Source organism: Oreochromis aureus, linkage group 14, assembly GCF_013358895.1.
Source record: "Oreochromis aureus strain Israel breed Guangdong linkage group 14, ZZ_aureus, whole genome shotgun sequence".
Classification (NCBI taxonomy): Eukaryota; Metazoa; Chordata; class Actinopteri; order Cichliformes; family Cichlidae; genus Oreochromis; species Oreochromis aureus.
In genome coordinates, this window is record NC_052955.1 from 8,627,948 (window position 1) to 8,745,516 (window position 117,569).

Below are 117,569 nucleotides of genomic sequence, written 5' to 3' on the forward strand. Positions count from 1 at the left end.
AATGTAGTTAATTACTTTCTTCAATAGAAAACGAGTGGCACTTTGGGTCCCAAAGATCTGCGTTGGAGCCAGTCACTGTCAGCGTTCTGCATAAAGATGAAAAACTGAGCGGATTTTCTGTTATTCTCTGCTGGGCCTGACAACAGTCCCATCACACGCATTGATATTCCCCTCTCCCTTGCTCATGCCAGAGGGCTCCACCAAGATTTTACAATCATATCAGTCACATTAAAGGCAAAGATGCAAATCAGTTTGACCCAGGAGGCATCGGATCCTTCCTTTTCAAGCATTTGATAGTGACATTTGAGGGCCACTTCAAATTCACTGGTTTGCTCTCTTGCCAAGAGTTAGATAATACAAATGGATATCAATCACGTCTTTAAGCTTTCAGTATAGAAATATCTTGATCTCGCTTAAAAAAGATAACGCTAACTCCAATAGCCCCCGTTTGGATCTTTTGTGCATTACTATTATATCTGAGCCACGATATAAAAAAAGGGAAAAAAGACAAACAATCAATACCCATTAATACATTATCCTAAAATAATCTTTTTAGACTCTAGACAAAATTATTGTTCAGCACAATGCAGAAAAATTTGACCTATATCCTGATTTTCTGTTTCCCAATCCAAACAAGAACTGCAGTGGGAAGTTATGACCAGGCTCAGGGTGTACAACATAAAGCAAAGGTTTTCAAGAAAGTGGGAAATGCTGCTAAGATCATCAGAAGGAGGTAAAATCTTCTTGATCCTATAGTGGCCATTACCAGACAGTATAAAAATGTGATATTGTCCATGGCTGCAACTTGTCTTTAAAAAAAGGGGGTTAGAAGAGTCTCTGGATCCTGGCTCTGAAACATCACTGTAATCAGCGTAACACATGGACAAGCACGGAGCAACTGCAAACGTTGATTTAGCTCTTTTCTTAGACTCTTCAACTAAAATTCAGAAAGTCATTAAATCTTGATGATCTGTCACTGTTAAATGTTAAATGACTCAACTGGAAAAAATAAGCCTTCTCCCCCATATACTAGCACGTTTGGTTGTGGAAGGCTCTTAGCTGGTCTAAATGGGATCAGGTCTCATACTGTGTGCCACAGGTGTTCAAACCCACAGGAGGCGATTGTTCCTAAAAGCCACGGGCTCGCTCTCTTCAAAAACAAGGGTGAGAACAAAAGCAGCAAAGATCTCGACTGTTTCACATTTTCAGGACAGAAACGCTGAACTTCACCAGTCATAATGGAGTATGTTAAATATTCAGGCTCATTATTCGTTTTTAGAAATAATAAAAATATATATCCGCCGATATTTCTATATTAATTGTGTAATTTGTTCACAGAAGAACAACAAAATAAGCGTAGGTTCAAGTTTTGTTTGTTTTTCAGTTGATCAAACCTGACAAGGCTTGACAAGATGGCCTTCAAGAATTCTCTAGAGGGCGTGGATGTGCTCTGGAAAGACTGGCACATCAAACAAGGCAGTTTGCTGCAGAAACGACAAAACAAATCTCCTTTACTGCATTCACGACATAATATTTGCTTCTTTTTCCCCTCCGACAGGAACTTTTCACAAACTTTTCATTTTGCCTTGAGGTAAATAATTAACTGAAGAGCAATTTTCATAGATAAAAAACACAAAAACATCTCAATTTCCACTCTCTTTAAAAAATATTATGAGGAATACAACATAGATGCAACAGGATAGGGGGGAGCATCACATGACGTTTCTATTTCTATTTATTAGGGGACTAATGCAACACTCAAATTCAGTCATAATAAACAGGAATTAAATAACCGAAATATATTTGTTGTCCACATTTTTATGCACAAATGAGCTATGAAATAAGGTATAAAATATTAAACAATTTTAAGTTTCCTCAGTAGGGGAGACCGGGGTTAGTTGTAACACTTCCAATTTCTCCAATCAGGGCTAAGTTTCAAATGATGTGATTCATCCTGTGCATGCCCAATTCAGTTCTATCACATGTGAAAAATCAGCACATTTTGTCAAACACAGACAATTTAACACGGAAAAAAAGTAATTTGTATGCCAAAAAGTAAGTTTTTCTACTTTATTTCAATTTCTAATAGCATTATCTGCTTTGCAGTTAAACTCATCAAACTTAAATTATGTTATTTGTATGTCTATGGGGATATATTCTGTGTAGGTCTTTAGTGCTAATGTTTTAGCCGTTGGCTGTAATCTTAGCTAGTTCATGGCTATAAGAGTCTGGGTCAGTTGTAACAGCAACAGTCTGGGTTAGTTGCAACAATAATGCAGATGTTACAACTTACCACACTATTACTTTAACTTATATTAAACAAGTTGGGACAACGACATCAGCAGAGAGAGGTTCACTGGTCGCCTTTGTATATGTGGTTAATGCCATTGGCAACACAATTCCTCCACTGTTTGTGTTCCCACACATACATGATGCAGACCACTGTGTCAGAGATGGACCAGTAGGAAGTACTGGTAGTGGAAATAAATCAGGATGGGTGCAAGAAACAGCACTTTGCAAACCACACCAAGGTAAGCCATGATAAAAGTAATGGAATTGCGATGCTGGTGAACAACTCCATTTTTCAGCTTCATTGTTATGTTCAAAATTGGTGCAAGAGTTGTAGGTTATAATGCCCACTGAGCCAATGAGGCCAAACTCAAGGAAGACCAACCAAAATTAATGAAATATTCAGTTGCAGAAAATTCCATCATTTGTCTTTTTAGGGGGGTTGGAATATGTTCAAAAGCTAGATTTCTGCATTCTGTCACACACACACACAGCTACATAAATGGCTCTAAGTGCATTCATGTGTTGAATAAACAAAGATTAGATGTTAACATTTTGTCAGTACCCTTATTTCATTGTGTTACATTTCACCCCAGGATATGTTACAACTAACCCAGACTATGGGGTTAATTGTAACATTTCACTCTTTGTGTTTGAGACCATACCATGCAATGGATAATTGTGCTGCAGAGAAAATAGCTGCACTATTTAATAGCAGAGACATGTAAATACTTTGCATTACATTTTGAATCCACTACCTTAAAAGAGCTCCAATTTACAGACAGAAATGTCAAAAATGTTACAACTATCCCTGGTCTCCCCTACAGCAGAAACATATATTTGAATTTTTGTCCAGATATTATTGGATAACGTCAAACACAAAATAAAACAAACCTGACAGCAGCCATTTTGCATATGGCATCCAGTTCCGTTTCTGCCTGTAGTGCACAGATCATTCACTAGAGGGCAGAAGGCGTGTCAGGCAACACCTTCCTTAAGTCATACAATATTGATCGTGCTGATTTAAGAAACTAAATATCAAATTGAATATGATACAACTCACTGGCATAATTCTCAGGTAGTGGTTTGGCTGGTGTTGAACACTTCTGTCGTTCAAAGGTGAAGAAAGCAATGGCAAAGCTCTTTGATTAAGCCATTTAATAACATCTTCCGTTCATATCGCTTTAAACTAGAATTTCATTGCTAACACGAAATACTGGCTAATGCAATAGTTGGCTCAATAGCTGTCAGGCAGTCCAGGGGCGGATCTAGAGAAATTTTCTTAGGGTGGCATGAGGGTGGCGGTTGCCACCCCATGCCACCCTTCTAGATCCGCCCCTGAGGCAGTCTCTCCTCGTGCAAGCCCATGTCATACATCCATTTCTTGTGAACCACTAATAAATGCAAGAAGACAAATTGGTGCAAGGTTTATTTGTGAAATGTTCTCATCACGGGGGAAAAACATTTGCTGGGTATATTTTATAGCAGTCATATATATGAATGAACTTGATGTCACTTGTAAAATTCAGTGCTCATGGCTTTGTGGAATAACAGGATGAGTTCAGTACAAACCTGAGGCCATAATTTGTTGTGCCACAGCATTAGACTATAAAGCATTTTTCTATTATTTGAAATCAGCATGATTATTATATTCTATTGTATAGCATTATGAAAGCCATCCACTATCAAATGAAACGAAAGGAAAAGCTTATTATGTTTGGCAATTTACTGGAGACAGAAAAGCTGCATGGGACATGTCGGGCAGGTTCAAAACATGAATCCAAAACCAGCGAGCTGCTCAGACAGACAGGCTCAACATGTGCGGGGTAGCAAGCCAATTGCAGAAATACCAGAGAGAACACCCAGAAAACGCATGCCTCAAAAATAACCACATAATTGAATCAGTACCTTTGTGAAAAAGCCTCAATAAAAGCTACATTGTGATCTTCCCAAACTGCTTTTCATGGTGCAGCTGCTAATAAGAAGCTACTGCTTGTATCAATACCGACGCACAAAGACACATAATCTGGTGTAAGTAGCACAAACTGCAGATGCCTAGGAAATGGAAATTGAAGTATTATTGTCTGATGAGATGTCTTTCATCCTCCTTACATCATGTTGTGGGAATCACTGAGGTGATTGCTCCGTATAGTCATGTAACAAGATTTCACAGCTCCCCTAGTCACCAAATGGAAATGGAAACTTTATGTTCTGCAGCGCAGAGTGAGAAGTAGATTCCTTCCTTTGTTGTCTTAAAGATGTCAGGGCCTTCCCTGGTCCAGTATCAAGTACACACACAATCCAGGTTTGTAGCTGCTCTCAAAAAAGAAAGGTTTTATTTATTTAGTTTGGGACTAGTATTATAAATCCCTTAGTTTGTTGACCAATTTGAAAAGAAGTGAGGTATCAACTTGCAAATATAAAAATGTACAAATTTGAGGGAGGTACTATTGTGATATAGAGTAGAAGAATTTATTGCAATTTCTTGATAAAACTCAAGCATTGACTCAACACACACACACAGGTGTACACACACACACACACACAAAAAGTCCTTTTGGGACTTGACTTACCTTCAAATTATGTCCAAATACAAAGCAGTAATACAAAGTAAAAATGAAAAAATGTGTCTGGAAGCTACAATATTTCCATTTTAAATTGATTTAGGTGGAAGACTAAGAAAAATTATTAAGTACGGGCAGTTTTGTACATAATTAGTGGATCAACTTTTAACATTTTAAAATGATATTTAATATCACGATGACCTCCCACACTACCAAGACCAAACTGCACATTTGTTGCATCAGGTTACACAGTACCATTACAATATACTACTGTGGAATCCTCCACATTTCCCCAACTGCGCAATAGGACAGTATCAGTAGTCAGAGAGCAAAATGAGTTCATTCACATTCTCGTGGTTTGACAGGGACTGATTTATTATCATTAGCAATAATGAAAGAAATATGCTGAAATTGTTACAGTATATCAGACATCAATTTTACTTTTGAGAACAACTGCAGACAATTCATTTTGGCAGTGCTAAAATGACAATGACACTGGGTCAGATGAGGGATGATTATACTCTCCAATTCAGTCTCACAACCTCGTTGTCTAAAATATATGCAGAGTGATCGTCTCTGTGCTCCTTGAAAGACAGAGAAAAGGCCTTTTTGAATGCATTTGCTTTTAGACAAAAAAGAAATGACATGTTCATGACACTTTTGGCTGCACACAGACGGGTGGTCCTGAAAATTAATGTGTGTTTTTTTTCCCCAGCTGCACAGGACACAGATCAAAACCTGCCATAAGCTACAATAGGTGGTTAAATGACTCAGAATCTGAAATAATGCTCTAGATGAGGATAGCACAACCTCTGAGCTTTATCTGAGATGCACATAATAATCTCGTTTCCCTTTTTACTTGTGCTGATTCGATAAAACATTCAGAAAGTGCTTTGGATGGTGATGATATGCCAACTTTCAGGAGGATGAAAAACAAGACAACGTAAAGAGTGGAAGCAGACCGAATATCACTCATTTGTAAAGCACATTATGACATTTTGCAGACGAGTTCAGCAGTCACCTATTATGATGGTAGGACGTTTTAGCTAATTAATAACCTCCTCACATAGGTACTGTGATGGATGCTATAACACAGAATGAGGGCTGTGGCTGCTCTTTGAAATTTTCAATCATCAACTCTGTTGAAACTAAAGTCACAAAAGTCACTGCTAATTGGAGGAGGCACGTGTGGCGCTCTGCATGAATTTAGGCCGTTTCGGTGTTTTTCTGGAATATTCCCAGGGGAATCCCTAATGAACACGGTGCACATAAATCATATCCTAGTAGTCAAGTGTGTTAGTCATCCTTGTCTTTTCTAACACAAAAGGACAAACTGATCTTCAGTAGTTTAGTTCTTCTTGTCGATTGTAGCACGGTGTAACATAAAATTCACAAACTACTCTAATGCGATCTAGTGTGGGAGAAAACTATGCAATACTTTACGCAAAGTGGGCAAAATGGCCTAATTCAGCCAAATGTTGCTTGTGTATTATGCAACACACTGTGAACACTCCAAATTAAGTGATTTTATCAGTGCTTTAGCTGCAAATTACTGGCTTAATAACTGAGCCATAAATAACCACTTAAATGCTCCCAGTAGCTGCATAAATTCAAACATTACAACACAACTGTTTTAGATACTCATTAAAAAGTACAGTAATTCAAATCAGTTCAATACTTTGTGCAAATTACAATACATTTATACCTATAATGTCCCGCAATGCAAATTAACAAAGACACATCACCAGTGATTAAACAGCCTACCTGCATATTTTGATTTTAAATGCTAGTAATACTGTAGTGCTTGCCATCTCTGTGAAACTACAATGTTATTTATATTTAAATACAAAATAATAAACGTTGTATGCTGTATTTAAACATGCCTAACATTCCTGAGCTTGTATTATCTTTGAATAAATGAATGCTGGTTTTATGGTACCGCTTTCCTCTGCCACAGTTGCCGGTCATGTATTTCAGATGACATGCCAAATGCAGGAGTACCTATAAATGGCTGCTGGCTAGTGGTGGATGGACTCGGCAGGGTTTGGAGTTTTAGCATCTAGCTACTGGTTAGGTTGGACACTTCCCAAATGGACCAATCTGTGGTAAATGGGGTTACACAGCGTCTTAGGTTGCAGATGGTATTTGAAAGCACACAGCCCAGCAATGCTTTTTCCCCCCATTTAGAAAAAAGGCTCGAACACAAAAAAAGTAGGTTTGGGTGGTGTACAAGGCTGACATTAAGATGAAGGTGATTGTTAACACTCAGTCAGAGTTTGGAATCCATTCTCAATCCCGATCTCTGTGGAGACAATCATCCTCTAATAACAGTAATCTATCTCCTCGTTGGCCAAGACAATAGCTGTTCTGCAGGGGATGTAGACCTGAGAGAGAAAGAGAGACACAGTGGCAGGGGAGAAAGTGGGGAGAAAAGTGAGATGACAATTGAAGATTAATGATGTTAACAAGGTGTCTCAGTCATCCAGGTCATGGTATTCTTGCGTGTTTGAAAGAAGACAGCTGGACTTCTTTAGGTTCATGAAGACATTTTGCCTCTCATCCAAGAAGCTTCTCTAGTTCTAAAACAAATGCCCCGAGGGTTGTTGACCCACTATTAATTATGTGAGTCATCACATGAGCACAAGCATGACCTATTCCCATGTGGGGACTCACACAATCACTTCCAAGGGGACAACCACCACTAGGGGTTAAATATCTGTAACTCTCTGTCAGTTGTTTAAATGGTAAATGGACTGGTTCTTATAAGGCTTTTCTACTCTACTTGAGCACTCAAAGCACTTTATACAACATGTTATTCGCTCATTTACACAAGCAGTTTTTGCTTTCTATCTAACACCAACGGGAATGCGTCAGGAACAACTCTGGGTTCAGTATCTTGGGATCGAACCACCACGGGATGGGCTCACAGTGTTTAAGAACTAAAGAAGCCTCTTGCATGAGAGGCGAAACAACTTCACAAATTTAAGTCCTTTTGCCTTCTTTTCAAGCACTCAACACTACATTGATATAACTGATATAAGATCAGCAATTTTGAAGATTAATCAGTCTTAAGTTTTATCCTTTTCAGGAGGGAGAAATCATGACTGGACATGGTAACGTCTCAAAATCAAGGATGAGATAATGGCAAAAAAAAAAAAAAAAAAAAAAAAAAGAGTAATAGATTAGAGGAAAAAAAGGAATGCGAGGAGGATAACATGCAATTTTAAAATGATATATAAGGGAAAAAGTTCATTTAAGACTACTTGGAGGATAATATATTTTAAGAATATTTAAAGTGTGACAGAATTGCAGCTGCACAACGACCTCTGGGTGGCAGTGGTGTCAGCATATCTGCAATGAAGAGAGGTGTCTTCAACTTCTTAAACTTATCTCCATGAAGTGGTGGACTTCATCTGTCTAAAAACATATAATTAAATTTGCATTCTATTCAAAGCAAGTGCAATGAACTGAACAATCTGCAAATGAGTAATCTTGCCAGAAGTGGAGGCACGCTCCTAAATTTTAATTTCTGAACTCTCTAATCAATGCAGTAGCTGTGAGTTTCATCATCATCTCTAAACACCGGACTGTGAATCAATTGGAAATGTGTGATTCTATAAAGATATAATGTAATTTCAAAAGAATCTTCGAGTTCATTGGGGTAAAGAAGAAACAAGTTAGGGAAAAAGAACAAACTGAAAAAACATGGCATGTCACATTCCTTATGTATATACATACACATATATAGTTCAAAAAGTAGCTAATAAAGTGTTTGATCAATCCTTTTGATACTCACAGTGTCATTTGGCAGCAGGAAGCCGCTGTGTACCATTAGTCATTTCAGATTTATGCCAAAGGAAAAGCCAAGCGGGCATAAATGATGCTATATTTCCCAACAGAAAACGAAAAAAGCCAGCAGAGCTGTAAACAATTCAATCACCCCCTGAACTCTTCAAGTCGCCCCTCAGCATCAGTGGATCTAAGCTTACTGTGGATGTGCTTCTTTGGCAACAGTTTGTCACCGAGGGAGCCATGCAGCCCGGCGCTGAAACACTGACACAGACATTGGTGACTAATTAAACAGTCACAGCGGGAGAGTCTCCATACAGAAGCACCACGGAGAGAAGGAAAGGCAGAATGAATCACTGCACCTGTTTAGACAAAAGCTACCACTGCGTCTAACCTGGAATATGTCAACAGCTTTTATTTCCACCAAACAGACAGAAATAGTGACAAATTATAAATTAATCTGTGAAAAAAAGGACCAGCAGATACGCTCAAGTGTTGGCACAGCAATTAGTGGAAGACATTCTAATTAACATATTACTCCTTGCAACGTTAGGCACATACATACTTGACATAATGTTTTGAACCCATCCACTAACACTTAGAGACTAGATTGTGAAAAATAATTCCCTTTACAGTATATATACATAGAAGCTCCTGACTTATTCATTTATATCTATACTTCTATCTCATCAAACACAGGGCCAGCTGAACTAAACTACAAGGTACAAAATGAGGTGAAACCCTGTCCATGGAAGCAGAACCTATTTCTTTTTAGGACAAAATCAAGTTTGCGTTATTAGATTTTATTGCATTTGCCAATCAAGGTAATTATTAATAAAACTAGTTGTGAAAAAACACAAATTAACAACAGTGAGACAAAACAAACAAATTTGAATTTGTGAAAAAGGAAAACTGTTATCAAGTACTCACGTAATTAGCTAAAACATTGTGGAAATTACTGGAAACCTATTTAGTCTTTGTCAGTGTGATCAAATTTGTTACCACAACCAGTGTGATTAGGCTTTGGTTTGTATCTGAGTGACCTTCAAAATGTGTTGTGTTTGTATTGGTACACATTCTAAACCTCTGAATAATACACCCTAACAAATATCCTCCATATTAAAATAATTAGGAAAACTACAACTAAGACCAAAACTGATGAAAACTAAAGTAAATATGAAATGTTTCCAAACAATAACCAGAATGTCTGTGATGTAGGAAAGAAATGAGTTTCCTTGTCACTGTTTGTTTGTATTACACAAACTAATGAGAATTAAAATCCACTAAGAATTCAAATAGGATCGCCAACGGCCATATCCAGTACAAATTAATCTCATTCACCATCAATTGAAAGCTTTTTCAGGAGTAAAAGCATGGACAATCATGGACATAAAAAGCATGAAAATATGTGAACCCATGACAAGTGGCCATTAAAATGACAAACGTGACCTTGACCATGAGCACAATTTAGGTGAAGATCCATTAGATGTGTAAGTTTCAATAAAACTTCCGCACAATGAGGAGGAGTATCGATTCTTGTGAATTGTGGATGGATGCCTCACCATGGCATGAGCTCATCGTTCTTTGCTGGATGAGCTAAAAATGGTCCTAAATGAGCAAACCCACTCTGGAAATTAGCTGAAACTCAACTCAACTCAGATGCAATGAAAAGAAAAACTAAGAACAAATAGAAATAAAAACTAATAACAACACATGCAATATTTCCGCATGTTGCAGATCATTCCAGCAGGAAATGCCAATATGACCACATGTTTGCCTATCAGGTCATACACAGAAGTGTATGTGCAACACGCATCTTAGAATCACAACCACAAAGTCTCTGCTGTAGTCAGCAGTTGTTGCCAGATCAGGTAATGGTTACTGTAATGCAACTAATGTGACAATTTATTGTAGGTATTAACAATAGGGGTGAAAAACAAAATGTGATGAAAAGGACAAAGTGGTACACAATAGGACATAATACACCATTTGTGAAATATTGTATTAGTAGGAAAAACAGCTTAGCTGTTTGTCCTTTCTTGACTTCTTCTGTATCATGAACTCTCTTGTATTGCCTTACACCAAGCTCACATATGAGAATTTGGATTTTTATACTCCCTTGCAGAACAGAATGCAGCCTTTGGGCTAATACTAAATCTGATCAATGTTCAAACACACCGATAAAGGATTCATGAGCTGCTTCGCAGGAACATATCATCCACCCTGTCTCCAGACCCCAGCACCTAGGCTAGAGCACTGCCTGACTATAGGCTCTCTGTGCACTTTAACTCTCCAGACATGTCTCTGTTTGGCTCACTTTACTCACTTAACAAGTATCAGCTCCCTGTAAACACTTGTGTACATGTAGGTTGTACTTTAGGCAAAGTCTAAGGATCTGACAGGGTAACAAAACAAACCTGACTTGGATGGTTAACTGAAACTAAGACCTAAAGAACTATACCTGATTCGTTTTCAGCTGAGACCCGATTTTGCAGGCCATTATTTTCAAAAGAATATTTTCAGCCGAGCCTCACAGTAAGCAGCATAATTTCTGAAAGACTGTTGTATTGATTTTTAGTACTTCAAAGATCATCACTTTTTAAAAAAAATATTGTTGCTCATAATTAAATATAATCCTTTTGATCATAGAGCTTACATTCCTAAAATTTCCAGTAACAAAAAGGCTCTGTTAAAAAAAAGAAAGAAAGAAAAAAGCTCTCTCTGGTAAAATAAGATCATAATAATAAAAAAAAAAAAAAAAATAGTGCTTTTGTATTATTTTACATTATTAGAATTTCCAAAACAATTATAACCTGAAAGCATTAAGCTCTTATTATTAGATTAAAAATTGGCCAGGTCTCTCCTGGATGTAAGATTTAAATCTCAATGAGATTTTTACCTGGGCAAACAAAGGATTAATAATAATAACAATAAAAATAAATGACACACCGAATAATCTCTAGACCCTTTACCTGAAATACCAAAAAGGCAGACCAAACTATTTGCTTGAAACAATCTTTGAATGAATCAACAAAGTGCTGGAAACATTTCTTAAAGATTTTGGTTCATATCGACATGAAAGCATCACACAGTTGCTGCACCTCCATTACAGTATGTGAATCTCTTGTTTCGCCAAATACCAAAGATGCTCTATTGGTTTCAGATCTGGTGACTTTGAAGTGCAATTTGAGTACAATGAACTGATTTTCACATTCAAGAAACCAGTTTAAACCAGTCGTAAAGTTATGGACATGATCAGCAACAACACTTAGGTAGGCTGGAGTGTTTAAACGGTGCTCAGTTGATACTAGTGGATGCAAACGGTGCTAAAATGTGCAAAGTGGGCCTGATTATGTGAACTACTGTTTCCTTCTTATCAGCCTGATAGGCCATTCTTTTCTGACCCCTGACATCCACAAGGCATTTGCACCCAGAGAACTGCTGCTTACTGGATATTTTCTGTTTTCAAGCCATTCTCTGTAAACCCTGGAGATGATTGTGTGGGGAAACCCTGGTAGATCAGCAGTTTCTGAAATACTCAGACCAGCACGTCAGGCACCAACAACCATGTCACATTCTAAGTTACTTATAATACCTTTCTGAACCTCAGCAGGCCACAATAAACGTGTCTACATGCCTAAATCGACTGAGTTACTGCCATGTGATTGGCTGATTAGATAACCCAAACTATCACTGGCAGCTTAAGGTTTTTATACCCATGACTGTGTGTAAAAATGGCTGAAATTCCTCCACAGTTCATGTAATATGTTCAAAATCAGTAACGCTGAGCTGAGAGTCTGGTCTCAAAGTACATATGCACTTGTACAGTTAAGAAAAATATACCGACCAAAGTGTACTAGTGTGAGCTTGTCTTTTGAAATTTATATGTAAAAGTGTTAAGTAGGTGCCCTTATGCCATGTCACAGTTTTTGTCTGTTAGTTCACACTTCATGCTCATCAACATCAGGTGTTAGATCTCACTGATGGAAATGTACATCTTTTGATCATTTGCCATAAGCTTGCTATCTTCTCTTACTTTCTTTTTCATTTCAGCTTAATTTCTTTTATGTGAAGCTGTCAAAGAAGACATCCCCTTTGAAGCACATGAAGTTTATCAAAAGGTTCTGATGCAGCTAATTATTCACCACCCTTTCTTAGCATTACATATTTGACATTATAACACTCAAACAAAACTATATGTGTGACATGTACCCAAAGGCAGCCACCTAAAATAAGCTTCCTCTCTCTGAGACATTTTATTCTGTGACCATTTAAAATTTGTCTCGCTAAATGAATAAACTCTAAATGTTCAACAGCAGTAGTTCTTGATGTATGCAATTCCCATGAAAAGCCTGCTGAGGATACCGGTGTGTCATTTTTTTTTTTTTATCCACATAAGGAGAACAAAGCATTTTTTAAAAAAATCATTTTTTATTCAGCTTCATGGCAAGCTGTTCTAACATCCACTCTTTTCACATAGTGGATAAAATTAAATACAGCTGAATACAAACACACAAACGCGCGGGTGCACACACAACATTAAAGATGTCCCACATGTGAAACAAAGAAGTACTTTTATATTCAGTGATAAATATGTGCCATTTAAATATGCACAGTTTAAACATACAGTCCTGTGGAAAGGTTTTAAGAGCTTGTGAAAGAAAATCTTGTTACATGATGATGCTTTTAAAATGTAAAAACGCTACGGATAGTATTTGTTTATCATCTATACTCATGCAAGATGTATGGTATTGTATGGTATAGGACAAGTAAGTCCTAAATAGAGATGGATGTAGGAGCCATGTCTTTTCATGAGTTGAGATCAGAGCTGTGCTGAGGGTCATGCCGTTGCAGAATACAGTCTTTTCTCTAAAAGTAGCTCTTTATGATTCTGTCTGACATTATTGTGATGCTGCCAAATTCTGTCTGCAGAATGAATTTGGAGTCAGTAAGAGACTTCCTTCACGGTATTGCTTGTTGCACAAAAATCCAACTGTAAAACCAATTCTGATGGTTTGCAAAAAGGCAAAAGGCTTCGCTGTTTCCTTGAGGCACTCCTCCTTTAGAGCACTTTCTAGCCTTTTGGTGGACAAAGCATATTTATTTGTTTCCACATCAGAGGAATATCCTCTTGGAAACAATTCCTCTATAAAGACTGGTTCTGATCCTGACTGTACATGGGTCGAGTAGACTCGGTTTTCTGCCAGTTGTGAGGTGATGGCAATCATACACAGTTTTGAAAGAAATGCACTTAACCTGGTTAATGTGTCTGGTCGTCGTCCTTGTCTGTTTCTTTGTGCCTAAGCAGAACACCTTGGAAAGCACATCTAGAAATGGCTTATATCCTATTACCTTTTAGTAAAGCTCTCCCTAAAAATGTTTATTTGTGTGCATGGTAATTTTTTTTTTCAATTAATGAGTTCAGTATGTATGTATACCTTATTAAGATGGCATATAACTACATCACTTGCAAATATAGTATATGATGAAAATGCAGAAGAGGTCACTTTTGTAAGTAATTCAATAATTCAGACAAGACTGAAAGGACTAAAAAGATGCTGGATGACAAGTGTCCAGGAGCAGATTTGTAAACACAGGGTATTACAGCCACATGGTGCTTGCCACAGCCTAACATGTTACCAGGATGCAGAAGACTCTGTTAGCTTAATCCAATTATGTGCATTCTCAGTCTGAGGTGTGATACGTTCTTGGAGGATATGAGAGTTTATTATCACACTGTAACGAGGAAGCTGGAGAACTGACAGACCCATTAAAAAGACAGGAGAAAAGAAGTTTGTGCAGACTTTGAAAGCAAAAGTTGTTAAATAAAACATGGATGGTGTGGGCACCTCTCGCAGCCCCCGCAGAGGCTCTTGTCTGATTATTCTTGTCATAACCAGGTAGGTGTGAGGAGGAGGAGGAGAAAAGCATCTTTATGCAAGACTACAGTCTCGCTGTGCAATCTCCGCGAAGGAGCCTGTAAAGCATATACAGTATGTACAGAAGGGTCCCCGCTTGCCTTCTTCCTCCCTCTCTGTCGACTCCATTCCTCTCACTTCCTTTCATTCCCCATTAATCTATGATGGTGCCAAAATTAGCAGATGACTTGTTAACTAAACTTCACATTTTGGCCAAGAGGGATGTGGGTGAAGCAGCAGTGTTTGAATTAATAAGAGTTAGAAAAGATTTAAGAGATTGTGGAATTTGCGTCCTTAACTGATGAAACCTAAGTTAATACGACGGAGGATCAGTGTCTGCATGAAAGAAGAAGAGGCTTTTAAACTGGGGTCGACAGAATCTTAAATAAAGCTGAATTGATGCTCTTAATAGCAGTGTGAGCTTTGCCAAACACATTTTTGATGCATTAAAGTGCGCCGTCCAACTCTTAATATAGAGTAATATCCTCTATCCATTAACTGCAACACTTTCAGTATTGATCTGAAGAAGTTCAAGTTGAGTTCAGACACACAAACACCTCATCAGGTGCTACGTCAACTCTGGTACCAAATGAAACGACTTAAGTACCGCCTCAAAACGTTTAATCTAATAAACACACTGAAAAACAAAAACAGGAGGAGATGATGACTCCGCAGACCACTTCAGAGACATCACTGTCCTTGTGCATTAATTGAAATCATTAACATAGGATGTAGCATGCAATTCGTCTGCGGTGATCCTCACTAATTCATTCCTGACTTTATTAATAAACATCTTTTTTGGCTTTCAGCATTTTAATAAAAAAATAAATAAACTGGGAAAAAAGGGGGGAGGTAAACAAGAGGAAGATCCTCAAGCACTCTGCTTAAAATGCATATCAGTGTTTCTTTCTATATTTCAAGGACAGACTTATTTCATGGTATTAGCCTTAAGCAGTCCTCCTGATGGAAGCCCAGTGCTTCATTCTCCCAGATATTTTTCTCCCCTCCATGATGCCATGCGAGCTTAAGCGCTGTGCACATGAAAAGGTAAGTTCTAGCGCCATGAATAATGCACATTGTTTGCTGTGAAATGTGAAAGGAGCTGTAGATATCAGATTCACATAACGTTCAATGACTCCAGGATAACTGCCAGCATGAGCGGAGTAAACGCATAGAAGCCAAATATGATATGCACAAAACAAAATGTAGTACTGTGGAGGCCACAAACAATGGGAGCTAGCCCCTGGTAGAGGCACAGTTTTTTTTAATGTTATAATATATTTTCTTGATATTGTATTAAAAAAATAATAATGCTAATGAACAAGATACTAAATTATACTGCTGTTGTTAAGCTGAGAGTCCCAGACCAGGGAGACCATGGCTTTTTGCCAGAACAAGCAGCCCTCTTTCATCCCAGCACACTTAAACCTCATTAGAAAGGCTTCGAAAGATCCTCTCACTACAAAACCCATTTCAGGCTAATTAAAATGATTTGTGAAATTAAACATAAAACATAAAAGGGCCAAACATGAACACACAGACAGCTTTTTCATCACATTTTGTGCTCACAAAATGTGATGAATGTGAAAAAAAAAAAAGAAACGCAACCCACAGAGAACTAAAAAACCACCAACAATGCAGGTAATTTATATCACTTTATAGTGTTACAGTTCTTTTGTTTTTTTAAAAAACCATAATGATAACTTATGTTATAAACTCTTGCAAACACTCAAAAGAAATTAAACTTTTGCAATTTTACCCTAATGACCATCTAGGAGTAGCTGACATTTGAGACAATTGACATTCTAGAGCTGTGAATGTCCCAGTGCATACAACCCTTCAGAAGATGAAGAAAGCTCATGCCATTGACCCCTTAGTTTTTAAATCAAACCTTAATTTTAAAAGGATCCAAGATGAATTCAATGTATTTGAAAGCTGGTATGAAACCCCACCCTCCCCCCGAAAGAAACAAAAAAACCACATTCATTCAACTTAGTTTTGATTTATGCATTTCACCTCTGCCTCACCTGCAGTGGCTACAGTGGGGCCTGCCCCCAGTGTGTGTACCACTGTACTAGAGTGTGAACATAGGACTTTTCCATTGTGGATAAATGGTAGATTTTTAACTTCCATTTGTGAACATGGTGATAAAACTGTGTTCTGTGGATATCAGAAATCTTCCTGAGCCCATGCACTGACTTCCATAACAGAACTGTGTCCATTTTCAAAAGGGCCGAAACATCTCAAACATTCAGTGCAGGTTTTCAGCTTTGTCCCTTAAATACAGAGATGTCTCTGGATCTTTTAATAACTAGAACACACCCATGCTGTAGTATTGTCTGGCATGTTCATGATGACAAAAACTGATATACTTAATCACATTACAAAAAAGTGCAATTATGTAAGGGCTAGTAAATTGTTTATATGGTAAAAATGCAACATTTTAACCTGTTGCTAGGTTGGTGTGAGGCAACACCCAACGCCCACTGCTGATGTCAGAACACCTGATAAAGATAAAAACCTTTATGGGCCTAACACGTACCTGTGTGCCAAGTTTAGTTGCTCAACTCGTGATTGTGTAAGAGTTGGTAGCAAAAGAAAAAAAGAAACACAAAGACGGAGATTTTGTGTGTTATAGTAAGATATAATAGAGAGGAGATAAAGAAATTCAGGAGGTGAAGTCCTTCTGCCCAGATATCACCCCACCCCCTTATTTATTTAATGTGCTTTACACTATTGACTTTCACATATAGAGCTTAAATGATCAGCACATTCTACTCTTTCCCACATTTCACATACAGTCCCAATTTTATTTTGCACTTTTGTAATATTTGTTATACTTTTCTAATAAAAGGAACTATGACAAGTGACTTTGTATTGCTACAGGCTAAATGAATTTGGTAAAAACAAGAAGAGAGAAAAATGTTTGTCAAAAGTTTTAATCCTTCATTTCTATTTGTAGAGCTCTCTTATCACCACCCACTACTCCTTTTGATGTTTTGCAGCTGTGGGCAACTTCTCCATTAGCCTACATATGTGCACTGCATTGTGGGACAATAGTGTCCATCAACAGCACACTCAACAGCGATTTAGTATGCACACTGACATTTTTGAGCAATGCTTAATTTTGTCACTTTTTCAGCATGGACAGCCTCGAAAGCATGTTAACAGTATGCTGAATGGGATGGTGATACAGCATAGGTTATTTGAAAAGTGGTGTAGAGACTGGACTCTAAAGTACAAAAGCCCTGGATTTTCAATTGTAGAATACTTTACATTTAAATATAATGACATTCAACAAAAGATAACCTTTTATAAGTCACAGAATGTGATGCCGTAGGTATTTACCTTGATGGAGTTAGAGCGGCCATTAAAGGGCTCGGAGTTTGTGAAGAACTCCGTGTTGTGGTCCAGCCGTCCGTGACCTCCATACTGAACCGCATCTGAATCCAGCTTGATTTTGTATCTGGCAAAGATTGAGGTTAAGGCGCAATAGCAGTGGGAAACTAGCTTATGAGATTGAAGACCTAAGAAGCGCAGAAGGAGTTTTAGCACTAGTGCTTTTGGTGTGCAGATTTGGTTTAGCAGTGCTCAGCTGGTTTATACTCATTGAAATCCTCACATCCATCAGCATTCATCTCCTCCTCGCGGCACAGCACAGCGACAGTGCGGAGCCCAAACACACGAGGAGAACGCTGCCTGAAATTAACATAAATAGAGAAGCGATTCAGCCATGGCTCAACCATCCAGCCTGACAGGCTAATTTATCTAATTCACTGCATAAATAATGAATTTAATCAGAAAAAGTGATCCAAATGAGTGACAACAGATACACACGAGAGATCATAAAAAATACTCTCTCCTCCTCTAGGATTTGTTCATATTTTGTTGTTTTACAACTTGACAAGAGACGAGACTGATTTAAGTCAAGTACTCAGCAAATCACTGCAGACTCATCGAAATATATCTAAATAACACTGAGTTAGGCAAGTCGTTGAGCCCCCTCAAGCTGGTATTTAGCATATGTACAAGAGGCTACTTGTTTAAAATTTGCTACTAACAAATACTGTACTGAACACTGCAACCAGTTGTGTTTTTTAGTATACAAACACTGTATGTGGAAGATATATTCTTTTGTACACTGACATTAAGTCTTTATCAGTTGAGGAATCAGAGAGGGTGAGGAGATGTTGTGATTTACTGTGCTAAGACATCAAATCAAACCTCAGATTTCCTTAAAGAAATAGTCAAGAGGAAAACTGCCGGTAGTGTATGTATGCATGGTTGAAAAGTGAGGATAATCCTTTACCTTCCTTCTGTGCTGTTGTTGTACAAAAGGACTCAAACTTTTTTGGGCTGAATTATTGCAGCTGCTTAAACTTGGTCATCAAGAAATCTGCATGCTCTTTAAAACAAAGGAATATGGAAGGATAGTGGATGAAATACAATATGCAAGTCTTTCTATGTGTTGTAGTGAGCATTTCAGTATTTACTTTAGCATCTAGTCACCTTTGTGGAGACATGCTACAACATTAAACTGATTACATGCGTAATTATGCCCTTCAGCTGAAGCAAATGTAGAACTAACATCTGATGTGATATTAAAATTGTTAAGAGCCAGAATCAATCCTCCATGACTTTTAGAAAACTCCTCCTTCCTACTTGACATGAGCATGTTGTTACTTGACAAGAAAAAAAAGAAAGAAAAAAAAAAAGACTAAGGATGGGTGTCAGGATCAGTTGCAGGGCTGTTATTAATGTCAGAGAAAATATTTTAATACTTTAAAAGCTAGATTTAAAAAATCAAAGAAAGTGCACTTTGGCAAATATGCATGAAGATATAAGATATACAATACTTTAGAATTTAGTCCCCAAACTTTCTTGTGAGTTTTTAAAGTGTTCTTGAACACCTTGCACCTGATCATTTCATAAAACAGTTCTTTTTGCACCAACAAGGTAATTCCTAAAGTGTCACTAGCTGGAAACAGCATACTTTTGCATGTCCTTGAAAAAATAAAGAACATTGGACAAGTAGAGAACAAAAAGAACAGGCAGGCCTATAAAACTGTCTACAGCAGATGAACAGTATCTGAAAGTCATATCCTTCAGAAACAGGGAAAGAAATCCAGCTAAATCTGACACAGGACCTGAGAGATAGATCTGGCCTTTTAGTTGATCTATCTACTTTTCATTTAAGTGTCATCAGAAATGGTTTCAATGAAGGGTGGCTGTCAAGAAAACATTCTTAATAGAACAGGGAGAAAAAGGCTAAAGTATGCCAAATTACCGAAGTTGCCAGAAGTGGCAACAGGTCCTAAGTGGTAAGTCAAAATTTGTAAGTTTTGGTCCAAATCATCATCATCAGCAGTACAGAAGAGATTAGAAGAGAGGTACAACAGTGAGTATTTACAGCAATCTGTAAAACATGGTGGAGTCTGTCATGGTTTGGGACTGCGTTTCAGCTGTTTGAGGTCCTGTCAAAGTTGATGTAATTATAAAAGCAGGAATGAGTTTGAACCAACATGGAATACCATTTGGAAAGTGTCTGATTGGCAACAGTTTCATTTTGTAGCATGACAATGACCCCAAATACACTGCCAATAGAATCATATCAGGATACAAAAACACACAATGGAATACTACAGTCATTGATTGGCCTCCCCGGAGCTCAACATTATTAAAGCAGTGTTGGATCATTGTGACAGAGAGCTGAACAAAAGACAGTCATCATCCAAAGAATAGCTTTGAAAGTCCTAGAAGCCTGTTAACTATTCCTGAGGACTACTTAAAGAAATTGGAAGAAAGCTTGCCTAAGAAAATTCAGGCTGCCTTGAGGAATAAAAATGGTCCTACCAAATATTGACTTTCATGCTCCACTCAACCCATTTTCAATTCAATTCAATTTTATTTATACAGTGCCAAATCACAACAATATAATATAATTTATATTGTAAGGTAGACCCTACAATAACGCATACAGAGAAAAACCCAACAACCATATGACCCCCTATGCGCAAGCACTTTGGCGACAATGGGAAGGAAAAACTCCCTTTTAACAGGAAGAAACCTCTGGCAGAACCAGGCTCGGGGAGGTGCGGCCATCGCTGCGACTGGTTGGGGTGAGAGAAAGAAGACAAGATAAAAGACATGCTGTGGAAGAGAGCATTAATAGAGAGATTAATAACAAGTATGATTCAGTGCAGAGAGGTCTATTGACACATAGTGAGTGACTCCTAGCAAAATATAAAATGAGGGGTGACCCAAGACTTTTGCAAAGTCTTAAAAACTTCCCAACATGCAAAGGTTAGCCTTGCTCTTACCAGCCAGAAATCCTTAGTAGCTACCATGTCTACCCTGATTCTCCATGCATAATGTAAACATCTGTGCATATTATCGTGTATCGCAGGGTTGGTAGCTATAAAGATTGGTACTATAGGGAAGGAAAAAAACAGGACAACGGGATAAACATGTAAACAGCCCCCTAATTGGCTGGCTGAATAATCACCTTATCGACCCATAGGCGACATTCCTGAGTTTAAGCATGATCCTCAAACGCTGCCTCATTCTGCCCAAGAGCCTGGAAAATTCTGCTTTTGCTGTCTGCTTGTCTGCTTTGATAGTGATGATTAAAAAGAAGCTCTCCTCTGTGCATTGTTTTTGCTCAAGAGAAAGATCCCTTCCTCCACACCTTCTCTGCTCAACTTGCCACTATGGTGATTTATTGACAGAGCAAATTCATTTTGCAATAGAAGCTTTGCAGTACCTATCGAAAAAAAACCAGAGAAATATTCTCTCAGGCATTATAATGCGTCTGGGAAACTAGGATACGTGATGTGATGTGTGAAAGTTTAATCTTTCTAATACAAATAACACCAAGAAACTTCCCAACTGAGTGAATGTAATAAGGCTGTGAACTGTAAATATTCCACTAGCATGTTTCAAAACTGAGTTGGAGTGCGAGCAGCACTGCAGCACTCCTTCCTTTATATACACATACAAAATTACATACATACACACACACAGCACAGTGTGTATGCTGAAAATGCACAGTTAAAGTAATTCACAGTTCCCTGGCAAAGTTCTCTGAAAGGAAGTGAAAACTGGCACAAATTGGTAGTTGGATGCTTTGAGCGATTACATCTTTGTTAGTGGCTACAGATGGCTGCAACAACAGCTTACAGTATTTTAATCAATACAGCCTCTGTGAATAAAGGAGAAGATTAAAGAACACAATCAATTTTGCCCAATGAGCAGAAAGGCAGTCTGAAGCTAGATGATTCGAGTCATTGATGACCTGAAAACAATCTCGCCATGGCCACGATTGCAGACCAAGCTACCACTTAGTTTCTCCATCAACTCGTCTTTTTTTTTCCCAGGCCATATGAAAGTAATAGCACCCTGGCGAGGGTAAACAAGAGCTGAGCGAGCTGGATGTGCACATCTGAAGAATGTGGCATGGCCTTGTAAGCCTTCTAAATAGTGTATCTAGCCTTTTCAGAGTCGATTTTTACCCTGCTTGCTGCTCAGCTGGTGTAAGTTTCATCAGAGTGGAAGAAATTATTCCTTTGTGACCGAAAGTGTTGAGGCAGCTCGAGCCAACTAGCAGCTGAAACCCAATCTGATGCAAAGTAGAAGCTTTAAAGAATATCGCTATAAAATAAAATAAATAGATAAAAATAATAAATTATTGTTTAAATTTGATGACTTTGTATTAAAAAAACATGACGCTTAAAAGTATGTTTAAAGAGTCTCTAGCAAAATTGGTTTTGTCCTTTTTTTTAAATTGTTTACTTTCATTTTTAAACTTGGGGGTTATCCAACACATTTGGCACACTTTTAATAAGGTAACAAAGATTTATTTTTCATTCTTAAGTTATCATTATATATAAAAGAAATGTCTATTACACATTTGGAGAAAAAATATGCTGTTCCTGAGGGCTTTGAAGCATAAGATTGTTTAAATTTAAAGAAAGCATAATTTTTGTACTCAAATATTATTAATCTCCCTTCATATTCTATGGTTCATTTAGAACCATAGAACATAATTATTACCTGAACTAACATTCAGTTCATGTACTGAACGCTGGGATCACCTTGTAAATTGTACACTTTTAGAGTTTAGCCTTTACAAAAAAAAAAGACTTTATATACTGAACAGGAAAGTCATTGATTCTGGATGACTGAACTGACTAACTGGCTTTATGAACATCTTAAATAAGTGTGGTTGGTAGGTGACTTATGTATTCCTGTCAGTGCATCCTTACTGTAAATTGTACCTGAAAAGGTTGCAGCATAAAACCGTAGTACATGTTACAGAGGTTTAGTGGGATGCAGATGGAATACAGTTTATTTTCCTTATAGTTGTAAACAATTTATTCAAACTGTTTGGCTTGTTTATAGCCTCTCTTATCACCTGGCTGCTCACATTTCTTGCCTCAGTATACCTTTGATAGTAATCAGTACGTTTCCAGAACTCAGGGATTACCTTATTGAGTACAATGTTATCATAAATATGAGAAATGATGGCCAACACCACAGAAATAAAACCAGAGGATTTAATTTTCTTTTAATGTCTGAAATAAAGAAGCTGCTCTATCCGTCTACACCATTTGAACATCTTCTGGAATCAGAGATTAAGCCGCCAGACTGATGAGGATGTCTGTGGATGATATCCGTTAGAGTTACAACCTAATGGAATACCACACAGCCACATCGCCATTTATCTTAAAGCAGTCTGCAGAGAGCTGCATTAAAAAGAAATAGATGTATAGTTCCTTTTTTCAGAAACCTTACCTGGGATATTATAGATAACATCAGAGCACGTTATTTTCGCTCATGCATAGTTAGTCATTTAGTGTCACTACACCTGTAGTTGAATTATCCCAAATGGCATTCCAGGAGCAGCTCAGACAGGAAAGTAAAAATGATGACCTGACACAATTGCAACTGCCTATTGGCACAGTGTAAATCAAAGACCAATCAGCACTGACAGGTACAGCTTTCATGACGGGATCCAACTGGGATTTCAAATACTCTAACCAGCCAGATAAAGACCACTGCCTGAAGAACGTGTCCACCACGATTCGGAGAGAAAATAAAAAAACTCACTGACGGTTTGAGTGCCTGTCGAAAACCTGACATTGACTGCATTTTAATGGCCAACAATTTTATAGGCGAAGTGCTTCGCTTTACTTTCACTGCAGTTCTTCTTGGAGAGAAACAAAAACACACATCCTAAAGAGAACAATTAGAAAGTTGGTCTAAGAAAAATCTGACGACGTCTTGCGGTTATGGAGGCTCGGATTTTGATGGATTACTATACTGAAACATGTAATTATTTTAACATCAGCAGTTCTGGAGTTACTGCAGAGTACTGCAACTAAGGTAACATCGTGCTTATTTTTGTAACCGACTAATAACATAATTATGGAAGATGCCGGAAAGAATAAGCACCTGAAGATCGATTTAAATGCCACGCGGTCATGCAACATGAGACCGAGGGCCACAGAAGGTTTTTTTTGCTAGAGAGGAACACCCTCTGATATAATATGGTACTTGCTGTATTGCTAAAGGAAATGACATCCTGTATTGGATCAATTTTCACTGGTGCACAGCATGGTCACCTGCATCTAGCTATTATTTCCAGATACCGCAGTGGTGTAGAGCTCCACCGTGACATCCCTGACCCTCACACAGGTAGAAGAAAGTTTAAGTATATGACGGCTGAGTGTAATGAAAAAGCACTTTTGGACTCTTTGAGCTTGTCTTGTTTACCTCCTCTGCCTCTGAGTGGCACTTTCATCTGTCTTCTAGCCTAATTGGATCCTCTGCACACATTCCCATCGGAGGATCTGCATCTCCTCATACACACGGCACATTTACCTTCCTCACACACAGAGCACATTTGCCTTTATGTGTTTACCGCCTCTCTGTATAATGACAGGCAAAGCTTTGCCCTCACATTTATTTGCATTTCCTCTCAACCCACCCAGTGTCTGAGGCCTCTCCTTAAACATCAAAAGAAGCACCAGGAGGAAAAGATGTGGTTGCATCTAAATGAAAATAAACCCTCAAAAACGATGTTGCCGACACTGTGAAGCAAGGCTATTAGTGCTTTGCCCAAGATTCACCCCATCAAGGCAGAGTAAAAACACAAAGCAGAACGTACAATTACTGCACATCAAACACGCTTACAATTAAAGGATGATGTTAAAATATTAGATGTTACTTCTGTTGGTTTTTAATAATTGAATAAACTTGATTAATGTCTTTTCTTACTATTCACATTTAATAACATGTTCATTAACTCTTACAATCAATTCGATGGTAAAAACGTTATAGCCACTGTGTTATTTATGCTACTAAGATAATGTCACCTAAACATTCCCTGTATGTGACCTTATATAATAAGTGCAAATAACATAGCTTGGCAAAATACTGTACAATTCCCACAGAAAACATTTTTGATTGCGATAATAGTGTTTTCTATTTATGATGTTCTATTACAGTTTGACAGAGCTTCATTATTTCATTTAGCCAGAGGCAACCACTTATCCATCTAAATAAAATAAAAATGATGTAGAAATAATAAGAATAACTCCTGTTTAATACCAGCCAATCGAATCATTACCATCTGATTGAATTTCTCATGTGTAATCATTTAAACTGCTGGCATCCAGACAAAAAAAACCTACCAAACTCCGTCTTGCATTTTGACTCACCATCACATCATTTAAGTCGTAGCTGGAAATGCATCACAGCCTCATATCCATCCGGGAAGCTGTTGGTGTGAGCTGCAGTGGGCCTCATAAGGGAGTGATGTCCGTTATAATAAATACAAATCTGTCAGCTTCCTGTCCCCGCTCACATTCCTGATCATTAAGCCTGCTGTAATCACAACTGTGGGACTCATTAAATTTCTGACAGCCAATACCGCTAAAGAGAATGCTTTCTGAATCATTGGGCTCTGCTATTACTTCTCTCTAATAGCATAACAACACTACTATAAACAACCAACTCATATTCCCCTCAACAGCAACTGCTAAAATTATATTACAAAAGTCCTAGCTCTAGAGAAAACACTGCCATTAAAACTGTGAGTCTTTACAGGATACATTTACTTTTAACAAGTCTGATCCACTTCTCAGTCTAAAATCTTCTCTTATTAAATGCACTTATGGGAGTTTTATGTAGAGCCGTGTTATTCTTTCAAAATTGTTAGTAGTTAATATTGCAGGTGATGTAGCATTAGAAACTCATGCACAGCTTATAATCCATTCATCCATCCATATAACTATTTGGCCCAGTAGGGTCATGGGGCTGTGAGTGTAGTAGCTAGAGCCTATCCCAACTGACACTGGGTGAGACACAAGGTACATCCTAGACAGGTTGCTAGGCTATCGTAGGGCTAACAAAGACAGACAGACAACCACTAACCAATTAAGCTAACAAGCATGTCTTTCGACTGTGGGAGAAAACTGGAGTCCCCAAATAAAGCTCACACAGTCACAGTGAGATGACATGCAAACTCTCCACTACCCTACTACATAGCCAACATGTGGAAATCAGCTACTATTAAATAGTCTGCTACACAGTAGGAGAGTATATGTGCAATCTGGAATCCGACTGGCTATTCTGTTGCCTTAATCTTCAGGGACATCACGGGGCTTCCACTGTGTGCAGGGGATTTCTAAATCGATGGCTTAGTTTTGAAATTACATTTCAGCAAATTGACACAAACTGGTTACTACCATGGAACCAGTTTGTGTGTAAGTGTGTTTGGATTGCAAACAGAAACCCCAAAACAAAAGTTTCTCTTTCTCTCTCTACATATATTAATGAGCAGATATCTCTTTATAGATGGTTCATGTACACTAGACATTTGTCAAGTGAAATCTGTAACCCACAGCAAACTCAAAGGAAGAAACTGAGATGAATCAGCTCTGAACTGGTGTGATAAAAATACTACTTTTTTGGAATAGGTCACACACAGTGAAGCTGGCAAAAGAACAGAGGCTTATTATAAAGTCCCCATTCACATGAAAAATTCACCCATTATACGCCTCCCGTTACGTGGCATTTGTTTAATACTGCAGTGCCCAGCAGTCTAAAACTTAATTTATTGACTATATTTAAGACCAAAAATAATTTGGTTTGGATTTGGAGTTTTTGACATTAAAAAAAAAAAAAAAATACAGATATTGCCAGCTGTTTGTTTTAGTACATCCATTTTTAGTACAAATGGAGAACGGAGTTACTGGCAGTGCTCGAGTTTTACAGAATAGCCAGAGTTGAGAGGATGTATCCAGCAGGGTAAAATAATGTCAACAAAAGAAGCACAATCCCAAAACAGATCATATATTCTCTGTGAGCTTTCAAAGTCAAGCTGTGCAGGGTGGATCGTGTATTTCCCAGCTTTGCGTCTGAGTCTCCCTTTTAACAGTCAATTACTGTCTTGGTTGAAATATTGTCAGTTAGTGATTTGTCAAGCTCGAAAGATTAGTCGTGTTATTATATAAAGGAACTAACTAACAAGGACAACATTACTCTGAGAGGCACTGTGGCGTAACAAAGGAAAGCCACAGTCTGAAGATTTAAAATTAAAACAAAATTTAAAAAAACACATATGAAGGATACTTTCCTGGAGCTTCTACAGCCACCCTGTAGTCCTGGAAGCTCTTATTGGGGTGGAAGTTGAAGATAAAGAGCACATTTGCCCTGTCAAACACAATGACCTTGTCCTCTTCATGCTTGGCACTGACAAAGGCCTGGAGGGGGAAAAGAGAGAGAAAGAAAAGCTAATAAAGTATTTCTTCATGAATAGTCATTACCTTTCTCATCTTGGATTTAGAGAGTTATAATGGAGCACATTATATCAGTGGACTACACATTTCCAAACACACTAAGAGACATTCCCACATCAAATTTTGGGTGGCAATCATCAGCAGAAAGCAGCGGCCCTGGGTAGCGCAAGGCAGACACTGTCAGCCCTAGACAGCTGCACATGATAAAGCCGCCACTCTCCTGTGGAGCGAGCTACTGTTAACGTGTCATTAGCAGAGATTATCAATGTCACCCCACCCCCTATTTTTAGTGCCTTGTTCCCCAAGCCAATTTCAGGGCAGCAAATTCACGGCTGAACGAGAAGATAAGCACCCCGACAACTGGACCAGCAGAGAGGATGGAGGTTAAGAAATGAGCTGACAGTCTGGAGTCTTTTCCCAAGTCCATTTCTACATGAGAACTCTGCAAAGTCCAAGTAAAGCCAAGTTTCACTGACCGGCAGTTTAATCTGAAGCCATGAAGTCTTGACCAAATTAACACAGCTAGTCATAAATAAAAATAAGCATTAAATGTCAATGTAGTCATCTGGCTTCATGGTTTAGGAATATATTCTGATTATAGCCTAATCTGTAAATGTTCATGGAAAAATAAAAATTATAATGTAATAATTTTCAAGTGTGGAACAAGAAAAATACCTATTTAGGAGGCCAATAAATGGTCGCCCGATATGAAAGCAAAACCCTCTAGTATGACATTAGGTCACAGTCTGTCAAATTTCTGTCACTGCCAGCAGAATCCCCCTGATTGGGAGCTGTTTTGACTGAAACTTAGCCAGGCAATAAGAGCTTATTTTTGAAGTCAGCAATCTGAATGAGTAAATTTTTGCTAGTCCACTGCTAAAATCCAATATTTGCACAAAATGCTATCCTCTTCTCTGCTCCCTTTTCTTCACTAGAACTTATATTAAGTCAGCTGCAGTCCAGCGCACCCAGCGCAGTTGGCAGAAAAATTGGATTTAACTTTGGATATGCCACAGGCAAACATTTTCCGTTTCCGGAGAGATAGGAGACATCGAAAATACATTTGAAGATGTAACCTGCTGCTGGAAAAGGCAAAAATAATGATTTGACTTTTGCCCCCAAGGTTTGCTATTGAAAACTATGTGAATGAATCACTGCCTCATGTCCAAACTGCTGATTCCAATGACCTTATTATTAGGAAAAAAAACTATGCAAAGTGCCTTTTTCCTGATTTGCTGGATTTATAGACCATTTTTACGATTTCCATCAAAGACGGACTAAAGTTTCATTGCAAGCGGTTAAAAGCATCTTGGGTATTTCTAATGGTTGGTGTCAGAGCTATAAAATATTTTGCTTTATTTGCTAGTGTATGCTGCTTTATTGTAAAATATACTCAGAGCTGCACACCTCAAGGAAGAGGAGTTTTAGTTCAAGTCCAAAAACTTTGGCCTTTTAAAACTCACAGATGCACATCTTCAAAGACATGTGCACAAATCTCACTTTTCAGCAAAGTCCCTGCATGTTTCCATTTCTGCTTAGTTCATTTACACCTGGGACAATAAGGAGAACTGCTGACATATCAGCTTATGCTTCTTGTTTTAACTACAAAATGCCCTTGGATCCTTCCACTACAGTGAAATATTGAACTAACCGAGCTATAGAATTTTCCCCACTAAGAACAATTACCTTGGCAATGTCACTGATGAGCCCTACAAAGGATTTTGCCTCATCTGGTTATTATAGCAGAATCTCTGAACAGTTATTGGCGTTATCTGCGAATGATGTTCCGATGTTCTTTTTGTGATATTGTTTCATTCTGCGAATACGAATTTCTTGTCTCAGCTGTTTCTGTGTGCACAGACACTGGAACACAGGGTCAGCTACACAAACCACTAGAGCTGATTTATTATCTCTTGTCTGGTCTTCAGGGCACTTACTCAATATCTTATGAGTAGCTTAAGTTTTACATAATGCCTATATTGATTAACGCCTCTACTTAGAAACTTCTTTTTTTTTTTAAAAGATAATATCTGTGTGTACTAATCCTACATGCTATTACAAGTAAAAGACAGGCATATATACACATGAATATAAGGCCGCGTCCATGAAGGCATAGGGATGCATTCGTGCATAGAGCATTGGTTACTTTGAAGGTTTTAATGCTATATTAATTAAATGTATTAATGTTAAACCACATGTTTATATTTTGGAGCAACATATCCTGCTTTTTCTACACAAGTACTTGCTTATTTCAGCAGGATAGTGCTAAACTGCATTTTGCATGTACTGCAAAAGCACGGCTCCATATTAAGATCTGAAATTCATACCTGTCACTCAGTGACAAATATTTTGATATTATCCAGAGCCAACAAAGGATGCCTCAAATCTTATAATAAAAACTTTGAAAACAAGTGGTCTCCTCATACTTCAAACGGCTTCCTGTACAAGTTGTAAGAAAAGAAGACGTGATACAACACAGTGATAAACATGCCCCATTTCCCCATACTATTTTTAATGTGTTTCTGGCATCACATTCATGAGTGTATATTGCTAAAAACAAAACCATTGTATTATTTAGAAATATGGGGCTTATATGATAAGCAAAATATATTTAGACATGGATCTGGACTCAATGGTGGCCAATCCATGTGTGAAAACGATGTCTCGTATATCTTCAAACTCTGGGCATGATGTCTGCTGGTTTATTTGTTGGCACATATTCTGATTAGTTGATTTATAAACTTAGATTATAGCAGCAGAAACAGGCTATCATTACTCACCAAATCTGTCAGTTTGCTGTCAGTGGACGTGTTTCGCAGTATCAGGATCACCCGTTTGATAAATCAGACTAAAACGGACAGTCAGGATTCCAAAAAAATAAATAAATCTTTGCTGCCGTCCTGCCCTCCATTCAAGAGTTAAACAAATCCAAAATCAGATATCTGTAGAGTTTCTTTCCGCAGCCTATGACTCTGTCAAGACCTCATGTAAATACTGTATATACAGTAACCAGTTATCCATCCCTTATTTATTCCATAATGATTCTAGCAGTTTTGCACGATTGCATGTATAAATCTGGTAATATGCTATATTGCTGTTGTTATATTTAATGTTCTTCCTTACTCTTTTGATGATATTATATACTATTGATCATAAGACATCCCAACATATTTTCTTCCTTAGCCAGATTGTTCCTTAGTGTTCGTGACATAAATACATCTCAACAATCTGTCAAAACCTTTCAGATATTTGTTTGGCAACAAAATGTACAAAGTGAAAGTCTAATCACATATGCATGCTCTTTGACCCTCGATAAGACACATACTGCTACATCTGGCTGAAGAGCACAGCACAACTGCTATTATAGACCTCAAACATCATTTATGTTTGAGATGTCTTAAGTGTACATTATATAGCTGTGATCTACTGTATGATTTTACATTAAAAGCATAGAACCAAGAAAAACAGCACCCACAGTATGCAGCAGGTCAGCTCTCGTGCCAAATGTATTCACTTTCCCTGCCAGCAGCATCATTTAGTATCAGCATTCCCTCTCATTTACCCAAAAGGCAGCACACAAATCAGTAAGGCTGTGCTTTTCCTTTGCCTTACCTCCAAAGCTCTGTCTCTCATCTACTTCTAAAGGATGTAGGAGCCTCCAGTAAGTCAGAACACACTTTTGACTGATAGACCAATATGCAGAAATTATCCGTGTGAACCAGGCATGTCTCTAATTATGCCCTCTGATATTTTTTTCTACTCTGCTGCATTTGTCTGTCTGTCGAGCAGCACTCCGCAGGACAGAGTGTAACATAGCAAGGTGAAGTAGCTTTAATCTGGGGACTGATTCCCAGGGATGTGAGGGAAGGTATTTTTGAATCAATTACACACACTCACTTCTAATCCCTGTCAATTTAGCCAAAGTCTCCATTTGCATTATCCCATTACTTTGCTACCAGCACCTCAAGAGAAAAAAAAACATTTTTTTCCTTCTCCCATCGGCTTCAAATGCAGGCAAAGACACAAGCTTCAGGAATAGAGTGAAATCTATTACTGTTCAACCTGACAGCAGCCAGAAAAACAAGACATTTACAAAATGAACTCTAATGTGTGCAGGGAAGCTTTACAGGTATGTGAAGATAGTGAGCTGAGAATACATTTAATCTTGAAGAAAATAAACCTTTATCCGATTTATAAACAGCTGGTTGAGAAACGACAGGCTATTATTGTATATGTGTTTGAAAAGTTGCTGCAGCAATTTCTTTTTAATGCCATCTCATCACATTGCGTGCATAAAGCCTACTGTACAGTCAACGTGTGACGTTCTTACAGGTGGAGCTGCCAGCCAGCCGTACTTGTCTTCGGTACGGTTCATGTCCCGGTCAAAGGCGTAGAGCTGACGGTAGCGCAGGTGATCCATATCTACCAGGTTAAACTGCCGCCGGGCATAGTGGTAACTCTGATTGTTGCCCTCTCTGGGGAAATCCAACCACTCAGGATGGCCAAACTCATTTCCTGCAACACAGAGAATTTTATTAAAAAAGGTACATAATGAACAGAAAGGCACAGTCTTTGAATCAAAAGACCCTATTATACTGTCCTATATAAGGTGCATTTAGGGTTTTGTTCAATTTTTAACAAGATAAAAAAATAAAAAGAGAGCTCACACTTTTTTTCATAACCTGACCAGAAAATACCACTTTCCTGTTTTAAAGAGAGCCAAAATGCTCTTGCTGAATTTTCACCAAGTGACAATCATCTTATAACCCAAGAATCTGCCCCAAATCCAATAGCTTTCATTTGAGCTTCGCCCTTTCAATTTGTGCAAAATGAATTCACCAGGATACATTTTCATCATTAAAATTTAAATCTCAGTTCTTCATAACAATCCAAATGTTTCAACTTGGTGTTAAAAACAATACCAGGAGCTATTCAACTCGCACACAAATGAGACTATAATAAACAGATTCATCACTAGATCTCGCTCATCGCTGTTTAATTCGTGTTTGTGAAAACAATATCTAAATTACTGTCTTATTCTGCCACCTTTCAAATGCCTGTTTGTTCATTTCATCTTTTCCTCATCTTTCAGTTAATTAGGAGAAACAAGCTGAAATCTTCGGACTGCGCGCATTTAGCAAAACAGAACACACTCGGTGGAACTTTTCTGAAAACAACAGACCTGATGCTACTATCAAGACACGCCAGAAAGGAGATGAGATAATGAATCCGTCACTGGGTGTCATGACAACATCATAAAACAACAGCCAGGATAATTGAATTCCTGGCAGTAAAAGAAAGACAAACCAGAGACAGAAGATGATGGTAACAAAAATAAATAAATAAAAATAAATAAATAAGGAAAAAAAACCCTGAGTGATGGGATGAAGTGGAACAGACAGGGACTGACAGCAGATTTTAATGAAATACATTATGTAGGTGTTAAAGTAGTAGCAAACAATAAGACATGAACTGCCAACAGAACAAGCACACTGCAGCACTTGCCTAGGAATTAGGGCAGCACAGAGAGAGAGAGAGAGAGCGAGAGCGAGAGAAAGTGAGAGAGAAAGTGAGAGAGTGCCTTTTCTTCTGACATCTGCATGAATAACAAGCCTCCCACACAAGTGAACTTGAAATGTTAAGGAGAGAATTACACCTCAGCACCACCAGTCAAAAACAGACTTTCTTCCCTGCACTCCACCAAGAGGATTGTGTACACTACTTTATTGAGTATCTGAAATTCTTGTGCTAATTTTTCATATATTAAAAGCACAGAACCTATACTTCATTTAGTTGGAGATTAGTGAGAAAGTCAAACATTGCACATTACATGGATTTGACTTTAAATGTTTATTATGCGAAAAGTGCACAAATTAAAGTTGAAGCCTTTTATTTCCCACATTTTAATGCCGAATACTGTAATGAAAATGGTGACTACAGTTTTAGTATTCAATGAGATTTAGTTAGTGCTAATTGTTTTAATTCATTTATTTTTCTCAGTACTATTGTACAGGGTGTGTAATTCAGGGTGTGTATCAAAACTTTTAATTTTACACCAGTTGACCAGTCCATTTTCAGATATCATGGTCACAAATTACAATAGTAAGTAGGTGGAACATATAACACCATAAGCGAGCAGAAGAGCTAGTTAATTTTGTGGCAAATAAGTATAGTGTGCTATACACTCATTGGCCACTTTGTCACCTTGGACACCAAGGTCCTGTAAACTTCCTCAGAGATTTTGGTCCATATTGACATGATGATATTCTCACAGTAATTGCAGACTGATCATTTGTACATTCATGATGATGCAAATTTCCAATTCTACAAAGATCCTCTATTGGATTTAGTTCTGATAACTGTGGAGGCCATTTGAGTACAGGCTGTGCTGTTTAAATAATGTTTAGTTGGCACTAAGGGACCCAAAGGACACCTAGAAAAGATCCACCACAAGCAGCTTAAACTCTTTTTGGACACCAAATTCTGACCCTGCTATCCAAATGTTACAGCAGAAACTGACTCATCAGACCAGGAAACATTGTTTCAGTCTTTTGTTGTCCAATTTTTGCTCAGCCAGTGTGAGTTGTAGCCTAAGTTCCATGTTCCATGACACCCACTGTGATCTTCTGCTGTTGTAGCCCATCAGCTCTGACTTCAACATGTCGTGCATACAGAGATAGCTTGATTGTATGACCCAGAGAACTGAAACTCACTGGATATTTTCTCTTTTTTGGACCGCTCTCTGCAAACACTAGAGATAGCTGTGTGGGAAAATCCCAACATAGCAGTAGTTTCTGAAATAATCAGATCACCTCATTTAATACCAACCAGATTTTCTTTCAAATTTTGATGCTCGGTTTGAACTTCACAAGGTCATTGTAATGCTCACACCCCTAAATGCATTGGGTTTCTACCACGTGATTGGTTGATTACAGTAGATATCTGTGTTAATGAGCAGCTTTTCGAGGATCTATTCTGTACCTCATTAGGTGGCCAGAGATTGTATACAGGTGATGGCTTAGTTTCTTTTGGTGATGATCTTGATTCTGTTTACTAATTAATGAACAGATCCCGCATTGTAGATCTACTGAGACTGTTATCCACCGCCGCCCTGCGTTTTCATGAACTGAAATTTGCATGTTCTGCGTGAGCTATAGACTATAAACCTTTCTGGAAGGCCATGATGTTGATATCATCGGATTTCATTTACTCATGTCCATTGCTGATATTGATAATGTCAGTCTTGTTCCAATCTTGTCCTTACATCACTGGGAATTTGGTATGTGGAGTGAGAAAAGTTCCCGAGTGCTTTGAAGTTTAAGAGAATAAAGAGCAAAATTTATCCTTGTCACCTTCTTGAGTTTATTTTATAACACACCTGAAGCCAGTTTTCATCAGCCTGTGAGCTAAAGAAATCTAGGACTGTGTGAAGGCACTAATACAGGAAGTAAAGGCTCTCCTCTGGACATCATCTTTGTTTATTTTTTCCTCCTGTCTGTCTTATCAAGACAACTGGGCAATTCCTCCACTGATGTTACAGCTGCTGTAGGCTATGTCTTGGCCCTGGCCACGGGTGGCAATGGATATATCAGTTGGCATGAACTGCCCCTAAGCAAAAGGACAAGTTCTTCTGAGTGTTCTGCCTCCACTAGGGAGGCTACCTAAAATGTCTCTCCAGTGATCAGGTGTCTTTTGAGCCTTAGGGAAGAAATTGCCAGTTTTAAGACCATTCTTAATGCATCAACATTGGACCAGAGCCCCACACAAAGGAAAGACGATCCTTTCTTTGCTCAATAGTTACACGCTGCTGGAACGTTTCAAAACAAAGGAAGAAAAACAAACCAAAGACACTAATGAGCATTTAACTGAAAGGCTCGGACTAAGTGATGCAAAATGATATAATGCTTTTTGGAAGTGCTCCCACGCAGTAATTTCCACTACAGGATTATTGCTGTGCTGCTAGAAGGCTCGAAGATCACGGTCATTTACTATTGAATTCTTCCCTTGTCCCTTTTTCTTACTCTTTTGATGATATTATGTACTACTGATCATAAGACATCCCAACATATTTGCAGTTTTACGTAGAGATATGTTATTCTTTTCTCATTTGTGGCATTCAGTATGTTGTATTTGCACTCTGAGTAATTAAAAGATTACAGTACACATGAAGACATAGTGCTATCACATGTTTGGTAAGTGGAGTTGTTTTAAATAAGCATATTAATACATTTTCAGTGTAAAGAATGTATGACTTGTATAGAGAGAACTGGAGTAACATAAAAAATACATTGTCACCTCAGTTAAAATGTAAACTATGGATGAGAAGACTGTGCGGAATGAAATATATCATTCCTTCAAGAAAAGATACATATTTTATTGTACAAATGTCATCACAGTAAGCATATAGTAATCTCTGGGCCAATACATGTAAAAAGGCACAAAGCAACACTCTCAAATGTTTTAAACCCCTCAAGGAACTCCTTCGTCAGAAAGAAAGAAAAAAAAAAAATCTAAATTTAGATGTTACTTCACTGTCAAACGTCAATATTTTATGTCTGATGCATAATGTACTGTTTTGCTGTATCCACCCTCAGCCTGGCTCATCAACATCTACAGCACTTTTGAGTTCCTACATGTCCCACAATGATGATTTTTAACACACCCAAGGAAATGGCTGTCTGTGTTGCAGTATGTTGCATACAGTATGGGTAGGTGTTGGGAGTGAAAGCACCAAAAGAATCATTGTACATTTTTCTGGTGTAGAAAGGAGAGGAATGGATCAATGCAGTGGCATGCAATGCACAGTTCAGACTGCAAAAGCCAAAGAATCTGTTGTAATTCATATACCACTGAGAACACATCCACAAAGATACAAGCTACAAATGCTTTACACAGGTATTCCACCATGGGCAATGTGTATGAGAGTCTTTTCAGTTGTGTCACAGTTCAAAGCCAGTTTTGAGTATGTAGTGTACTCACGGTTGCAAAATTATTATCAAAGATCATGCATTATTGAGGGTCCTCCATAAAACATAGGGGCCCTGCAGGCCAAGGCAGAGACACTGGTAGCTCTGCTGCACCTTTACAGACTATTTCTAAATGTGACATTTTTAGCTTCGTGTCAAGACACTAAACCATAAAAAAATATATCGACACCTTTTCAATACATTGCTATTAAAATGACTAAAAAGGATTCTAAAGGCATTAATGGCCTCTAAAGCATGAACTCTACTGTCATTTTTGTATTGTAAAGAAACTTCGGTGGCTATTAAATTCATCATGAATATAGCACCAATGTAGGTTTCACGCAGGATGAATGTAACAAATATTAATTTCTTTTGTAACACCATTATAACAATAAAAAAAAACAAAAACAAACAAACAAAAAAAAAAAAACACTAGCTCATGACCAAATATCTGTAAACTGAAGATATCCACGTCTCTTATAGGAGACAACAAAGCATGCAGTGTGCCATAGCCATCTGAAAAAAAAGGTTTCTGTATCTATGTATATATCTATGTACATGTAAATAGAACAGCTGGTCATCATAGATGATATACTGCATGTACAGGCCAAAATGCATAAATGAAACAATTTTACTGTTGTACTATTTGCTGTTTGTAATCAAACTAAAATATAAATAATTTCCCCAATTTCAGACTGAAATTTTGCACATAACTGAGGGTTTCCAATAGTTTTTCAATGTTTACAGTTAATGCAAAAAAATATATATTTGGTTTTCACATTATCAGCAAAGATGTACCATACAGTACATGATGCACAACAGATCACCAAAACTGCGAAATGAATGATAACTTTGTGTTTACAGCTCTTGGTCTGCTTATAAGAAATAACAGTGAAGCCTAAATGGAATAGAACCCAAAGGAAACAATGGATTAAATTTCTGATTCAGACAGAAGGAACTTAACCATAGCTCTCAGGACTCATTCTCATCCCTGGGGTATAATACCCAAGTGTCTTAGTCTCTATACCCTTGGAAAGGTAGCAGTCTAATGCCTAAACCTGATAAGCGAGTCGATGTGAAAGTAAAAAGCAAGTAAAAATAAAGCATATAAAGCCCAAAACACAAAGGCCCCAATAGGAAGGGGAGCACAGTCACCTGCAACTTACACCACTGACACCACCTTTCCACTCTTCTAACTTAGGTATCTTAAATGGCACAGTTATCTCTCAGCAGCCAATACTGCCGATGCATCAAGCCACCAACGCCAAAGGACACCTTGCGCGTAATGGGGAGACGCAGGAGGCATCTGGCAAGATGGCATTATATTACATGCTGGGATGAGAAAGCATTAGTGAAAGCACAAGTGGAAAAAAAATAATTTAAAGAAGCCCTTACACCAGGCTGCACTTGCAATATTTCAGCATCATGTGACTTCATTTATTGCCACAAACTGCACAAATAAAACAACATGCAACAAAAATCTTCCCAGAAATGCATAATATTTTACTAACTTTGAGAAAATGTTTCAGTATGAATTGCTTTTTATTTATAAGCCAGCAGCATTAAGCTTGTCTTTGTCATACTTTTTTTCTCTGGCAGCGTGGGTGCCATATGGAAGCAGCGAGGGCACATTCAAACACCTGCACGCACAAAACACCAGGGTTAGAGAAAGAGAAAAAAAAACGTGATCTGCCTGCTAAGCTCTGTCCTAGACAGCAAAAGCCGGGATACTGGCTGGTGCTTTGATAAAAGCTCTTGAAAGAGCTACATTCATTAACGGGATAAGTGCACATGCCTCTTTTGCCTATTTACTTTCAGTTTTCCAGTGTTATTATTTTATAAAGTCTAGTGGAGATGATTGGTTTCCTGGAGAAATTGATTCAGTAACCTGTGGAAGCTTTTGACTCTTCTTTGATTTCAGCTTTAAAGAAACACATTAGACACACCTCCATTAGGTAATCATTTTCCTCTCCTCTACGATAACACGGCAAAGTTCCTCCCATATGCCCGCATTAATCACCATGATAATCACCTTCCTCTACCTCCTCACAGCTGAAATAAACCAGATAGCACATTCTGTTCAAGGATGAAATATAATGGATTCTCACCCTAATACACAGATAAATAAAATCCTAATAACGTATGAAAGGCAGGCTGTCTCATATGAAATATGGAGACGTGTTTTAGTATTATATAGATGGATTACTTACAAGGATAATACCACAAAGCAAATCTAGATTTGTTGGGTAAACTTCCACATACCCTTTAATACTCTTAAAAAGATAGAAAGCTGGTTCATTGTTCCACAACTGGGACGATAACTGTATTGGTCCTGCTGTATCCAAGGTTCAACTAAGGGATAGAGTCTATTTTCCGGTACCCTGGCGTAGACCATCCCAGGGAGGCTGAAGAGTGGGATTCAACTGAATTTGGAACATACCCTCCAACCCTCTTTCTTGAAAAGGAAAATCGCCACCCCAGTCCGCCAATCCAGAGATACTGGATTGATTAACACCGAGAAGACTAAGGAGCTCATCGTGGACTACAGGAGGAATGCTGACCCACATCCACCCATCCACATTAAGGGGACGGCTGTGGAGCGTGTGAGCAGCTTCAAGTTCCTGGGAGTCCACATCTCCAAGATCTCACCTGGACGACCAACTGCTCCAAGCTGGTCAAGAAGGCTCACCAGCGCCTCTTCTTCTTGAGGACTCTGAGGAAGAACCACCTGTCCTCAGACATCCTGTTGAACTTCTATCGCTGCACCATCGAGAGCATCCTGACCAACTGTATAACAGTCTGGTACGGGAACTGCTCCGCCGGACCGAAGGCGTTGCAGAGGGTCGTGAAAACTGCCCAGCGCATCGCCGAGCACCACTTCCTGCCATAAAGGACATCTACAGGAAGCGGTGTCTGAAAAGGGCTGGGGAAAATCATCAGAGACCCCAGTCACCCATCACATAGACTCTTCACCCTCCTGCCCTCTGGGAGGCGCTACAGGAGCCTCCGGACTAAGACCACCAGGTACCGGAACAGCTTCTTCCCCACAGCTGTCAGACTCCTGAACTCTGCCTCCTGACATCTGACCCACGTTAAACTCATGGACTGAACATACACACACCCACAACCACTAGCACTTTACCACTACTGTATAGTTCTGTGTAGATAATCATTCTGTACATACGATAATTTTTAATCCCACAACTGTTTATAACTTACATAGTTCACATTCTGTATAACTGTATATCTCAGATTTCTGTATAGTTTTTATTTTATATTTATATCCTGTTCATAGCCTGTACTCACTACAGCCTGTACATACTTATAGAATATTCATAACATACTTCACACTGTGTACATTATAACATACCATAATAGACCCATTTCTGTAATATACTTACACATCTCTATTATTGCTAATTTATATTGTAATATATCTATATCACGACTAAAGCACTTTCTGGATGGATGCAAACTGCATTTCGTTGCCCTGTACCTGTGCATGTGCAATGACAATAAAGTTGAATTCTATTCTATTCTATTCTATTCTAATCCTAACTTCCATGCAATGTCACAGAGGCATGTCAAACAAGACAGCCCTATAACACCCAGAGGTTTGAGTAGTTGCTAAGTAATCCCTTTTGTCCCCAGACTATGCTTGACCTGAAGACGGCACAGCACAGAAGTAGTCTTTCCACCAACCCTCTACACCCTCAGTTGAAGTCAGAAACACCATCTCATCCGCTTTCTTCATGGTTTGCCAGAACTGCCTCAAGACCAACCGAAAGTCTTGTTCCATGGCCTAACTGAATTCCCACACCCAACTCCAGAACCACAAGCCATCCAAGCTTCACAGGACTCCTCCTTCAGCCTGCTGGCTCCCTTTACCTCTGGTTTCCACCTGGCTCTGGCTCAGTTGCCACCACGTCAGGGGCCAATCATCTTACGCCCATAACTGTTTGGGTGTGCCATCATTGCCCGACATCCTCCCCCGCCATCTGATGCAATTGACCACGAGGTAATGAGCAGAGATGGGCAGTAATACACTTTTTTCAAGTAACGAGTAAAGTAAGGGATAACTATTGCAAAAAAAAGTAATAGATTAGAAAAAAAGTAATAGAAAAATAGATTTAGGGAGCAACAGGACTTAGTGCTGCAGAGTCTTTGATTTTATTTATTTTCTGCTGTGTTTTACTTGCATCTACTTGAAAGAGTGAGTGTAAAAACAAAAAAATATTTTATTTTATATGCTGGAATATGCAGAAAATAGGTTTAAATGTTAAACAAATTTCTTCAAGTCAAAGTCTGTTGCATATAATTAAATTTTTGCTTGATGCAATGTCCATAAAGTTAAAAGATTAAAACTTATAAAACAAGTTTTAAGAAGAGACTTTTTCATTTGATTACATTTTATATGATGGATTATGCAGAGAAAGTAGAATTGGGCAGAAAGGTCTATTGCTTTATTACCTATTCAGGTTGTGTATCATGTTTTTAAAAAGTAACTAAGCAACTACTTACTTTTGAAAATAAGTAATCAGTAAAGTAGCGGGATTACTTTTTGGAGAAGTAATCAGTAATTAGTTACTAATTACTTTTTTCAAGTAACTTGACCAACACTGGTAACGAGCACATAACTGCTCTGTTCCTGTCTTCCCCAGATTGTCCAATAAATTGATGATTTAAAACTCCAATACATGACACAGTGGCATACATATGTATTTTTCTGTTACAAGTAATTATTTACTCCTTCACGCTCTCTGAGTGCCCTCTGGTGACTAAACTACCAACACTTGCATGGCTGAAGGGTGTTTCTCCTGTTTCTTCTTGACCATTAAATGTTTCATTTATTAGATATTATAAATTCTGATGCCAATAGATAGACTAATAGATGCAGCTAGGATAAGCTTCAGTCTCATGCAACCCTGAATGGGATAAGTGGGTGGATGGAAATTTATAAATATCTAATACTTAAATATTTTTATATTATAACCTTTAAGTATTTTAGGAAAAAGTATACGTAAGCAGTTGTACTAAGGCAAGACTTTATACACATACTTAATGTTGGAACAGTGTCAGAAAGCTCATGGAGGCCCTAACAATGATATGATTAATGGAGGGCAACTATGTTTACACAAGGTTATGTCAGGCAGCTTTTCAGGTGGCACGTTCCATTACTCCTCTACACAGCTCTGCATCAGATAAGGGCTTGACAGTGACACAGTCCCCTCAGTAATTAGCAGCCCAAGAAGCAGCCAAGGATCAATCTGTTTTCCATTGGAGGGATTCTGGCAAAGTAAGATCAATGAGTGAATCAGAAGAGATCAGAAGGCGAGTCACAGAAGGTTTTAGATGCAATACAATAAATAAATAAATAAAACAAAGCTAGACATGATGCAATGATTATTTGCACCTGCTAGATTGATTTCTTGTTACTGTGTTAATATGCACTCCCGCTCCAAGTTTGTACATTAAATAAGCTTTACTGGTCCAACAGCAGAGATGGGACTGGCACATTGATCCCAAACCACAGGCCTCAAAGCACATTTAGCTCTCAGTGGGATTATGTATTTGAAATGTATGAGGAGAAAGAGCTGGTTTTCAATTCATTGTCCAAGGCTGCAGTATAATAGTTGCCTGTTGCATTGTAGCTCTCTATGAATGCAAAGTGCTCGGAGAAGTTTTAGCTCAATAATTTAGACTGTAAATCTGCAAGGTTATCTTAAGTCTCTGTGAGCACTGAAAGTCAGGAAGTTGGAGCACTTCCATTTTGTCCCTGCTGATGTAATGATAAAACCACTCAAGCGTTTCATTACTGCCACGCCACTTGGTGCTTTAATGTCACTCACGCTCCAACATCCTTTACAGTATCCGTCTCTGAGCCCCTCAAATGCGGATGCTCCCTTTGTCCTCTTGCTGTGTAGTGTTTGCTTTTGGTCATGAGTAAATAAATGGGTTTTTCTAGTCTAGGCACTTCAAATTGATTTGCTTGCTCAAACAATTTGCTCTTGCTCAGCACTGGCTAAATGACTCTGCCATCATTGATCCATTGACACGGCGTGTCATCTCAGATTTACTTGATATTTTTTGTCCCGAGCATTTTCTACCACTCGTCTACTGGTCTGAACTTGGAAAAGTTCGTAATAATCAACTTCAGCGTCTTATGTTTTTGTAGACTTGAAAAAATGTTTCATCAGCTCCCTCATTTTATGTTCTTTTGAAAACACTTTCACCCACTATTACTTATCATAATATGATAGCAGAATTATTTTAGTCAGCCTGACAGCAGTTTTCAAAAGAGAACAATATTCCTTTCTCTGCTTCCTTTATACTGGCCTTCTTTCATATATCTGCTCTTCAAACCACTGAGCTTTACTTGACTGGATTGTCTCGACTTGACAGAACGGTTTACGTTTAAGTTTGAATTCTGGGTTGTCTCACTTGTCTAATTCTGCAAACTCTAAATTTAGAATATCAAATAGAGTTAACTAACAATTTTCCAGAGGGAGATTTCATTTTTATGTTTAAGCATATGCATATACGTAAATGGCTCTTCTGAAGCCTTTTGCCAGGTGGAGAATACTCAAAATACTATTGTATATGGTATCAGCTCCACTTATATACAGGTCATTTAATTGTGGATGACTTTCAACCTTCTTTGAAAATACTCTTTAACCTCCTGTCTTCATGAAAACCGTCAGATCTCGGTAATAAGTCTCCTAAGACGATTTTCTTTTTCAATCCACAGTCACATCCGCCTCCTATGAACAGCAGACTGGTTTAGCTATATTTATATCCAATTCTAACCTTCACCTTCAATGTTGATTTACTGACTGAACTCCAGGTTTGCTAACCTGTGACTTATATTATTAAGATTGTCATTTTTAGTCTAGGGCTAGAGTAATTTTATTCCAACATACACTGTAAATGTTTGCATAATGTAATCAATATAGAGGACAACAAAATAATGACTTGTGTATCATTAATTCAGCCCAACTGTTTCAGTTGAAGATGTGGCTATGGTTTATGACGGATTTATACAGAGCTTCAAATGCCAATATCTATGTTAAAATGCCACAGAGCAAAAAAATAAGTAAATAAATAAAAACTGTTTACTGTCTGGTGACTGTTTTGATGTCTACAGCCATTTCTTTCCTCATTGTATAAGCACATTTTCTTGTTTTTAATCACCCATATAAAATTTATTAAGGCTCAATGTTATGGGTGTGGCTTCTGGGACACATTCAAAACAGATATAGCCAACTAGCTTTGTGTTTTCCATCATTTCTGAAAATTCCTGTCAAAAGGATTTCTGGACTCTGTCTATGGTGCCGTTACCTTTTGAGCAATTGTAATGCAATTATGTGACAACTAAATTGACTCCCTGTGTGGGGTTAATTGGACCAACAGACCATCCAACTAGTGTGAGCCAATGCTGGTGAAAGTAATTCTGTTATGGACATATACAGTTAGGCAAAATTACAAAAACTTATTAATGTACGTGATTGAAGTGTAGACTTAGGGGCGACCGTGGCTCAGGGGGTTGGGAAGCGTATCTGCAACCGGAAGGTCGCCGGTTCGATCCCTGGGCAGTGGGCTCTCTGTCCTGGTCGTTGTGTCCTTGGGCAAGACACTTTACCCTACCACCTACTGGTGTTGGCCAGAGGGGCCGATGGTGCGATATGGCAGCTATCTGTCAGTCTGCCCCAGGGCAGCTGTGGCTACAACTGTAGCTTGCCTCCACCAGTGTATGAATGTGAGAGTGAATGAATAGTGGCATTGTAAAGCGCTTTGGGTGCCTTGAAAAGCGCTATATGAAATCCAATCCATTATCATTATTATTATTATTGTGATATATTATGATATAATGATATATTATTATATATCATTATTATTATTATTATTTCCAAGTAATAATGATACCTTGATTCTTTAGTTGAATCAAGGGGTTCAACTAAAGAATTGTGGAAATAATTAGGAATTACAGTTCCCCATTCTCAGATAATGAAAACTATTTTGTCAGGTGGGTAGTAAGCAGTTTTATGGCCAGGTGAGATCTGTTCTATGGACTGGCATTTGTGTCAAAAGACAACATAGTCACATGCAAATAATTTCATTTCACAGGTGCAGGTGTTCATTGGAACTTGTACAGTTAAATTCCAGGTAGATTTAACAATATGCATGCGTGGAACTCGGCAGCCAAGCACACAAAGAAGCAAGCACACAGGCCAGATTGTCTGGTTGGCAAGTGCTACAGCAGATTCACGCTGTCGCATACAGCTCAGCCCTTTGAGAGGAATTCCGCTTGCTCAGATCAATCTGACATTTGATAGTTTGGAAAGGGGTGGTCGGTTAAAAAATAAAAATAAAACAAAAAACCTCCCCCAAAAAACATCCTCTATTGTGCTTGGTCACTTTCAAAGCAGTGATGCTACAATCTCTGTGGCTGACAGATTAGCATGACAAATGGAATCAAAGTTGCACCATGGGAGGCTCTGTTTTATACCATATTTGTTTACAATTTGGAAAATGAAGTTTGTCAAATTAACTAGCAACAGTGATGAATTGAATTGTGTGCAACACAATGAATATCTATGCCTGTAATATGAAATTATTTGCTTGAGATTATGATTTTCTGGCGTGCCACTTTTAAAACAAATGAAATTCCAGTTCCCTTAATTATAGTTCCCTTAATATTGACATGTCATCTCAAAGACCTGAAGTTGATTCAAGGTGTTAAACTTGTATCTGGTAGCTTTTCACTGGAATTTTCAATATGAACTAAAAACTAATTTTGATGTAATAAGGTACATTAATAATAATAATAATATTATTAATAATAATAATAATAATAATAATAATAATAATAATAATGATGATGATAATATGCAACACAAAAAGGCCAGAAAGACCAATGAAAACAACTAAAGTGCATGGCGACAGATGGTTGAGAAAATACCCTTCACAACATCTAGCCAACTCAAGAACACTCTCAGGTTGTAGGTCTATCACTGAGAACAAGAGATGGTTTACAACAAGTTGCAAACCCAATGGTTACACTCAGGCTTAAGAAGTCCAGTTTAAAGCTCACCAAAAAAAATCTCTAAAAGAGCCTGCACAGTTCTAAAAAAAAAATGCTTTGTAAAGATCAAACCCAGATTAACTTGTACTAGAATGATGGGAAGAGAAAAGTATGGAGAAGGAAAGGAAAAAGTCATGATTCCACTCATACTGGATCATCTGTCAAACATGGTGGAAGCAGTGTGCTGGCATGGGCTGTATGGCTGCCAGCAGAACTGGGTCACTATTGCTTATTGATGATGGGACTGCTGAAGTAGCAGAAATCTTACATTCATCAGTGCAAGTGCAATACTGATACCCAGGAAAATACTCTATACCATACATACCAAAAATTAAGAGGCATTATTCATTTTATTTTTATTAGAACAATATAAACAATAACTTAAATGACGACACTATTTTTTAAATTAACTGATATAGTGCAAATATATGAAAGCTGTTTAGTACTTCAATGAACTGGGAGCTTTACTGACTTCTCAAAATTCCTTCTAAAGCATTGTTAAGTGTCAGTGAATGTAAACTACTTCTGCTGCTACTGAGTGGAAGAGCCATGTACCTGCCTGAATGCAGGTGCTGTGTGAAGCTGTGTATCAGCTGGAGGAGGCGAAGACTGCGCTGTTCAAATCGATACTGTTGCAAATGAGTCTATCTAATCCGATAGCAATTTTTAGTAATGATTTGTATCTGAGAGTCAATTTCTTGACCGCTCTAGTCCTGGCTCAGATTCAGCCAAATGCAACAAAACTGACTGTATGGTGCTTCTTAGTACAAATGGACAACGGCCCACAGTATTTCTTTGCCTTGAGTTTCTCAAGGAGAAATGGGATATTTTTCAATAACCAAGTCAGTCACCTGATCTCAGCCAAATATGCAGCAAACACAAACAAAAGAGCAGGAACTGAAGGTGGCTGCAGTTAAGGCTTATTAGAGGATCTCAAAGGAGGAAACACAGCATTTGGTGACGTCCATGGGTTCAAGACTTAGGGCAGACTTTCATCTAGTTCTTATACTTAAAACACTGCAAGTTTGTTTAATTACTTTTGAGCCTCTGAAAACAGAGGTCTATGTATGAAAAACAGCTCTAACTCCTAAACTGTTGTAAAATTTTTTGAATATAAATTATTCTTTGAATAATTTATTGTTATTGTACATGTACAACAAAATAATGGGATCTCCACGCCAACTGTTCAGGAGTTAAAAAACAATAAATAACAGTAACCCTTTCACGCATAGTGGTCACTACAGTGGACAGCTATTCAAAGGTTGTTTTCTTGTATTTGTGTCAGTGCTGATGGTATACTTGCACATAAACCACTACATTGGACACTGATGTGTCACTCCATACCCCGCCATCCACCTCCAAAAGTGATGTTGTCCATCTAAGTGGACATGTAAAGAACTCTTTGAAAAGTACATGTTTAAAAAAATGAAGTTCAAAAATCTTTTTTTCATGCCTACAGATGAATAAAATACTTAAGAGAAAAATCGTGATTGAGGTTGACATAATTCGTGCATGAAAGGGTTAATTAAAAAAAAAAAAAAAAGATATCCATCTCTCTCTCTATATATCTATATCTCTTACTATTCATCCAATTTCAACCCACAACCTTCTTGCTGTGAGGCAACAGTGTTTCAGTGTAAAGCTGTTGAAACTGTGTTCACACAACAGCTGGGTGTGATTTAGATGTCTGCTAAACTTTCCCTTTTGAACTAAAATTTAACCCACTTTGAGCCCACACGTCGATGCACCGTTCCGACCTCTAATCAATGGAAAATTGCTCCATGGGTGGGTTTAGGCCGGGATGGCAAGTGAGCAAATTTTGTAGTATTTACCACAAAAGAGTGATTGCATTAATGAAATCACTGTCAAATCGACTTTTCAAGTATTGTTTTGTCTCATCAACTCACCGTGATTCTGAAGCTGCCAGAGTGGTTGAAAGTAAATGTGGCAGCAAAATCCATGCGAGACAAGCGCCAAGAGTGCAGCAACGAGTGCCTCTGAGCTATACTTTAGCCAGAGAATCAGATATAATTACTATCAACTGTCCTTCAGTTGTCTTTTCTGACATCCTAATCATTATGGACTGCCCTGTTATGATTGTCCATTGAGAACAGCTGTTTTGACTGTGCTTCTTTTCACCAAGCACATCAATCCACTTATCAGAAGTCGACAGCCTTTTCCCGAGGTAAAAATTGGACATTTTGGTGAACAGGGATTGACAACAAGTTCAAATGGTCAGCACAGGAATTGTTTTATTGTTTGACCTGAGCACCTGGTCACCAGGTGGAGCTAAAATGCTTTGGATCACAAGTATAAGCAGTATTTACATTAAGCAAGTGAGTGGCACGTTCAAGGAAATGCTTTCCTTTGAACCAAGGTCAACTTCCATCATCATTAATTATCACTTTATTATCTTTACCAGCAGGCCTTGACAAAGTCATGCCCCTGGCTCAGACGATGAGTTGAAAATGAAGAGCATTTCAACAATGACTGAGAACTGACTCCATTTGAGCAAAGGGGAGGGGACCTGTTTGACGGCTTTTGCCCTGTATTTTATGATCAAGTCAGCAAAGCGATGTCAGCCCCACTTCAAAATGGCTCTTTGATGCTTATCATCGGCCTTGACTTATTGGCAGCAAGCTACTTCAGCTCCATGAAAGAAATACAACAAACCATATAAATGAGCACTTTCCCCGAATGAAAAATTCATCGAGTTATTTTTAGCCTTGATGAATTTGCATTTCCATTATTGAAATGGTAAAAAGAATTTATTTATTTAATTATTTTCTATTTTACGTTCAAACAAAAAAGCACAGTATGCTACAAGGGTATACAGAAAATAACTGTAGCTAGAGTAATAACAGCACTAGGTAGGGATAGCCTTATCAATTAAATATTTATCATAAAGCCTCTTACTGCTTGTTGCCTGCGTAACACTTGGATGGACAGGAGAATAAATGCGTATTTATATCTGTTCGGTGAACACTAAGGGATTGTTGTGTCTGCCTGAGGGAAGAAGTTCAAATTCAGGAAGAATGCGGTGCATGAGGGGGATCTGAAATGATTCTCCTCGCCGTTTTAATAAAAAATGAGCCAAACAGAGGGGTGCTGCCTCACAATCATGACCTTCATCACCTCTTGACTGTTCAGCATTTCAATGTTAGCTGAACCATGTTGTTATGTGGTATGATTACGTAAGAATATTGCCTAATCAAATAGCAAGATGTCATGTAGACTGATTTATTTTGTCTAATGTAAAAATGTGAATTTATATGACATACATAGTTATGCAAACTCACTCTCATATTACTGCAAAGCATATTAGAAATCTTTAAGCTGTCATTCTTGACAAGGAATAAAAGACAAGGAATATTTGAAGATTTTAAAGGTGTGAACTTACTAGAGTTGGTAATAATTTTGATTGTTATAAAAAAAAAAAAGCACAATAAAATAACAGAACTATACTACATGACACCAAAAAGAATCTTGTTAAAGATAACAAAGTCAATGCAATATTCCTTAAAGCCTGCTTAGAATATAAATCTGGCATATAATAAAATCCATGAAATGTTAGATTTTATGGATTAGCATGGTGACTCACCCATGAAGTTGAGGTAGCCTTCTCCACCCAGGCCATGAGTGATGAGGCGGATCATCTTATGCAGCTGCATGCCACGGTCTATGATGGCTGTCATGGGGATCAGGGAGCTCATGTTGGTGTACATCTCCTTGTCCATCAGCCAGAAGGCCAGGCTCTTATCGCCAACCAGAGCCTACAAAGGCAGTCGGTGTTTCATTATTCACACGTTCACGCTGAACTAATGCAGACTCTACTGGCACAACATAAGACGCTGTAGAAAAGTTTACCTGATCGTGACTTTCGGCATAAGCTATGCACTTCTCTCCGTATCGCCTGTTGGTCAGTGTGTGGACGATATTGCCTATGTTCCACTCCTCATCCTTTAACTCCTTCAGGATCTAAACAGTGACAGAGACGGGTTATTGAAAAAGGGCGTGATAGATGTGTAGCTGAGAGAGCTGTTCTGGCCCTGACTGATGCCTAAAGCTCAGTGTTTCAGTTCTGGCAGTCTTTCTTCCTTTCCTGAGTTTTCTCTGGGTTACACTTCTCTCTCAGATCAATCTCTGTTTTGACATCTCTATATCCGCACTGTGAGTTATGTCTATCTTTGAATGGTGGTAATGGAGTTTTTAATAACTTCACTACAGCCCATGGGTAGTAAGGCATCAGCTCTCTCCACCTGAGATGGGCAAGGTCAGAGCCTCTCATCCAAACGGAGGGATTCAACAATAAATCCAAACATGGAATCAATGCCCCTCTGCTGGCCTGCCTACATGCACACTTTCTGCCAAAGGAGTCATTTACAGAGGTCAGAAGCAAACACGGGGGTCACCAAAACATGCACCCAAAGCCTATCCTCCCACAGAATGTTGCTATACAGTCGCACTAACTAGCCGTAATTGCCATTCCATTAACAAATAATAGTAGAGCAGCAATAATTATATGTACTGCAGTTGGCAGAGAGTGGGTTTAATAAATAAGAAATGCTAGAAAGCTACAGTAACATTATCATTTCTAAAAGTGCCCTCCAAGAACCCTTGGCAATAGACATACAGCCTGTCTGACTGGTGGGGGAGTTGGAAAACCCATTTCAGTGACAGGCTGAGGTCTGCTCTGTGGAATTGGCAGTGACAGCTGATTGACATGTCAGGAAACCTTTATATTACTCTACAGAGCCATAATCCTCTGAGTAAAGAGAGTAAATTGTGCCGATCAATATGTCTGAGATGAACTGGCTGGTCCACCTAAATAGAGGCTATCCCGCTCTATATATCACCATCTGTTCACATTCACTTCTCCTCACCTTAGCCTTGTGTGGCCATATTAGTCATTGCCAATGCTACCAGAAAACCTCAGTAAGGTGCTTATTATCTACATGTACTACAAATTCTCAGATGTTTTAACTGCTCGTGGCTTGCCTTGATCCTCGAGCTAAGCCTTGTCCACTACTCTCTGGATTGAGGTCAGCCACAAAACTGAGCAAACAGCATATCTAAAAATCACTTACAGTTACAAACAATTTCTAATGTTTTTACCACCTAAGCTTCCCACCAATCAATTTATATTAAAGATGACAAAACAAATTAGTTATTAGTAGTTTATTTGGAGTTTATGTTTAGTACTTTTGGCTCTTAAACTACCGTATTTTTCGGACTATAAGGCGCACTTAAAATCCTTTAATTTTCTCAAAAGTCGACTTATAATCCGGTGCGCCTTATGTATTAAAAATGTTTTAGTATGACTTTGGTAAACTATGAACCCGCGCCACTTGATGGCTTGTCGGAGCATTACGGCTACCGTAGTCAGGAGCCTCGCGGAGTAATAACTACTGTGCTTCAACATAATATTATGGTGTGTGTATAAGGACCCCAAAATGGCACCTGTTAAGAGACATGTTACAAAGCGGGCAAGTTACGCAACTATCTGCCAATGGATTGTGGATGCCTAGGCTAAGGTATCAGTCTCAAGTGTTGTCTGAGCTTTCACGAAGGCCGGAATCATCGTTGAACAGCTAAGTAACAGCAACGAGACTTACTCGGATAATGACCAGAGGGATCCGGGCATCGCCCAACTGTTAAACTCAGACACTGGAGATGAAGAATTTGATGGATTTGTGGAAGAGGAATGAACTGAAAAAGTGAGTGTATTGTTCTGTATTTTATGTATTACAACTAAACAATTTTGAGAGTTATTGTGAATGAATTGAATAAAGTTAGACTTATCTGATTGTTTGTTTCACTTAATGCACCTTATAATCCAGTATGCCTTATAGTCCGAAAAATACGGTACTCTTTGGTCTTGAATATTTAGGCAGAAAAGAGAACAACTTCCATCATAATATTTAAAAGGTAATACTTGGAAGCAAAGTAAGCAAGTTTTTCTTGTTTTTTTTTGTTTTGTTTTGTTTTTTTAAACCCAGTTCTCTTTGTAAAACAATGTCACAAAATAAATGGCTTTATAATGGAAAACGTAATGGTAATAATATTTGTAAGGCAAACAGTCATTTCAGGGACAAGTGGAAGTGAAGCTAAAAAAAAAAAAAAACATATCACATGTTGAGGCGAGTATAGAAAAAAATTATTAAATACAAACCGTTAATTTAATTCAAAGTGTCTTGTTAGGGAGGACGGCTTGGTCTAATTACACAACATGCAGATAAATTACACTATAAATTACACATTAAACACCAGCTAAATGAAAATCTTCTAAAAGATTGGCATCTTTTTGTTCACCTCCAGCTCGAGTATCACAGCTAGAGAACCGAATCTACAGGATATGCCCCAGAGATCATCCTAGTTGCCTCCACATCCACGTACAATCAGACATTTTACACTTCCTTATGAATCATTACAATTCAATTCAACCACAAAAGTGGTCTGGGAGCAATTAATCTGGGAGTGGGACTGTCGGAGCAGAGACAGAAGTGAATGGGTTGACGACTTCTCTACCACCAGCTCACCCACATCAGCCCCGACCAGCCGAGCTTCCTGGCACCACTGACACTCCACTTCATCAATGATAATGAGCAGTGCACAAATCTTACTTTACAAGCCTGCTGTCAGGAGCCAACCAGAGTGCCCAGATTAATTAGGCAGAGCCAAAAATAAAATTAAAAAAAAAAAAATCTTGCAGCGCAGGATGAGGTCATCTCACTGTCACAGACATGCTGTGACTGATTCAAGAGGCTCTCTTCCACCATCACATAGTGCTGGCAAGGACTTGGTGGGGAATGTGAGTCTAAAGCTCTTGTTTTACATTTTGTGGCTGGCCTGAGCATCCTGCCTCTGCTCTCTCTGCAATCACATTTGCTGAAAGTGTGTTTGAGTTTGCGTTGCTATGGGCACATCCTCTCTTTGCACATACAGTGCCGCCCCCAGAGGTGAAAAGGGAACAAAGGTGTGCAGTTCTCAATCCAGTGGATCAAGCTAATTTCATCCCATCTTTATATGTTCACTGTTTTGAAAATTAATGAACTTTTCTGCCCACAGAAATGTCTCATCGGCAGGCTTCGCTCAGCTGAAAAACACTTGTTAGCTCACCTCAGAGTTTTCCTGCAAAAGCCCTTGCTAAAGAAATCCTGCACCACCGGTTAACACCACACAAGGGTGGCCTCAGAGTGCAATTAGCTAATAAAATAAAGCAAGACGAACCTGAAATGGTGCTGTCATTAAAGCAGGCAAGCAGAGTGTGACACTGGCAGAGGGGGTCAGACAGAGTGGGCGCCCTTTTAAGGCTGGCAAAGAAATCGCTGACATGTTTACATAAACAGGCTGAAGAACATCTTTGCTTTCTGGCAGCCTGAATTTTATTAAGTCATTGTAATTGAAAGTGTTTCTGCTATGATGGGTAGAGCAAAGTATGTGGACTAGAAATAGATTTTCCCCCTGAAACTAATAAGGACAGAGGTGTGCGGACTGATATTTTCATTCAATTAAAATAAATGGAGGAACAGAAACAAGAATTGGAACAATTGACTCAGAGGTCATTCGAGTTGAACAGCTGAGAGAAGCAGAGGGCTGCTGGAGAATTCTCCGTGTCACCTTCTTTTATCCGAGCTGCAACCATGGAGCCCTCTACCTCTGCCGCCTCTAATTGTTTCAATTACATCTCAATCCACTGTAGCTGGAGGGAAGGGTGCTTGTTAAATTAAAGGGCTTTTGTAACATTATCCATTAGGAGTGACAGCATTTTATGGTGATAATCAGATCGAATCATCCAAACTTGTGCTGCGCGCCTTATCTGGTCCTCTCATTAGGATATCTTAATTTTTCACAGTCTGTTGGTCCTAACAGCCTTGTGCAGCCAGTAAATGAGTCATATCAATCAGTCATGCTGAGGACGAAACACAGCGTGAGGTCCCAGCCAAGGAACTGAGAGAAATTCATCCGTGCACACATGTGAATCTATAAATAAGCTCACGGTTCTGTTGCTCTGCGTCTTTGTCTCCCTTTCCCTCTCTTTCTTCCTGCCTGTCTGTCTCTCTCCGTCTGTCTGAATGCCTGCCCTCCGCGCTTCACGTCTTCCTTCTCTGCAACACACACCTCACTGGAGGCTCCACTTCAGTCCATTCAAATCCCTCCCTAATTGACACTCTGTGAGAAGAGGCAAGGCTAGCCCTGAGTGCACTCCACTGACTATACCAAGGCATGTTCATATGAATGCTTCCCTGCACAGAAATACAAAAAAAAAAATAAAAAATTTCGTTGCTCACTTGCTCTCCTCCAGCTTCAAGTCTCCTGAGGGAAGGAACAAATTTAATTGAAAATTGCAACCAGGAGAAGAATCTAAACAAATATTGCATTGCCAGCAATATTGTTTGGAAAGTAAAAGCAGCAAGAACCTCTCCAGAGGCATCCTGAGGATAATCCTGTGAAACCTCGGTGGTACAGCACTGCCTGCTGCACGCCTATTGCAAGTATCACAGAGGAAGGTCAAGTCTGGGACGATCTCTCTCTCTCCCTCTTCCCCTCTCCTCTACCTCCACATCCCTACTACTGAGTAAAACCCACTGCTGTGAGAGACAGACTTGATTAACGATGCGTTGACTTCCCCCACTGAGAAACACAAGAAACCATAGAGCAAGAGGATGCATGCGGTGCCGAGGTCAGACTCTTTATATTTTGCTTTTTCACCAAAATATGAGTAAATAAAACTTCTAGTGTGGGCTAGCAGATACATTTAAAAAGGCACAGTTTTACATGCATTTTAAATCAGACAACCTCTTTAGGCATTCTGCATACAGACATTTTCCTCAAACGGAAAAAAAGCCTCTACTTTCTCTGAAAATGCTCACTTGCACCCGTAAAAAAATAAAAGATTATTTTTAAAAAACGGTCTACATTCATCTACCGGCTGAACCCGACAGACAGACGCATCCCCAGAGAAAACTCACTGCAACTGTACTTTCTAAAGTAATAATTGCTGATTTCATCAAAACACATTCTGTCATCAAGCACAAACGGGGTCAGGAAAATAAATTAGAAGTTGCGTGCTGGTCCCAAGTATTGTAAAGTTATCCAAGTCCTCCAGATGACACACACACAGAGCTCTAAAGCAGAAATAGCTGCTTGAACCTGTCCATGTTCATTGGGATGCTGGTGCTGTCACCAACTGCGGCTAAAAAACTAAAAAAGAAAATTATTTAATAAAATCCATAATAACCTTATTTTGTCTCTGGGTGGATGGTGGGGCGGGTATGTGCTTTCTGCTACTTGGCTTCAATATTATATAGTTATGGACTTCCATACCTGATGGCTGAACAGATATAAACAATGTTTTTCCAGTGTGGGCCATCAAGCACTTTCACAGTGGCAGTTTGGGCTGGAGTGCCAAACTAAAGGGTGCTTCAGCAGTTGTTGTGGAAGAAATGAGAATATTTGGTGCCCAGAATTTTCCATCCAGTCTGAAGCAGTGTTGTATGATAACACGTCGTTAACACCCAACACTGTGATACTGTTATCATTTTTGCCCATAATGAAGAGTAATTGGAAGCACCCATGAAGCTGCTTTTGTTAAGTAAAAAAATCGAGTTACTGGTTGTGTACTCATCAGGAGTATTAGCATACTAAATATATACAGTACATAAGTCCTGTTGACCAATACCTATAGACATACAGCACAACGCAGCTCCTTTTGTAGTGTCATCTGCCAGACAGGAAGCTAATGAATGCCTTTCCTCCAGCAGGTTTTTCTCTGCATGCTTTTTGTTTGAGCTTCCTTCCCTGAGCAAAGAGCTGTGCGTCATGCTGTATTGGATAACTGATGGCAAGCTTCACCAAAAAAGTAAAAGTAAAACCTCTTCAGTCAACATGAAGACTGTTTTACAAAAAAAGGGAAAAAAAGGTAAAGGGTGTAGGACTTCACGAGTCCATACAAGGCTTTTCTCAATGTAGTGTAAACAAAAATAGAGCAAAGCCTGCAAGCTAGTTCTCCCAGACAGCTCAAGCTCTGCTGTATCATACACATATAACATGCCTGATTTTGCTCATGTTGTAAACCAAACAAACTTACCCAATTTGGTTGCCTATGCTGCAAATTCCTTCTCTCTCCCTCTGACATCTCAGTGATGCTGCAGCCCTGTATCACTTCCTGCTGATTCAACCCTGCCATCACCCCAGCATCCACCTGCATGTTCTTCTCAATTTTGTGTGTGTATCATATATGTGGTAAGTGAAGATAAGTGCAGCAGATATACCAAACTCTAACAATGATCATCTGGTGCAATATTTGTCATAATGACAAAAAAAAGAAAATGTGGATAAATAAAAATGTAAACAGAAATTAACATCTTTGATGAATTCTATTCTAGTAGACAAGTGAGACTGCATTGAAATAAAAGACATGACAACAAAGCAATTAATAATCAGGAAAAAAATAACTGCTTCTCATTTCCACCTCCAACTCCTCCATTTCACATTTTATCTTTAAACACAGATCTTTCATGGTAGACCAGTATATTAAAACTCTACAATGAGTATATAGCTAAAGATATATACGATATATCAGCGGTCCTCAACCTTTTTTGGTGCCACGGACCAGTTTATGTCCGACAATGTTTTCACGGACCGGCCTCTAAGGTGTGGTGGTTAACAAAATAAACAAAAATAAAACCAGTACCAAAAATATAGAAGATTTATTCATAACACACGGGAAAAGACCCAGGGAAACCGAGTTAACGATAAAAATGATTAAAAAACGCCCGCTAAAAACAGATACAAACCCTGAAATCCACGTGGCCCGGGGGTTGGGGACCACTGCTATATAAAACTAAAGAAAATGTACTATGAAAAGGAAGATTTCTGTAAGACTCATTTTATTTTTAATTTCTTTAATAATAAATAGATCATCTTAAATTACACTGCAAAATATAAAAATCAATTGAAACCTGAATGGCAGAGATCCATCTGAGGAAAATATAAATGTCCAGATTTAGACACTGCAAACAATCATTTCCTACATAGTGTCATGTGAATGCCACTGTTGGAATTAAAAATGCATTTTTTGCACATCTTCACAGCACAGCTGTCTTTAGTTATAGATGACAATAAGCATCCTCTTATTCAGCCTACCTACCCTGACAGTCAGCGATGGGTGATAAACCTTCTAGCTGAACCCTTTTTTGTGGCGCTCTTTAACTATTAAGCTTGTATAACCGTTTGGGAAAAATCAAAACAGCACTGAATACAGGCGGAAAAATAACCCTTGCTTTGATATCATAAGCTACGTCAAGGACAGACATTTCAGAGTGATAATGAATAATGCGAAATGTAAAGGTGACTGCCAGCCTATTTAAAGCTTCACTTAAGAAAAAAAAAAAAAACATCACAGAAGAAATTTCCACCAAGATCAGTGACTAGATGACCTTCACATTATTAAATCTCATTTTTCTTCCCATTCACGGAAAAAAAAAAAAAAAAAAAAAAAAATCCACACATCCATGCAAAGGACTCTTAAAAAATTACTGATCTAAGAAAAAGGTCATTATGAATGAATAAGTCAAAAGCTTTTCTTTTTCAATAACAATTGTGTCGCTTCCATCATTTATTCATAGCTCAGTGTTTGGATGGATAAATACTGACCTTCCCACTTGCACAGTGGGTAGGATTAAGAAGGGGAAAAAATAAAAAGGGTTGCACTGCTTTAGAAAAAGCAACAAGAAAAACTTTTTCAGTTTGAATACCCTTAAAACCTATGTATAAAAAAAGATTTCAGAATCACGTTCAATGTTATCTGTTTTTTTATATAACAAAAGGAATACCAGAAATATGAAAACATACATTTCATTCTCAAGTTAATCCTCCTTAGGCCTCACAGTCCTGGGTTTATTTAGTGACTGTTGCCCATCTTGAGAAAGAGTTACCAAAACAAACCCTTATGAACATCAAAGCCACCTTTATCATGAAGGTATGTATAATGCACAGGCTTTAGGCTTTGTTGTAAACCCCTGAAAGGATTTAGCCAGTTATAGTGGTTCTTACATTTTAGAAATCAGCTACTACAATCATTTCTCCAGAAAAGTTAGGATGCTATGTAAAATGTAACTAAGCTATAAGGAAATTATATGCAAACCATTTAAAATAGTATTTAATGGGAAGCGGAAAAAAGACAACATATACATTTGTTATATAATATAATTTCAGAAGTATTTGATCATTTTGAACCAGAACTTGGACAGGGCCATGTTTCCAACTGTGCTGCATCACAACTCTTTGAGACTCAGAGCACCAATTGCTGCAGTCTTGAAAAAGTGAAGTGCTTTTCAATTCTTGCTTGATATCCTGTTTCAACTGTATCAAGCTCCTTTTGTTTACATTTTCAATGCATGACAGTCCTAAACAGCAGGGAACCTAGTTTAGAACCGACATTCTACATCTGCGGAGTTATTCTGTTGTAATACTTTGAAATAAATAAGGTTTTTCCTTAAAAAGAGCACAAAAAACTACCTATTTTAATAGTTCAAACACTAAATAAATTTAAACTATCATCCGAATGAAAATAATTAGGGAATATTTCAGATATGATGCATGAAAGAAAAATCAAAGAAAAATCCGTGAATACTTAACTGAGAGTAGGCGAAGTTCGACTGTATGTCGGTCAACACTGATGGTGCCTTATGAGACATGTGCAAAGTAACCGTGCCTTGTTCGCTTAATCGCTATACCATCACCAATGCTTGTTTTGCAACTATCTGCTCACAACAAGCCATGGTCCTTTTCTTTCCCCTTCCCCTGAGGCTCTGGTGTCCATGATATCCAAAAATAATTTAAAATTTTAAGTCATCAGAGCTAGTGTAGCGTTCCACTGTGTCTCAGTCAATCATACATCAGGATTGTAACCAGAGAAGGCATTCTTTGTGAGTCTTTTTTATGTGTTTTTTTTCTTTTGGTATAATTTTAATCATTATATACGTGGATGCAGGGACAAACTGCGTTTGCTGACAACTGTTTTCAGAAGTGTTCTTAAGCCCACGCAGTAATTTCCACAACAGGATCATGTTTTAATGCAATGCTGCCTGAGGGCTTGAAGATCACAGTCATTCATTATTGGTTGTCAGCCTTATCCCTCAAGTACAGAGATTCATGTTTACTCTCTTAATCTTTTAATGATATTGTGTACCATAAATGACGAAATTCAGAAATTCTTTCTTTTTTTGTTCTTAAATTAAACTATTTTGCCTACACAGTTTTTCACTGAATAGTAAACCCTCCTTCATGCTTTTTTTTTTTTTTTTAACTGAGAAACCCTGCCTCTGTGGGATGTTCTTCTTACACCCAATCATGTTAATGACCTGTTCCTAATTAACCTAATTAGTCGTGAGAAGCTCCAACAGGTGTGTATATGTATGTGTGTACTTTTGAGCACACAACCTTTACAGTCTTACAGGCAACTTTCTGAATTATACAGCTATTTCTGCTATTAAATTTAAAATGAATACACAGTTTGTAATTTCAACATTTCAAATTCTGCCTTAAGTGCTGAGTTTAAATAATTTGCACTGGATGCTGTTCACATATTTTGGGGGGAATTTTTTGTCATTTGTAGGTGCATCAACTCTCCTTGTCTATAATACATAAAAGTGCAACAGTGCGCAAAATCAACCATTTCTTTTAAAGCTTTATTTGATAGGGACAGTGAAGATAGATAGGAAAGCGGGGAGACAGAGGGCAAGACATGCAGCAAAGGGCCAAGTGCTCTCCGGCCATACGGCATGTAGTCGCCTGCTCATCCACAGAGCTAAACCGGTACCATATCAACTGTTTCTTAAAGCCACAAAGGTTTCCCAATATGTCCAGCTTTGTCTTCTCTCTATGATTTGTAGGTTTTCTAACTTTATGTCAGCCCGTTGCCTATTAAAGTGGCCGGGGAGGAAATATACAGAAAGGGGACACAAAAAGATAGATTTAAAGGAACCACATGTGCTTGCTCTTAGGGGGTCATCTGATTGTCAGGACTTTTCTCTATTGTGGGGTCTTTCCTTACACTTTCAATCACCTCAAGGGGACTCTTGTTGTAATTTGGTGCTATATAAATAAAAATACATAAAATCCATTTAAAATCACCTTACCTGAATCCACTTGTCAGGGACAGCCATTGCCAATCGGTAATCAAAACCAAGTCCTCCCTCCTCCACTTTTCTGCAGAGAGCTGGCATCCCTGACACATCCTATAGGAAAGTCTTGTTATTTAATATCACATTTCTGCTTTGTGGGCACAGATTTCAACAAAGATTTTATCAATACGCACAACTCACATGTTAAGGGGTGAAATTCCTACACCACAGGCAAAAAAAAGGAAAGAGTGACACCCCATTTCCTTTTGCATTACCTTTTAATTACAGCAATGAATACGTAAGTAAGCTATGTCTAACTAATAAGTTCTTTTAATTAATAACAGCTCTGGGCAGTGTCATTGCAAAGTTAGTGGATGCAAAGATGTGTGTGTGGCAGTGGGTTTTTACCTCTGCAACAGTGATGCAGTCAGGATAAAGGGTATGAAGAACGTGATTGGCAAGCATCAGGTAAACCACAGAATCTTCATCCACCTGTAGGCCAAAGTATTCACTGTAGTCCCCTGTGAAACCTGTGCCTGTAAACACCCACACAGTGAACACTCATCATGTTTTCACCCAAACTAAAGATTTTTTTTTTTTCTAAACTGATGCTACTGCTTTGCTTTATCTTCTTGACATATTTCTAAAATGTCCTAAAATTGCGAAATAAATGTAATCTTAATGAAGGCCGAAGGCTCCTTTGGATAAGAAACTAATAAAAATGCCTCTAGAGACTAAAGAGCAGCACTTACCAGAACTTGTAGGGTACTCGCAGAGATTTAAACTCTGGAGCAATTATTATTAACATTAAATACAGATGAATATTCTTGATCTCACTTTATCTCACTTTGTGGCATGTTTAAAAATGTGTTTTGTTGGCATAATGAGAACTAAAGTTTTATTTTTAAAAGGTGGACAGTATTATTCACTGATTATTATTCAAGTGCATCCAAGACACAGTGTACAGTCAAAATTCTTCCAAAATAAAAGTAGTAAAACTTGACCAATTTTGAGTTGCAGAAACTGAAAATTGTACTTAAAATTATTTGTTTGCTCTAGTTTTCATGAGCATGCTAGCAGGGCAGTTCTAACACCAAAAATACATTCTGACCCCTGAATTTTGGCAAAAATGAAGGTAAGCGCTAATTTTCAGATCAGAACTCTGCTCAAAATATTAATCTAATTTTGCTGTAATTTAGCTTGTTTGAACTGGATTTGTATCAAGCATGAAACACAGTTGTCAAAGTTCAGATATTATCATCTCTCCATTTGACCTTTTGCCCTCTACTTTGATCTTGGATTTGACATTTCTAGCAGCAAGAAAACTGTATTGTTGCCAAGTGATGTTACATGATTTTTTAAAGTATATTAAAATATCCCACAAGTAACAATTAGAAATCTTTGAAAATAAATTGTTGTAAGCACTGCGACTAAGAAATGACACCAGAGAAAGGCACATAACCCTTGAACGTCCTCCATCTTTATACATCTACATGTCATAAAATTGTGGATAAGTGACGGAATTGAGGTTTTTCCATGAAACAACATCTCATCTAGACCTGCTCTGTCAGGCAAGTTTCTAAAGACATTCAGTTGTTAAACGTATATTTTTGCATATTTATTTACTTATTTTTTTTTTTACCTTTGTTACTGTCATTGCTACTTTGTTGCTATTTCTACCATTATAACTGTTGCTGTTGCATCAAATGTTATAACAAAGGAAATTCCCAAATACAGAATAAAGATTTTCTTATCTTATAAGCCTGCTATATATTGTTACATAAAGAAATGTTACATGTTATCACATGAAGCAGCCACATACAGATGAGCAGACATAAGACCTAAGCTTACAATGTATATTAAAATTAACTTTAATTTTATACAATAGTTAACCTACAATTTTTTTTAAAAACTACACATTTTATAAATTGTAGCTAATCAGATGTTTTAATTGGCCTATTTGCACTCAGCACATTAAAATCCGCTAAGCAGACAACTCCTGAAAATCGTTCACCAATGTTGTCTAACGTTTGCTGAGTAAAATGTATTGTTTACCTCCATGACAACATTTCTAACGGTCCTATCCCAACTTTTGACGGCACACTGCTTTATTACCTGCATTTTGTCAGGTTACGTTTTACACCAAGTATATTTTAATTTCATTTATTGTAAATCTTAATTCAGACAACGGTCTTTTTGTTTTACCAGACCAAATTTTTCTAAATATAATTTGGTAAAAACACCAAAACAAACAAAAAAAAATTAGTTTTGATGACGTTTTTCACCTTTCTGTTAACCTTTCACCTTTATATTAAGCCTTTGATAAAAAAAAAAAAATGTTCCCTCATGATAGATAGGATAAGTTAGACCTCTCAACAAAACTCAAATTAATCTTTAACACTCGGGAGTGTGTGGTGTACACTCCACTGCGAGTTATAAACAAGAGCAGGATGACAGGCTTTACTCACACCATACAGCTCTGAAACATAAGGTGCACACAAACCAGTCTTACCGATGCCATGGTGATGGTACAGCATGGAAGTAATACCATCAAATCTGAAGCCGTCAAAGCGGTACTCCTCCAGCCACCAGCGCAGGTTTGACAGCAGGAATCGCAACACTTCCCAGCTAGAAAAAAAAACACACACACGCGCACACATGCACACATATTCAAGGTCAGGCAAAGCAAAAGCTGTGAATTATTCACACATCTCACTGTGCACTTTAGGCACCAGAGATTAATTTTCACCCCTACAGGACATTCACATATTGATAACCAAACTTATATTATGTCGGAGATTGAGTGCAAATGAGAGTGAACGGTGTTTTCATTAAGTACAGTGACTAAATTGAGGAGAAAACCAATTCAAATAACCAGTTGTCAAACTACAAATCAGTGGCTTACAGTGCATGGTTAAGTTTTCTGATTTCCATCGCATGCTTCAACTTGATCACTGGGTAAGCATTTTATATTACCAAGCCCATCTCTGTGTATTTGAAGTGATAGGATTTCACGCTACACTTGGGTAAACAAACACTGCGCAAGGAATGGAGTTTCCTCTCTTGAGGATGAGATAAATCATACACTTCTACTCGCTTTGGCCTCATCTTCATTGTTTTACAATATCCTACAACCAAGAGGTCAAAGACTGTACAAAAAAACCCCCCCAAAAAAACAAAAAAAAAACCAAAACAATAAACTATTTGAATTTGAAAGCGTAAATTGTGGTTGTAGTGTAGCCCACGGTGTGCTACAAAGCATGCAAATGCTCACTGTGCCTGTTGACTGGACTGAGTCGGTGGAGGACAGAGGAGGTGGATTCCATAAATGGCCCCAGTCTCCCCGTTCCTGACTGGGCGAGTCATCCGATTTCTAACAGCCTCTCAAGGCAAAGTACACTACACACCTCAACTCTTTCCATTGAGAGGTGTGTTGCCATGGAAACATCAGTAAAAACTCAATATTTGGTTGTCTATATGCAGTGTGTGTAATGAGGACCAAATGAAACACTGTATACATGGATGCCAAACTGGGAGGCAGCAGCAAAGCACCAGGGATGAGACACGAATGACATTCATTACACTGATTAAATGCAGACTGCTGCCTCTGCTTAGGACAGGCCCAGATCTTCTCCATACTCCAACAATGGTTTGTAATAGTTTGTGACTACTATGTGTGTATAAAAAACATTATAAATCTAACGAAGGTTTCTGTTTTTGTGATAAATTTGTATCCATGGAGTGTCTTTGAAGTACAACCAGTGATTGTTTTAAACTATAAAATTTGATTCTACTTCCTGAGCTACACTTCAAATTATACAGCATGTTTGTTAACAGAAATAATTCAACTATATGTATTCATGGTGCATCCACAAGTTGGCTGGCAGCTGTATAGGCCCACCATGAAAGACGCTCCTGTCTGACAAATGTTTCACCTCATCAAAAGTATTTTTGTTGTGTTATAGGGGGCATTTCACTGTCTAGTTATATAGAGTGAACCACATAAGCTCCTAGTAAGGCTGATTTCCTTCATCAATTAAAATGTTAATGTATTATTGAATATCAGTATCCTGAATTACAAAGGTCAGACACAGAGTTTTTTCCCCCTGTCTCAATACCACACCGAAGGGCCCTTCAATTCTTTTTATTTTTTGCAATTTCATCATGTCAAAAAATTGGTGAAGCAGCGAGAAGACCCAGATTCATGCTTCAACAACACTTCAATAACATCTTAAACTGAAAAATTTCACACAAACACTAGACAGCTCATGTCCTTAATAATGCTTTATCTTTAAAATGTATTATAGATTTATCTACCACTAAAGCCTGAGGATTACACCTCTGTGGCAAAAAACACAAAATCCCAGTTTCTTTTGGCCAAGAAAGCCATGACACAAAATGCATTTAAATGCATTCCCTTCTGTGCTCCATTCCTCAGGGATGACCAACACCAGCACTGTTTGACAGGTGTGAAGCTGCATGTTACATCGGTACTTCCTCCATCCCTAGAGAAAGAGCACAAGAGAGCCTGGTATGATCCGATATAGCAGGCTGGCTGGGTGGTCACGCAGACCCTGTGATAAATAGATTAGGTCCTCCACTCCACTGCGCAGAGCCAACAAAGGCTCAGACACAATGTATCCTCACGGGATGGAGATAATAGCCAGTGAGAGCCAGAGGCCCAAGATGAAACCATACTGCCACATTAGGACCCACAATGCCATTTATCATCAAGTCCAATTACGGTGAGAAAGTTAGATCTCTGTACCAATGCAATGCACCACTTATCTATGCAGTTCAATGAAGTTATCACTTGGTCTGTGGTGTTAATACAAAAGCAAATTGCATATTACACTGTCCTCATAGTAAAGCTCTGCGATGACAGTGAAACCTGGTTAGGGAGCACTAATAGAGTAAAAGCCTAATATTGCTGCTTGTAGGGTAAGATAAAGTAATCTGTCATGGGTGTTTCTGTTTTACCTGCAAGTGCACACTGCCAGAATAAAAAAAAAGATAACAAAAAAAAAAACCCCTTCATGTTTAGTTGCTCCTCATCAGAGCTTATTTGCCCCTCATGCTGGCCATAGCTGTGCCCGGTATTACAATGTGTATTTACACTCAGTTTCCAGCCGAAGGGAGCCATAAGTTGCCGTGTTTCTAGAATTTTGCATTAGGTGACATGTCAACTTGTCACGATGGCATGGAGAGAGATTTAAGTCCCTGTTTTACCAACATCACAGGTAAGCTGCAGATAAGACCAAATAAATTTTAGAAGCTGACAGTTCATTCCACGAGAAGTGTGATGCCCAAACTATGTCACTAGACAACCCGATGGATGGGGTGCATTTGTTAGACCAAAAAGGACAAATGAGGTGGCTCGTTTAATGCATTTCAAAACCTTCTATAGCCCAACAGGGGACAGAGACACTGACAGGAGTGTCAAAATCAATGAAACCACATTTCTGGGCTTAAACTTGATTTATTTATTAATCACATTTCTTCCAAATTCAGATTTGCATGGATTAACTAAAGGCAATTTTTGAAGACTATGACTTACTTGTACACCTTTTTTCCCCCCTTTTGAGGCTACTACAGTGTGTGCTTGAAATGTTCTCTAACTGTTTGTTTTTTTTATTTTCAGTTTAACCGCTCTCCAGTAAAACAGTGATTTCAGTAAGCCAAATCACACATGCCTTGATGCACACAGGTGCTGTGTTGGACTTGTGCAGAAATTACATCTTTATACTGTGTAGCAGAACATTGTAAACAGCCATTCCACGAGTCTGGTAGTACTGGCTGCCTTGCTGGGTAAATTCTCATCTAGAGGTCTGACAGACTGTCCCTGTATTGCTTTGCTTTGTGTTAGATATCTGCCATTTGTCTGGCATTTTTTATGCAGCCTGGCAGCTATCTGCTCTTGCTTGGCATCTTAGGAAGAATATTCTGCTGCCTGAGAGACTGTTTGTATGTTTAGCAACCTGTAATTAGTATCACTTTGTACTTGCCGTCTTTCAGGAATCAGTGGCTGTCTGTCAAGCCTGTTCTAATTCTTCAGAGTTTTCTCCAATGGACCATATTTTAGGAGTTGCAGGACATTTAGAAGTGTTTTTCATAAGAAAGCCGTTAAAGTAATTTAAATAACCATAGTAAAAAAGAAAGATAATTACTAGTCTTCAAACTTTGTTATCTAGTAAGCTAGATATCCTGCATTACAGTTAGTAACATAAGATAGTGCTCCTGCTAGTTTTTGATTACTCCCTGTTCTGGCCATGTTGGCCTCAATTTGTGCAGCAAACATCAGTTTCTATGACAAAACCGCCCATCCTTCGTGTGTATTGTCATCACTGGTAAAATAAGAGCTTTGAATCTTTGAATCTTGAATCTTTCAGAGCTAGGTCTCGGGCTTCGACCCAGAAATCATACAGCAGTTTTCAGTGGAATAGTAGGTACTGTTCAAGCATAAAGGTGGTACATCACTTTAGGAGCATGACCAAAAGCAATCAGTGCCTTTCTGGAGATCCAGTTTTTAAAGTCACAAAGTAAACAAACTCCTTCCTCCGTTCCATCCATCCATTGTATAACCTGGACACACTTCCAGTCCACAGGCTAAGGGCTCCAACATGTTTACATGCTCAACATTGTAGAGGTTTACTGTCACCAAGGGGAAGAGTCACAAAAAGCGGTCTGTGGGCTACTCTTGCTTGTGCCGTTTTTGGTCCTTGCCAGCTAGGAGAAGACTAAAGTCAGAACATGCAAAGAGCTGAAGTGAAACCAAGAATTAAAAACAATGAAAAGGGCCACTGCGGCCCACCATCAGGGCTTCTCATGCTGTATTTTTCAATAAACCAATTAGGATCTGACCCATACATAGTGTCATCCATAACAAGCTTTGGGATTTTTTGAAGAACTGCACTTTAGCATAAGATAAGAGACAGAAATAGTATATCATAAATTAAGCACAATAGGAAAAAACACACATGGCAGCACGGTGGCACGGTGGTTAGCACTGTTGCCGCACAGCAAGAAGGTCCTGAGTTCAATTCCACCATCAGGCCGGGGTCTTTCTGTGTGGAGTTTGCATGTTCTCCCCGTGTTTGCGTGGGTTCCCTCCGGGTACTCCGGCTTCCTCCCACCGTCCAAAGACATGCAGTTTGAGGGGATAGGTTAATTGGATAATCCAAATTGTCACTAGGTGTGAATGTGTGAGTGAATGTGAGCGTGAATGGTTGTCTGTCCCTGTGTGTTGGCCCTGCGACAGACTGGCGACCTGTCCAGGGTGTACCCCGCCTCTCGCCCTATGACAGCTGGGATAGGCTCCAGCGCCCCCCGCGACCCTGGAAAGGATAAGCGGAAGCGAATGGATGGATGGAGGAAAAAACATTTTCACATTCACACCTATGGTCAGTTTACTTAACAATCGTGTCTTAGGACCGTGGGAGGAAGCTGGGGTACAAACAGTGAACTCACATAAGTACAGGGAGACCATGAAAACACATCAAAACCAGGACCATCTCGCTGTGAGGAACCAGTGCAAACCACTGCACTACTGTGCTACCCCAGGTACAACACTCAATTTAAAAATTCACAAACTATAGATATTTTCCTCTTATTTGTCTAGTTTTCAAGGGTTGAGGTGCATGAAAGTAAAGTGTTTGTATCTTATCCTACTCAGTGACTCCATCGAGCACCTACTGGTAGCAATACAGGGAGCTCCAAGAAGCCAACTTGCACACCTACTGCTAAGCTGAGCTCATTAGCCGAAGCTCACTAGAGGGGAAAAACTACTTTTCCCATTGCTGTGTGACCTGATGGGATAGGGGAAATAACTCATGGGTGTTAAATACTGAAATGAATGCATTTGGATTGAGTGACTGAGTTTTCAAGTGTGGGTTTATTGATTGATCAGACAGTACTAAAACCCCAGCTACAGCACAAAGTTGGTCCAAGTATGTAAAAACACGAATGCTCCTAAGGGAAATAGATTTTTTGTTGTTGTTGTTTCTTCTGTGATGGTTTCTGCTCCATTTCTTTAAAATAAAAGCATGCCAGTTACCAGCAGGGTGATTCCTTGCTCCCCTAGATGTCTTTCCTTGGGTGTAGTTTTCTTATTCTAGAACTTCAAAATTTAAAGGACATTTAGCTGGTAACAGCTGGAAACAGATTTTGTAGTGTCATCTCATGCTTTAGAGAAAATTGCATCATTTGTTGTGTATCTAGTTTTATTGGAGGGTTACATGGATTCAGGTCTAATTAAATAACTGGACCAGTGTCTTAGCATTATATTATAGCTCAAACAAACAAAAAAAAATGATATATGCATACATACACAGACATGCATGTGTAGAATAATACTGTCAAAGTGAAAATAGTTAGTCCTCCCTTTCAACTAAAAAGCATTTTCAAAAGCCTAGCCCCGAGCCCATTTTTCATATCTTAAGAATTCACACAAAAATTGATGAAAACTTGATGCAAATGATCCTGAGAGAGGTTGGGGGATTATAGAATGGACCCACAGCAAGCTCTTCAGAACTCTCACTACTGATCTGCAAAAAGGCTTGGCTTCTTTGGCTGCCAACCCCCCTACAAGCGCTCCACTTACCCGGTCACTGTGTCAAGGTGACTTTGACGTATTTAAAAGGTTCATGAAGGAAACAGACACAGATGAACGATGTAGATGTCCCCAAATTAGTTTCTGTTCGACACATACCTATGCGTCTGGTGCAACACACTTAGTACATTCACATATACCACATCTTGACAACTTATTGACCTATTATGCTACATTCCAGCTCCAAATTTGAATTCTATTAGAGCCGCTAATAGAAAAACCCATATTTATCTTATTCTCTTTAAATTGGGGAGACTCTTATTTTGTTAACTGAAACAAACCATTTTAGCTCTTGTGACGTTCAGGCCACCTTCTTACCTTCTTTAACCTCCTAAGACTCGAACTCTTTCATGGCATGCTTGAACTCTTTGCTATTTGGGCTGATTGGGACTTGATGAGTGTAAAAACAAAGAATTACCTGATTTTTTTTTTTTTTTTTTTTACTGATTTTTGTTTCGGAGAAAAATGAGATCCACATATGAGGACATTCATTTTAAATTTCGATAGATCAGTGGCAGTATAATGTCCACGTAAGTGGATATCAGGCACTTGTAGAGCAAAATTTTGTATTTTGGTCTAGACAACCCAAAATATGATGTCCATATATGTGGATGCCAGGTCCTAGGAGGTTAAGCTAAATGTCTTCTGATTAGCTAGCCCTGCCAAAAGGCTAATGTGGGAAGCCAGTGGATGTGACCACTGTGCTCTCAGGCATGGCTATGTATGTTTAATATGAGTGTCCACCAAGTAATTATATGAAAGAAAAAACATTAAAAAAAACTCTATTATGGGGCTATCTGAAGTATAAGCATCCCCTGTATGTTTTAAGAACATCTAAGACATTTCAGCTCAAAGGAAATTTTCAAGCAAAAGTTGGCTGTTTTTGCCTAAAGTAGAAATAAAATGAAAGAAAATTCTAAGAAGTAGACTATGAAAGCTATGAATGTTTTCCTTTAAAACGAATTAATAAACACATCTAATATTAGAATGCTGATTATACAGCAAAGACGTGAAAATATGGCAGGTGGATGGATGACATTACAGCACGAATGCTTAAAATATTTTTGTACATTTATTATTTACTTGGTACAATTTAGCAATGTACATTATTTAAAAATGCTAAGAATGGCTTAACAACCACCAGCATATGCATGCCTCCTTATAGTTTCAATGCAGCTCGCTTCTTGCATAGCCAAGTTTGTATTCAGCAACAGCAAACCCACTTCTAGCATTCCTGGAGCCTGGAACCAATGTTTGCAAAGCCAGACATTCTTAATACTGAATGCAGACACATTTGACTCAGAGGCAACTCAAGTTAACAAATTGGATAGCAGGCATCTATCTAAACAGCATTCTCTCTGGACTGTGTTGAATGTTTTATGAGGAAAAGCTGAAGTGGAACACATACAACAAAAAAGGTGTTCTTTGATAAAGATGCACAAGTGGAAGCAAAGCAGAAAAGGCAGCAACAAGGAAAATGTGCGTTTGCTCCGATAGCTTGTATCAGTCAGCTTCTGTCAACCTAATAAGAACATCATGGTCAGACTGTGATGGCTGATAGCAAGGCTGCTTGATTAAAAACAGACTGTGTATCCCACAAGGTTCACGGGTAGCCTCTGAGGTTCATTTCCTTCCAAAGAAAGTAACAGAAAGCTTGACACAAACGACATGTCCAAACATCCTGCGAGAGGCAAAGAAGACAAATGAACTGGCTATGACATTGTAGAGCTCCTTTGGGCTTTTACAAATGACTCCTCATATGCCTCCCAGTTGTGGCATATGTCTGCACCATGTCTAATGAGTGCTTCTGATACGAGGAGGGTTCAATAACTAATGAAAGAAGAACCTTGTTCTCTTATTATAGCCCCCCTGCCTGACACTAAGCATTGTATAATATATTGGAAAGTGCTGCACACTGACACACACTTATTAAAAGCGAGTTCAAAAAGGCATTTGATAGACTCAACAGCGTCTGTTCCTCTTTAATGTGTGCTGGGATCATTTTCAGGGTACAGAGGCAAGAGAGACACCCAATTAACAGGGCCAACAACAACACCAGTCGATAGTTTTGGTGTACATTGAGCACCAGCAGAGACAGAAAATATTACCTGCCTATTTATGGCCTTTCATCTGTTTTCTAACACTTTTGCAATTAGTTGAAACTACGAACATCACCAAATCTCTGCAACACTGTGACGATCCTAGCTGAACAAATGTACAAAAAGGTAAAAAAAAAAAAAATCGAGGCAATAGGAGGAAACTTGAATTTTCAGTTAACCACTCGTTCATTACACTTCCCCTATATATCAGTGCCTTACTTCACGGCCGTTTGGTTGAGCGATGCAATCTGCCATTTTTGAGAGTTGGTTTTGACCTTCAACAAATCTTTCTGTACAAGGCAGTCTGAGAAAATGTAACAAGTGATATGGCAGGTTCCCATTTATCCTCATTCATCAATCTTTACACGTGTTTACATTTATATGTAGCTGATGCAGACAAAGTGTGTTTTCATCATAAGTTCAATGTCTTACAGTATGTAACATTCAAATCTCCACGGCAGGTACAGTATAATGGCGGAGTAGAAATAGCAGGGATGAGTTTGCTTTTAAATCATGCTAAAAGGTTTCAAAAATAAATAATGTCCAATCAGGATGATGTTAGTCACAGTAAATTTAAATGGTATAAAGAACGTAAAGTAAATTAGTTCTGTGGTTTTGGTTTATGGCAGACCTTTTAATATTACACAGCATGTCCATTTTTACTACTGCTTTATATGAGTAAGTAATCACATTGTGATTTAGTTATATTTTGTAAAATCTTCAAGACTTTTTTTTCCCCCACCAATTGAAAATAATACTGTATCAAAGTGACCGAGTAAACATGACTTAACTATTATCCCTCAGTGTTCAGACATTCACCAGCAAGTCTGTTAGGTACAGTTATTCAACTGCGTTTTAACACAAATGTCTAATTAGCCAATCACATGGCAGCAAGTCAGTGCATTTAGGAATGGTCAAACAACCTGCTGAAGTTCAAACTGAGTATCAGAGGAGATTTGAGGGACTTTGACCGCAGCATGGCTGTTTGTGCCAGACAGCTTAGTATTTCAGAAACTGCTGATCTGCTGGGATTTTCCCACATAACCATCACTAGGGTTTACAGATAGTAATCTGAAAAGATAAAAAAAATTCCAGTGAGTTGTAGTTCTCTGGGGAAAAATGTGGTGTTAATGCAATAGGTTAGAGGATAAGGGCTAGGAGAAAAGTCTGCAGGAGAACATCTCTGAATGCACAACACATCAAACCGTGGAGCAAATGCATTACAGCAGCAGAAGAGCACACCGGATACTACTCCTGTCAGCTAAGAACAGTAAACTGAGGCTACAAATCACATGGGCTCAAACAAGACTGGTCAATAGAAGACCGGAAAAAAAGTTGTCTAATGAAACTTTATTTAATTGCTAAAACATTCAGATGACATGGTCTGAATTTGTCATAAACCTGGATACTTATTAAAAAGTTATAAAAACTATACAAACTGTTTTTATAAAAACACACCTGTTCGCAGGTATATTTGTTTACATACTTTATTAAATTGTACAAATGGACAGTTTACTTTTAATCACTTCATCCTTTATACCAGCAAGCCAAAATGATGTTGTATGTATACTGTACAAATGTGTTACAAAGTAAAAGATAAGGTTCACTTAATGGTGAACTTGGAAAAAAAAAAAAAAAAAAAAGTACCTGGAGTAGTTAAAGAGACGGCTGTCCCACAAGCTGTGCTCCCCTCTGGGTGGAGAATGGAAGAAACAAGAGTCGGATCCATCAAACCGATTTAAGCCATCTTCCGTGTTCTTGGACGCGTGGCTGTGAACGACATCCAGGAGCACCAAAATCCCCATTGAATGAGCCACATCAATCAGCTGCTTCAGCTCATCTGGGGTCCCATAGCGGCTACAAATGAACACACACATTCAGACTCACATTAGGCTACTACACAAGCTTAACCCTGAAGTTTAGGTTTATTCAAAATTGCCACTCAAAGAAAATCATCCAAGTTACAACTGGAATATGTCAGACTAACCTTTTTTCCCCCTATAATTGGACTGTTTTGAGCACATAACTAACAGCATGCACATATGTAAACACAAGCTTAAAAAAAAAAAAACATTCAAGGACCTACATTACATATATTTTCTGAGTTGTTTCAATTTCCCCAACAATAAACCTGTCAAGCAGATCTTAACTCCTACTCATTGGTTTTATTCTTTCTAAAATTGCTGTCACATTGACAAAAAGCCCATTTAAGACTAAGTGCAAACCAACAATGAATTTATATTTTCATTAAAATGTTTGCAATTCAAATAATCACAACAGCATTGAGCAGTACATTATTGTACAAGCACAGTCACACTTTGGCTATAGTAAAGTTAGCTTTTGTCATTGGATAGATATTTTATATTACCCTTTTCTACAGGACATATACAGTAAAGTCTTACTGTGGAATTCACGGGACACTGAAAAACACAACTGTATGTGTACACATCGATATCCCACACCTTATATTATCCAATCTCTAACATCCCATCCTCCCAGGAATCATCATATCAGCTTCCTTTAAAAAAATAAATAAAAAATAGGACACATAGTGACAGGATTATCCTGCTTTCCGGTATTCAACCACTGAGGTTTTAAATGACACTAAGCGATCAATCAAGGGTGAAATTACAATATATATAACTATGCCCTACTCTGAGCAAGGAAGGAGGATCTCTGAAAGAAGATAAAGACTCAGACTAGTCCACCTTTATCTACGACTCTCCCCACTCTGTGGATTAACAGAAAATGTATTTACAGAGAGATTATTGCTGGTGTCAGACTTCCTAACCTTGATTTGAGGTGACTGAGTTGAGGAGAAAGTTGCTCACTCAGTTTGTTTTTGTGACACTCATTCAACCCTCAAAATAAAACATCAACAACTTTAAAACATTTTGCAGCCGCTTTAAAGATCAAATGCATTCAGGTGGTAAAGTGTGATACTGGATACCTTAAGTCTGTCTTTCAGATATTTCACTGGGCCACCATTTTACTCCCAGTATGATTACACTTTCTCTTTCTTTTCAATAGACAAATATATTAGAAGAAGCACTTCTTATATATATTTCTCTATTCTTTCAATGCAGTAGTATTGCATTTTATATATACTCATTTTGGTTGTTTTTTGTTCTCTTTAAATCTGTTTTATGAAGTTTGTAAGTTAGGGTAGCATGACAGACATTTACTTTGATTACACAAACATTATGTAGGAGAAGGTAATGGAACATGGGTATTGATTTGTAAGTAACTGGACATGATAATATTATACTACACTGTATTTCTAACCAACTACGCAACGCATTCTATTTTTCTTGGCAATACTTTCTTTGAGGATATAATTAATTTTGCGGTCAACTTGAAAGAAAGGCAGTGTAATGTGAAAAATTAGATCAGATTTTAAATTATATTTGGATGCAGACTAGTGTATGATGTGATCTAAGGAGCTTGGAAAGAAAAGCGTCTGGACGTCTTTAGGTTGCTTGAAGACGTTTCACCTCTCATCCGAGAAGCTTCTGCAGTTCTAGGGTCAAATGGTGGAGAGTCCCAGATTTAAACCCCGTGGGAGTATCCCCCCCAAAGAGGGACAGAAGGACCCCTGATGATGTGATGATGTGATGTTTAGAATGCTGAAGAAGTGGTCAGAGGTCCAAAGTATTGTGAAATTTAGAACCCCAACATATCATTCCCTATAACATGACACTACTCTACATCTACAGCTTTTATCAGAATTCCAGGCCAGCCGAGAGATATAATCTCTCCAGCGTGTCCTGGGTCTGCCCCAGGGCTTCCTCCCGGTGGGACATCCCCGGAACACCTCAACCAGGAGGCACCAAGGAGGCATTTCAGATTCCCAAACCACCTCAACTGGCTCCTTTCGATGTGGAGGAGCAGCGACTCTACTCTGAGCCCCTCCTGGATGTCTGAACCCCTCCCCCCATCTCTAAGGGAGAGGCCAGCCACCCTTCGGAGGAAACGCATTTCCGCCGCTTGTATCTGTGATCTCATATTTTCGGTCACTATCCAAAGCCCGTGACTTGAGGGTAGGGATGTAGGTCGACCGGTAAATTGAGAGCTTTGCTTTTACATTCAGCTCTTTCTTCTCCACGACGGACTGGTACAGCGTCCGCATCGCTGCAGCCGCAGCACCAGTCCGACTGTCGATCTCCCGCTCCCTTCTCTATTAGAATTCCTCCAAACCTCAAGCTATCGTGTTTATAGACAGAATGATGACACGCAAGCACACGCTACCAAAAACATAACCTCCTTGGCAGAGACAGTTACCTTGTACGAAATACAATATATATATATATAAAACTAGTGAAATGATGGCATTTACCTGGAAGCAGCAAAGAAACTTGTAATCTGATATCCAAAGCTTGCATAGTAGGCATGCTCCATGATGGCCATCAGTTGAATACAGTTGTAACCTGGGCCAAGAGAGGAGACACTGCAATTATTATATTACAAATTTCATCCCCATTTCATGCCTTAAATGCATATTTTACCAGATTATATAGCTAACCTTGTCTCGCTGTTGTGAAACTATTAAAATATTCATCAAAAAACATGTGTTTGGTGTGTATGGCAGCGGGATACACTGTGCTTATTTGTTCCTAAGTGTATTTGGATAGCTTAATTTCCCTGCAGTAACTAGAGGGGGTATTAATCTTGCAAATCTTCATCTTCATTTCTAATGATTAATTTTAATAAACCCCTGCTGTTCAGCTTATATATATATATATATATATATATATTTCAAACATCACTTAAAAATGCAAATAATTCTTATGATATTGCCTTAAATGCATATTTTACCAGGCTTGTCTCGCTGGTGTTTGTGTGTATGGCAGCGGGATACACTGTGCTTATTTGTTCCTAAGTGTATTTGGATAGCTTAATTTCCCTGCAGTAACTAGAGGGGGTATTAATCTTGCAAATCTTCATCTTCTTTTCTAATGATTAATTTTAATAAACCCCTGCTGTTCAGCTTGTATTTCAAACATCACTTAAAAATGCAAATAATTCTTATGATGTGCGGCTTGGTTGGCCACACAGAATAAGACACGCTTAGAAAAATTCTCTGAAAAGCTTCTCTTTTTGTGTTTTGGCCAGTATTTGGTACAGAAACAATCTGAAAATCTTTAAGAGTTGATACTATTTGACCTGTGTCAGTCACACTGTATGTATGAGCTCCAGGCATTTCCTTTTTGACACAAGCTCCAGTATCCTAAAGACAAGCTGTGGCAACAGGGAAACACTAGCTATCAGAGTCAGGAGGTCATATACCACATTTCAAAACGACCTACAAAAACTGCCTCTATGAATAAGAGAAGAACAGGCTTTTAAACTGCCACTGAGGACTCTAGAGGGAGGCCCTGCGGTTTTCACTGTTGTATTGAACAGATTTATTTATATATATCTCTTTTCAGGCTAGAGAGAAAGAAAAAAAAAAAACTTTGCCTTCTGAAGGATTGTGACAAAGCGCTGGGGTGAGAGGAAGTTTCTATTTTTTTATATTTATATATACTCTCTTTCAGTCAAGAAAATGAAATGGCAGGTAAAGTCAACCGTCACTAGAGACGGTGGAGTTTAGCCTCCTGGAGAATCCTTATTGTATAGAATCCCTCAGTTGCTGCAGCAGTTACTCTGCCAGTTTCCTCAACCGCCAAACAAGATGACACAACCAAGAAAACGGACTGATCACATTTCTCTTGGTCTGCTGTGTCAATCGTGTCTGTACTTTTAATGATGTCAGTGCAGCGTGGCGTTCCTGAATGCAAAACAACGCTCATAGGGGTAGAGAAGCAAAATGGGTACTTCTTCCATAAGGTTGAAGCAACGTTTGAACACTACTCTTTATTTTTAGGTTGAGATAACTTGAAAATTAACTACTTTAAAATGAGTGAAAAATATACATTTGCATGATGTTTTAGGTCACATACATAAGATCATAAGCAAAATATAGGGTTGCTCGGTGACTGCGCTGAATTTTTTCTTTGTTGTCTTAGAGCGAGTTCAAGTAGTTTCAGTGACCAACTTTTGATTGTAAGGCGACAGCACAAGTCAATGGGTGAAAGGCAACCTGCCTCCAAACACTTCGTCTGACTTCAATCATTCTCAAACAGACTGCCAACGGTTTGTAAATAATTGTTGTTTAATTTATAAAAGCAGACCAATTGCCAACATGTTGCATTTAATGTGAGTCAGTCTGCACCAGTGAGTACAGATGCATATCATTGTAATAACAACATGACGAGTTGTCAACAGAAAACAATTTTCTGGTTATATTTCTATGCAAAATCAAGGTTGCCAAGCGCCCGTGTCATTTTGCAGTTACATCCCCATCCTGCAAAAACCACATTACCATATTTTTGCGTCAAATCTATGAGATTCTAGATGGACTAACTGTGAGTAGTTAATATAAAATTCTGTCTACATACAGTATAAATTTCTGTATATGTAGACAGGAACAGATTTACAACAGAGCACAGAAGATATAAAATTTTTCCTGATTTATCACAGTTAATCACAGTATTTTCACAGATAGATTGCATCACTGACACAGACTGACTCAGTCTTATTCCCATCTCGATGCACCAAAGTTGCTTTGAAGACAGTGACTGACTGCATGGTTAAATATCTGGTCCCTGACTTCGAAGAAACCACCTCAAAGGCAATGAAAATGCAAGGTAATTATACAAGGTTGCAATAATTTGGACATACCGCGGTCTTCAACCACTAAAGTCTCTCGTGTGAATGTACCCCATTGGAATTATTTTTCCAGTTCAAGTAAATTCACATTACTTATTAGGTAAACGTGAGGTTTACATTGAATTAATCAGAAGCCCGAGGAATGAAACACACACACTTACACATACACTGTTAAAGAAAATCTGTGACAAGTTAGGATAAAAATGCTTAGGGGCAGGGGCAGGCAGATAGCTTTTCTCTAGTACTGACTGTGTGAGTCATGAGTATGGAAAAAAAAAAATAAATTAAAAAAAAAAAAATGGTAAGAAGTTGTCATATTTAGAGCCACAACTGCTGTGCAGTTTGGCTTGTGCTGTGGAGCCCCTTTTACAGAACACGATCCACTGGTCAGTGATCCCTTTAGGTCATACCAGTAAACAGGATGTTGACTTGCTGATGTGGTATTATCTAGACAGAGTGTGACAGGTCTGCCACAGAAAATACTGTTTCTGGAGGAACAGTGGTACCCATAGTTGTACGACATGTCTGCTATGTTATGGACTAGTGGTGACAGTTACTGAAAAATAGATATTAAAAACCCCTCAAATGTTTTGTTTCAACCACACTGTCGGCTCAGAATTGACATGTATGCAGGTATGTGACCTCTATACATTACTTTCTGTTCTTGGCTGAGAACATACAAAATATTTTCAAGCTGAAAAGCTCTTACTGACTGTTATATGAATGGGATCACAGCATGATGGCTGCTGTAGACTTCTTACAGATTTAAACAGCTGAAGGACCCGGCGAAGAATCATCTTGCAGAGCTAGGGTTTTTCCATCTCATATCTTACCCAAGTCTTTTATGCGAGGCAGCACATTGGTTGTGAAGTTGTTGTATGAGGCGATCTTCCCCTCTGGAGAGCCAATGCCCACATGAGCCTCATATATTCTCAGGCTCGTGGGCTTCTTGGGTCGAGGGTGGATATGCTGGAGAGGTAACCAAAACGTCATGCACAAAATCATAGCAGAGTCTGGGGCTTTTTTCCCCCCTTCTAAAAACTACATCTGTTGAGCACTTATGATCCATAAAGACAAAGTGTGGGTTTTTTGCACAAATATCTCCTCGCCGAGACGGATAGCTGCACACACGTAAAACAATAAAAATATTTATGATTCATGCTATCAGTGTTACACAACAGGAGAAGGATTTCTTTTATACATAGTGCCCATTTCCTGATGGCTACCCACCAAGCCTTGTGAACACAGCATTTCAAGTGCATGATTGAACTACTTGTAAATAAAACAAATATACTGCCAGTAAGAGGGCCCCTCTAATTAAAATGGTGCCAAATAACAAGTGATAAAGAAGGCAAGGTGGCCTTTAATAGCCTCTTAGTGTTTTGCTTGTTCACTCTTGGGCTAAGGACATCAAGTAGCATTGAGACACATTCAGCCTCACTCAAATCAGCAGCATCGAGCACCCACATTAAGAATGGCCACAACAGCTTTGCATATGAGAGGCAAAGCTGATTTACAATGACTGTTCCTCATTTCAAGGAGGAATGGTGAATGTAGAGGGTAGCACAACATAAACTGTGGTTTTAGGAACACAATATTCAACGATTAGCATTGTCTAAAAGCTTTTTTTTATAAAAAAAATTCATAATAATTAAGGGGATGAGCGGTTTTAAAAAATGACAGACATTTAATTTTCATTTCCTGGCACTCATTATTTGTTACACTTACTACTGCAACAAGACACTGATCAACTCTGTACATGAAACCAAATCCAGCTCCAAAGCTGGTAGTAACTAATACCACATGGAAATGAAAAACACTAAACGAATGTGCAGGTGGTTTTCATGCATCTATTTTTTTAGGCAAAAGTCAGTTTTGACATTTTGTAACTTACTATGTAAGGCTGAGGGGGATCCCAGTGAACCCAGTCGTAGATGATGGCTTTCTCCTCCTTGGTCACATATTTTGCCCAAGGCGAGATCCGGTAAAGACGCTGTCCCTCCTTTGTGTGAACCACCACCTGGGAAAATAAGACAAATGAGTGTTACGTTACAGCAAGGGCACCTAAACAATGACAGGGCATTGAAGAAAAGAAAAAAAATTGGGTGGGCATGACAGTCACTTTGCATAAGCGACATGGACATCTAATAAGCAGACAGATAACAGACACCACGATGCATGTTGAGGTGTCTACATTCTGGATTAAAAACCTACAGAAGAAGGGGATGAAGGATATCTGTATGTAATCTAAAGTGAAATGGAAAAGACAAAGCTACAGAAGTCGGGGAAAAAAGTAAAAAAGATCAGCAAAGCACAGTCAGAGGCCTCAAAAGGTCTTCTTTGCTTCCTGCATTATGCGGCCCCTGGATGTATTTAATATTAAAGTCAATATTTATTTACATCTGTTAGCCATGAAATGCTTACATCATAAAACTGTGCTGTTGCTCCCTATCCATTATAAAGAAAGATGGTGCAAACTGTTGATGAAAACCGCCCCTTTTCCAGAAAGCCAGTTCCTACTCTCCAATGCCAAATTCACAGCTTTAAAAGTGTTATGCATGGCTCTCTGGGAGCACTGCAGACATGGCACGATGTAGGGGACAGAAAGCCACAGTACAGTATTGACTAGAAAACTTGTTGCAGTAAATTTGGATTCAGTGGCGATTTATGCTGTTGTATTTTGAGGGGTGCAGCTCTTTAATTGGTTTTAACAAAGCCACAGACCCATGTTGAGAGGGGATTTGAGCCAGGGAGCAATTTAGAAAAATAGGAAATCTAAATCATTATCCTTTGCCTCTCATCTATTATGTCTGCAATTCGGGATTGGAAGGGGGTAAAATAAATATAGTTTGGAAATCTGACAAGTTACTTTGCCTCCATCAGTCAAATAAGAAAGGAGAAAGCCAGCGTGAGAGTTGGAAAAACCCACCAAGAAATCGATCCTGTAGTGTTTCCCACAGTATGTGTTCACCCTGTTTTGTCCCCTGCAGAAACAGGCATTATAACCCAACTAATTCTGGCTACTGTTGTGAAGTAATGACTGTTCCAATGCCACCTGCCTGTGAGCTGTTGGCCAGACTCCCCTCTGGGGTTTTTTCATTATGGCCAGGCCACCTGGGGTTAGCTGCCTGGCTCCCCTTATGACATGCTTCACAGTTTATAGGATTAGGAAAAGATAGTTGGATAAATGGACTGGCATAAAGCCTGACAGAGCGGTGGTCCTTCACACAAATTGGCCAGAATTAGGCACATTAAAGAAAAATCAGATGGCTGGTAAGGCTGAGGGGGTGCATAAACAGGAAAAACAACTAAGAACTGGGCAATATACAAGAAGTTAGGTGAGGACAGAAAAGCATTTTTGATCGGTTAGATAACGCTTCTGTTCATTCTCTACGGTCTTGCATAGTTGCATCATAAACGTCATAAATACTGTACCCACATAAGGACACTGCTTGTTTATGGAGACAAATTGGGCACTGAACAAAGGGGATGGAAGGGCAAGCTGCTCTACATGAGAGTGATTGGAGCTAGGCTTGTGCTTCCACGAGGGAGTGCTGTGGAACTAATTCTAAAGTGGGGCTCACAGCAAGACAGCCATTCATAGGCAGCGGGGGTGCACAACGAAAGGCCAGGTGCCAGCGTTTCCATCTGCTTCTTATCGTCCTTAGACTGACCTCCGCTGACAATGGGAGCCGGGCAGCCTGTCCAGGGCGCAGGAGTTTGCCAACGATGACCCGGTCCCAAGGAGAGTGCCGCGGCGATGCCATCCACTCCATGCCTGGCATCTCATTTCTGGGTTATTTCTCATCCACGCTGTTTGTTTGGGAGACAATGCATAATGGGAGGGTGCATTTTTGCATTTAACCCTGATGAATTATTTACTAGAGCTTAAAACCAATCATGTACACCCACTGTGGACTGTGTTTTGTGCCGAACAAACGGGGCACAATGTCCTGAGGGATACCCGCAACAGATGGGAGCAGAAATAAAAGCCATCAGTTGGGCTCCTCAGGTGTGTCTACTCTCCACTGTGCAGATTGTGTACATACAGTAATCTCCCTTCTGCACTGTGAGTATGACATGTTGTTGATGGCGACACGCCAGGTTTTCACTTGGTTCATAAGACACCACACATGACAGGGAATCTCCCACGAACATTACAGTGACAAGTCCCTGTGCCACTGAGGCAAGATGACACCTACTGAGGGTGTGAAAATAAGCATGAAGATGTTTTGTTCTCTACCTTGAGTTTAGAGTTATGATCCACAGCTGGAGAGTTGTCATGCTTGGGTGGAAGAATCAGTTCCCACTTGCCAAATTCTTTCTTCGTGTAGCGGTGGGAGAATTTGTCCCAGCCATCTATAGGAGAAACAGACAGCATTTACACACGTCACTCTAATTGGTTTGCAATGTGGACACAAACATGAATTCTAATAAGCTGCAGCTGGATTAAAGAAAGTTGCATGCAGTGGAAAGAAAATGTATATCTGTCTTTTTTTCTGTCTTTGGCTTCTTTTGCCAAAGACAGAACTGGTCTGTTCTGTCTTTACCTGTATGAGTACCTGTATGAGTAGCTTGATTTTCTTCACATTAAATTATCTGATTCCTGGATTTTTAAATGAACAAGTTTGAAAAACATGTCACAATTTTGTATGTGTCATTTGTTCCAGTGTGAAGAATTAGTTTTCAGTCTCAAATTGTTTATTTGTGTGACATTAGAAGTAAAAATGCATCATATTAGAGGTTAACTTTTTTGGAAAAAAGGCATTTTTTTAAATGATTGGGGAAAAGTAAAAACAAGACAAAAAGACAGTACTGTGCAAAAGTCTTGAACAACCTTTCATTTTTTTTTTTTTAATATTTTTCCTCCAGTGAGCCACGCTTTCTTGGAATCTTTTTATTCTTCAGTCCTAAAACGCTGATGGGTATTTTATTTTTTTACTTAACATTGAACTATGAATCATTCAGGCTTTAAAAAAAAAAAAAAAAAAAAAGCACCCAACTCAACTGAAGGGATGAACAAGCATTGTGTCTGCACAGACAACTTAGCAAAGAGCCAAATTTAAATATATCTTTAGACACTTTGATACTAGCTGCCTGTCCTGAAAAGACATCATTTGTTGTGATTTCTTTAAGTGAATCTATGAAAAACTCCAAAGATACCACAGTTTGACGTGCATAAAATAGAATTTTTGCACCAACATGGTGATTTCCAAAGAGCTGTTAGCTGTAAACTTGGCATCTCTCTGCGTGGTTGCCGTGTGTCACGTTAAAAAATATGAGCAAACAAGACGCACTCCATTTCTTGCAATCCATTTGTCTTGACAATACTTTTTAAAGATATGAAGCATTTCAGGGTTAACTTGAAAGAAAGGCAGATGTGAAATATAAAAGGAGATCAGAGGTTAAATGTAACATTTCTGGATGCAAACAATAATGTGAATCCCCATACAACAGTATAATTTCCTAAGTGTTACCGATATGAACAAAGAGGGCTGAATGTGGAGCATAGTTTTAAAGATAAAAGGCATTTTATGAAAGTTTGACCTTATTTGAGCCTGAAGAAAAGGTTAGAGGTCCAAAGTAATGTGACATTAAGAATTCCAACATGTCATAGTTCCACATTGCTCTATATAGCATTATTATCACATTTACCCCAAGAACATTCTATTGACCTTGGGGATAGGTCAAAGTTCAAATGTGACACATTTTTAATCTGTATACGATACTTTGTATAGGTTGATAATGCATACCTTTATTTGTAAGATTCATAGTTTCTAATTGTAAGGTTATAAGCTTTATTCAACCAATAAATCCTTTAAAAAAAAAAAAAAAACTTTTCAGGCTCTCATGTTTACAGACAGAAAAAAAATGACACCCACACATGCATATACTACCAAAAACAAGAAAAGCAGAGGGCAACACAAGAAGTGGCAGGCCTAAAATCCTATCTACGACTGGTGAGCAATATCTGAAAGTCATGTCCTTACAAAATAGGATAAGACACAGCAAAGACCTGACACAAAAGACCGGAGAGATGCAAGTGGCCTTTCAACTGATCCATCATCACAAATAGTCTCAGTGGAAGAGTGGCTGTCAAGAAGCCATTCTTAAGGAAACCGAGAGAAGAGGCTGAAGTGGGACAAATTACACAAGAACTGGACTTGACTGGAAATTTGAAATTTTGGGTTCAAATTGTGGTCAATGAACAATGACACCACACACAGTCAACACGAAAGTGGAGCCGAACAGAGACACCAACAGACATGAGTTGGCCTCAACTACTGAAGCAGTGTGGGATCATCTTGATAGAGAACAGAACAAAAGGCAGCCAACATCCAAAGAAGGAGCTGGTGTAGTGGAGTTCCTGAAGACTCCTTAAAGAAATGACAAGAAAGCTTGCCTAAGAAAGCTCAGTCTGTGCTGAAGAATAAAAGTGGTCAAACCAAATATTGATTTTCAAGCTTGTTAGAATTGTACGGCCTCTGGTTTTGCCTTACATACTAAATTTCCATGTATATTTGTATATGTTTCAATAATCTGCTGTACCCATTCCCCCTTTTCCTTAAAAATATGAAGAAATGAGGGGTGGCTCTCTTTGGCATGGTACTGCAATTTGAGCACTGGACACTTCAGTAGCCAAATAGCCAACATACTGTACATACATGTCAAATTATTTTTGCTGCATGTTATACCGCCATCTCACTTCCATCTTGCTTGTGGTCTTTTTAAAATCATTGTCTCGCTTTTGTGAAAACAGCATCTCATAGCAGACTTTTTAATTTACAGAAGGAAAAGAGACTGAAAATACATGTGTCTTATGTCTGTGCTTTATTTAACCACTAGGAGGTGGCACAATGAGAAATTTTAGAGTCAGACCACAGGGTGTTTCATTAATTTTAATAGTAAATATAACAATTAGCAGTTTCAGTCTTCCTTATTACTGCAGTGTGTTGCCACTTTGTCTTGTGCTAACAACAGCTTGTAGTTGTAGTCATCACTGTGGCTTTTGTTCCATTTCAATATCCCCCCTGTGGTCCAAACACCACTTTATTTCTCTGACTTGTACAATCTGTCTTTGCACAATTTAACCCCCCCACTCCCACCCCGCCCTCCAAACCCTCTTACATAATTCCTCGTTGCGCTTCCCCCCCCTCCCTTTTTTTTGGTTTGTTTTTTTCCAGCACTATTCTCCAGTATCTTGTGACTTTTGCGACACCGAGTAAAAGCAGCAGGCTCAGTCATCTAAAAGAAAAACTGATAAAACACCACTTCACTGCTCACTGAATTTTATCTCTGAGACAACAACAGAAAGGCATATTCATAATGTGCTAATTCCACACTCACAACTGCCACTGACTGAGGAACACATTATTACACAAAACATTTATTGTAAAGTGACCACCTCGGCATGTCATTTTAGGATGTTTTATTCTGTAAACCCACATCTTCTTGTTATTCATGAGCAATAACAGCTGCAGGATAGAGAACAAATCAAAAGAGATGCTCAAGAAGTGACCGGATACTGCGGCAACACTTTTCACAGGGAGGCCAAGTCATATTTTTTAACAATTTATTTATCTTGCTTTTCTTAAACTCCTCTGAAAAAAAACCAAAAACATAGTGCATTATGCACCCAACCTGCACCATATTCATGACTAGGGCTGCTGGGGTGTTTCCACATTTACTATGAAATTGAAATCAAATAATATGACTGAGCCGTGTCAAAATGTAATCTCTTGCAGAATTGAATGTTGGAATTGAGCTGCTGCCCAAGGTCCTGGGAAGATAATTAAAGAAGGAAACAGAACAGAGGAACTATGGAAAGAGGGGGTGGCAGAGACAGAACTAAGTAGCACAGAAAATGTCTATAGACAATAAACATACTGCTAGTTTTTTGCATATCGTGTGCGGTTTTGCACACTCTTTACCAATTAACAGTGCATGCATACATAAAATCTTCCTAAGGAATGAATAACTTTGGAAAACTTTTGCCAAGGGGGGAGAACAGGGACTAATAATAATAATAATAATGGTTGTGAAAAACAGTTGAGAGATGAGAGCTTGTCTCAATCAATCATCTTAAGGATGATAAAACGAAACAATGTTGCTGTATTTTCCACTGCATCCATTACTAAAAATAAAATCCAAAAGTCTATTAACCTGAAATTACTTCCAAAGTTGGGACCAGAGGGAATAGAGATTTCAGTGCAAACACAGAGGTTGCACTCTCAACAACTTTGCAAGCAATGATGAAATAACTAGCTGCTAAAATATTAACAAACACTCCCAACATTCAAAAGCTACCCTTCAGTATGCAAGTTTATCCTGTGTAATCAATATCTTCCACATTTCCAACTCCCAGGTCGGCTGATCAAAAGTGATGATACTGTCGAAACACGGCACACACTGTGCGTTTTCTTAATTTCTGGCCCTTTTGTGTTCAGGAGCACAAAAATGTCAAATTTTTTATTTAATGCACTATGAAGACATGCAACCTTTCAGTCTGCACTGAAATCTCTTCTCTTTTGGGGGGGGTGTTCAAACTGTTTATGCAGCTTCAAATTAATTAGCATTTTTTGTATTTTAATTTTATTTAGAAAATGATTGCTACTGTAGAAATCTACCAGCTTGACCTATGTTTTTTTTAAGCATAATGAGGATTTCTGCTGGGAGTAAAACAAATGGGAGCTTGCCCAGCACATGAAGCACTGAAAAAAGACACAGCATTGAGGTGACAGTGACAACTTTCCACCTTAAGGGTGTCCACATCCACATTGTGTCAAGAATTATACGCAGCAAGAAAGTTCACTAAGCTTAAAGGAAACAACTCGGATATCACATGCACAGCACCCTGGTGTCACAGACAGATCAGACAGTTCTTCTCAAGCTACTTACTGAAGTCGCCTGTAAGGAAGAGGGCTTCTGCAGCTGGAGCCCATTCTTTAAAATACAGGCTGTTGTCAGGCCTTCGCTGCACACCGAAGGTATTGTAACTGCGTGTGAACTGGTCAAAGCCTCCCTCAGCCTCTTCCAGCAGGAAAAGTTGCTTCTGTAGCAACTCATACCTTTAAAGCACAGAGAACACATAAAAAAAACATGCATGAATGAAAGTCCTCCAGTTAATGTACCATTTGATGACTATATCTGATATTATACAGTATTATGCTGAATAGATTTCAGGAATTCTGCACAGAATAACTTGCAACTGATTTTTCCTCCCATTGCATCAAGCTGTCTCCTCTGCTTCTACTTCAGCTGGCATGTTCCCTTTTTTCCCTTTTTTTTTCTCCACAGTAACTTTCTCTGGATCGAATCGGCTGTGTATTTATAATAAGTCTGAGGTTAATGCTTTAATAACTTACTGATTTATTTGTTTTTTTTTAAGATTTTTCATTTTCATTAATGTTTACTCTCTGTTAGTGGAAGAATTAGCGTTGTGTAACTTTCAAAATACGCAATAAAATCATTCTTGTGAAATTCCTCACTGTGCAATTGTTATTTTTTATTTAACTGTGTATTTATGTATATATTTATCTAATTATTTTTTAATTAGCTGTGTAACTGTGCACTAACCATGAGTAGCTCTCCCAATTTCTGCTAATTGTATTTTGAAAGGTACCATACAAAGGCTTTCTATTTCATTCTAGTGTCATAATTTACATATATAAAAAAACAAAAACAGAATATCGTATATTAATTTATAAACATTTTTCAGTTCATATAAAGAAAAATTATTTACATTATTTAAATTTACTTGCAAGTAAGGCAACACAAGAGCAAGGTAAACACACACAAAAAAATCATTACTAAGCACCAAATTATAAAATCAAAATCCTACATAATTCCCTTAAGGATTAATAAAGTATTCTGATTCAATTATCGGAAAATGAAGCTCTTCTGCTGTACTCTGTCAATATTCAGTTTCTCACAATACAATCACAGTCAGAAGGTCTCACCATTCATTCATGTTGTTCTACACTAGAACATCATAACTGTTAAAACATTCTCTTATGCACTTCATGCATGTATCGATATGCATATGAAAGTCGTCCATACAAGATATATTTTGGGGGAGAACCCCCCCCCCAAAAAACAAGCACATTCAGCGGCTCATAATATTTCTGTGCTCACATTAAGTTTCCAAGGTCTACCCTCAGGATGCAAACCTGCCTCATAGCATCAAGAATGTGTGACTACAGACATATCCTGAGAGATAAACCTGTCCGTTACCTTCAACTGCAAAGGACAGACTAACTACTTTGCAATTTATCTCACTTAAGTTCCTGCAGCCAAGCTGGTGTCCATATCAGATCCCCTCCTGGTAAAAAAAAAAAGTCTCTTGCAACCAGCAGAGTTAAGTGCACTCCCTCCCCTATAGCCCTGAAGCCAAGCTCAGACTGGCCTATGAATGCCCTGGGGCTAGTGATGATGGGCTGAAGTAACAGCGCCATTTCTCAGCAGCTGCTCCCTGTGTTGAGCATAGTGGGTACAGACAGTGGTTGCCAAATGTAAACCTTTTAAGTCCAACGAACGCTGCCACATGCTTCCTTTGCCATTTTGTCACAGTTTCAAGAATATACTGAGAAAAGGGACAAAGGATGGATTCACACAGTAGCAGTGCTTCACTGCCACAGTATTAGAAGGCATGAAAGTCATGTCTGTTATCATTGCTAATGGGTTCAAGGAGGTTGGAGCAGAGGGACTCAAGAGCCAAAATCCAATGATGTATGGATGCAGTCATCTTTTACATTGGGTTCTACTTCAGATAAAAGATAATGAGTTTGGTTGGATGGGTTAAAGGTACAGCAAAAACAAATGTTACGTCTATCAAATATAAATCAAACAGATGCAGTATATCTCCCCTTTGTGCCCTTTGCATTTATCTAAAAATTGAGTTTGGATTAAGTTGTTAACTCTCCTCACCTCAATCCTCGCACTGGCTCTATATTTCCATAAATATCCAAATGTTTTACATTAGTTGCAAATTCTACAGATTACTACAGTACCCACAGTACTGGACTGCACACGGTATCCATAGTCAAAATTTGTCTGCGAAACATTCTACCATCTCCACCCACTTTTCTTCACTGTTAGCCATGAAGTCCTAAAGCAAACAGATCAGAATCATGACTGCAAAACTAGCAGTCTCCCCACAACTTCTCTCTTCCTCCTTGTGTTCCCTGAAAACTAGATTATTTGTCAGACAATGAAAATATGTGTACATTTTATATTTTCAATTGTAGTCAGATGTTTAAAAAAAATATAATCATTATGCAATGTGATATATCTTATTAGTACTTGATCTCTTTGCATATTAAGAGCCATAAACCCGAATTATGCTGTTCTTAGCCCTTTGACAACAGTGGAAAGAAGCTGTAAAGTGTTAATATTCCCAAACTTCAAGGTGGAAGACATACAGCAAACTAACAAATTCTATATACTATTTAGTGAAGCTTAAAGTTTGATATGAAAGAACACTGTTTACCAATCAACTCCTTTTACATAACGCTGGGGTCCATTATCAATACCAAAATATTGATTATGGACTAAGAAAGATGAGAGACCTCTGGTACATGGCTGAATTTTATAACAGACTTCTCTATAGAACAAAGCAATATTTCAGTTTCCGTGAGATACACCGCTGCTCATTTTGAGGTAGCAAATGACTAGAGACACTACTAATCCCTGTGGCTTGAAATTACAAAAGTGTTTTGTCCCGTCTCCCATTCAGTGGTAATAGAGCAGTGGGAGATTATAGATGTGAAGAACAGATTTCTGTCCTGGATCTCTTATCTTTTGGTTTAGATAACTTCTCTATCTACAAAGATATTGGAAAAGAAAAATATCCTGTGGCACAATTGAGAGATCACACTTACTGCAACACCACTTCATACACCAAAATTCTCATCCCCATGTCAGATAACTGACAGTTTCAGACAGAAAACACATTTTCACTTAAAATATCAAGTTAGCCGAATATTCTTTAAAAGCTATAAGTTTGGTTTAAACTGCAAAGACAGAATATTCTTTCAATAATGTTTGCTTAGAAAGTAACTATGTTGTTGCTATGTACAACTGCATAAGGACACCATAAGAATGATGTTATTTTTGTACAAGATGAGCAACTACGGATTCATTTAGAATATATGATATATGTATATCTGTGGGATATACATGGTTTAACTAAACAGCAGACATCTGTACCTTGTAGTCTTGTAGTAGTCTTCATTGGATTTATTAAATTGCCTGCAACTTTAGAGGACCAACTGATTATAGCCAAAGTGAGTTCTAGGTATTAATCCACAATAGGCACAAAACCCCTAACTTCATCAATCATTCATACCTAATAATTAGTCCGGACACAAAGAAAAGATCGGTCGGAACCTTATGTTTAATACGTTTCTGTATATCAAATGTAATGCTTTAGAGTTATGTTCCTCTCACTATCTTGGGAGGTGGTACTGACATAATGTTGCTGACAATCAGCTGACTTGGAGGGTGACCAGAGCCCCCCAGGGCCTTCCAGGCTACAAAAGCTTGTCAAAATAAACAGCCGGGCTTTTACTTAAATCCCATGTGGTGTCAGTCCTTTTGGTTTATGTTTTGGTAGTTTCTGTTCAATACTAAAAATCTGATCGAAAAACGCATTTTCCTTTTCAGGCTTTTTTTTTTTTTTTTTTTTTTTACATTGTTGTGCACATGGGTGTTTTACACTTTATTGGTGATTACCCTAAGAACAGCAACCGAGGCCAAAAACACTTAACAGTACCATTAATCAAATAAGGTCTCATTACACATGGGCAGAACTTTGTGCTTATGAAGTCATAAAAATGAGTTAAAACTACGGCATTTGTCCGGAAATAATTAATTTAATATTTGGGTTTTTCATAATATTATGTGCCCCTCAAATACACTGAGGTACCACTCCCTTTATGCAAGGCTGTGATTTCAAACATCTCTAAGTAGAAATGTTTGCTATTTTTCTCAAAGTTACACGCTGAGACCATGAGGACAAGAGGGAAAACATAGACCTTTGGATAAAGCTCTGCTGAAAGCAAGACCAAAGTCCAGAAGGCACAAAAGGAAGCTAATGAGCTGGCAACAGCTCTATTGAAAATCAGAGTTAGGGTTTAGCAGGTGCTTGAGAAGGTAAGCCAGAAAAGAGCTCATCATTGAGAAATCTGAGGCTCAAATATCGTCCAAGAAAGCAGACCAGCTGGAGACACTCTCCTGAATACGAGAAATGGGGCTCAGAAACAGCTGGAAAAACTTGACTTCAACTCTGAAGCACAGAGAGAAGCAGTGGAGAATCGATCATCTCCAGTGGGAGAAGATCTTCCCTCCTCTGGGCCACAAAAGAAACAAACTCTGCAGGAGACTGAAGTGGAGTGGGCAAAAAAGCAGAGCAGCATGACGTCGAGATTGGATAATCCGAAGACAAAAAAACCACAAAGAAAAGTTGAATAGTCAAGCTCTTCCCATGCCCAGCAGCAGGAGTGGATGCCAACTAGAATTTCTCTCTTGGGAGCTGGGCAGGAGGGTCTCTTTGGAGATTTTGTCACATTTATATTAAGTTACAAAACTTGGGCTTGGTTGAGAACCTTTTTCAAGGATCTGTTCTTCATCTTATAACACTTTTCATTTATCAATCACAAGGAGAAGCTTACCATGGCACCTTTCTGTTGATTCTAGTGTCATATGCAGTAGGGTTTTTCCTGCCTTGGAAAAAGCACGACCGTGACCACAATCAGTCTGTTTTACTTTATCTGACAGAAAGCAACACAGTTTCAATTAGTACGCACGGTGCTTTATATATATATACACACACACACTTTATATATACACAGTACACACAGTGACAATGCTAATTTGTTAATGTTTCAAGGTCTAATGTTTACCACATAACCATCTATTTTTGTGTTTTGTTGTGCTAATGAGCACTTAACTCAAAGTACATGTGAGGGTCACCTTCACTTGATTAGACATTACACAAACCTTTATCTTCCCTCAAAGCTCTAATTATAAAAGCATAACAATGCAGAATTTTCTTTCTGGTGTTGACCAGGAACATAATAATGATAACCAGCAGCTGCAAGAGTTTACCTAGTCTTCATTATATATGAAACGGACCTTACTGAATGTCTTTTATTAATGTACTAACTGTACAATAATTGGATTATAATTGGAATCATGTGGTAAAACAATTTTAGTTTCATGGCTGAGCCCAATTGTGCGTGTAGAAAAATTCTGATCGAAACTAAGGATAAATTATTTGTTCTCCTCCTCTCTTCTCTCTGTCTACCCAATCATGATGGAGTAGATGGAAATAGTTCTCTGAATCATCTGTTAAAGAGCCTGATGGCCAGAGCGAAGGCCTCGGCGATGTGCATTTGTCACTACATCTCATGACAGAGCAGAATCGTGATTCTTCCATTGCCTCCCTGTATGACCTTGCTGTGCCTGAGGATGAGGTTGCAAACAAAGCATCTGATTATTTCTGTAAAAATGGCATCCACTTGCATAAGACACTGCTGGACACAGCTGTCTGTGTCCATGCAAGAATGAATGAATGGAACATTATAGCTCAGGTCATGTTCAGATTAGTGAAGACTAGGGTGCGGACAGTCATCTTCTCATTTCTGGCACGTAGAAAGTGGTTCAAGAGTCGCTTGGCTTGAATCCAGTATGCGTGTACGGCCTCTCAAACTGCTACAAAGAACCACAAAGTATTCTTAATCACGTCGTTGCTGTTCTGAACTTCACCAGGTGTGTGAGTTGGGGAAGAAAAATTTGTCTACAGCACAGATGATGATGAAAGGTTGGACTGACAAAAAAAAGCACCAAAGCCAGACAATTTGAAACAGCAGATAAAGTGTCAGTTTTCTTGCCCAATCCTTTTCCAGTCTGCATGGGTGTTACAGCAGGCCCTATGCTGTGAACGGATTTAGATTATCGCCACATCAGATTAGCTGTGTTGAAGCAGACAATGTCACGTGAATAAGTTAAAACCATATCATTACCGAGAGAAGCCTGTGTCTGATTCAAACTCTTGTCAAAAATAGTAAAGCTGCCTTGACGTTGTCCTCTGCTGCACTTTTGCTGTGTCGTAATCGGGTGTTGACATTTCCTGTGCTGCAACCATGTCGTTTTCTTGTTCTATTCAGTTTTCCTGCTTTTCTGGACTTTTCTAGTGAGGAGGTGGACTGCTTGAAACTTGTAGTACACATCCGATCAAATCCCAGTGAATACAGGTGTCTTTAGATTAGACTTTATTTATTCTTTGTGAATCATTGACCATCTTTAATTTGTTATTATCATTATTATTATTTTTAGATTTTTGTTGTGTGTTTATTTATTCACTGAGGTAAGTTTTACCCTTTCAAAAGAGATAGAATAGAATAGAATAATCCTTTAATTGTCCCACAAGGGGAAATTTGATAATAGCTCTGTAACTAAAATACGGGTCAATCTTTTAAAGAGGGTTGGTGAAGATGCATGCAAGAAGGACTAATCATGTATCAGAAGAATACATATGCATACATTATACATGCATATAATGAGCAGGAGCAAGCCACCTATCAGTATATTCCTGAAGCAAAAAGAAAAAAAAAAAAAAAAAAAAAAAAATCATATAGTTCTTTATTTTCTGATGTGACAACCCAAACTCATATCTGCAACATGACATTCATGCCGGACACACTCTTCCTGCATGAATGTCACAGCATTCATCTCATCTCCTGGCTGATAACTCTGAGTGGGTGTGGCTGTTTCTGTATAGGTGTTCAATTGTGTCACAAAAGTTAAACTGTTACCCTCTTCCTTAAAATGGAAGAACATGCAGACAGTGTTGAATTGGCTTTGCAGCTTCTGTGACCAGGCCAGACATCCTGAAAGTCTATTCCATGTGCAAGTGACTTCCAAAGTGAGGTATATCTACATTTGTGAAACAAAATGCTTTCATACAGGGTATAGTCATGCCCTTTCATGTGCTCTAAACACCTGCCACATTTCAAAGAATGAGCAACACATTTTTGGCATGAATGCAAAGCATACCTGAATGACATTGTTATTTACTTAATGCTATAGAATAAGCACGCTGGATGGCTGAGGGTTGACGGCTGGTTGAGTCAAATGTGACTGTAAATTGGTGAAAATGCCTAGTATAACCAAGCAACAGTGGTACATCTGAGAAAAATAAACACAAAAGGCAATCGAGATGTTTCTAGTGGCCTCCTCCAAGAGTGAGATTTAGTGCTTTTTGGGGGATGGTAGCTCCAACTGAAGTTTCTTTAAGAACTTCTGATGTTGCTGCTCCACTCACTGACATGTTAAGTCAAAAACAAACAAAAAAAAACCTCACTTATTCCTCTGTTTGAGAGCATTAAAGCGCTCCTGAGTTACACACCCATGTGTGCTGTGCCATTATTTTCACTGCCATTCTGGTGCAGTCCTGTTACAAGATCGCACTGATGAGGTGATGCACCACTGAAAAGTAGGTTGTCATGTTGACTTTGGCTCTTAAGTACTTTCATGTCTATTTCAGCTCCCCAACTATCCAATCGCAGTTTAGCGGCTGATGCGTTGGATGTTGTTTTTACAGTCCTCTAATGCTGAAGACAGAAGAAAAGACAAGACTCTTAGTGGTGTTGAATAATGGTTAATGCACCCCTGTAATTCAACACTTAAGGCTGAAGAAGTTCCACACGCCTCAATTAATTGGCACATTTGAGAAGTGGGAAGACACCTCTCCTGTGCTAGCAATGGATTTTGCTTTAGCTATAGTTTTGCTTATTAATTATTAGTTGAGATGGGAATAATGGACAGTCTTGCTTTGAGTCTAGATTTCATTAGTTTTGCTTTTTGTTATTAATTTAGGGGTAAAGTCTAAGCCTAACAGTCCAGTGCATGGCTGGTTCAAGGTCTTCCCCTTTTTTCCCCCCAGCTGGTGCTTCTATCTTCTTTATTTGTGTTTGATTTTTGCAAGTAAATATTTTTTGTCTGATTAAAAATTCTCTGCAGCAACTTTGTGGCATCTCATGTGTCGTGTTCCTTTAAGCCATGGATTCAGGGACTATAAAAGTGCTGTTATTTTGATATCTTAACCAAATTAAAGTCACAGTTTAATATTTTCCGTCTGATTACAAACCGCTTTTTGAAATTCTCTCCACAGATGAGCTGAACTCTGCACCCTTTTCACACACTCACTGTTATACAATTGGACATCTAAATTTAGAGTGAGTGTTAAGGTCTGTTGTGTTGTGTATGACTGATGGTGACAGCTGAAGCACAGAAGTGTCAAGAAAGTCTGCAATAGCCTGGAGAAAGACAAGAATAAGCTTTTCTGCTTTTTATCTTGGCTCACATAAAAAAGGGCTTCCATACAGGCCAGGAGCAAGGTGACTTTCAACTAATGTCATTAACGTTCTTCTTAGTGAACTGCATTAATGGGGCTAAAGAGAGACCTGAACATTTGCTCAGAAGTTGATTGATGAAAGCAAAATTCCTCCATTTAACTCACATCTTTGTCGACCCTCAAGCAAAGGCAATAAATGCTTCCAAAGCCACTTTCAAAGAAGGTACATAAAACATTAATTCAATTTAAAACAACAGGCAGTGTTTCAAATCTTCTCTAACCTCTCTTCTAATAATTCTTATTAACCAACCAAGTGTGCATGTTATCCCCTTTTCCAGCTTTAACTCCTCCTTTACATTTTTCCCCAGTCAGAGCATCTGCATTCATAGCCATCCCTTCAAAGTCAATAATTAGCTTTTCTGTAAATATATTACATCACCATCACAAGCAGAAAACTGAGAATTATTCCTTTTACTTTGAGATGAGTTCTGATGACATACGCAAATCTGTGCAGTACTAAGGAGCATTCCCAATACTCCCTACTTTCATTTGATCCAATTTAAGAGATGCATAGGGCCCAGAGCTGCAAAATCCTAGCAGCACTTCCTACAGACTTGCGCAACAGGAAGAGTAAATAATGAACGATATCAACACGGCACTGCTCACTGGGGCTGTAACCTGCGTGCAATATCAACGGCTGTTTTCACAATCAATCTGAAACTAGCATCCTGATAAAATGCGAGCTGCCTGCAACCACAGAATAACTAATTAGAATGGCAGGCCTGCAAAATCTACTGGAGTCATTTCAACTGTGCACAGTATCTGTATCTGACTTGAACCACAGTTCAGCAAACCACAGCCTGAGCAGCCTTGAGCAATGACATCACAGTGAAATCTAAAGAATCAGCCTCTGTGGTCATAGGTCTCTTTCTGATAAGCCAGCTAAATTCTTAGTACTGGGACACAGCGTGACACCACAGCCTGAGAAAGCTCCTGATTTCTGTGCCTGCGTTCATGATACGGTGTTTGGACTCTGGGCCTTAGAACACCAGGGGCTTATCAAGAATTAACCTTCACACAGCAGCGATTCTATATGTAAAATAATTTATGTGCAACTTTCATCAGCGGGACAGGTGTTTGAAACACGTCTAGGGCTCGGTGAAGCCTAAAAATCCCAAGCTGTGTCTGAGATGGAGCTGACACGCTCATCTCTCTGCAAGGCTAGAGCCCTGCTTACATGCTTGAAATACAAAGCAGGCGGTCCCTTACCTGCCACATTAGAAACCAGATTTGACATGGTAATGAAAATTGATAAAACTATATAGCCCCTAAGCAGAGTTTTAAAGCTTAGTTTCAGGCTCTGACCCTGCAGTGAGTAGACATGATAGCAATCTGAGCTGTAGATCATCATCACCATTTGGCAGTAAGTTAAAAAAGAACATAAGCATGACTCCCCCTTTTACATGACTGAGATGAGCCTGATGCCCTCACACCTATAAAACAGTTCATGCTATGATCATCATTGTGTACCATTCTGTCATTCTGCAGGGCTTTATTGTTTTTACAAAATCCATCCCTTCTTTGAAATATAGTCAGATTATCAGGTTAAAAACACATGAAAAATAAAAAGGACATTTAAGTAGCAAGCAGAAAGATTGCACAATTTATTGACTTACAGTGTCTATTTACTGTTGGAGGTTGATGTACATGAGGACAGTGCATGTACCAATGAAGGACAAGGTTTTGTTTCCCCCTTTTACCATGTCTCTGTAAAGTGCTCCAGAAATGTAAACTTTTATTCTTTTTAACTTTGGTTTGTTTTAATTGTCACAATAAGCAAAGTCGTTCTATAAATCCCTGTAATTTTCACTGTGTTCCCTTTCCCTTGGGTGATAAAAGTGACAGAATAAACAAAACTAGCAGTCTCTAATTAGAAAAGAAAAATGACATTAATTAGCTGAACTTTAACTTGAACTAATTAAAGTTGAACAAATTAATCTGTTTTAGGATTTGTCAAAACTTTCCACTTTGATTTTTTTTTTTAAATCATAAGCATATGACGCAGTGTGGCCTGGTCATAAAACTCTAGGAGTCTTCTTCTTTGTGCATTTCAAGTAACATGATCTAAACTGCTACTCAATTAATTCATAAACCCACACACACTTCATACATTTACAAATACCACGTACACACACACACAAAGGCGAGTTCTGACGTCGTGCATTCATACTTTTATATGTCCGGAGGTCAAGTCTAAGCTGAAGAAGAACATCATGCAACATAACATAACCTAGTGCACTTTGCATGAAGGGTAACTCGTACTGTAGAACCTTTAACCCTGAAAAACAAACCATTAGCTGCAGCAGCATCCTTTCTAGCCACAAGCCTCCTACGTTGCAGAGCTACTAAAGGCGGGATACTAAGAGGGAGGGGGAAAAAAAACAACACTGTTATGAAGAGCAAGGCCTACAGAAAGCAAAAGCTGCCCTGAAGATGCTGGACCCACAAAACAACAGGCACGCATCTGACAGCACCACCTCAGGAAGCAACGTTGATGTCAGCTGACTGAGAAATACGTGCCTGCTCTCGAAGTATCACGCACAGGAAGTTAGGAGACAACTTGCCCTTTTTCAGCAACTTGTCGTGTAAAACGAAGAGTTTCTGGTAGCGGTTCATTATTTTTGCATAAGCCGAACACCTCTTATCTCCTATGAACGCGTTTTATTCGGCTAACTGGGAGGAGAAAAGGGGGGCGGGGGTGTAAAGCTACTGCGCACGGGTGGGAAACGTAGCTCTATGCGACCTCTATTCGCTTGAAATGTCAAACATGAAGACGAGGCGAGCCTGTGATGTGTTGCAAACAACGGTTTTATCTAGTATGTGTGTGTTTTTAATTCAAGACACGAATGCCACTGCGAGCGTGGGTCTTGCTCGCTTGCCTGGGGACTGATTTTGGCGACAAGCTGTTTACAAAACCGCCGTTTGAGCCGTGCTTTACCTCCTCCTGAAGTCCTGTTCGTACGGTTTGAGGTAGGGATCCATTTGGAGAAGGCAGCTGAACTCAGGAATTGTAACATTATCTCCCAGGTCTGCCATGGTTTCTCCAGACCAAGCCAATCGAGCACCGACTGCTGCTAGCCGACCGGACGGACTGACAGCTAAAGAACAGAGGACAGGCATGCACTGTGCGCGAGGCTTTAGTATCCGGAGACAACAGCGAATCAGTGTGCCGCATGCCAAGCCCGTCCCATCACAACGTGCTGTGTTCCAGCAGGTCAGAGAGGAGACAGCTAAACTGTGCAGTGCTGTAGTGTAACTTTAAGGTGACAGCAGAGGAAGCATCTGGCGCGTCAGGAGAAAATGAGGATGTTGTATACACATGAGCAGCTTTGTAGGCTGTGGGTTTGCCTGAGTTTGTGGCTCAAAAGAAATTCCATCTGCACAGAAATCGGATTTAACACAGATGTTGAAACGTGGTAGTCAATTGTTGGATTCACTGTTAGCCTAGAATTGCTGTTACTTGGCTGATAGTATCCTGACATGTAGCCCACTGGCTGTACTTTTATCCTCACTAAATGTGGACATTTATTGTCATAAATGATCTTTCCAGACGCTGCCACTGGCATCTGTAACTAACAGGAATTGGCCAACAACTGTGTATTTGAAACAGGTTTAGCAGACAGCTCCCAGTAACTCCTGTCTACAAGCTGGTGCAGGCAAATGTCACGTTTTCCTTCACTCTCATTATCGTCCAAGTCTGTCTCGAGAATTACTGGCTAATATGGTAAATATGTTTTTGTAGAGCAGTCACCAGGCTGCAATTTTCATGAAAAATAAATTGTTTTCGTCTGTGTGTTTGTTTAATTTGCTAGCCACATTAATTTTCCACAGTGTACAGTCCTGTCTCATTTTGGACACTTAGTGAGTCTTTCACGGAAAACAGGAAAACATAAACTTCACAGAAGATGTATCCCAATTATGCTCACTGCCTTTTCATGTCTCTAAAGAAACAAACTCTTTGATTTGCAAACTGCACCCTGTACCTTGACTTCATCAATAAAGTTGCAGTTCTATCAAAGGATACTCTTTTGATTTAAGTCCTTGATCATACTCACAAAGGATATTTTAAGTCCATCTACTGGTAATGTCTGACAATAAAATCCACTTGTTCTTTGTTATGTCCAAATCTTTAATGTGGGGTGCAATGAACAGCTCTCTCGGGACCACTACTGGAGTGTTAGGCCGTTTTTAGTGTTTTGCAATATGTCTTTTTTTCTTTCATCATGAAAATAATTTCTTAGTGACATGTATCAGTGAAATGCAGTATTATTTCACTATTAAACATGATTTCCCTCAATTTTTGGAGGCTTTGTAAATTAAAATGCTGTGCAATGAGCCATGCTTATAAAAATGCAGATGAAAATGCATTGCTGTGTGTAAACTTTTTTCTGTACATAACTTCATGGTAAAAGTGAAGCTTTGCATATATATATAAGTGACCTGCCACTCTGCAGTATGTGCTTCTGCATTTCATTTAAAGAGATCCCATGGTAAGAGCACATCAGCATTAGTCTATGTGAGGTGGTGGTTGAGGAGAATGTTAGGTGTTGCCGAACTCCATTGTAATGCAGTGAATGTATGCTTTTCTACAGATTCAGTATCCACTTCACCTGCACTTACTCCTTTCTTGAAGCTATCTTTCTAAAATGCAGAGCTCACACTGTTTTCAGCTAATTGTGACCTCAATAAATTTTAGCCCAAGCTACTTCACTGAAGTGGTAGAACTAAGTTGAACTCAAGAAGGATAACCTTGCAATAATTTAGATTAAATCCCTGTTGGAAAAGGCTGATAAATATGCACGCCGACCGAAGAAATAGCACAGGTCTTGAAAGTGTTGTCCTTGTCACAAAATAAAACTGTCCCAGCTAAAGGTCATAAAGCGAGTGTCATTCTAAAGAGCCATCTGTTGGTAATAGATGGAACAAGTGTGTTGCTGTCCACCCCAGAAGGTTATGCCAATAAATGTTGTCTCTTTGATTCATAGCTAAATAACACATGTTTATAGGTATCTATGGAAAGACACTTGACTCAGTGACAGAAACAGACAAAAAAATATTATTTAGCTGACAGATCTTAACTTGGCAACCTGGAGCAAGTAGTTGCAACCAGTATATGTGCACAACATAATAATACTTCATATTACAAAAACAGTTTGTTGTCAAACATTGTTTTTAGTTGTAATGGGTAATGGGTTATTATTTTTTCATTTCCCACAATACCAAAAGTGACATTTGTTTTGCCTGCAGATTTCACAGACATAATCATTTATTCTGCAAAGTTCACAACATTGTTTGTCTATGTTTTTTTTGACCGTGACAAGAAACTAATGTAAGCCATCTGACATTGGAATATTTCGTTCAATAACATGAAGATTAATGGAGATCTAACAAAAACAACAGAAAATACCACTAAGATAGAAATACTAACTGGTCTAAATGAGCATAAACACAAATTTGGATCTAACTTGCAACAGCAGATTGAATTCCATGGTACTGTGAAAAGTTCCTGTTTTGTTTTGTTTTCTTTGTATATTTGTCAAATGTAAATGTTTAAGATTATTAAATAACTTTTAATATTAGACAAAGATAAGCATGGTAAATACAAACTACTGCTTTTGAATGATGATTTCATTTATTAAGGGGGAAAAAAGGTATCCAAACCTACCTCACCCTTTGTGACGAAGCAATTGGCTCCTAAACCTAATAACTGGTTGTGCCACCCTTGGCAGCAAGAACTGCAATCAAGCTTTTGATTGGCAATGAATCTTTCACATTGCTGTGAAAGAATTTTGCTCCACTCTTCTTTGGAAAACTGTTTTACTTCAGCCATATTGGAGGGTTTCTGAACAAGGCCATGCCATGCCAATAGGACTGGTAAATGTTAAATGGACTGGGTCTGATATGGTGCTTTTCTACTCTACTTGAGCACTCACTGCTTTACTACATGCCTCATTCACTCATTCATACAAGCACTGTTTTTCTAAGTGTTTTCTAACATTCATCAGAGAGCAGCTTGGGGTTCAGTGTCTTGCCCAAGGATACTTTGGCATGTAGACTGGAGTACCATGGGACCAAACCTTCACCCTTCTGATTAGTAAATGACCTGCTCTGACCCCTTTAAGTCCAGACTACTACACTGCTCCAAAACCTTCATTTTGTTTTTGGTTTTTTTAGCCATTCAGGTGTGATTCAGATAATTGTCCCTGCTGCATAACCAAAGTGTGCTTGAGCTCCAGGGCACAAACTAATGGCCAAATATTCTATTTCAGCTTTCCTAGTAGAAAGCAGAATTCATGGTTCAAATAATTATGGCAAGCTGTCTGGGTCCTAAAGCAAGAAAGCATCCTCAGCCCTGTTCATCTTGGGACTCATCAGGATGTTTTTTGCAAATGTGAGACAAACGTTTGTGTTTTTTTGGTCAGCAGTGGTTTTTACCTTGACACTTTTCTGAGGATGCCATTTTTGCCGAGCCTCTTTCTTATTGTTGAATCAAGTACCTTAAATGAGGCAAGTGAGGCCTGCAGTTCTTTAGATGTTGTTCTGGGCCTTTTGTGACCTCCTGGCCTATCTTCAGTGCTCTCTTGGAGTAATTTTGGTAGCCTGGCCATGCCTTGGTAGGTTCACCACTGTTCCACGTTTTCTCCTTTTGTGGATAAGGACTCGCCATGTCCCAAAGACTTAGAAATGGCTTTCTAACTCTTTCCAAACAAATAGATGTCATTGACTTTTTTTCTTAGGTATTCTTGAGTTTTTTAGATTGTGAAGTGTTACTTTTTGGGATCTTTTAGCCCACTTTACTTTGTCAGGGAGGTTCTATTTAAGTGATTTCTTTGTTTGTGAAATTGAACTTAACTTTCCAAAAATGCGGTTAATCACAATAATTCTTGATTTAACAAGGGGGCAATTACTTACTACTACAAGTAGGTTTGATGAGCTTTTTTTAAATTAATACAAAAAAATTGTATCTACTCATCTGGTCTAATATTAAAATGTGTTTGATGATCTTAAACATGTAGGTGTGACAAATATACAAAAAATGTATGCAATCAGAAACACAAAACATCCCATTCTTGCTATTAAAGTTAAGGCCTTATCAGGATGTTTTTACTCTGTCTACAACCTGAGGATGCTTGGTTAAAGGGAGCTTTATTGCTCCTCTATTCCCCTTTGATCAGTCAAAATTAATCTGATGAGCTGATGAGCTCATCTGATGAGTTTATGCATCACAAATAGCACTGCAGATTTCTGAGAAAACCCTGCCTTCCATCCTGCCTCTCTTCTCGCCCAAATTTCACCCCAAGAAAATATTATTTAACTTTCCCAAGACACTTGTAACAACTCTGGGTAGTTTTAATTTATTCATTATGAAGAATTCAATTGACATCTGAAGACAAAGCCCTAAATATTCTTGGGTTTTGAGCATTTCTTCCTGAGCTATATGTTCCTCTGTAGAATCGTATTGAACCAGAAAGACATCACATCAGAGATTCAGAACACAACTGAAATGCCAGCTCTGTCTGACTTAATAGAAGCTGACACAAACAACCTTCTCATTCAACTAAATTGACGCGACTACGCAAGCATGCTACACTGATATCATTTGCAATGAAAAAACACAATTAGTCTTTCAAAACCTATAATTATTCATCAAAGCATTATAGTGCCTCCAAGCTGAGAGAATTACTTTGCAGGGTGTTCAACCAATATAAGACACATCCAGGGCAAAAATTATAGCTGTTAGAAGATAGAGAATTGAGCAGGGATGACACAGAATGCTAAGACTTTATTTCTAAAAGCATGGCTTTGAGAAACAATAGAAAAAAGTAGAGAAGCTGAAACGTTTTATAAACAAACAAAATGTATAAGGAGAACATCCAGGCGAAGAAACCACTGACTCGGGGAAAAAATATGTAAATTATTTTATGGGCATCTCACAGAAACAGAAAAACTTATTCTGAGGTCTTCCATCCTTTTTTTTGTATATGACAATTCACCCTCGTAAAGATTTTTCTTTTAAATATTGCAAGTTTGTGCTCCTTTGTTCAAAAATATCTACATATAGATTTATAGGTGAAATGTCTGATTTCATTTGCAGCTCATGTAACAGACATGACCACCAATACTAAATCACATCCAATGATTGTGATGGTCATGAAAATAAACAGTACCGGGAAAGCTCATGAGCACAGAAAAACAAGACAAAGAAAATCGAGATTTTTAAAGGGTTAAGGTCAGCTACTCACATGGAAATCCCAGTTTTCAATTGTCACAGCCAAGTGGCAAAGCGAAACGGACAGAGCATTTCAACATGAATATAAATGAATTTTGGATGCCTCTCATTTTTTTTGGAAGTCTCTCATTAAAATCCATATTTCAAAATTAAACACATTCTCCAAGGATTGTAGTTCTGAAACTGTTTGTGCAAGACTCGATTAAGATTAAGATCATGTATTTTGAATAGTGAATAAGATATCTGTGTTTGTGTGTGCACTGCATCCCAACAATCGATGGAGGAAAAAACCTTTTCAGGGAGCATGTTTTCAAATAAAAAGTAATCTCCAAATTTTAGCTGTGAAACAAGAGCACAGTCGGCACTTGTGTTTGTGAAGAAGATTAAAAGATCTATTTTATTCACATCGATGCAAACTACATTGCTTAAAAGTAATAAAAAGACAAGTTAGTGATTCTGGAAATGCATCCATCCCACATTATAATTAGTATACATTTAGTAGAGTCTCAAATTGGTACCGACTTCAGAGTCTGTGGAATTGACTATTACCTAATTCCTCATCAGACAATTGTGTTCAAAGTGTTTTGTGATTTATTGTCCATAAACATGCAATTAACAGTACAGTTTCTTTGGCAACAATCCTGGGAAATCAGAGCTATACAAATTAAAGTGCTCATGCACTTATTGCAGCTGATTTCAGTAACACAAAGAGGAAAAGACCAATGAAAGAAGTAAAACAGGATACAGAAATATGATTTAGACATGAGACAGACAACCCCCTTCTATTGAAAATCAAATTAGATGTCAGGGATCAGTGTGCTGAAATACTGCAACCTATATAATTCCTTTGAAAGACGGATGACGCTGCGCCATGAATGCCACCAAGTGAGAAGGTTAGCACTGAGCAATAAAGGGAACCAGAGAAATGGGGATGAAGCTAATGAGAGGTGATAAGATTCACTCCAGCCTTCAATTTCAAGGATGAAGGGATCTCAGAAAGGACCAGAGACTGACACGAGGATAGAGATCTTTAATGAGAGTCATTAGAGCAGATGGAAGCACCGATATTGGTATGTGAGGCTGAACACAAAGCATGTGCTAACGATAGTTTCGGAAACTCTGAGGTACATAAAACATTTCGCGGGGTTGAAAGCTATCCCGATGATAGAAGATTTCAAATATGTGGTGCGATGTGGTCACGGTTGCTGATGTAGGTTGAGGACACGAGGAGGCAAGCAGAACCTATATCGGCACACTCAGGGTTTTTGGCAAAACTCATTTATGAATTTCAGACTAGTCAGCCCCTGCAGCAGAAGTGAATTGTTAACACCTGACCCCACAATATAACAGGCCAAATGGCTTAAATCAAGCAGAAAGGGCTCTGGGGACATTGTCAAAGGAAGAGGGCGAAAAGGCCGAATTTCAGCTGGGCCTCAGCAAGGGGAAGTCAGGACTTCTTTAACAGAAACAATGAGACAATTGTCAAGTAAGGTTAGAGAAAAATAATTACACTGGCCTTTCGGTATTAAAGAAAACACATATCCCAATGACTAATTCAGTACGTGCTGTGTAATTATTGGCTTACATGCACAGTTTGAGAATACCATTTCCCGTCTTCCTTCCAAGCCTTGACAATTATAATCCCACCATGTCTAAAACCTGCTGTGTTTCAGATATTTTCGAATGGCAATATGCTGTGTGATTATGTTGCAAATCAAAAAGGTTTGAATTCAAGGAGTCAGTCCATCTACTGAAATGCTGAAAGGCATAAAGAAATATTTTAGATTAGATTCGAAAATCAACATAACCCATATTTTGACTCTGAGACTAAACCTTGAAACAGCACTGTATTAAATCATAAGTGTCCAATTTCCATTTCATTGCCAAGATGAATGAGGCTTCAAACAATGAATGACTGCGCTGTATTTATATCTAGTTTGCAGTGTGTATTTATGTTTCCACAGCCCTTCAAGATCAAGCAGTGAAACAAAAACAACAATTCTCAGTAAGGACAAGAAACAAAAGTAGATTCACACCTAATCTGAGCAGACATAATAGAAGATCATTTATATTCCCTCTCGATGCTGCAATTCAGGAACACGTACCAAAACACTGCAACAAAACGAATAGATATTCAAAGTTATGTTGTTGTGTTTCTTCTTTTGTTTCAAAGAAGACATGAACTAAAGAAAGAAACTTTGGTGTGGTCCTCTGATTTTCTTATTTGAATATTGTCTAGAAATGTTGTTTAAACTGCAACGTGATAATGAAGTAAACATTTTCACGTGAGGCTTTCAGGTTCCTTTCACACATTTTTAAGCCTTAAACAGCGATCAAACAACACTGGCATTAAAATAAGTAACTGAAATTGCACAAAGCATATCTTACATTAACTGATGTATGTACTCCCTGTGCTTTAAACACCTAAATCTCTAAAGTTGAAGAGCCCACGATTTAACTGAACATGCCTATGACAGCGAGGGATGCGGTTTTTCCAAAGAGATCCCCAGTCCATCACAGACTTAATACAGAGACACTATCTTTAGACTGTGGGAAGAATCTGTCCTGTTATTGTAGGTCAGCTATAAACATCTGTTCATTTTACTTTTTATTATATTCATCAACAGAACTCACCATTGCATCATATTTTGTATTTGCGTCAGAATATCGGTAATACAGTATATCTAGTGTATACCACCTGACACAGAGAGACACATACGGGCCATTTGGAATCTCACTGCATGTCTTGAGACTGTTGGAGGAAGCTGAAGTATCCAGAGAGACACGAGAAGAACATGTAAACTCCACACAGAAAGGCCCCAGACTAGATTTGAACCCAGGACATTCTGCAGTGAGGGTGTTAAAAATGTGATGACTTTGCATCACATTATGTAAACTGCCGAGTTCCTGTTCAAAGTTACTTTATGTAGAAGTTGAGCTGAGCCATACTGACTGCCATCTGTTTCTAGTCAAACCTACACGCTGTAGAGCCTGTCTGTGTACTCTATTTTATTCAGTGCAGAGGAAAGGAGGAAATACTGTCTGTATACTATTTCTTAATTCGATGCAAATATTAGGAGACCGGGCATAGTTGCATGGTGGTCTTGATATAGTAGTTACATGTCTCTCTCCCAGTCTATGCTGTGCAAAATTCAGTTTTGGGATGCAGTCAGAGCGTACAAATCATCAGACCTGTTAGAGTTTAATATATGGGTTAAAAAAAAGAATTTCAACAAAACATCACACAATACCAAAAATGCTCTGAACATCAACTTAAAACAACAGGAAAAATCATTGCGGGAGCAAAAATCCACACACTATTTATATTGTCGATTAAAACACAGACCTCCAGATAGAACAAGCAATATTTAGATGTGATGGTTGTGAAGGATTATTAATTATTAACATAGCACTGCTTGTCATGTTTTGAAATTATTTTTCAAAAATATCTTGTTTGGGCTGAATTGGTATTTGGTAGAAAAGATTCTCTAATCATTTGACATTACTGAGTACCTCATTGAAAAGCACAGATAACAAAGATTATTCTGCAGAGTTTAAAACTGCTTATCTTTGCAGACCATAACCCCACCCCCACCCACCCCCCCCACACACACACACACACACACACACACACACACACACACACACACACACACACACACACACACACACACACACACACACACACACACACACACACACACACACCCATCAGCCTTTTAATTTACCTGTTTACCCAAAGTTTTTATAAAACCTTGTTCATCCATTTCTGTCATTTCATTTCACACTTCTAACCTCACTGTGCTGTAAATCAGGCTTTAGATTTAGTTGACTTGTCCATAATTTTACAGTCACTAGAGTTCTATATAAAGGGAGATACAATTAAGAAGCCCTCAGTCACACCAGCTAAATACAACATTATGTTTACAAATGTCTGAGAGCAAACATATATAAGAAAGAAGACAGGACTTGAAATTGAACCCTGTGGGACCCCACAATTTATGATTGGTGAGAGGACGATAAATTGCTTGCAGCGACAGAAAAGGTTCTATAGGAAATGTAGTAACTGAGCAAGCACAGTGCTATATCTCTTTAACCCACTCAGTGCTTGAGGCAGTCAATTAAAATTGCATGATCTACAGTATAAAAAACCTCACTGAGGTCTAAAAGGATTAAAATCGAACATTCCCCAGCATACACTTTTAAAAGAAGGTCATTTGTTACTTTACGAAGGCAATTCTTGGTGCTGCATGGACATTTAAAATTTTACTGGCGCTTTAAGAACATGTTGATGTATTTTTCTAAAAGAGCAACTTATTTAAAATGTGTCTTTAAAAAAAAGAAGGGGCAAAGGAATTTACTGATGTAGTACCTTAAATTATTTTAAACTCTCTGATCTGTGAGAGAACTGCTGGAAATTTTTGGTTTTAGGCATCAAAAATAAATCCAAAGAGTCAGCCTTATATTCAGTTTGAATGTAAGGATTGATTTAAATGTTGATTGGAATACCTGAAAAAAAGAATCTAGCTCTAAATAGTTAGAATCTCATATTTTCAGGATTTGATTGAAAAATTAGTGAGCCCTTAGTGCCATTACTGGCACAGTGGTTAACTATGAGGTTTGTTTCTCTCAACGGGACTCAGAAATTATGACAAGTCTTTCGTTATGTGATAAAAGGCAGTTTAATAACCATCCATTCAGTATTCATCTCTTGCGCTCACACTTTAAAGACCTCCTTCTGTGGCCTCATGCTACCATTCAAATTTGCTTGGCTGCTTTGAAAGAGACCCGTTACAAAGAGTGATATATGATTATCTCCACAAGTCTCAAGTTCAGGTTTGCAGAGGGTGAATTAGTTGTCATTTCCTCTTTGGCCTCTGAACCAGTGAAAGCTTGCAAGGCCGACCATTTGAAAAACTTCAATTGGTCGATGATGTCACAGGAGTTTAATTTAACAGTAGCTTCAAAATAAGAAAAGCGTGGTGCATGTGGTATAAAATGTAACAGAATCAAGGATGCAGCTTCACTGTGGGTTTATTGTACCTCAATAGTAATGCTGTGGTAAGGATATATTCACAGAGGTGCAGCAAAAATGAAAATAAAGTATTCAGATTTACAAGTATGTTCTATTTAGTATTTAGAACAAAGGTCACAACATGTCATAATGATAGTTATCATATACCTCCTAATGTATTAGCCTTTTTACAGGAAATTTTGAGTTTCTAATCAATATTAACTATGAACAAAGCAAAGGGATGAGCATTTAAAAAAAATAATCAGCCTGATGTTAAACTGATATTCCAGCATTCGAGTACACAACGTAAAATAAAACAATCAAAAGCTCATTTGTAGGAATTCTTTAAGGTTGTTTTTTTGTGAATAAACTCTGACAATAACATGCAATTGTAGGAGAACAGTTACAATGCAGCTGTGAAGAGATATTAAACTTCGGATTGCCCAATAAATCTTTTCCATTCAGACGTACAGATCCTGTGAAGGTTTCTAAGGCGATCATATCCCAGCATGCACTGTGCAATAAACACCCTTGACAGGTTGCCAGTCAAATGGATTCCCAGCATGTTTTTGGACTTGGAAGACAACCGTGAAAGAAATCCACAAGAAAACTGTCACGCCCGGTGTGGCGGGCGTGTGGAGTTTATAAAGAGGACCCAAAAGGCGGCAGCTCTGGTGCAGGTGAGTCTTTATTACACGCGTGGGTACAAACAACAAAGGCAGGTGAACGAGAACTGAAAAACCTAAACTGGGTGAAACTAACAAAACAAACCAGAAACACAGATGCAGGAGGTCCGGGAAATCACACATGGCGAGGCGCAGGGAGAACGAGGAACAACACAGGCAACCAGCAATCACTAAGACAAAAGACACGACTGAAATACACTCAGAGAACACAGGGAGATTACACACAGGTGGGGGACACAGCTGGGAGAGATTAACCTGACGAGACAAGGGAGGCAAACAGAAAACACTCACATCAGGCGCAGACCTTCACAATAAAACAGGAAACACATACACACAAAGACACAGACTAGCAAACGCGGACTTAACACAGGAGTAGACGGCAGAACAGAACAACACTAAACAGGAGGAAGAACAGAACCAAAATGACACTAATAGAAAACACAAAACGCTGGGTCAAAAGGACCCAGGATCATGACAGTACCCCCCTCAAAGGCTGGCCCCAGACAGCCCAAAACAAGAAAACCAAGAAACGCCCAAAAACAGAAAACAACCCGACCAGGGCGGGCGGTGGGGGTCAGGAAGGAGGGCCCGAAGCCAAAACAAAACAGGAGCACCAGAAAACACAACACGAGTCCAAAACCAAAAGAAGACAGAAAGGAAACACATCAGAACACAGGAAAACAGTCCAAAACAGAACACCTCAGGGGCCGGCCGTGAGGACGGCAGCGTGGACACAGTTCAGGGGACGGCCAGGGGCCGACCGCACGGAGCCCAGACAGTTCAGGGGCCGGCCGTGCGGAAGGCAGCGGCGCCACGTGGAAGCAGTTCTTTGCGGAAGGCAGTGGCGGCCACGTGGAAGCAGTTCAGGGGCGGCCAGGGGCCGACAGCACGGAGCCCAGGAAACAGTTCAGGAGGCCGGCCGTGCACGGCAGCGGCGCCGGCGTGGGCACAGTTCAGGGGCGGCCGTGAGGGCGGCAGCGGCGGCGACTCAGGCGGCGGCGGTCCGGGGCCGCCCACGACGGCGATGTCGCCTGGCCAGTGGCCTGGAAAGTGGCCAGTCAGCAGCAGACCCCGACGGGATAGGACCAGGCGGCGCCGAGACTCGGAGGCTGGACCAGGCGACGCTGATGAGGCCGCAGGTGACGGCGTGGAAGCCGGAGCGATGAGGCCGCAGGTGACGGCGAGGAAGCCGGAGGCGAAGAGGCGCAGGTGACGGCGAGGAAGCCGGAGCGAAGAGGCCGCAGGTGACGGGCGAGGAAGCCGGAGACTAAGAGGCCGCAGGTGACGGCGAGGAAGCCGGAGACTAAGAAGGTGACGCGAGAGGAAGCCGGAGGAAGAGGCCGCAGGTGACGGCGAGGAAGCCGGAGACTAAGAGGCCGCAGGTGACGGCGAGGAAGCCGGAGCTAAGAGGTCGCAGGTGACGGCGTGGAAGCCGGAGACGAAGGCACTGCAGCTGGCGGCGTAGATGGTGAGGCTGCAGCTGGCGTGAATGAAGAGGCGGCAGCTGGCATGGAAGCCAGAGGCGAAGCGCTGCAGGCGGTGGCGTGGAAGCCGGGGCGGCGGCGCTGCAGGCGGCGGCGTGGAAGGTGAGGCTGCCGCTGGCGTGGATGGTGAAGCTGCAGCTGGCGGCGGCGTGGAAGCCGGAGACGGAGGCGCTGCAGCTGGCGTGAATGAAAGGCGGCAGCTGGTGTGGAAGCCAGAGACGGAAGCGCTGCAGGCGGCGGCGTGGAAGCCGGAGGCGGCGGCGTGGAAGCCGGAGGCGGCGGCGCTGCAGCTGGCGGCGTTGCAGCTGGCGGCGTAGATGGTGAGGCTGCCGCTGGCGTGGATGGTGAAGCTGCAGCTGGCGGCGGCGTGGAAGCCGGAGACGGAGGCGCTGCAGCTGGCGTGAATGAAAGGCGGCAGCTGGTGTGGAAGCCAGAGACGGAAGCGCTGCAGGCGGCGGCGTGGAAGCCGGAGACGGAGGCGCTGCAGCTGGCGGCGGCGTGGAAGCCGGAGACGCAGGCGCTGCAGCTGGCGGCGGCGTGGAAGCCGGAGGCGAGGCGCTGCAGCTGGCGGAGGCGCTGCAGCTGGCGGCGGCGTGGAAGCCGGAGACGGAGGCGCTGCAGCTGGCGGCGGCGTGGAAGCCGAGACGGAGGCGCTGCAGCTGGCGGCGGCGTGGAAGCCGGAGACGGAGGCGCTGCAGGCTGGACGGATCCCTTGGACCCTCCAGCGGCGACAGGAGGCAAAGGCGGACGGATCCCTTGGACCCTCCAGCGGCGACAGGAAGCAAAGGCGGAGCGGTCCCTTGGACCCTCCAGCGGCGACAGGAAGCAAAAGCGGTCCTTGGACCCTCCAGCGACGACAGGAGACAAGGCGGACGGGTCCCTTGGACCCTCCAGCGACGACAGGAAGCAAAGGCTGGAGCTACGAGGAACGAAGGCGGAGCGGTCCCTCGGACCCTCCAGCGGAAGCCATGACTGAGCCAGCGGTCAAGGAGGCCACTAGCTGACACAGAGGTGACTGGCAATGCACCGAGCACTGGTTTTGCCCAGGCAACACTGACACGGAGGAGTTCTCTGAGAGCTGCTTAATCTTCAGGGGTCCAGAAACAGCTGGGGTGAAACCTAGCTTCTGGGAGGCCCTGGAGTGCATTACTCGCTTGAAGCAGCTAAAAGCGCAGGAATCTCCCTGGGAGGAACTTAGACCTTCTCCCTGCATGAAGTGAGTGTGTGAGACTGGTGATGGAATGAGCCGGAGCTGCGGGGGACACTGGAGCTGCGGGGACACTGGAGCTGCAGGGGGACACTGGAGCTGCGGGGGACACTGGAGCTGCGGGGACACTGGAGCTGGGGACACTGAGCTGCTGCGGGGACACTGGAGCTGCGGGGACACAGGGGCCGGAACTACAGGCGGCACAGGGGCCTGAGCTACAGGCGGCACGGGGCCTGAGCTACAGGCGGCACGGGGCCTGAGCTACAGGCGGCACGGGGGCCTGAGCTACAGGCGCACGGGGCCTGAGCTACAGGCGGCACGGGGGCCTGAGCTACAGGCGGCACAGGCCTGAGCTACAGGTGAAACTGGGAGCACTGGAGACTGAGCAGCTAAGTGAGCTACTGGAGGCTGGGCAGCTAAGTGAGCTACTGGAGGCTGGGCAGCTAAGTGAGCTACTGGAGGCTGGGCAGCTAAGTGAGCTACTGGAGGCTGGGCAGCTAAGTGAGCTACTGGAGGCTGGGCAGCTAAGTGAGCTACTGGAGGCTGGGCAGCTAAGTGAGCTACTGGAGGCTGGGCAGCTAAGTGAGCTACTGGAGGCTGGGCAGCTAAGTGAGCTACTGGAGGCTGGGCAGCTAAGTGAGCTACTGGAGGCTGGGCAGCTAAGTGAGCTACTGGAGGCTGGGCAGCTAAGTGAGCTACTGGAGGCTGGGCAGCTAAGTGAGCTACTGGAGGCTGGGCAGCTAAGTGAGGCACTAGAGGCTGGGCAGCTAAGTGAGGCACTAGAGGCTGGGCAGCTAAGTGAGGCACTAGAGGCTGGGCAGCTAAGTGAGGCACTAGAGGCTGGGCAGCTAAGTGAGGCACTGGAGACTGAGCAGCTAAGTGAGGCACTGGAGACTGAGCAGAGCGTGGCACTGGAGACTGAGCAGAGCGTGGCACTGGAGACAGAGCTGAGAATGGCTGCGAGGCAGCTAACTGAGCTGAGAATGGCTGCGAGGCAGCTAACTGAGCTGAGAATGGCTGCGAGGCAGCTAACTGAGCTGAGAATGGCTGCGAGGCTGCTAACTGAGCTGAGAATGGCTGCAGGCTGCTAACTGAGCCGAGAATGGCAGCGGGCAGCTAACTGAGCCGAGAATGGCTGCGGGCAGCTAACTGAGCGAGAATGGCTGCGGGGCAGCTAACTGAGCCGAGAATGGCTGCGGGGCAGCTAACTGAGCCGAGAATGGCTGCGGGGCAGCTAACTGAGCCGAGAATGGCTGCGGGGCAGCTAACTGAGCCGAGAATGGCTGCGGGGCAGCTAACTGAGCTGAGACCTGCAGAGCAGGCGATAAGCTGTTCCTATCATTATCTGCTGCACAGAACACAGCCCCAGAATGAACAGTCAAACAGTCCGAAAGCGGAAAAGAGTCCTCACTCACCACAGCCGGCGAATTAGAAGTCCGAACGTCGGCTGTGGGGTGGTGCGCCCGGCGGCGCGATCGGCGTTTCTCCCGCAGATGGCTCCGGACGGGCGGGCAAGTTCACCTCCGACAAGTCGGGCAGCGAGGCAGGGTGGCTGAGAGAAGGTGAGGTGTCGGAGAAAAGCCTGCATGGTGGGAGGAAGAGATCCCAAAAGCCATGGCAGGCCAGAAAAGAGCCGTTGAAGCCGGCTTTCAACAGCGGCGGCGAGGCTCATACGGAGGGTTCTCCAGCCACTTCGAGGAGAATCTCCACATTATAAGCGATGTCATCTTGGAGCTCCTCGGATGGATTGAAAGGGTCCATGGTGGCTGGTTAGTGCTGTCACGCCCGGTGTGGCGGGCGTGTGGAGTTTATAAAGAGGACCCAAAAGGCGGCAGCTCTGGTGCAGGTGAGTCTTTATTACACGCAGCGTGGTACAAACAACAAAGGCAGGTGAACGAGAACTGAAAAACCTAAACTGGGTGAAACTAACAAAACAAACCAGAAACACAGATGCAGGGAGGTCCGGGAAATCACACATGGCGAGACGCAGGGAGAACGAGGGAAACAACACAGGCAGAACCAGCAATCACTAAGACAAAAGACACGACTGAAATACACTCAGAGAACACAGGAGATTACACACAGGTGGGGGACACAGCTGGGAGAGATTAACCTGACGAGACAAGGGAGGCAAACAGAAAACACTCACATCAGACGCAGACCTTCACAATAAAACAGGAAACACATACACACAAAGACACAGACTAGCAAACGCGGACTTAACACAGGAGTAGACGGCAGAACAGAACAACACTAAACAGGAGGAAGAACAGAACCAAAATGACACTAATAGAAAACACAAAACGCTGGGTCAAAAGGACCCAGGATCATGACAAAAACTGTGTGAAATGCACACAGGAAAACCTAAGTTACAGCTTGATGTTGTATTAGCCACGTATACAATTAACAGCTAGAGTTAACATTAGCTAATGTCTTACAAAAATGCCGTTGCTACTGTCTTTACCTTTATATAATCAACAGGAATATCATTATCCTCTGCCTTCCTCCAATGCTTTGTAATTAGGGGAACACTACAGTGCATGACTTACATAACAATTTAAAGATGAAACAACCTACTTAAATGTTGATTTATTTAGACCAGTAAGCAACATTTATTAACTAGTTAGCTGTTTGTTGGGTGAGTGTACTTAACTGTGGCATCTAAAGCTCATGTTTGCATCATCAATTATTATTATTTTTTCCATCAATCTACAAAGTACTCTGCAGTGACAAAGTGAGGTCCGTTATTTTTTAATGGTATATTTAGGAATTGAATTTAAAAAACAAAACAAAAACGAAATTATCTAATACATGAAGAGGATATGGGACTTATGGTATCTTAGATAGCCAACACTGAGACTGATGACAAAACAACTAAACCAACTAGTAGCTCAGTGTTCCAACATTTGGAGAAAGCAACTGCTATCACATGTGGAGCTTGATGAGGTACACTAAAAATGCTACAGCAAGGGGGAGCCAGGACATCAGGTCAGGGGGGAGATATAATCACCCCCACCTGAGATTGGGTACCAAACCCCAAGTATGACTGAAGGCAAGTTAAGTACGAGAGCAGCTGACCTGAGAGATCAGATCATGGTGAAGCTGGAAACCTGGACCCTCCGTGGCCGATTACCAGGACTATGTGAAGTACCCTCTGAAGGTCTACTAGAAGATTTGAATGCAGCATTACAGATAATCCCTACTGCAAACATCACCCAAACTAATCATCTGATTCTGATCTACAACGTGGCAGCAGTGATTACAGAGATGCTTGGCTGTAAGATGAACAGCCACAAGGAGAAGTACCCTCATTGGAGAAGGAGACTAGACACCAAAATCAATGCAGTTTGGACGGAATTTAGCCAACTATCGGAGTTGTGTCATGAAGAAAGGGGTGCTTAGGAAGTACAAAGAGTTGTCAATACATGAGGCATTGAAAACTGCCAAGCAAAGACTCACAGTCTTGACCAGTTGGTTGAAGAGATATACAAGAGAGAGATAGAAGGCAGGAGAATAAACCAGCTGTACTCCACTGAACATCCAAGGTAGACTCTCAGTGGCTAATGTAAGAGCATACCACACCAACCTCCCCGTACAGGGTCCAGCATCCATCACAACCGATACTGATTAGGGAATGGAGCAATCGTCAGCCACCTCCGCTACATTGATGACATCAAGCTGTATGCCAGGAGTGAACGAGATGTTAATTTACCGATCCACAAGATTAGGATCTACAGCAACAACATCTGAATGTTATTTGGACAGGAGAAATGTAGTTGGATTGCAACAAAGAGAGGGAAAGTAGTTAGAACTGTGGGGACTGTGCTATCAGAAGGCAACGTTGCAGACATCAAGGACAGCTACAAGTACCTGGGAATCCCTACAGGGAACCACAAAAACCTGGAAAGGCTAGGAAACCCACAGCCACCAAATACCAGCAGAGAGCAAGGCAAGTCCTGAAGAGTCAGCTGAATGGAAAGAACATAATCTGGGGAATCAACACCTACGCCCCGCCAGTGATCATATACTCTATTGGGACAATAAGGTGGCCAAAGGAGGAGATAGATGCCATTGACATCAAGACAAGGAAGCTCCTCACCATGTATGGAGGGTTTCACCCCAAATCCAGCACCCTGAGACTGTACGCCAAGAGAAAAGGAAGGTGTCCGAGGACTAGTGAGTGTCAAAACCACTGTCCAGCATGAGACAACAAACATGAGTACATCAGGAATATTTCCACAACTGACCGCAATATCTCAGACAGCAGCAACACAAGAAAGAAGGGGAGCAAGAAGAACTATCATGGAAGGACAGGACCCTGCATGTATGTACCACCGGCAGATAAAAGATGTGGCTGACATTCAGAAATCCTAGCAGTGACTGGAGAAAACTGGACTGATAGACAGCACAGTGGCACTAATTATGGTGGGTGACCGTGGTTCAGGGGTTCACAAGCTTTGAATGCAAGATCCACAGAGGTTGGGGTCTACCACAACAGGCAAGACCGCAGGTGCAGGCTGTGTAAAGATGTCCCTGAGACAATCCAGCTGTTTAAATGATAAATTCTGCACACATGCGTGTACTGTAACTGTATGCCACTGTTAGGTTAAGGCTGTGTGCAGGCAGGAATGGTGGACCCAAAGTGCAGACACTTGAAGACTTTAAGGTGAACTTAAAATACAGCTTTAATGTTAAACTCAAAAAAGTAACAAAACTGAGAATCCAAAATAAACTTACACGGACAGAAAGAACACACAGCAAGGTGAACGGTAGATCACGACACTGACTCAAAGAAACACAGGGTTTAAATACACAGAGGGAGCAATCAGGGAATGGGCAACAGGAGGGAAACACAGCTGGGGCAAATCAGGCCTAACGGGACAAGGGGAAGCAAAACCAGATATATTAACATAAGACAGGGACCTTCAAAATAAAACAGGAAGCATAACACAGATTGAACTTACAGACACAGACTCACAGGCACGCACTGTAACAGAGGGAACAGAGACATGGGACCAGGGCAGACACAGACACTGACTGGACACGGGGATATAGCAACAAAGGATACACAGAGACGCGAACTAGACAAGGGGATACAGCTGACAGGGGAGACAGAGGAACTAGAGAACATAGACATAAACCATAAGACAGAACTTAAGAAACCAGAGACTAGAAATTATAAATAATATAATAAACTCAAAAACCCTGGGTCAACGACCCAGGCATCCTAACAGCCACTTCATTACTAATCTCATTGTGAAATGAAAACGATCTAGAAGCAGTAATAGATGGTCAAGATTTCTACCTGAATGGAGCACCTTTACTGCAAAATGTTCTATTATTGTCAGTTAAAAAAAAACAAATTTGTCACTGCCAGATGTCACCATCAGATGTGCTGACAGCGTTTGTCAATCATAATGAGTATTTTTTGTGACAGCTGTCAGTCAAAAGTCAATCATGTTATTTTGCAGGTTTCAGAAAAAAAGGCTTCCCTTTTAAATCACTACAAGAAGATTTCTATCTGATAAGAACTGCTGGAATTCTGTAAGTATATTGAATTTTTGTTGTTCTGGGTTGTGTTTTTCATGTGAAACCCTTTTGGGTTGCAGTTGTTCGAATTGCAATTTGATTAAAGAGATGACAGGGTTTTGAAACATTTACCGTTACTTTTGTTTCTCTTTCTTAACAACTGAATCTATTAACGCACAATATTAAAACCATTTTTTTCTTTATAAAGGCACATGAGGGCAATATTGCTATTGTGTGTGTGTGTGTGTGTGTGTGTGTGTGTGTGTGTGTGTGTGTGTGTGTGTGTGTGTGTGTGTGTGAGAGAGAGAGAGTCTTTGCTAACAGCCCATAATGGCGATGACATTGTTCTGCAGATGAGGTGAGAGCAGCCCATTATATGTCAGTCTGCCTTTGCCTCCTCCTCTCAATGCCCTGATAGGGCTCTTCTCAGTGCAGACCTGTTTTGGAGTAATGCCACAGATGGTGATGAGCCTGTGTAATCCCTGTAGATTTCCACGGTTTATAAACAGCAAGACAAGCAGCAGGTCCCGCCGATCTGAACAAACACTTCTAAATCAGGGGGTGTTTATCATGCCTGTTTGGGGTGGAGGTTGTAATTATTGCAAACAAGAGCAAACATGCAAAGAGAAATGGATTTCACAGATCTAATTGATTGGGGAACAGCAGTAGATTTAGCTGCTGTAACCAGCCTCCCCCCCTCTTTCCCACTGCAATATTGCATGAGACTATTAGATTTATTATAGTTTATATCACCTGAAGTAATCCTCATTCTAAATGAGATGTATTCAAAGCGATACGGGGTGCATTTCCTAGGGCTAAATCTGAAAAAAACTTAAGCACAGTTGGAAATGGCTCATTGCTATGTACCTCACAGAAAACAACAGATTTCTGGCTCATAATAGTCGAGACCATGAATCTCACCCTGCATGCACAGACAGAGAGAGTGTATCGAGATAATTGACAAATTCCTTGGCGAAATGAAATGCTGCGCATGCTGAAAGTAACATCAGTGTTTGCTTTCTGTCTGGCAAAAGAATCACAGCAT

At 39.6% G+C, this 117,569-nt stretch overlaps 1 protein-coding gene across 1 annotated transcript; it reads right to left on the reverse strand.

Moving 5' to 3' along the window:
* Positions 1-5,204: 5,204 nt before the first annotated feature.
* Positions 5,205-98,331, reverse strand: gbe1b (glucan (1,4-alpha-), branching enzyme 1b). The gene is made up of 16 exons (XM_031751231.2): positions 97,313-98,331; positions 85,857-86,026; positions 81,202-81,317; positions 78,853-78,978; positions 77,792-77,927; positions 74,584-74,674; positions 71,895-72,104; positions 62,053-62,168; positions 59,949-60,076; positions 59,556-59,654; positions 49,279-49,389; positions 49,013-49,184; positions 31,694-31,878; positions 27,197-27,327; positions 17,909-18,026; positions 5,205-7,237 (listed from the first exon to the last, which is right to left on the reverse strand). Exons 1-16 carry the CDS (start codon positions 97,492-97,494, stop codon positions 7,175-7,177), a joined length of 2,154 nt encoding a protein of 717 aa, XP_031607091.2. The 5' UTR covers positions 97,495-98,331; the 3' UTR covers positions 5,205-7,174.
* Positions 98,332-117,569: the final 19,238 nt, after the last annotated feature.

Coding starts and splice junctions, on each gene's coding strand:
- gbe1b (XM_031751231.2), bottom strand. CDS start 97,494: ATGCCTGTCCTCTGTTCTTTAGCTGTCAGTCCGTCCGGTCGGCTAGCA. Junction 62,169..71,894: donor CGTCTCTTTAACTACTCCAG/GTACTTTTTTTT, acceptor TTTTTTTTCTAG/CTGGGAAGTGTTGCGATTCC. Junction 49,390..59,555: donor TCCCTGACAAGTGGATTCAG/GTAAGGTGATTT, acceptor GTCACTGTTTAG/ATCCTGAAGGAGTTAAAGGA.